This window comes from Capra hircus, chromosome 7 (assembly GCF_001704415.2).
Source record: "Capra hircus breed San Clemente chromosome 7, ASM170441v1, whole genome shotgun sequence".
NCBI lineage: Eukaryota > Metazoa > Chordata > Mammalia > Artiodactyla > Bovidae > Capra > Capra hircus.
Genome location: NC_030814.1, coordinates 79,931,614 through 80,075,792, shown reverse-complemented (window position 1 = coordinate 80,075,792; position 144,179 = coordinate 79,931,614). Strand labels below are relative to the sequence as shown.

The window sequence follows — 144,179 nt, the reverse complement described above, 5'->3', positions numbered from 1 at the left end:
TTAGAGAATTTTGGTGTCACTAGAGGGAGTGCTAGACAACAAGAATGGAAAACTCCAGGACCTGCCAGTGAGTCTGATTCTAGAGATAGGAGTTTGTGTTTCTTGGTGCTCCCAACATCCCACTCCACTCCATCAAGTACCCTGTACCACCCTTTTGTAAAACATATATGTTTTTTCCCTTGTTAGTAGCTTGAAAGGTAAGAGAGCCAATCGCTGAAACTAGGAAGGAAACAAAAACAGCAGCATGTCAGGAGTGAAACTACAGGAAAGTTTTCTCCCTACCACATGTTCAACGTGAGGGCTTCCAGGTGACCAGTTTAGAAAAGGAAATGATTTAGGTGGGGGAGAGAAGTACTCCCCTCCCCCATCACACCCCCATTTATGCCAATGGGGTCCCTCAGGATGGGGCTGGTGATGCCCGAGAGACCAACCATGGGATTCAAGGGTTGGGACTTTGAGCCATGTGATATCAGCATCATCTATGAGGATGGGGACTGGAAAGTGGCCTGTGTGGACAATGATTCACTCATTCATACCTGCATAACAGAACCCCAATAAAAAGTCTGGACACTGAAGCTGACTGAGTGTCCCTGGCTGTCCTAAATCAGTGAGCCAGGAGGGTGAGGCTCACTGAGAGTACAGAAGCTTTGTGTGTGGGAACCTCCCAGACCTCATCCTGCGTGACTTTTCTTTCTGATTCTGACTTGTACCCTTTCACTATATGAAACTGTAATCATGACTAAAGCACTTTTCTCGGTTCTGCGAGTCATCCCAGCAAAGTCTTATTATCTGCTTGTTGGATGAAAACAAGATGTCTTAAGACTAATTCTGTTACTTTCACCAATTTTAACAAGATTAAAATTTTATAAAAAGTCATATGCCTTGTATGCCCAGGTTAAAAAGAGAGTGGAAATGTATGCATCCATATAAACGTTAATAGTTGGGACTTTCCCAGTAGTCCGGTGGTGAAGAACCCACCTTCCAATGCAGGGGGACACAGGTTTGATCCCTAGTTGAGGAACTAAGATCCCACAGGCTGCAGTGCATCTAAGCCTGCACGCCGCAGCTACTGAGCCTGCACACTCTAGACTGCCTGCTCTTCAACTGGAGAAGCTCCCGCATGTCACAACTAAAACAAGACCACGCACAGCGCTGACGAAGAGCCCACACGACCGCAAAGACCCAGTGCAGCCGAAACAAACGAATAAACAACCATACATGAAAAAATAATACAATTCAACTGTCAAAAAAAAGTAACGATAGTTATTTCTGAGCAGAAGAGAAGGAATTTTCTAAAATATATATTACTTTTTGTTTGCTAGTTCATTTGTTTATATTATATTTTGCGACCCCATGTATCTCCCAGATTCCTCTGTCCATGGAATTCTCCAGGCATGAATACTGCAGTGGGTTGCCATTTCCTTCTCCAGAGGATCTTCTTGATCCAGGAATCGAACACAGATCTCTTGCATTGCAGGCAGACTCTTTACCATCTGAGCCACTATGGAAGCCCATTTCGCTTTAATAACCTATTAAATAATGTGGGTTTGCGGGAAGGGATGTGGCAAGCTTCTGGGAACAGAAGGATGTCTTTCAAAGGCTAGATAAGACTTTGGGTTCTTTCTAGCACTGCTGAGGCAGAATCTATGTAATAACAATTTTCTCCTTTTGGTGTCATTTTGGCCCTGTGATCTTGGACAAGTCATTTCACCTCAACTTCACCATATGCTAAGTTGGGGCTTAAGCAAGATGCTGGGTAATATCTCTTTCCACTCTTAGCTTCGTGTATGTCTAAAGACTTAATTTCATACGCCCGTATCCCTAAAGCATCCACAGATGTCAGAGATGAGGAAGACGAGTTTCTGAAGAGGTGAGCCCTGCTAGGGGAATATTTGCATAAAGCTGATTTAGCAAGTGAAAAATGGACTGTGACAGATTAATGCTGGGCGGCTTGATCTGCTCAGTGTCTGGCCCACACAGCCTGGGTCTGATCAGATCTTCAAAGTCATATGGTCCCTATTTGGTTTTACAATAAATAACTCAGACTTATGAGTTAGACACCAATTAATGAAATCATCTAGCCCAGAGGAGAGCAATCCTCCTGGGCAGTCTTTTTGGAAGCACAGACCATGCACTCGGTTTGCCAAGGCTAGGGCTTTTATCCCTGCCCGTGATAGAAATGGTAAGAATCCTCCCAATTCCAGGTGACCTTTGCTCTAGATACACCATTGGTTACCAAAGAGGATCAAGAGGGACTGGCTCCCCACAGACTTTACTGAGGATGGAAGGCCACGTTAAATCCAGTCAGAGTTTGGACTCAGTACTGGGAAATACTGGGGGTCAGCAGAGGAAGGGCACGTAACTTCTGCTAAAACTAGGTTTACTTAATTTTGTTTATATCCATCCTGAAAGGATATAGAAATGACTCCAGGCAGTGTTGTTCTGGGCTGGGAAGTGCTTAATGCAGTGTCTTGAGGCATCGTGTTCCTGGTCGAGAAAGAAAACTATGGACGTGTTCATATATACTGAGAACTGAACCCACCACGGGTCTTCAATAAATATCAAGCAATCAATCAATTCTCCAGCACAGGGAAGCTTCCTGTTCCAAACATGCAGTCATGGAAGGGAGCTTGGCCCAAGACCTACTGATCTTCTCCAAATGATGCGGCTCCCAACTCCAGGAAAAGTTCTGGGTTTTTTTTTTTTTTTTCCCCATCCCACAGCAACTGATGGCACAATCCTTGGCAGTCCTGGAAACAGTGATTTCCAGATTAAGACACCAATGCAGTGAGGCTCTGCTACACACTGGTTGAACTTTTACAACTTAATGGAAAGAGAATCTTAAATTATCACCTGGCAGCTGATTGGAAGTGGCTGTACCTGTTTTCAGAAATGCTCTAAGCAAAAATTGATGTGATTTTTAAAATGGAAATCTATTGTATGGAACTCTTTAGCATGGAAAGCACTTGCTGGAAGATAGCCATAAACTACATTTATTTGATTCAATTTTGCATCAATCATCATGCCTCAAAGATGCCATTCTGCATTTTTTTTTAGTGATACATAAATTATAAATTTTTACCTCTAAGTATGGGGAAAGAGAACTTTAAAAACCCACTGTAATGGTTAACGAGCTCCTAACAATTGTTAAACACTGCTATAGCAAAAACGATTACCAGGAAGCTTAAACATTGCAATTGTTCACTTTACAACTTATAATACTGATGTTTCGCCAAATGTGAAATTCACCTCTGAGAGTTCCGCTTTTACATTGCTCTTTAAAATGATGCACATTTTAATGGTTCCTTGGGCACATATGATTTGCAAGACTGTTTCAGCTGTAACTTTATAGACCTTCTGATGGACCATTTGTCTTTGCCTTTTGGAGAAGAGAACTAAAGTTATGTGATCATATATGTTTTCTATTTAATAGCTATGTATCAAATCCCTACATACTCTTTAGTGTGGTGGGGTAATAATTTGATATATTAACTATGCAAGGTTTTTTCCTTTGCATTTATTTTAGCCCTGTGACCCTGTGAGTGTCTCCCATTAGGGCTATTAGCCATATGGTCTCCACTGGAGGCCAATTTCAGAGGGAATGGGTGAACAAGGGGGCAGATCATGAGTTTTTAAATTCCAAAGCTGCTTGTCCTTGAGTCTGACAGAGGAAGTGATGAGAATCAGACCTAACTCATCTCTCTGGGGTTCTACTCCTCACCCTAACCCAAAATAGTGATCCTGGGCAAAACAGAGCTGAGATTTCTGGGTGGCCATAAGATGGGGGTGGATACTTGGCCCAGGATGGGGGTGGGTAATGAGGGATAGTGAAATGGGCCTATTTTCCATAGAAACTGACAGGTGGCCAAGCCCCTTAGAATTCCTTTGTCACCATGCCTCTGGAAAGCAAGCTAACGGCATACAGCAGTGGAAAGAGAGGGAAGAGAGAAGATGTGCTCAGGAGGTCCTGAGGCCAGTAAGCAGCCACTGTAGAAGGAGATGCCGCCTGGGGCTCCCAGCCAGGGCTCTAATGAGGCATCATTCAAGTTAGCAGATGCCAACTAAAAAGACCAGCTAAGAATCAAAATACACAGCACCTCTTAGCAGAAGCCAGAAGGCATAAGGCCCAAGCACTTTTCACCTCCACAATCTTATGCACCCCCCTAAACTTACCCCAGACACCCTATTGCCAAGGAAGACTCTCTCAAGTCAACTGAGATGATGTGTTGAGAGTAAGGCCTTCTGAATCCCTAATCCCGCGCAGGAGAAGGAAAGAAAAAGGAAACCTTTAAGTGACTGAATCTGCCCTTAAAATCACTGATCAAATATCACAATTGACTAGACTGCATTTTGGCTGTCAGATGAAGACAGAAATTAAGTGTCGGGAATGGAGCCCAGTGTAGTGTGAAACAAATATTCTCCCTATTGCCCACATAAACAGCAACAACATACTGAACGGAAGATAGGCCAAGAAAACTTTTAGTAAAATCATATGTATAAGGTTTCCCTGGTGAGTGGAAAGTCACCCTAAGGCTGGGGTTCCAGTCTCAGCCCTGCCACTCACTAGCATTAGGAGAGCTATCTTTCCCAGACTCTGTTTTCTCATGTGTAAAGTGGGGATGAATGACACTGCTCTATCTCATGACGAATTGCACAGAGTCAAGGTGAAGATCAAATAAGAAAGTGAGTGAATGTACCTCTTAGGCTACAAAATAATTTAAACGAAAGATATTTCAACTATTTCTTTCCGAGCAACAGAAACATGGGGAGATTAGCTCCAAGAGGCAACAAGAGCATTCGGCAGTGTATATGTAGGTCATTCAAATGGTCTGCCCTAGGGATCCAAGAGGGAAAAGCTCACTTGAGATTTTAAATAATTCTTAATTGGCATATTAGGAGAATGGTTGGTAGTCGGACTATTTTTCAACACTATGATTTTTCATCACATCTAAATCCAATAAGTGTGGAAAGCATGACATCTCCCTCCCTGACCAACACTCAACATACCAGGGAGAAAGCCCTGGAAATTGGTTTGGTCCAAACATGTGTTCCTCTTTCTTTTATAAGGCAGATTTCTGACTCTCTGTATCACACTAGTTCTTCATATCAGAAGACTGTATTATAAAGTTAACAACTAATCTAAATAAGAAACGTCAATCCTCTCATGCTTCATCTCAAAGAAAGTAAATCAGATGCCAAGAAGCTATGAGATACTGAAAAGAAATGGAACCATAAAAAACAGGACCGGGTGATGGATAAACAAAGTCTGGGAGTGGTGGTCGGTGAATACAGAGGAATTATTCAGCGTGTGCCCCAATGCCTGTGTGGCCCACACACACGATGCCTGCGAGGGGCCATACACACACTCAGTTAACTTAGAACAGCGCAGCCACACATACTCAGGCGGGTCTGCCTTTCTGTGCGATTCAAAATATTATAAAATTATTTCTTGCACATGGAATATTTATTATATATTGCTTTACTATACAATGAAACTTTTATACATACATATTACTGTACTTTACACGCATTTTAAGGAGTTTTCAAGGATAACTGGACTATACACATTTCTTGCCTTAAATAATACTGATTTTGATCTCCATATAAAATGGAACTTCATTCATAGCTTAATAGTCAATTCTTGCTCAATTGACAAAACTCAAAACATGAAAGCATTGTGCAACTCTCTAAGGCAGAGTCAACCATATCTACCTACTTTTAGAGAAGTAAAATTAATTCCAAATTTATTTGGAAGTGAATATCCATGCTAAACTTACAGACCTTTAAATAAGATTTGAACCTCCTCTGCTAATCTGTTTATTTCACTCCCAGTTAACCCAATTCCAGGGCTAACACCGTATCTTCAAAATCCTCAGGAACTTGGCTTCCAGAAGTACTGGCTTCACAAATGGAACAGAAGGTAGGGTGAGTAAGGCATCACATACACAACCAAGGCTTGACATAGGGCAGAGGTATCTGATTTGAAAATCAATCCATTTTAATCACATTGCAAATTAGGAAGATAGACATGCATCCCTAGGAAGGGGTAGTGCAGGCAGGAAGTCAGAAAATAAGCTTCAATGTCCTCTTTTGCTAACAGTCTCTGGAGAGCTACGTGAATTTTTGGTGAGAATATTTCTGCAAGTGCAATGATAGAAAATTACTATTGACCTTTTCAATAGGCAAAATTGTGATGAAATCTGTTTTTCTGATGCCTTTCAGACCAGTTACTTCTAAACACCAGCAAATTCTGGAATTAGAGAGTGACTGTAAACAAGTATTCTCAGCTCAGCAGAGACTCAAGAGGACGGATACACTATGGTTTTCATACTCAGAGGAGGCAAGTGGAAAATGATGCCAGCAAGCAGCATTAATTTGATCCCTAACAACCATCATTCATGGCAAAACTAAGCTGAGAAACTTCATATTCAGAAATGCTGGGGCTATAAGCTTCACCAGCCATGGCCCCTGGGGAATACACTTGTTAAGGTTCAGTGCTTGCCTACTGATTATGCTTTGAAAACAGTTACCTAAAATGCACATTTTCACACTCTTTCCTAGGAAAGCCACAGGTGTTTCAAGGGACAAAAAGAAGACTGGTGGGTCCTCCTCCAAATAAAACATTTTCACTTTTATCTGTTCTATATATTGGGATTTTAAGGTTTCATTTTTTAAGTCCATTGTTTAAAAAAAAGTTTAAAAATTACCAATCTAAACTGCACTACCAACTGGTAAGTTTTTCTACTCCGCTTGGACCAAATTGATACCTCTGGGTGATGAGTTGTATAGGTTGATGGTGCATAGACATAAAGGGTATATCCTTGAATCAATTTTCAATAGAAGCCTTTGTTTAATAGAATACTGCCTGGGCCTTGAATTATAAGAGAACAAACCAGAAACACTTGTGTGACCAGGCATTATCTCGATGTCTGTCATTTGTCCCCTGATTTGCCTCATTCTGGCTAAATACTGTACATCAGTGACTTCCAAATGGTTTTCAGCATCATTTCCATATCTTTATATTTTAGTTTCCTTCTAATAATCTTGGTAAAATGTAAAGTTAGCCTCCTTCTGCTCTCCAACCCAAGAATTTCTTAGCCTTCCCTCCTCTTCTTTCTGGTCAAATCTTGCAGTTTGCAAACTTATTTTCTGGCCCACTTTGGATGGTGAATTAGAGATACAAGAACAATTTTCACAGTTTTTCTAACTAAGAGTGAAACTGAAATGTCCTTCCAAAGTCAGAGGAAAGTCCCACAGTTTTGCACTTTCCTGGGCAGCAGGGAAAGATAAAGGTTTCCTATACATGCATACATCTCTCTGACACATGCTCACTGGAGCTAATCAATTGCTGGGCAGTTTTTACACCACATTTGGTCTTCAGCTCCTAACACACTGTTTTTTGCATATGAGAAGTCATGTCCAATGTTGAGATTTCTGGTTCTACTGAGTGACCCCAGAAGAGGCAAAAAACCTGATACTTGTTTTGAGGGAAGAGTTTCATTTGGAGGAGACCAGTTCTCACCAAGGAAACTCTTTGGTTTTAGTGAGGGGCACTGGCAGTCCCCTTGGAGCCAAGTTGCTCATGAGATTCCCCCCATAGCCCTGTGGGAGAATGTTCCATGCCAACCACCATGTACCTGGGAAAAGAGGCACATATAACTCCACAGCAGGTCATTCTGAAGAGGAAAAACATAGTTGGGCAGAGAAGGAGGGGCGTCTCCTTATCACAAAGCCTCCTTTGATAGAATCAAGCACACTTGACTGGTTGATGAACCCCAGGCCTCCCAGGGCCACCCTCAGCACAAACCAGCACTGATTCCTGCCCTCTGTGCATTTCTGCACTCTAAGGAGTAGCTGTCCGAGAAAACTTCACCAAGCTGGAGTTTATAATGTCCCTCTGGAACATTCTTCAAGGGCTCTGCCAGCTAGAGTGTTGCTTAGGGACCCTGGCTTTGCAAGGGCCCCAGAAGACAGACCTTGAGGATAGTAAGGCCTCAAATGAAAAAAGAAGAAAGAAAAGCCCACAAGACCCAGCTTCTGACCCTGTCAGAGAGGGAGCCAACCAAGCTGTTTCCACTCACCAGGCCAAACCCAGAAAAGAGGGTTTGACTGGACATGGTATTGAGTTTTTCTGTTGACTTCTCAGGTTGACCCACTGACCAAACATGATACCCCACCACTGCTTGGGATTTTGCAAGTTTATAATCCATATAGAAGAAACATTGTTATATAAACTTTGCCAAGACTATAGGCCCTTTAAATTCCCAACTAAGAAGCTGAAGAAATTTATGGCAGTGTTGCTAGATGGGGAAGCCAAGTAAACTCACAGTGTTGATCTTAGGTCTGTTTAAATTTCTCTTGCCTTCTGGCACTTTAAGAAGTAGTGGAAAGAAATCATTTACTCATAGGTGCATTAAGCGTTTGGAAACACAGGGGTACCGGGGAAGAGCGTTAGAACGTAATTGATGTGGTCCTGGCCTGTGAAGGGCAGGATTTCACTCCAACACTGGAGCCGTTCCTGTCCCGGGTGGCACAAAAACCTAACAGTACCTTCGTGCAATAAATAGAGTGAATTATGTGGAGGCTCAGTTTTCCTACCAGTGAAGTCTTGGTAATTAACCAGCCCTCCCCTGCGTCCCCATAAAAGGACAGGCTGCTTGGAAATGGAGCTAGTCATCGTATAAGGAAGATCTAGTTGGCTTCAAAGTGTAAGGACCGGGCTTTCTTACGTAGGTTGCCTCTGCTCCTTTGTAATTAGTTCTGGGTCTCTCCTCTGTTTCGGGAGATCAGTAATGATCGCAGGATTGGCAATAAGAGTCACCCCATTTCAGGTCCTTTTAGGACTGTAGCAGAAGGAGAACGAGTGGAACCCTAAAGAGAAAAAGCAGCATTTTAGTACACACAGTTCGGCCTTCATTTGTGCATTGCATGTCTCGTGGGAGAATCTGGGATTCAATCAACGATGAGCACTTTCGGCAAAATGCTGTGCTTCTGCGTGCCTCATGGAGGAGAGTGAGGCAAAATGTGTGGAATCTCCAGTCTTGCCCAGAGCTGAAAGTGAAATGAAGGAGACTATTTTTACATGCCAGATTACCTTGATTTAATACAAGATGAAATGCAATCTGATATGAGAACTGGTAATGGACTAACAAATGACTCAAGTAAAAAGTCATTTTAATGTAAAGTCCTGGGCATGATGTATAACCTTCCCGGGAAGCCTGCTAATTGTGTGCCCCTAAGGTTCATGGCTCTAGGAATTTTCTGGATGTGACTCCTAATTCTTATCTACCCTCCTCCCGCCGTCTCCACTTTAGTGCTCACTTGTGTGTAATCTGAGCATTGTACACTGGGAAAACTTGCTGAAGTTGAAAAGCAGAGGAAAATATGCCTTAATAGAATTTATAATTCAACAACCCAATAAGTCAGACTAGAATTTATTGGAGCAACATTTCCTAAGAATCTTCCATATCCCAACTTCCACAATCAGTGACCTAGATCTTTAAAAGAAAAGGAAAGCATGTTTTAGAATTTTTTTTTCCCCAGCTGGAGAAAGCTGAACTTAAGTCCATATGGTTTTTTATAGACAGAGGGGACAGTGAAAGAAAGAAAGAAAGAAAGAAAGAAAGGAATAAAGGAATAAAGAAAGCAAAACAAAGGTCTTGGTTTCTAATTTCTCTGCAGCAGCAATGACTTACTTCTGTTTTCATTCCCTCTAGTCTCCTCCCTCCTCCCATTAAGTTCTTGGATTTGTGTATCTTTAGATGCAGGCACTCAATGCTTTCTTTACTCAGGAAGTTATTCTCCTCACGCCTTGTGAGGTCTTGGAACAAAAATTAGTTGAGAGAGAAACAACTGTTGCTTCACTGTCCAGAAAAAAAAAAATTACATTGCATCATGTAGCTCTAAAAAGTTTGGTGGTTTTTTTTTTTTTTTTTTTTGGTGCAAGGGGAGGGGAGGGTGGAGATAGCATTGAATTGTGGTGGGGGTGGGGAGGGGGGTGCGGCAGAGCAGGGAGGAAAGCAAAGGGGAGGAGAAACTCGTTTCCCACATGTGTAATTTTCTCCTTTGGGGAACACATGAGCCAGAAGTCACTGTCCGCAAATGTGGTTTGTAGGGGTACAAAATGAACATGAAAAGCATTTGGGTTTCAACCACCTAAGTCAGGATGTGTGGTGTCTGTGCCTGAGAGGATTCTCAGTCTTTCCGTCTAATTTCTTCACGTTATCCCTCACTCTCACTAATCCCCCACCACCCCTTGCTCAATACTAAGGCTTTCCTCAATAACAAAAATGTTTTACGAAAAGTAGGCTTTATACTCAAAGCGTTCACTGCTTGCTCCTTTAAAGGAGGAGAAACGTGGTTTGGAAAGGCTTTGTTTATTGCTCTATAAATCATGGTCACCAAGTCTGACCCAGCCGCTGGGGTGCCTGGGGTCACGGGACCCTTTCAGAACTTAGACGCTCTGAAGCTTCTCTTTTGGCTAGGCTCTTAATCAACCCTGCAAAGGCAGAAAGAACATCAAACAACTAAGACCTTGGAGAAGGATTGGTGGTTTAAATGACTCAGCCTCTGCCCGAGAGAAAGAATTTCTTAGCGATTCAACCCCCTCATAAGTGGGTTTTCTGATTATCTGGAGGCAGAAGAGGGGCTGACAAGGGAGAAAGAAGAAATTAATCTAAATAATACAAATGATTTAAAACCAAGAGCAAAGATAGTATCAACCCCTCTGCGTTTCTTCCTCTTGATAATAAAGAAAATAGTAACTGCTCCCCAGTGACACTGAGACATCAGAGGTGACGCTCAATCTACCAGCCAGTCTGCCCAGGTCTGATCCTGGCTCCTTGTGTCTCAATTTTTCTCATTTGTAAAATGGTGATAATTTTAGTCTCTACCTTATAGGGCTGTTGTGAGAACTCAATCAGAAAAGTCAAAGTGTTTGGAAAAGCCCAGTATATAGGAAGTGCTCAATAAAAGCTAGCTATTATCAGAACACCTGTCAAGCTCCTCATACGGTTTCTAGACCCTCAAAGGAAGCTGGTTTCCCTACAAATTCTGAATTACCCAGGCACATACAAAATAAAGCAGCACAAAGTAATTTCCAGTCAGACCTGGATTCAAATCTTGACTCCTTTACTCACTAGCTATGTGATCTTGGACAAACTGCTTTATATGAGCCTCAGTTTTCTTCTCTAAACTGGATAACAATGCTTACGTCACAAGGTAGCTATGAGGACAAAATCTGAGGCTCCACACAGGAGAATGTTTCATTTGATGGTGATGTCTGGCTTAGAAACTGTCAGAAGTCATAGATCCATGCTCAGCATTCACTGAGCTGATAAAATAAGCATGTACTGAACTCCCACTCTGGGCAGCTGCTTCAACGCTAGATTCTAAAGATACGGCAGTGGACATTACACAGTCCTGACTCAAAGAACATCAAGTCTAGGGAAGGAGACATGTAAGGAAACATCTTTTTAATTCTCTGTGGTTCTTGGTTTCTCAAAGCATATTCAGAAGATCAGAAGAGACTCAATAACATACTGTTACCTTACCTAAAACATCTTTTTCCAATGGGTCATCAAAGTAACTCCTATTGTCCTTCATTTTTAAGACTGAACTTCACTTGGTCAAAGAAGCTTTCCTGAACTCCAAGTTGCTACACAGTATGAAGGCAGTCTATGTTTCCCATTTTCTAACACTCAGCACATAATGGCTTGTTCATTACACTCCCTACTACCACAGTCTACTAGTATTTTCAGGGCCCGTGTTAAATTCATTCACTTGGAAAATACAGTATAAATCTTTTACACACAAAGAACTGATTCGTCCTCTCCTCCTCCGCCCTGCCCCAAATGGCTCATGAATCAAAGAACTAATTACGAGGTGAATCAACTTTCTAGGACATCCTGGGACCTAGACTCTGTTCTGAAGGGCCTGGAGGCAATGCTGTGCTCATTAACACAATCCAATGAGTCAAGAATTACTCTAAGAATTCAGAAATAAATCCTCTTATAGATGATCTTTTAGCAAGGGTGCCAAGACCATTCGTGGGGAAAGGACAGTCTTTTCAACAGATTGTATTGAGAAAACTGAATAGCCAGGTGTGAAAGAGTAAAACTGGACCCTCACCATATAGCTTATATCAACATTAACTTAAAATGGATCAAAGACAAAAAGGGAAGAACTAAAACTATAAAACTCTTAGGAAAAAATATAGGGAAAAGCTTCAAGACGTTAGATTTAACAATGATTTCTTGGTTATGACACCAAAGTCACAGCCAACAAGGAAAAAACAGATTAATTGGACTTCATGAAAATTTAAATACTTTGTACATCAAAGGACACAATCAACAGAGTGAAAAACTGACTCAAGGAATGGAAAAAAAAAATCTGTAAATCATATAACCCCTGGATAAGGGGTTTATATCCACAATATATTAAACTCCTGCTGCTGCTGCTGCTGTTAAGTCGTTTCAGTCGTGTCTGACTCTGTGTGACCCATAGACGGCAGCCCACCAGGCTCCCCCATCCCTGGGACTCTCCAGGCAAGAACACTGGAGTGGGTTGCCATTTCCTTCTCCAACGCATGAAAGTGAAAAGCGAAAATGAAGTCGCTCAGTCGTGTCCGACTCAGCGACCCCATGGACTGCAGCCCACCAGGCTCCTCCATCCATGGATTTTAAAAAACTAACTTGACCTTAAAATGGGTAAAGGGGGACTTGTGGTGGTCCAGGGATTAAGAATCTGCCTTCCAGTGCGGGGGGCGTGGGTTTGGTCCCTGGCTGTGGAGCTAGGACCCCACATACCACAACTGGAGAGAAGCCTACACAGCAACAAGGAGCCCTCACGCCTCCGTTAAGATCCAAGGCAGCCAAATAAATATTTGACAAAGTAAAATGGGCAGAGGACTTGAATAGACATTTCTTCAAAGAAGACGCAACAAATGGCCAATAAGCACATGAAAAGATGCTCAGCATCACTAATCATTAGGGAAATAAATGCAAATAAGAACCATGAGGGACTACTTCATACCACTAAGATAACTATGGTTAAAGGAACAAACAAACAAAAAACAGAAGATTACAACTGTTGAGGAGGATATGAAAAATTGGGATGCTTGTGGATTGTTGGTAGGAGTGTAAAATGGTACAGCCACTATGGAAAAAGTATGACAGTTTCTCAAAACCTTAAAACGAGAACCATCATATGATTCAGCAATTTCAACTCTAGGGATATACCCAAAAGAATAAAAAACATAATCTTGAAGATATATTTATACACACATGTTCATATCAGCATTATTCACAACAGCCAAAAGGTAGAAGCAACCAAAATGTCCCTTGATGAAGGACTGTATAAAGAAAATATAGTATGTATATTCAATGAACACTATTAGTCTTAAAAAGGAAGGAAATTCTGTCACAATACAACGTGAATGAAACTTGACTCTAAACTAAGTGAAACAAGCCAGTCACAAAATGACAAACACTGTATGATCCCATTCTTGCGGGTACCTAGAGTAGTCAAATTCTTAGAGATAGAAAGTAGAACAATTTTTTCCAGGGTCCCACAGGAGGAATTTGGGGAGGTTTAATGGGTACAGGGTGTCAGTCTGGGAAGATGGAAAAAGTTCTGGAGATGGATGGTAACGATGGATGTATAACAACGTAAAGGTACTTAATGTCTCTGAACTGGACAGGTAGAAATGGTTAAAATGGTAAATACTATGTTATGTATTTTTTTACAATTTAAAAATAAAAGATTTACTTTGAACTAAAAGCATTTTGGTAATAAAAGGAGTATGAGAATCCCATGCCAGGTTTGAAGTCTGAGGGTGTTTTCCATATGGCTTAAGTTTTCTTTGAAAGGATGAAGGGTGTTGTCAATTTGAGTAGACAGGTGAGGAGAGAAGGCAGGATGAAACCCGATGGTATCTGAAAAAAGGGTGGAATTTAGAAAAATCTAAAAACACAGATCTTACCATTCTTCATTTCCTGCTTCTTTAGACATTCTTGTCTTTTTCAGGGATATGGACTCCATCTGGTCTGAGTCATTAGCACTTCTTGAAATGTTGCTTTGAAGAGCTTGCTGATGTGCAAGAAAGCCTTAGCCTCTTCTTATCTCCTTTGTTTTTAATGAAAGAGCTCCGTGATTGGCCAGAAGATCATAAAACCAGTAAGACTCAAAATTCATATCCAAAGCTGTGGCCTGTGGAGTTTGGGCACTTTCAAAACTTGACCCAAAGGAAAAGGGCTGGAAGGACATGCTGTGAGGAAAGCTGTAGAAGGCTGGGTTCCTGAAAAATGAGCTGGGATGGACCCAAACTCCTTAAGAAGGGGGAGGCCAGGAGGCCAGGACCCAAGTCTTGCCTCTTAGTTGCCTGCCTCACATAGGCACAGCCCTGGTAGCTCAGCGCGTCAAGAATCCGCCTGTAATGCAGGAGACCCCGGTTTGATTCCTGGGTTGGGAAGATCAACTGGAGAAGTGATAGGCTACCGACTCCAGTATTCTTGGGCTTCCCTGGTGGTTCAGTTGGTAAAGAACCCACCTGGGAGACATGGGTTCAATCTCTGGGTGGGAAGATCCCCTGGAGAATGGAAAGGCTACCCACTCCAGTATGCTGGCCTGGAGAATTCCATGGACTGTATAGTCCATGGGGGTGGCAGAGTCACGCATGACTCTTCCACTTTCACAGAAGAGTAACCCATCAGGCTAGGGCTCAGGGAGCATGTGAAAATAACTCAGTCCAAGAACCCCAACTTGAATGGAAAACGAGCTAGAAAAGGGCAGGAAGATCAGGGTGCTGGCAGAAAGCTCTTAACTGGGGGAAATGGTCTTTAAGAAAAAAAACAACTGAGCCAAACTTATTAGTGACTCCTCAAACCTCGCTTTGTGAGACTCAAGGAACCTCCACAGTGAATGTAGTATATATGCCTCATCTGAGGGACTAGTGGCTTTTTGTTATTTGGCCTAAAGTAAATGTATTAAAGTTGCCCCCAGTGAGTAGCAATGGGAGATACTAAATATATTTGTCCCATAGACAATATCAACTTTTAGAAAGCAAACTATTTCTAAACCTGAAAACAGAATTCATCCAGCTGTGGATTTGGCCTATTTCCATTTGGATTCATCTAAGAGTAATTTCTCTTAGAGCAGTTACTTTCAAGTTTGTTTTATGTGGGTGTTGTCCTCATATCTGGGACTCAGGGAATCAGGTCCCTTCCTGCTCCTAAAAAGGATGGCCTGGTCAAGGGGTGCTTTAAGACTCAGAGCCAGGGAATCTCTTCACCTGGGAAGTGCAACCATGCAGGGTTGGGCAATGTGTGAATGGGAACAAATGGAATGGAGTGTGAAGAAGGGATTTTTTTCCAGAGTCATGTACAAAATTTGCTTGGAGAAGCAGCAAGGCCAGGGAATAGTGATTCACTTTCCAAGCCTTAAGAAAAGTGACTCTTAGACACTGCTGAGTCGATGTGACTTGGCCCATAAAGAGAGCTATTTAAAAGCCCCGTGGTTGCAGAATAGTGAGATTTCCAAGCTCTGAGAGAGAAGAGCATTGCTATGAATGACTTTCAAGGAATTTCATGGGATTCTCCTCACGCTTTCAAAGTTCTGGCTGATTTCCAAGTTTTCTTTGTCCTGTCCTTGGGCTGTTACTGTTATGAAAGTCCCAGAGCAAATCTCTGCAAACGGCTCAAAGATTTACACATTAGAGCTTTAAGAAAAAAGTAAACTGGTATTGAATAATCTAGCTATGTACATTGCAGATGAATGGTTCTAAAGGTCTTCAACAGCTACTGGAATTCTGTTCAGTGGTCTGCAGTGGTTTTAAGATTCCTTGTGTAGAGAAGTTTGGGGTCAATGTCTCCTCCCTTGAATCTGGGCAGGTTTATAACAGCTTCACCCAATTAAACACGACAAAAGTGATGCTCTGTGACTTCCCAGGCTTCCTCTTGGGATGCCACTCTGGGGGAAGCCAGCCACCATGGAACATGTCAAACTCCCCTAAGACTGCCACGCTAGGGAGGCCCTGTCCAGGCATTCTTGTCGACCGCCCCAGCTGAGCTCCCATTTGACAGCCACACCAGAGAGCCATCTTGGATTGCAACCCAGTAGAGCTTTTCAGATGACCCAGCCCCATTCAACTGCTGGTTGAAACTGCTTGAGAGATTCCAAATAAGAATTGCCCAGCTGAGCCCTTCCTGAACTCCTTAACCACAAAATTGTGAGCAAAATAAAAAGGTTGTTTTAAGTCGCTAAATTTTGGGGTAACAAGTTATGTAGCACTAGTGGCCTGAATGTGTCCCTTGGTAGTTTCAGTGGTTTCAGTGGGAACAGCGAGGAGGCCAGTTTGTTTACACACGTGTCACAAATTTGCAATATAGGGCTGAGTAGGGTTTTTACAAAAATCCCATTCTGTCCTCAGTAACCATTATATTCTTAAAAGTTATGCCTGCACTATTAAGATTACATGGAGTCAGTTTGTCATAGCTAACTTTCAATTAACAGGCAACAGTTCGTCGTTATATTTGCATGCTATTATTCATAATAGTTAAATTTATAGTTTTCAGTCTTGCTATCCATTCATTTTTATTTGCTAGATGTTTACAAACCACTTATTATATACCAGATACTGTTTCAAGTGAACACACTCAATCTTCAGATTGATCCCACATGGTCAGTATTCTTATTTCTATCCCCATTCTATAGAGGAGAGAACGGAGTTACAGAGACCCTATCTATCCAGCTCACGGTCACATAATTTTTAACTGTTTGATCTGAAACATGACCCCAGGAAATCTAGCTTGAGTTCTTAAACTTTGACCCTTTGCTGTCTCTCATTTATACATCATTTTACTCTCCATTCACACACACACACACACACACACACACGAACTCCAAAGTGATACACTGAAATGCAAAAGAAGTAACAAAAATAGCACTAAAAATATACATCTCAGGATAATGTCATAAATGTACATGATCACAAGAATGTAAATGCAATCTCACAGATTGGAATGCGTGAATCCTAGTATTCGATATCTGAAAAACAGATTTACAAGATCCCTTCTCCATTTATCCCTGGTCTCTAGTATGCTGTCTGTTAAAAAACTTTGTCCTCTAGGGTCACAAAGCAACTTGAGCCTTCTCCTTGTTTTTAAACACAACAACCTTCCTGATAAACCAACAGTTTTCCTAGAACAAGCTCAAAATAATACTTTTCAGCAAGAAATTTACAAATGACGCTGCTAAGGCATTTGAGAGACCAAAAGTACAGAGGCCCATTCTCTACAGAAACATAAGCCATACTATTGCCCATAAGCTTCAAAAGCCGGCTCAATACTTATTGATTGATATCATGTTTGGCAAGAAAGCAGAACAAGCCACTGGAGAAGTTTCTTTTTCAGATGGCACTGTGGGTGCCACGTTATAACAGTGAAATAATGAGGAGCAATTTCCATCACGTGCAGTGATTAAAAACACAGACTCCAGAGTCAGACTGTTTCAGTCCACATCCCCACTCTGCCACTTCCTGCCTGTGACCTTGGACAAGTTCCCTACCCTCCCTGAGCCTGAGTGACCTGGTGTATAAAACAGGGTCAGTAACAGCCTCAGAGCTTCTAAGAGGATGAAGTAAATCAGTAACGTAAAGCACTTGGGACAGTGCCTGGCACCGAGTACCTGCTACATAAATGTTTGTCAAAGAAGTAAATAAAACATGTGCTCACAGATACCCCACCCTGCAGTCAGACAAGACCGCTGATGTACAGCGTACACATTTAGCATGTGTGTATACAAGGGAGAACGTGGGATGACTTTTCTTCTAATCAACACTGAAAGCTAATACTACAGGAAAAGAGACTTTGGGGGTTAGCTTGAGAATTATTTTGTGAGCTATGATATAAATGGAAAAGGTGAATATTGATGGGGCACTTAGTATGTGTGTACTAAGAATGAAAGAGTAAAATAATTGTCAATTATTAAATAAGTGTCAATTGACAGCCAGTTTTATTCACAAAGAATAGTGGGTGGCCAGAAGTCTGCCTCCAAATCTTAATTAAATGTTGGCGAACATAATGAAAATTATAAATATAATTGACTCACAGCAACTTAAAGTCTCTGATGTACTGTATGAAAAAGCAATGGGGAACACAGGCACTCGGATTCTTTACACTGAGCTGTGATGGTTATTGTGTTGATTATCTATTGCTACGGTTTTCCCGTGTAACTAAGAATCACCAGCTCTTTGCGGCATGCACTGGTATATGTATTGCTCGTGAAGTCAGAATCATTGCGGAACTCTCTTGGCAGTACTGTTGAATTTGGTGGGGACCACACAAATCTAAGGGTTTGTTGGCTATCAGCAGGGGCTACTGGGGCAATGAGGCTCAGTTCCTAGAGCCTGGCATCTTCCAGCAGATGACCCCAGGCATGTTCTCATGGTAACAAAGAAATACAAAAGCATGAGCAGAAACACACGAAACCTCTCAAGGGCCATGCTCAGAGTTGGCCACAGTCACTTCTGCACATGCTACAGACCAACAGGCTAAAGGCCACCCCCATCTGAGGTGTGGGGAAAGGCATAGTTTCAGTGACCAAAACTGCAAGCTCAACCTGGCAAAGGGAACAAATCCACAGAAGCAAACGGAAACACCATTTCAGTGATTCAATATGTTCTTCTTTCCTGTTCACAGGTCAGCAATGGAGACACAGACATAAAGAACAGACTTATGGACCTGGGGAGGGGGTGGTGGGGAAGGGGAGAAAGGGGTGAATGGAGAGAGTAGCATGGAAACATATACACTACCAGATGTAGAACAATACCAGTGGGCATTTGCTGTACCAGTGTGGCCCAGGGAGCTCTGTGACAACCTAGAGGGGTGGGGTGGGGAGGCAGGTGGGAGGGAGGTTCCAGAGAGCAGGCACGTATGTATACCAATGGCTGATTTATGTTGATGTATGGCAGAAACCAACACACTATTGAAAAGCAATTATCCTTCAATTAAAAATAAATACATTTTAAAAGTTCTCCTCTCAAAATTTATTTTCCAACAGATGTATTTTTAAATTTTACCTAAAATCAGGGAGCTTTATATCTCTGAACTGCTCATGATGTACTCTACAGTTTGAGAACATACCAATTCTACAATCAGGACTAAGATATCATGATTTTAAGTTAAAACTAGATTTTCTTATAAGCCCAAACTGGAATGCAAATGTCTAACTGCTAAGGGCTTTCTGATACTTCATTATTTTTATTATTTGCTAGGAAAAAAAAAATCAGTGATTCTGGAGACTTTTTAAAACCATAAACAAATACTATAACAGAACTGGAAGAAATACTTCCCACAGCCATAAGCAACCAGAGTGGATTAGGAAACCATTTGCCTTCAACTCTCAGGTCAAAACTTCAAATTTCCAGCTTTGAAACAATATATATTCTTCAGGGTAGTCTCTGACACACATCTGAAAGCAATTTTCAGTGATAAAATTCTCCTTAATTCCTGGGCCTGTGGCTAACCTGAATGTTGACGACTCTGAATGAACCAGCAAATACCTGCTGCTATTCCCAATAGCATAATTGGGAATTCAGTGTTTCTAAATTAAAAGAAACAAAGAGAAAGAAAAGAAACTGCCAAGCTGCAGACAGACCTATGGCTCAAGCTACCTCTCATGCAACTAGATGACCAGACTGCCTTTCAGGAGATAACTTGGGGAAAGATTACAGATGCTATTGCTCTACTGTTCACATTTAAAAAAAAAAAAAAGATATATTTTAAGTGTTTTATTATTTAAAAACTTGTAACAGTGCTTTAAATATACCTAAAATTGGTCAACTACATACAGGCTCTTTGCCATGACATGTTCTGCAGATGATAAAAGTTTGAAAGAAAAAAAAATGGTCAGCAAGTGCATGAAAAAGAGCCTGCCAACCCTGAAAATCAGCAGAATGGATTCTGTATCTATCCAGACACTTGGAGTTAGAGTCAAGAACACTGATCATTAGCATTGTAAAAGTGACATGGTAAGCCTTATGGATCAATGGGTAAAAGAGCAAATGAAATTACCTTGATGGAGAGAATCTCCCAAAAGTGAATTTGATTGCCACTCACTATCAGCAAGATGTTGGGTTATGAACCACAATGGTGTAGTAGTTTCCTACAGCTGCTATAACAAATCACTGCACTCCTGGAGGCTTAAAGTAACAGAAATGTGTTCTGTCACAGATCTGGAGCCTCTAGGGGTCTGAAATAAAAGTGTCAGCAGGCCCATGATCCCTCCAATGGCTCTAGGGGAAAATCTTTCCCTGCCTCTTTTAGTTTCTGGTGGCTCCAGGTTTCCTTGGCTTGTGGCCGCAGCACTCCAGTGTCTGAATCAGTCTTCACATGGCCTTCTCCTCTGTGGGTCTTCTCTTCTGTCTCTTATAAAGACACAGCACAGGCTTTAGGACCCACCTGGATAACACAGGATCACCTCAAGATCCTTAATTATATGTGCAATAACCCTTTCACAAAATAAGTCACATTCACAGGTTCTGCGAAGACATATCTTTTTTATGGGTTTGGGTGGGAGAGGGTACCATTCACTTGCTACAAAGAGGAAAAGGGGATGGCAAAATTCAACACAAATGGAAGTGTGAATGTCTTGTTAAGGATGCTAAAGATAAAACGGATTGTAATCTCTTATAAAATGTGCGTGTGCATGCATGTGTGGGGTAGTCACCTGAAAGCAGGAAAAACTGCTCTGTGAACTTGCTCTGTTTTATCGTATGGTGAGTTTGGGACTAAAGGTTCAATTTTACCTACTCTGATAGGTACTAAAGAACTGATTGTGGTTGTGACTGGTATTCCAACTAATCAGTATTCTCTCACAGTTGTAGGCATGTCGTGCATAATTTCTGTACACTCAGATTTTCTTTCGGCTTAAGGGGATGGGAAAGAGGAATAATCTGGGATAACAGGTGGGGAAAATCTCTGCCTGGCTGAGAGTTCCCCTTTTAATGGATAAGAAAATGACCGATCTGTTGATTTGGCCTGGCTTTCTGGGTCTCTGTGGTCCTCATGCTGCAACATAAACAGGGAGAGGTACTCTTGGTCTCAGAAGCAGGCACCCAGGCCTCTTGCTGCTCTTGCTAGAAGAGGGAGTCAATCCACTCTGCTCGCTCTTCCATATTACTTAGAAACTTCATGGAGAGCATGAAGAAATACACATCTCTTGATTAGCTGCTCTATCTACTATTATTTTCATCTCCACTCAGACTTTTGAAGCTCTGACAACTGAAGGGCACCATTCGAAATGCAAGATCTTAAGAGTCAGGGGTCTTAAGCTGAGATCCAGGACCCCTCCCTGAAGTTCAAGGTAAAGTTCAGTGTATTTGTGAAGCTTTCTGTGGAGCAGTCACATTCTCAAAGAAGTCCATCACCCCCAAAAGGTAAGATTATCCTTCAAGATGCTCCTATTCTTATTTTTCCTGAACTTGATAAAATATTATCAGAGAAATGTTAATATGTCTCACTGTGATTATATGCTATTTTTTTCCCTTATATTTCTTCTGGTTTTTGCTTTATGTATCTTTGTTTCTTTGTTGTTAGGTTCTAATGATTTGTAATGTCTATCTTCTTTGTGAATTGTACTTTTATCATTAAAAATATTCATCTTTGTTTTTAAATTAATTAATTTAAAAGCAATTAATTTAAAATTAATTAATTAAAGGCAACATGCCAATAAAAGAAAAAAATATCCATAGATTGGCTCAATGCTATGAACCATCAGTTCGTTGCTGACCTTTGGCAAGTTCTTTAATTTCCATGTACAAACATATCAACATAGGGGATGACAGAAATGATAAAATTTCAGTGAAACAAAGGAAAACAGAACAAAAACCCTTTGATTCAAATGGCACAAACGTCCTAAGGTAGCACACATTGGGTTGCCTTCAACATAGGTGGCAAATTTTCCAAAAGAGCTCAGATGGGCAGTTCTTGGTGGTAATTGTTAAATAGGGAATACAAACACTTGTCTCCGTTTATTTTGACTCCCATCTCAGAAAGCAACTTTGTAGACTTGCCTGAACTCCTTCTAGAGTGAAAACCATTCTCTCAAATCTGTCTCCAGTTTCTTATACAGCCTCCTAAAACCTGTATATTTTACTTAGTTATGTAGTTTTCTCTCTCTTCCAAATTTTATTGCCCACCATGTCCTACTGATATTTGTACTAAGCAAAACGGAATCTTAGCATATAGATTTTTAAAAATAATTTTTAAGTAGATACATGAATGAATGACAAACACGAGTTGTCTAAGGGCGTGCGTTTCACTACACCTGCTTAGAACTGTCCCAACCAGAGGCTGAAAACCACAACCAACTCTCCGGCTGGCTCTGCCCTCCCGCCACCAAGCACAGAGCTGACAGCATTGCCAGAGAAACAAACAACACAGGAAAACAGTCTCATGTGTATTTCCAGAGCACCCTTCCTTAAAGGATCTCCAGAATGAGACTCTGGTGTCCCATGGCTGCTGAGTACTATTACTTTGAAAGTAGATCCTCACTTCTGATGTAATCTTTTACTCAAGAAATGCTTGCAAGTTGTTCCTGGACGATGGCATCTCCATTCGGTGCAACAGAAGAAGCAACCTGGAAATTCCTTGTTTCCAGGATGGGGCTCACTGCTGGGCTTGGCCACCCAGAAGAGCCAGCAACCTTGTCAGACAGCAGCATGTTGGCAGGACTGTTTCCACATTTATTATATTGGAATCATGCTGGTGCTTATGAAAAAAAAAAAGCTGTTGTTGTTTAGTTGCTAAGTGGTGTCCGACTCAGGGACCCCATAGGCTCCACTATCGATGGGATTTCCCACACAAGAACACTGGAGTGGGTTGCTGTTTCTTTCTCCAGGGGATTTTCATGACCCAGGGATTGAAACTGCATCTCCTGCATTGGCAGGCAGATTTTATTTTATTTTTACCACTAAGCCACGTGGGAAGCCCACTTATGAAAAAAAAAAAAGCAACCAAAAAATGGAGAGCAAGCTCCCAAATGAGCTTCCCCGGTGGCTCAGTAGTAAGTCGGATACGACTTGGCAACAAAACAACAATAAACTCCCAAACAGAAACAGTGCATCTTTCAGTTGCTTAGACCAAAACACCTTGGAGTCATTCTTGATTCCTCTCTTTATGTAACACCCCACATCCAACCCATCAGCAAATCCTGACAATCTTCAAATTATGACCAGAAGTTAACCACTTCCTGCCATGCTGGTCACTCCCATCCAAGTGGAAGACACCATCACCCTCTCCATCTGTACTGAGATACCCTCCTAATCATCTCCCATCTTCAGCCCACATCCCCCTACAGTCTATACACAACAAATCACCCAGAATTATCCTTTTCAGTCAGCTCAAGCCAGTTTTATGAGCAGTTTCAAACTGCTCAAAGCCAGTTTTTCCCCCCACCTCACTTCAGAGGAAGCAGTCAAGTTCTCACAATAGCCCCCCAGGCTCTAAATGGTCCACCTCACTTCACCTCTCCAACCTCACCTCTCCAACCTCTGCCTCTTTCCATCCGCTCCAGCCTCAGTGTACTTGCTAATCCTTGAAGCTCATTTATTCTTTTTCCTCAGATACAAGCGGAATTTTATTATCTAACAGAATCACAGATAAATGAAATAGCTGACTTGAGCTTTCTGATCGAGAGCCCCGTGGCCATGGATATCAAGAAGAGTCACAGATCCAGGTTCCTCTCAGAGCAAGTAACCTTCTTGAAGTTTTATGGAGGCCAGAAATAAAATATCACATCCAGCCAGCCACAGAATTGCGGCTGGACCTCTGTACATGAGTTTCCTTGAGAGGGGACCCAACTTGGATTAACAAATGAGCATGAGAGCCATCTCAAGTATACCGGATAAATCACAGGCATGAATTTTAACAGCCTTTCTGCTAGCTAGCTCTACAAGCTTTGTCACTCCATTTTCTAGCCAATGTTTTCCCCTCCAAGAGTTTGTTGACTGCCTAGTGCCTAAGCTCTATGCTAGAATTAAACAATTCACACTTGGGAAAAGGACCAATGTGGGACTAGAAAGAATCCAAGGGCAGATCAAGTCATCATAGGAATGTTTTATTTATCAAATATATTTATGTTTCTTGGCCAATTATCTCTAAATGTGTTTTTCATTTAAACACAATCGAATCCTGGTAGATTCTGTCATAAGAGTACAGTTGCATGCATGAGTTCATTGGTTCTTGGTAGTTTTTTAAGACGTGAGTTTCATAAGTTTCTTTAAAAAAAAAACAAGCAAATTGTTCACCACTCTAATGCCAGGATAATTGTTCTTGCCACATCAGCGGCCTCTAGAGCAAGGGATTCTCATCATTCACAGTAAGCTTCTCGTCATTCTCTTGACTGAACTTGTTAAAACTTTTCAAACCTCAAAAATCAAGACTGAAATAGAGCCCTAACTCTAGCATTTTCTTTGTGGGGAAGCTGAAGAGAGACATATTTTTATTTCAGTGAGAACATTTACAGTAAATTTTAATTAGCATATGAGGGAAATCTATACAATGCCTTGATAGCAACTAAATATCACACTTTTATTCAGTTCCGTTCCATTGCCCAGTCGTGTCTGACTCTTTGCAACCCCACGGACTGTAGCACACCAGGTTTCCCTGTCCATCACCAACTCCCAGAGCTTACTCAAACTCAAGTCCATCGAATCGGTGATGCCATCCAACCATCTCTTCCTCTGTCGACCCCTTCTCCTCCCACCTTCAATCTTTCCCAGTATCAGGGTCTTTTCAAATGACTCAGTTCTTTGCATCAGGTGGCCAAAGTATTGGAGTTATAGCTTCAGCATCAGTCCTTCCAATGAATATTCAGGACTGATTTCCTTTAGGATGGACTGGTTGGATCTCCTTGCTGTCCAAGGGACTCTCAAGAGTCTTATCCAACACCACAGTTCAAAAACATCAATTCTTTGGCACTTAGCTTTCTTTATAGTCCAACTCTCACATCCATATACGACTACTGGAAAAACCATAGCCTTGACTAAACAGACCTTTGTTGGCAAAGTAATGTCTCTGCTTTTTAATATGCTGTCTAGGTTGGTCACAGCTTTTCTTCCAAGCAGCAAGTGTCTTAATTTCATGGCTGCAGTCATCATCTGCAGTGATTTTGGAGTCCTCCAAAATAAAGTCTCTCACTGTTTCCATTGTTTCCCCATCTACTTGCCATGAAGTGATGGAACCCGATGCCATGACCTTAGTTTTCTGAATGTTGAGTTTTAAGTCCACTTTCTCACTCTCCTCTTTCACTTTCATCAAGAGGCTCTTTATCTCTTCACTTTCTGCCGTAAGGGTGGTGTCATCTGCATATCTGAGGTTATTGATATTTCTCCTGGAAGTCTTGATTCCAGCTTGTGCTTCATCCAGCCCAGCATTTCTCATGATGTACTCTGCTTATAAGTTAAATAAACAGGGTGACAATATACAGCCTTGATGTACTCCTTTCCTGATTTGGAACCAATCTGTTGTTCCATGTCCAGTTCTAACTGGTTTCTTGATCTGCATACAGGTTTCTCAGGAGGCAGGTCAGGTGGTCTGATATTCCCATCTCTTTCAGAATTTTCCACAGTTTGTTGTGATCCACATAGTCAAAGGTTTTGGCATTGTCAATAAAGCAGAAGTTAATGTTTTTCTGGAATTTTCTTGCTTTTTCTATGATCCAACAGATGTTGGTAATTTGATCTCTGGTTCCTCTGACTTTTCTAAATCCAGCTTGAACATCTGGAAGTTCACAGTTCATATACTGTTGAAGCCTGGCTTGGAGAATTTTGAATATTACTTTGCTAGTGTGTGAGATGAGTGCAACTGCGTGGTAGCTTGAACATTCTTTGGCATTGCCTTTCTTTGGGATTGAAATGAAAATTGACCATTTCCAGTCCTGTGGTCACTGCTGAGTTTTCCAAATTTGTTGGCATATTGAGTGCAGTACTTTAACAGCATCATCTTTTAGGATCTGAAATTGCTCAACTGGAATTCCATCACCTCCACTAGCTTTGTTCATCATGTAGCTTTGTTCATCATGATGCTTCCCAAGGCCCTCTTGACTTTGCATTCCAGGATGTCTGACTCTAGGTGAGTGATCACACCACACTTTTATTAGCATATTACAAAGCTGGATGTCCTCCCCTTGAGATAACAAAATAAATTAAGGGAACATCAGGTTTCCAAATTAATTTTGCTGATCTGAGCCAAAGTTTTCCTCAATATCTGAGTCACCAACCTGGCATTTGCATTCCTACCTGAGGAAGTCTCTTTCACAGAGTACCTATAACTTCCAAGGAGAAAAGTCTTGCCTATTTTTCACTATTTCATTCTCACCAAGGTGGGAGAAGCTTGAGTATATGAACTAAACTGTTTGGAAAAAGGGAGTCTACAGGGTTGATTTTTAGCGTTAAGAAGATGCTTGAATGGGGATCAACAGGGATGATGAGCTGGTGGAGAACTGGTCTAAAATGGCAGCTCTCCCAAAATGCGGTGATCACCTGCTGTGGGATAGGACTTCTAAAAAACCTACACAAGTTCTGTTGTGGAAAAATATACCCAATTTGTTGAGGTCTGTACCAAGATAATAATTTTCAGTAAGGAGTGATGTGCCAAGCTTGGGGGAGAAAAGCAGCAACAGGGCTGTTTTGTCAGGCAGCACGTTTGACGGGGAAAACACATTCATGGTTTTGACAATCACTGTGCCTGTTAGAATCTGTGGGAAAACAACACAGACTGTACTCTGAGGACCATAGTAAAGAACTGGCTTATAATTCAGTTCATGAAGTTTTATAAACTTCCTTCCTGAATACCTCTCATAAATAGTCTCATCTAGATTGTATCTAAGAACTTGAACTGGTTCCTTGAGTACCTCGTGCATAGAAGTGCATTATCTGTGTCTTCGACAAACCACACCTATGAGTCCAGTGTCTCTACCTCAGTGCTTTGAACCAACAGCCTAGCCACAGAAGCTCATATTCTTAATGGACAAAACTGCATAATTACTCCATTGATGCCTGCAAAGTAACTCACTTAGCATTCAGTCAGAACAAAGAAAGAAAACCAGATTTCACTTGGCCCCATTCAGGATGTGTTTTCGTTTGTCAATAGCATTCAAGCCTACTTTTTCTTGGCCAATGTCCAACATAACCTGCCTTCCTGACTGTTGCCATTTGTCCTAATGTGTATCATATGCTTGAGAGGATTTTTTTCTTTTAATGTGGAGTTTTACTTGCAAGTTTAGAAAAACAAAACAATACCTGCTAGCAGTGGGATATTTGAAATTCTGCTGTCCAGAGGCACAGGTTGAGAGATGGCAAAATCAGCAACTGCAATAATACATATTTTGAGAATATTTTAGCATTTTTTCCACAAACGCATTTGACAAATTATATCTGTGTTTAAAAAGCTCTTATGCTTAAAGAGAGTTGGAATAAAGATATTTTCCCTTTTAAAAAGTACTCTCAGATGGTTTTGGAGCGGGAAAATTGTAGAACTGCAAAGATAAGATTAAGAATATAAGAGAAAAGGATAATAATTTTACCTTTGTTACAAGGATTAAATTAGATAATCCATGTTAGGCAGTTAGAATGATGCCTAACAGTGATTGCATAAAATAAATTGCTATCATTATTATCCTCATCAACATCGGAGGGAATAAGCAGCTCAGATTTTATTTTTCCATTAAAATTTACTCAACAGATTAGCATCTCAATGCATAGGGCAGACAATCCAATGGCTTCCTGTTTTCTGACATATTTTTGTTTTTTCTAAATAATTTTTCATATTGATTCGATGAAACATCTGACATCCATTACTTAAAAGAACAAACCAAATAAATATTTTAAATGTTAAACATGACCATGGATTACAGGCTAAACATTTGTGGCACAGCTTCCCCAGATAAAGCAATATCCTTTTCAGCTTGGCTCTCTTTGGTCAGTTGTCTGGGAAAGCTAATTGTTGGATTTGTAGAATATAATCTTGAGAAGGTCTTGAAACATGTGGTTTTTCCTGGGATCCTGTTATTTTCTGGTAGTTCAGATAAGCACTAGCAATGGGGAAAGCCTCAGTTCTTGGGTGGATAAGGACCTAAACATCCACCTAGTCACTTCATCCAATGTCTCCAAACCTCTTGATCTTGAAAGGAATTTGATAAATGAGTGACATATCTGGAACCTACTGTTGTCACTTAAAGAAGCACCTCTCAGTATCTTTCAGGATTCGGTGTCAAGAATCGGCAAAGGCTATGGGAAATAAAATTTAAGTTCACATCAAGGAAGGAAAATTGAAACTCACTTTTTCAAAAATGTGTTTATTTATTTTGTTGTTCTTGGCCTAGTTTCTAGAGGCATATGTAGCCCTAAAATGATTGATCTGCTCCTCAATACAGGCTCCTGCGCCTGCTCGGAGGACCCATGACCCCATCCTGTTCCGGAAATACTCTGCTTCATGAGATGCCGCCACATTTCCCATTTTAAACAGCTCAACAGGCACTACATTTGATTTTCAGAATCAGCACAAAACAAGTAACAGTAATGATGATACTTTTACTACAAAAAGCAATGAAACATTAGTTTCTTACATGCACAACTCAGAGCCAATTATCAGCAAACGGTTTTGCAATAAGGTCCCAGATACCTGGGGCCTTGGAGGTGGTGCCACTAAAGGGGAAGACACTCCAGTTTCACTGCTTTAAGAAGAGCGTGATTGTGAGGTTCAAAGACAAAGTTATCAAAACTGCTATCTTTAACCAGCAGTGAATATTCACCCTGACAGGGCTCTCTGAAGCTCTTGAGTGCAAGTCAGGAGTCCCCACCTCTGAGAGCACCACAACCATGCACCGGGGACAAGGACCACATTGCCAAGGCTTGACACTAATGAGGCCACTCAGACCCACACAGGGTCTGCAGAGCTCCTGTCCTGAGCAGCTCCAGCCCTGTCCCCATTTGTTGCCTTATCACTGGAAGAGGCTCATAAAAATCTAAGAGCCAGACACTAATCCTGGTATCTTGAGATTGTTGCTAAGAAACAACAGCTGGTCTGATCAGACAAAGACAACCAAGTTGTATATCTTAATCTGTTTTGAAACTTGCTACCTTCTGGTCACCAGCTGAATTTACATCTCTCTGATTCTCCCAGTTGTAGCAATCTCTGTAACTTCAGAGACAATGGTCTAAAGCAATAAAAGATCCATTGCTATTAGCCAGCCACTTAGGAGGAAGATATTATTTTCTCATCAATAGTCATTCAAATAAAACTCCTTACAGCAAACACCTAAAATGGGGTCTTTATACAAAACTAGAGTTCAGTAAATACTTGATGAATAAATGAATGAAACAATGAACCAACCGATGAAAAAAATTTGATGAGTTGGTAAATGTTGGTAAATCTTTGTCTATCTTGACTAGAACGAAGTTTTCCCAAAGTACAATCCAATAACTTGTAAGTCGTGTGAGGACACATGTCTACCCCTATTAGTTTTCCCCCCATAAGGTTATACTTGAATGGACACTCAATAAATATTTACTAATTGAATCAAATTATATAAATTATATAAGATTTAGTTTTATAGTCTTAATTATCCTAAGAACTCTATAAAAGCATATCTCCTCTTTTTAAAAAGTCATTTTTAAAGATAAAGACAACCAAAACGCAAAGCTTATTTAAAAAAAAAAATCATGCACGTTTCCTGGGGAAAATATTTGGCTTTATCTAAAGTTACTGAGACTTTTCTAGAAATGTGCTATCTGCATACCCAACCTGGGATTACTTGTTAGCTTAGGCTCTTAGCCACACAAACAGGCATATGCTGGGATGGCATGTCTTATTCTGGCAAAAAAAAATCCCATCTCCAATGATAGAAAGGGGCAAGAAGGGCTGCTTCAAGAGCCAAACACAGACTCTCAGAGAGTCTCCCTTTCTCATCTTAGATCTCCTCCCCTCTCCACAATGACTCTGAGTTTTTCTTCTCTCTATACAGTTTTTCTCTTATTGTCAAGCAGCGAAAATAAGGAAATAAGGAAAACTAGCAACTCTTGATGACTGCAGCATCTACTACCCATTTGCAGTGTTGCTAGAGAATACCTGTTAATTTTAAACAGAAAAGGCTAAAGCAATTGTTGGTAGGTTTTAAGGAGACACTCCCTCCACCACCCTCCTGCCCAATACACACTTTGATTATAAGCATTTAGGACCCAAGTGATGCTAGTATATGCTTAAGGGCTCCAAGTCAATCCACAGATGTAGGCCTGTCTTAACCAGTAGACCGAAGACCAAGGCCAGTCTGCTAGAAGCCAACAATGGCTCAGCAGTGTGAAAATTCTGAATGTTCCCAATTTTCTGTTTATCAAGTGGCAAATATTCTCAGGCTAAATTTGGTGGAAAAGACATGGCAAAAAATATCCCTTACCTATAAAGAAGGAAAAGATGCTTACGTGGGCAGGAAGTTATAAGAATCTTTCAGCATTGAGGTTATCACCATATCAAGTGGGAGTTTGGGATCAGTTGGCAAAGCCACTAGACTGGCAGAGACCGCTGTCACTGTCACAGAAACTCTGACTACATGACTGCAGGGCAGAAAGAAGGCTTCCCACACTCGCATGGGAGCTCACGGGCACTGGCTGGGTACTCGGTATAAAACTTATGAAGTGAGACAAAACGCAGAACTGGTTTTTCTCATGGAAAACAATATTAGAAATGAACAGGTGAGTTCCTTATCGTGTTGAAACAGTATAACCAAATGTTTCAACTTGAGTAAATGGAACAGCCTGCTCATCAGTGCAGCCAGTGTGTTACTGTCTCGCAGATTTCCAGTTAGCACCACTACATAATTCTTTCCACCCTTCCCAAGGGCACATGTTTTTGTCAAATGTCTCCATCACTTAGGATAAGAAACTATAAAAGTTCGACACATTCCAATCCACCAGAGAAAGTATTTTCCATCAGAAATCAGCAACACAGTTGCACAGATTACTTACTACTTTTACGACAAGGGGCCAACAAGAAATGGGGGGAAATGTGAATGACTTCAGATTGGACAATGGAGGTCAGAATTAGCCAGACTCCATGAAAGATTGAGACATATATAAATAAGTTAAAACACAATTAGTGAGGCCCTGTTTCACTCCATTTTAAATGTGGCAGAATGGGTGCTAAGGGATGGGGAAAGTGAAATGAAAAGGGAAGGAAGATTTCTTAGAACAAAATACATGACGACAGATTAAACCAAACCACAGATATCCTTGCCTATCAGTGACCAGTTCAGTTATGTGTCTTGTATTTTTGTTATAGGGAGACAATGGGAAGGCTAAAAAGACAAGGAATTCCTTAAAAGGGTGTGTCCTGATATCACGTGACCAAGAAACCTACAAAGACTGCTGCTGGTGTGTGCTCTAAGCTGTTCAGATTTACGTTGGTCATCAAGGTAGACTCAGTCTCTCCAATGTCGCTGGGAGCTAAAGGCCTATAAGCGAGAGCTGTCAGTTCTTCCTGATGTTGGATCATTGCGCGGAAATAGGACCCAATCTCATTGAGCACCGTTGCTGAACTGCCCAAGGCTAGCTGAAGTGACACTCACTCTCCTAGCACTCAATCAAAGGTCAGTGAAACTGTGCACATACTCCTTTCTCTCTCAGTGGATCAATGCTGAAGGAAGAATATTATCAAGGGCCAGAGGGGATGAGAAGGTAACTCTTCTTGATAAAATTAGCTGTTCCAGGGCAGTCTGTTTGAACCATAACCCTCTGCATGGCTCCTCCTCTCAAGGTTTCCTTGTCTGGGCTATTTTCACCTATTTTTGCAGAAACGCTCCCCCACACTCAGGAGGGCATCCCAGGCTTCCCCTTGGAGGTACAAGCAAGAAAGATGAAGATGCCTACAACGGTCTTGATGGTGGGGCTTGGCATTACTTTTGCCACAAATTCAATGCTTTCATAGACACAACAAAAAAATTACTGGAAGCTTAATATCTTATATTCAGCCTCTCACTGAAGTACTTTATTTTCGTGGTTTTTTTTTTTTTAAACGCTAAAATGTTACTGAAAACATGAAAACAAAATTTTCTCAACTAGCTGCTTTGGAACAATAATATACTGTATTATGAAGCTCCATACATTTTAAATGTTTCTGAAATCCTGACAGGACACGGTAAGTCCCCATTTTTCTTTTCCACTTGAATTTTAAATTTTAAACCATCTTCTTCCACTTTCAGGCTCTTCTGCATCAAGACCAGCTGCTGGATAGAAGGAGCCATGAGAAAAGTGCATGAGAAGTAAGCATGGAAAACACAGACATGGAGTGCCTGTGGGGCTGAAGATGGCCCGGACTCAGCAAAGGCTTCAGCAACTGCATCCGTAGTCCCCGCTGGGCAGCCCGAGGCAGAGGCCAGGCCAAACTACAACAGCAGGAAGAAGGGTTGTACAATGGGTCCCCTTGAATTCATGCTACTAAAAAAGGTGCAATGAGAAACAAGTCCCTGTGCATTCTCAGTCACAACTGTGGGCAGAAGAGCCCATCCGATTCCTCCCTTTGGTATTAAATAACAGTTTTGTTTTGTTTTTTTTTTTTTTTAAAAAAAAGCTTTTTAGAAACAAAGCACATACATGGTGGGCCTGGAAATGTAAGCCATCCCAGGTTGGTTGTCCACTGAAATGAGTCTCATCCCTAGTCATAAATAAATAATCTCTCTCCTGGTCTGACTTCCACGCCAGGATCAATATCTCTTAACATCTTACTTATTTTATTACTGCTTTTGGTTTTCTGGGACTGATTGAAAGTTGCTTCGAGGAAATCTTTGGTTTTGCTTAAGTGTCCGTGACATTTAATCATGACTTTCCTTGCAGTTTAATTCCAACCAGTCAATCAGTTAATCCACTTCGATTGATTCTGGGCTCTCGGTTATTGGCTTGCACTCATTGGGCATCCGCTGGTGTCGGCTCAGCTGGGTGGCCTGCGTGAAGCTCCTCTCACACCTCTCACACCTGGAGGAGGCAAGAGAGAAAATTGAGACCAGGGAGCGGGGCCTGCAGGGTGATGGGCTTCCTCTCATCCTGCCTAATCAGAACAGACACTCCAAAGTGGCTTCAGATTTTACCGGCTCAAGAGGTTTAATTGGTGGCTCCTTCCAAGGCCCGACGCCTGTGATGGGACAAAGCCCGGCTGATGCAGAACAGAGGGATCTGTCAATAGGCAGGGGGAAGGTGATTTCTCCAGAGGGCCCTGTCCTGCTGCAGCTCTGATCACTGTCAGTTCAAATAGATAAAGAACAAAAAGAGATTTTTAGGAGTGAGCCATCAAAGCAGCAGCTTGTCTGCAGTTTTCTGCTCAGTAACCCCAAAGAGAAATGGATGACAAATAGAATTTCACCTGCTGCTAATTTGAAATCGGGAATTCTACTCCCCTCAACACAGCGGCCAGAGAGCCATCAGCCGTGAATCTGGAAACTGGAGGAAGCAATGCATTAGTCTGTGGTGAGTGTGGGAGGTGGGTATGAGTGGCCGCTTTCGAGCCAAAGCTAGAGTATTGCACCTCAACCAAAGTTAGGGTTAAAAAATGTTTGCAGAGGGATGGGAAAAACTCAAAATCAATCAATGTTTGTGTGTTTCAGGTTCACCTCTCTACCAGACACGGCAGAAAGAATGTACATGTGGGCCATACTTAAGAGTCGGTGTGTCCATTAAGGACAAAATTGGCATCATGTTTCAAGAATATCTCGTCTCCTTAACTTAAAAAATAAAATAGTTAATCTAGAGACCTTGGGCCTAACACATCTTCCATGCAACACATACCAACTAGCTTGATGGCTACACAATCTTCAGAACACACACACACACACGCATCCAATGGTGTCCTCTGGTTTTCCTATGGTGGTGGTTGTTCCTGGCTGGTTACCGATGATTGTGTGTGTATACACATGCGTGCACATGCACGCACTGCAGAAGCAAGCTCTGCACAGATAGTGGCTTCCCTGTCCCTGAGGCCGCTTGTCTGGGCTACCTGGAGCATTGGTCAAGCACCCACTAGGGCACAGCAGCCACCTTGGCTCTCCCCCTAATGTCCTCTCCTCAAACCTTTGAGGGAAAAGATACTGAGGAGAGCTGCAGACACGTGTCTTCTTTTAAATGAGGCAATTCTGGTCTCAGGTTCTTACACTGGTGGGGCTGAGGGGCGCCCTCAGCAGAAAGTCCACATTGCGTCTCATATGCTGTGAGCCCCATTATCCAGTCGGAGGGTCTCTCATTTTCCTTTTGAGTAAAGTACACAAAGTGTTTTGCTAGGAAGACAGTTACCTATAAAAATAAATCACCTCTATCCATATTAGGGAGTCCTACCTATTTTTTTTAACGTTGGGAGGCTGGAGCTTGACCATCACACTTGGATTTTTCAGGGCTCCTGTGCCAGCTGGATGTGTCAGGATGAGGAAGTTGTGTTTCTTTGATTGTCTTTCAGAGAATATTCTTAGCAGCCTGTTCCACTGTTAAAAACTGCACTGTGATCTTGACAAATGTATAATGTCAGCTTTAATGTATCAGACCTATCAGCTCAATGAAAATAACTCAGAAGTATTGATCAGCTAATGATTTTTGGTGTATTCATTAACGTCCATGGGCAGCTTATCCCCTCTCCAGAGCTCCTGAAGTGCTGATGACATGCCAGCGAGCTGCTGATTGTTTATTAGAAAACTGATTAGTTACTGGATTGGTGTGTCAAAATATACTACCTTTCACTGCCTGATAAACTTTCAAATTATTATATTTCTTCTTTTAAAAAATTTTTAAGCTTTAGAACCAATTTCAAAGAGAGCTGGAGTTTGAACAATTACAAGGAATGACCAGTCACGTAGGTTGTGCTTTTGTACCTCTGATCTTGTGTATCAGAATATAAACAGTTCAGAAGTGGGAAGCGTAGTGCTTCGTATATGGCAAGGGTGCATGTCTATATATAAGCATCAGACAGTACGAGGTGGGTTGACACTTTTCTCATGTGTTTGCCTAAATGCCTCCCAGATATTTACACTCATGGAACCATTTGTTGTTGTCATAATCGGGAGATTTACTAAATCTATAAGGCTCCTGAGATCATCACTGAAAAATCTTCTCTAGGGCCATCTGCTCACCAAGTGTGAGTGAAAATATATGCAGATATGTAGACAGTTACCTTAACTTAGATCCTTTACCTAGGAATTTCCCCTTCTGGAAAAAAGTAGGCTATCAGAATTAATACTTATGTGTGTTGGTAATTATAAGAATACCATTTATATAATTAAGGAACTAAAGAAAGCTTGATAGAAAGCCATTTTTAATAAAGAGCCTTGGTTTTATGTTCATCATCTTTAATTTTAGAAACAAATCGCTTCACAAATCATTTTCTTGGACAACAGAACTCATCAGAAGGACAGACTCAAAGTAAATACTTAGATTCTGGCAGGTCAGAGCTGGACTTCAGCTGGACTGGGATTGAACTAATCCTGAATTACAATCCCAGACAAGTGCCTGGGCAAGGGAACCTTCAAGCTTGGATTTCATGCTACTCAGCAGGAAAAAAAAAAGAAGGAAAGACATGGGTAATGATCCAGGAGCGAAAGACCTGCTCGGGCACAGGGTCCTCCTCACAGTGCTGATGTCACAGCCTTGAAGCAAATGTCACAGGAACAACGAAGAGAAAGTTGTCCAAATATTTCAGCAGAGAGCAAGTCCCCAGCTTTGTACCAATGTGGGCATCTTATATAACACTTGAGTTCCTTTTAGAGTTGAGATCGTTCTTTACTTAACATGATAGTTGACTGGCTTATAGGTTCAGAGGGAGCTTAACAATTGTCATCTGAAACTGACAGAAGTGTAAAATGATGTCAAGTTCTGTCACACAGAAAACATGCAGGAAGCTTTCTTTCTGGTCCTCTATGGCCTGTCACTGAATACTTCCTGAATTAAATCAGATTGCTTCATACTTATGATGCAATGCACATTTATTGCATATTATGCATATTTACTGATGTGCTTTTTTGATTAGCTTTGATTTTGCCTAGAGCTTGTTAAAATATAAGATGCTTTTTGGAATATCCTTTGATTATATTCTATGCTAAGTCAAACTGTCTTAAGTCAAAAACATAGTGATGAGCATTTCCCCTGCTTCTAACGATGAGGAGGAAAAGAAATTCTATGGAAACTCCTGGTCTTCCCAGGCCCAAAAGCCAGGCATCAAGCAGCTCACATGGATTCCAGGCAGAGCAGCCTCCCTGAAATCTTGAGAGTTTATGTTTAATAACAGAGAAGGAGAAGGAGATCTTACTGTAAAGAGTAAGTTGGAGACTGACAACTTCCTTCCTTCCCTTCTCTTTTTGATAAAGCGCTTGGCAATTGCTGTGAGATGAAATGAAGTGTTATGTTCGTCCCTTGTTCTCCATAACTTCCAGTCTCACAGTACAAACTGAAAGTATATGATCCTTTGAAATGTGCTTTTCCTATGATCTCCTTCACCTCACACATTCAGAGTACACAGCCCAAGTTAGCTGTTGACAAGCTCAAGGTCTACCTAGAGGATGGGGGTACGGGGGAGAGGGGAGTTTTTCAGTGGGATTTCAGCCAATCACACCATGAGACAAAGCCTGGAATGAAACTCTCTTCTCAATACCAGATCTTCTCCGGACTGCTTATATGGCACAAATCTTGATCTGTCTTGAAAAACCACTTTTCAGCGGAAGATTTTAGAAGCTATAAAGGGCTTTCCTCTGCTGGGGCCTGGCCCCCCGAGAATCTTGCAAAGGCCTCCCAGGCCCTGGGGTGGGTGGGACAGTTTGGGGACTGAATCCTTTGGGGCATCTATTTGGAAGCTGCCCAAAGTGTATAGTTTAGGGTTGTGCTTCTTTACAAGATTCTTTTCCTTCCTTGCAAAATTGTTTAAGTCAATACCCATTAGTTGAAGTAGTAAAATTAACTATTGTGGCAAAACCCATTTTACTGACTAATCTGCAACAAATTTTTTTTGAATGTTTGTTTTATAGGCTTGTAAAACGATATCTTCAAAATATTTACAAATGTCCATGGGATGGATATCCATGAGCTATGATTGGAAGATTCCCAAAATTCCCCTGGGATAGTTCAATCCTGAACGATCCGGTTGTATACACTGAAGGATTTAGCTCTCCATTTCCTAGAAGACGTTTATATCTTGCACTTACAAAGTAAGTGTTCACTCAGGTCTCCCCTGGCAACATATATTTGATAAATTTTTAAAAACCCCGCAGCATGTGGCTATCTTAATACAAGAAGAAGCAGGAGGAACTAAACCATGCACAAAGAATCTAACCCAACCAACTCTCGTGTTTCTTTGTTTTTCCAGATGAAATTAGGTTACGGTCCCTAAGAATACTTTGAGAAAAGAAAAACACACAAATACTAAAGTCCTGGAACTACTAATCTGATGAATTAAAATTAAGTTAAAATGGCACCTTTATCGGAAACATGACAAAAACGGGATGTTAGAGGAAAAAAATTGAGTGGAGTCAACGAGGTTACACTTAAGTAACACCTTAACATTAACAGAAATCTATTTCCCATTCTGACCCCGAAGCCTCTTCAATTAATTACTAAAATCTATTTACACAGCAACAAGATAAAAATCAATCTGATGGCACTGCCTCTGTCTGGCTACCTTCTCTATTATAAGGGGCCACGAGGATCCTTGGCCCTCTTGCATCTCTGCTTTTGAAGAGCTCTCTTGCTCACAGGCACAGGGAGTATGCCACTGGTATCTCCCACATCCAGAGCAGTGGTGAAGCAGAGATTGTGAAGCCCCTGGGGACCTGGGGCAATGACAAAGCCCACTGTGCAGGACACAGACATCTGCCCTAGGGAATTCCAGGGCTGAGCTAACCCACTTGGTCCTCACAGTGGACTAGAAAGAAAGGGGCTGCTCGGGCCTATGGCAGCCCCAGAGGACACAGCCTGCCTGGTGTGGTGCAGGCTGGATTTTTAGACCTCATCCAGTCCCCTCACCAGATGTCTTATGCAACAAACAAGCTCCACCCACAAACACAGACAAAAATGAAAACTTGCAAATATTAACTAATATCGTAAATTAAACCACAATGGAAAATAGTTAAGAATAATGAATAAAGGTTACTAATTGGTGAGGAAGTGGGTGAAGATGAGTGTTTATGACCTTTCGCTCAGCTGCAGACACTGAGGCATGCAGGATGCAGACCAGCAGGACTCTGCCACTGTGAGCCAAGCCCCGCCTCCGGCTGAGCACCATGGCAACCGCATGCTCCACCCGACTGGTCTGGAGGGAAAAGCAAGTGGACTGAGACTCGGAGACTCCTCGCCTGAGACCAGCAAGGGGACTCGCCTCCTACTGCCTGAATCATTTCCTTTCTTACTTGATCTTATCCTATGGAAGCAAGGAGATCAAACCAGTCAATCCTAAAGGAAATCAATCCTGAATATTCACTGGAAGGACTGATGCTGAAGCCCCAATACTTTCACCATCTGATGCAAAGAGCTGACTCCCTGGAAAAGACCCTGATGCTGGGAAAGACTGAAGGCAAGAGGAAAAGGGGACGACAGAGGATGATAGAGGATGAGATGGTTGGATGGCATCACTGATTCAATGAACATGAGTTTGAGGAAACTCCGGGAGATAGTGAAAGACAGGGAAGCCTGGCTTTCTGCAGTCCATGGGGTCACAAAAAGTCAGACACAACTGAGTGACTCAACTGAACTGAACAGAAGGTAAACAGACTATACATCCATGCCCTTTTCATGCTCTTTCTTAATCAAGTAAAGTCATCATGGCAAATGAGCAAAGAGAGATATAAGAGGGCTGAACAAAGAAGAGCCTATCACACAGACAGTAAAACCTGTTCTGAGATGACCAATTGTTCACACAAGCTGGTTCACACTCCCAAGCCTTTCCATATCCCACATGGGCTTCCAGAAAGCCTTCTTCCCTTGTATGTCTGGAAAACTCCTACTCAGCATTCAAAACATATCTTAAACCTCATCTCCTCCAGACAGCATTGATTACTCCACTTCCATGCTACCTGAAACACTATATACACATGCCTTGCTGTTTTGCAATTTTGCGCCTTCCACCCTATGTGGTAATACTTGCTTATTAATTGGGCTTCCCCTAAAACTATGAATCTTCAAAGATTAGGGGGCTGAGTCTCATTCACCTTTTTATCTCTTACGCCTAGCAGTGTGCCTAGTACAAAAGAAGGTGCTCAATAAATATTTGCTACATGAATGAACACACACATACATGAATGAATGAGTGAGAGAATGAAAAGGCCATCATATAGGATTCAGACGTCTGCTGTTTTCATGATTGTGCTATATCTAGAAACACTGTTTCTTGCTCAGGTGCCCTTGCCTTGGCCAAAGCCCTTGTCTACCTCTTTCCACATTCCTTGAATCCTCAAGAACTCAAACATGTCCTGTGTTTGATTTTGTTTTTCTTTCTTTCATTTCCACGGTAAGTCTGAAATCCAAAAGGGCACACTGAAAAGCTACCAGTTGGCTGCTGTAATAGATTCAAACCTCCTTACATATAAAAGAGGAGGAAATCATTCATCAGAATTTTAAAGGGTTCAAATTTCCCAAGAGACAGTTATTCAGCTGTTCTAAACTATGGCCACCTTGCAGATGGCCACAGATGGCACTCTGCGAGGCTCCCAGTTCAAATTCCAGAGGCACAGACCCTGAGAAACTAGAAAGAATCTCTAAATTACTCATTCCTACTTCCTGATTTTACTTATGAGAAAACAGATCACAAACAATGTCTCACGTTCAAGGGTGCACAGCTCAAGCCAGGCTCAGTGTATAAATATTCTGAATTCATTTTCCCAGCATCAGCTGCTACACAAGCAGGTAATTCTGCAATCTGGACGTTGACTTTGCACCCAGCCTTCTCCAGCAGCTGGCTGAGCTGGGCACTGCTGCCCACCTTGTCTGCCGGCTCTTAGGAAAGGTGAGGAGAAAGGAAGGAGGCAGCACGAGCCACTACTTACTTGAAGGGCTTTTCTCCAGTGTGGGTTCGGATGTGGTTGTTGAGAGTGGTGGCCCCAGCAAAGGCACGACCACAGTAGCCGCATTTGAAAGGCCGGTCACTGGAGTGAGTGACCACGTGGTTCCTCAGTTCTGAAGGCTGGGAAAAGGACTGGGAGCAGTGGCCGCATTGGTAAGGTCTGCAACAAATGAAGACACTACCTGGTCATTATATTCTACAGTAGAAGTTAGCATCACGAGGCTAGGGCCAAAATGTTTTGGTAGCATTCAGTTTCTGTTACAAAGCATAGAGCTGGGGCCACTGGGTTCTCATTACTATACTTGTTGCCACAGAAACAAAATTCACAAAGCTGATGAGACACATTCAATACGCCACGAATATTCCTTTCCAATATTAACTGCACCATTTCCACAACTTCTATTTCCTATTTTGATCCCCACCCCCAGGCAAATATCGGAGCTTTGAGAGTACAGACTTGATGAAGGAGAGTGGTATAAGAGAAAATATGTAATTGTCTCTCGTAATTCTGTGGCACTTTAACTTTACAAAGTGCATTAAAATCAATTATCTGGTTTAATCTTTACGATAATCCTCAGGGAAAGCAGTTATTATTATCTCTGTCAGTTCAGAAAATGGAGGATAAACTGTCCTCAAAGGAAATAAGCTCTTGATGCCAAGGTCACTCAAGAGTGATTGGACTTTATTCTAAGTCCCAGGCAAATAGGCAGGCAAGTTGGCAAGCTGCATATGTGTTTTAAAAGATGCTAGGTGGTCCTGGGCTCTGTCTACAGCACATCCCCAACTTGTGGCTATCTGGTAGCGTACAGATCAACATGGTCATGCACTCAGATTTGCTTCTTTGAAAAAGACATCCTGACTTCAATTTACTCTCTCCCCACCCCCAACCCTGACTTATATTTATCCACTAGGTCTTCTTCTGAAACTTCAGCTCCCCAGTTTAATCTGGTAGCAAGCGATGATTTATAGCAGCCCAGAAATGACAGGATATCACTATGTTTGCAGGAGGAAGACTGGGATGCAAAAGCAAATGGAAGGAAGTTGTGACAAATACCTGATAATTAGCAAGATTATCGGAGCACGTTCTTTTCAGCTCCTGAGAAGGAAATCAATTTTTGGTTTTCATAAAATAGATTAAAATTCTGTCTTCTCTACAGAAGTTCTTCTGCTTACTTAAGCAGAATCTGGTGAGTGATATAAAACCTGGGGAGTTTTCCCTATTCGAGGCTATTTCATATCATTCCTTGACAGGGCTCTAATTTGTTTATCAAAAGTTTTGTTAAGAAAATTAATAATCTGTCATGAGTGATATCAAGAGAGCTCAGGAAGCCCTGGCTTGTGGCTCAAACGTTTCTGGCTGTGTTTAGAAAGCCAGTGACTAAAATAGACTTAATTGCTCTACCTTCAGCAAATGCATATGTTTCAATGACTGGAAACCAAAATGTAGGGCCAGGAGACAACGGCGACCGAGCATGTACAACAATTCAATTAAGTGCAAAATAAAGTGTACCCTCTCATTTGTCAAGCGAAGTGCTTAATTGTGGCTACTTGCCTCACTGAACACAAATACTATTATTTTACCAGGCTTCAGCACACTGAGCACTGATTGTAGAATTTTTTAGCTTGATTAATAGTCCAGGATTGGTCAATAACTCAATACTATACAATTTTAATTACTTACATTTAGAAATCTATCTGCTTTCAAACAAGTTTCAAAGAAATATATAAGAGTCCTTGGTAAGGAGTTTATCAAACTTGACAAATTGCACGTGCATTTTATTACAATGATAAAACAAAGCTTTGAAGTCATTAAAATTATATGTAGATGAGAATGTCCTTTTGCCAAATCTATTCTTTGTAGTAACCATTAACCTTAGAGGGGTCCTCCAGAAATCATTCTCTTGGGGTGAATTTTTTTAATGTTACTGAAGATCATAAACAAAATAATGTATTAATATATGCTATATCCACTGACAATTGATTTTTCTAATAGTGAAGGACCATTAACATTTATTAGCCTCTGGTTATCTATTTTTAATAGCTATCACAATAAAAAATAAGCCACTAAATAAAACCAATTAATCTTTTCTTCTTTTTTTCTAATTCTGCTGTCAAAAGTTGGAGTGATTTATCTCCTGTAGTCAGAAGTCATTCCAGCCTTCTTATGCTAATAATCAAGGTGGCAAAGATTTACACACCAAAGAGAAGAAGTGACCACAGAGGGGTTTTTGCTGAATTCTTATATCAAGGTAACAACAACGAAAGGCAAACTGGATTCTAAAACATCACCTTGTCCAGTACTAGCCTGAGAGAGGTTTGCTAGGTATCCCGTGACCTATGGCACAGCTTTTAAAACTCTGCACAATTCAGCTAAATGAATGGAATGGCCTCAAATGAGGGAAACGGAGATGAGTCCTGCTTCAGCTTCTGAACCTAATCAGCTGTGGGACTTGACAAGTCGCCCAACTTCCCTATCTCCTCATCGCTCTGGTAAGCAGGATGGACTGAACTAGCTGCCCTCTCACATCCCATCCTATTCTGCTCTTGCTTTTAGATAATCAACAAACATGTGCCACCTAAGGATCTCGCCAAGACACAGCCTCACGGGAGACAGCATCAACCATCAACCTCCACCCTCCACTGCCTATACCAGCCAGCGCCTTGTAGCCAGTCTTCCACAGTTTTGTCTCTAGTCCCACTGATTAAAATATAGACTATTTAAAGTAACTTGGTAAACCGTTGAGACTTCCAAGCAACAAGAAAATCTAGAACTGAAATACAGGAACAAACTTTACTTTAGCTGATCCCAAAAAACAAAGTGATATCCCTTTAATTCTGGTACCCTGAAGAGTAAGATTTTAGACCATATTGTCACATTCACCTTTGCAGATACTTATTTTATGTAGAATTTAGTACCAAAATGTGTACTCTATTTGCCATTATAATAACAGAGCCTCTCTCTCAGCCTCGAAATATATGGAAAGTGAGCCCTTAGGAAATACAGATAAGATCCTTCTTTCTCTGGATTTTCAATATTTCTCAAGAATGAATAAAAGGAAATGATCAAAAAGTAAATTTAACACTGACTGCCTCCCAGTGTTGACCTAAGCACACAGGAATACATTTAAGACAGAATGAAATCTTCATGCCCAAGAGCAGGGCTCAGAAAACATCATGGCTACTACAGAATCTCAGATGTCACAACTTGTTTCAAAACAACTGACCTCAGGATTTAAGACTCTGTATGTATGTTTTTATTAGCACACCCTGACTCCTCAACTCTCTGTTTACATCTAAACGGCTTTGAGGGCACAGAATCACTTGCCATTTTTCAGCTTTTTATTCTGATGACTAACACTCCCATTAACTTGTCAAGGTCTGGTTAAAGGGGCAGTATAGGGATGGAAGAGTGGGAGATGCAAACTCTTGGGTGTAAGATAGCGTTAAGGATGTATTGCACAAGGGGAATACACTCAATATTGTGTTGTAACTATAAATGGAAAGTAACCTTTAAAAATTGTACTTTTTTAAAAAAGACTCATAAAATAGAGGGTGGGGTTTGAAAAGTTCTACAAATAAAAAAAGAATTTTTTAAAAGTGAAAAAAAATGAAACTATCAACAGCAACAAAAAAGTAAGTCTTAATTTATTAAACTCTTGGATACAATCAATTTCAGTTCTCAAATTCTGCATCCCTTTGATGCAGAAGCAGCACAGGAAGCCTGGCATCGGCATGTGCCGTGTTCAGCTTCACTCTTTGTAGGGCTGCAGGTCACTGGGCAACTAAATGAGACTCTCCTTTCTAAAGCACTTTGATTCTCTCCAAGTTGTCATACACATATATCATTTTATTATTCTCTAAACAAATGCAATGAGCATTCCTCACAAAGTGATAACATCTAGTGACCAGAAAAAGCTTTTGGCTGTTTGTTTTTTAAACACTACTTGAGATCCCTAGCAGTGCTGTCCCACGATGGAAACGTTCTGTATCTACACTATCCTACAGGGGAACCACTAGACACACACAGTCACCGAACACTGGAAATGTGGCTAGGGAGACTAAGAAACCAAAATACTATTTTACTTAACTTGGATTAATTTAAATAACCTTGTGTGGCTTGTTCCAACACAGAAATATCAAGTTTCAAGAAAAACTAGGAGGTGCTCTGTCCTCAACAATGAAATATCTAAAAAAACAGACAAAGCCTGGGTCGATTTAGTTAGCATATATCAATGCCGGTAAATTTCTAAGCAGAAAGAAAGCAGAAGGACGGTTTTGTGCATCCCCTGGCATTCTCTGCAACTGGTGGCTCCTCTGCCAAAGATGACGAGTAAAATGTGCAATTCATTTACTCTGCGTCTGTAATTGGTTTGGTGTACACATAGGAAAAGGATGAAACGTTTAACAAAATTAAGTGTGGTTTGGTTTAAAATATTATTAATCCTTCCTTGATTTTTCTTTCATGGCATGGAAGCCTCCAGGACAAAAGCTGTTCAGCTGGGCCCATGTTCCCTCCTTGCTCCCCGTCAGTCAAGCCCAAGAGCCCATCCCCAGAGACTTCAAACGGGGCGCCACTGAGGTCACTGCAGGCTGTACTGAGTGAGAAAAGAACTAAGCTCTATGTAAGGAGAAAAAGATTTCAGGAGACTGGCAGAAGTACAGAGCCAAGACACTCAGAGAACATGGAAAGCTAGAGAGAAGATAACCTTCACACGTAGGGGAAGGGGAAACAATGGAACAGAAACACTGATGCATTCCAAAGCAACTATTATGGTGATGGATTATCTTCAGGTTCCTCCCATCAAACAGCTCTTTCTAGAGTTATCTTCCCCTCTGGTACTTTAGCATACAATTATATAAACAAGGACGCTTAAAACACAAATGTGAGCGGCTGACAGTGTGTCCAGGAGGGTAAAGGCAAGCTTTCCCCATATGGTACAATCAAGAAGGAAAGGAAAATGATGCAAAATAAAGATAAGCACTGTAAAGACATTCTGCAGAGAATACAATAGAACATATTCATCAGAAAATAACCCACTGTGATTGAAGTCTTTGCTTACACCTTTCTGGAGCCCCACTACCACCACCACTACCCCCAGTGGGACCTTGGAGTTTCTGCAGCAAAAAACAGAAGGGAAAGGGATTTCTAATTCCTGGTTCAAGCACAAGTTTGTCAAGCTGCCCTGGCCTGGGTAATAAGCTTATGTGCCTGTGTGTACACTTAGTCTCTCTGTCATGTCTGACTCTTTGCGACCCCATGGACTGCAGCTCGCCAGGTTCCTCTGTCCATGGAATTTCCCAGGCAAGAATACTGGAGTGGGTTGCTATTCCCTTCTCCAGGAGATCTTCCCGACCCAGGGATTGCATCACCTGCATTGTTAGGCAGATTCTTTACCACTACACCACCTGGAACAAACTTATGCTAAACCATAAATGTTTTTTGAAATCCCTAAATAATATCTAGGTTGATCTAGATTCCTACAGCTTCCTCCCTTTGAATTTACTCATGAAAGAAAAAGTCAGTAGCTGGAGAAAAGGGAAGAAGAGAGTTGGGGGGTGGGTATATTTAATATTAGGACTTCCTTCGTGGCTCAGACGGTAAAGCGTCTGCCTACTATGCGGGAGACCCGGATTCGATCCCTAGGTCAGGAAGATCCCCTGGAGAAGGAAATGGCAACCCATTCCAGTATTCTTACCTGGAGAATCCCATGGATGGAGGAGCCTGGTGGGCTACAGTCCATGGGGTCGCAGAGAGTCGGACATGACATTAACACAATAAAATTCAGAAATAACAATCCTGTGGCTTCTGGACCCTATTATGGGTGTATTTTTATCTTTAATGCTAATTGCTACTTTGCCAGGTCAAATGAATTTTCCTTCTGTGTTCAATGTAAATAACATGGTAGTGAAAATCAGTAAGGCTGCCAATCCTGGGTATCCTCGGATCTCTTTCCTTTATATCAAGGCATTGACTTACTGATGGTCCCTCACGTGAAAAAACTTACAAATAAAGACACACCCAGTCTCTTTGACGAAAGTTCAAATGTCTCGGGTTTTATGGCCCAAATATTCAGTCTGTTGAGTGAAAAATCTTTTGGACCTAAGATTCGAGGACCTGTTTCAAAATTTGGACATGTTTGAAACTAAACTCTAGCTTGTTTACTTTCTGACTTTGTCTTCTGTGTCTCCCTTTCTTGCCTCTAGTTGTAGCAAGATTTTCCTATCAAAATAAAAGCTTTTGCGTTTTTCAAATAGGAGAGAAATGGTTTCTGACTGGCAGGTTCCAAGTTTTTTCACTGTATAAGGCTGAATGGGCACAAACTGCCAAGGACTAAAAGTCAGTTAATGTATGGAGTCAACCACTAAAGAAAATACGTCTATTCAGCAGTTCAAAGTCTCCACATGGATAATAAAAGACTCCAAATCTCACAACTATGCACAAATTGATGCTCCACTTTAGTTCTGTGTATTTCTCCTCTTTAGAAATTCACTCATGTGGTTAAGAATTACGGAGAGAACGTTTTCTACTCCCAAATGTGCTGGTACAGGAAAGCTGGCGAGATTCTGGAACAGCAACCATACAGCTCTTCCAAGCCTATATCCTAAAAGCACATTATGTAACTCAGTGAAACTAGTGGGTCAAGGAGATTGAGCATCTCTATTTCCCATATCTCCACTAACCAACTCAAATGTGATGGAATAATTCAAGCATCTCCCTGTTATTAGTAAGAAACATTGTATTTTATTACTCTGCCTCTAAAAGGACTACTTCATTGAAGTCATAATTCTTACTTTTAACTTATTCACGAATGATGGTGACCGCCTCTCAAGTCTTCACCAACAAAGTACAGGGAAAGGAGAAGGAGATAAGGCGATCTACCTGCATATCAAGCACATTACTTCACCCCATCTGGGAGGGCCTGGCCAAACCACACCTGGACATCTGCATCAAACAAGCCCAGCGGGGTCTCACACAGGATAGCAGTCTCAAGCCACCCGGATTTTTGCCAGTAACTCTAGATTAGCTTGGAATCAGCAATAACCTAACAGTCTCTCGTGGAAGTGTATTTTGTACACTTTCGCACCCTTTGTAAGTTTTCTAATTTGTCGGGCACTTGTCTGACAGATTACATAGATGCTTTACAAATTCTAACACTATTATTTGACAGAACAGACTTCACAGGAACTTAAATCAGAATACACACATGTTTTTCGAAGCGAAACAGGTCAGACAAAACAGTCTGTTTTGCTATCTTTTTAATATTTCATTGTTTCATATGACATTCAGCATGAAGTCGTCATACTCAAAGCTAAGCTTTCAGTTCCTCCATCCAGAAATTTTCAACTATCATTTCATCTTACCTTGTATATTCAGTTGTGATGATCACAACGAATCTCTGAGGTACACCTAAACTCATGCACACCTAAACTCCCTCAATTTAAAAAGCAAGTTTATAATAACAAATTGTAATGTACTTCTTATATTAAAAAAAATATGCTTTGCAAACTTTGAATAGATATATAGTGAGGTTATCCGTATACTTGCAAGGAAGGCAAATTAAAAAAAAAAAAAAATCCTTCTGCAGTAAGAAAAACATTTCCAAAACTTCTGTGTTCCCTTAAAGCCAACACTACAAAGATATGCAGAAGTCTGTTGGTATTTTCACCGGGAGGCTCTCCTATTGAAGGTAAAAGATGATATAGACACAGCTGCCTTAATGGCCTTAATATGAATGTTTCAACATCAATCAGTTACGGCAATGCTTTGAAGCCAAGCAAGTAGTTTCTAGCATGGCACAAAACAAAACATGTATACACATAAAACTGCACATGTACCCTAAAAATGGATCATTATCTGAAATAAAAAGATAAAAAAGATAAATTAAATGAAAATAAATTTTAAAAATAAAAAAAAATCTGCCCCCGCTCCAACATCCTCCCTGCCTGCTTGGGTTCCAATACACTGCTGTATCCTGCAGAGCTAAGAGGGGACAGTTGGGTGCATATATTTTAGGGCAAGGAGTGCTGAGTGGCTTAAGGTTCATCAGTGGCTAAATTAAGAAAATTAATTCAGGAGTCCTGCTTTGGAGTCTCCTATTCTACTTCCAAAATTTACTTTCTGCCTTTATATTAAAAATATTTTTAGATAGTTTGCATTTAATCAAATTTTCATAGGATGTGAAGGGGAGATAAAACACTGTCCTTTCTTACTGAATTAATTTGATTTTTGTCTTTTGCGCTCCCAGCTATCAAGACTGTCGAATAAACCCGTTTTGATTCATAAATAATAGTTCCATTATGTCTACTGTGCCACTCATCAAAGTACCTGAAATTTTAATTCACTTGTTCAGCTAAATTTCATCTTCAGTTCATGGCCATAAAATTCTTTATTGACAAACTTTCAAACCAACTTTGACTCCGAGGTATCTAGTCAACATTTTTCTTCTGTGTGGATATTAGTTTATTGAATAAGTGGCATCTGTTTTCCTCCACATCACTAGCAGAGTAGGTATTTCCTTTTGACAGCTTTGCAGGATTTATGGGTTTGCATGCTCTGAAGAAAAATAGTACTAAGCAAAAAATTCCAATTCATTACCTCTTAGTACTTAATTAAGTTCATACCCACGGCACACTGGAGGTGAACCCTGAAACGACTGTGACAGCGGCAGAGCGGGCAGCTATATTATCTTTGGAAGACAGAGAGGATTCTAATTATCCTGACCTCATTTTTCCACCTATGATATTCATAAGTTTGCACCTTCTATTTTGCCTCCCTCTAGACCCAGGCAGAGCTCTTTGGAAAGTGACAGAAGATTCCTTTCTGCAGCCCCCGTTCATGCAGCCCTTCTACACAATAAAGCCAAAGAAGTGCCTCACGTGACTCTCAACTTTCCAGACCTCTGATTCCAGGATTTTCCCCCAGGTGTGGCTGGAGGAGGCGACAGGAGCAAGCAGTGAGTCTCACAAGCACACACACCCTGTGAGCGACGAGAGGTGGGGTTACCTGTCAGGGTTCTGCGTGCACACGTGCATCTGTAGCAGGATCCGTTGCGTAAAAGTCTTAAAGCACTGCCCGCATTTCCAGAGGTGCCAGTCACTGAACTCCGAGTGGAGCTGGCTGGTGGAGGTGGGGCTCGCCAGGACGCGCTGGTTCTTTACGCTGATTTGATTAAATCCAGGTTCCAGGGGCCCTGACTTATCCAGGAGGGAGAAGTTCCTGCCGCAGGGAGTCTGGGGGAAGACGACAGAGCGCTGCTGGGGAGCCTGGGAGAGTTTGCTGCTCTTGTTGAAGGGCTGCAGGGCGTCCTGTCTGCACATGGCTTCCATGACCGTTGAGGGGACATTTACTAGGAGAACAGCAAAAGTTTGAGATCAGTTTTATTTGCCCTTCAAATAAGCAAAGCACAGGCTTCTAAAAAATTCCTAGAAGTCATAATAACAAACAATGTCTAAAAGAATTCCTGTAAGTCTGTATTTTAAAAATTGGCTTTTCTGGTCTCAGAATAAATGTAAGAGCAGACAGTTTGATTTGAGGGGGAAAGCACAATTATCCAAAATGAACTCATTCAATGTCTATTTATTAAGCAGTGATTATCTGCTCAAGATTTTCATAGATGGTCTTTGGCCTTACATAGTTAGTTATGACCTGAGGCAAAAGACTCCATAATGAAGTTCCACACTGCAGCCCAGATGTGGGGAGCGTTGAGATGGGAGGCACAGCAGTAGACAGGGAGAGGAAGGAGGGCTCCCCGAGAACGGGGCTTTGAGCAGAGAAGGGAGATTCAGGCCCTCAGGATTTCAGGCCTTCCGCTTGGTCCTGTCAGCACAAAACAGGTTTTCAAGGAAAACTGGCTGAAGGATGAAGGCAACCCTATGAAAGATGCCTGGAGACAGAAGTCTGGCACGCTGGTGGGATGGCAGGGAATCAGGGCGACAGAGCACAGCATGGGTTTTCGGCACTGTGGGAATAAAAGGGCGGCAGGGGGCAGACCTCAGTGGGCCTTTAACGTCCAAATAAATAAATAAACAAAAGACCTTGGGCCTAAGAAACAGGCACTGACTGTTTTTGAGCATAGGAACAGCAAGAAAAAAGAACGAATTAGTGTTCAGGGAGGGCCCAAGAGAGGCACAATGCACAGACAGGCTGCAGTGGATCAGGTAAGAGTGGGAGGCAACAGAGTACACAGTCATGGAGCTTGAAACTTGGGCTTTGGAATCACAAAGAGCTATGTTCAAATTCTAACTCTGCCTTTTATTAGCGTGGTCACCTAAGGCAAGTTATACAATCTCTCTGTGTCTCTGTTTCCTCATCTGCAAAATGAGGACAGTGGAAATAATAACCATGACAGTAACAGCAGCATGCCTTAGTGATTCAGATGGCCAAGATTTAAACTCCACCATCTACAGCTGTCCCTGGGTATCCAGAAGGGTTTGGTTCCAGAACCCTTGCAGATGCCCAAATCTGCTGATGCTCAAGTCCCTTATATAAAATGGTACAATATTTGCGTATAATTTACTCACACCCTGCTGGATACTTTAAGTCATCTCTAGCTTAGTTATAATACCTAAATACCATTTAAGTGCTATGTAAAGAGTTGCCAACATACAGCAAATTCAAGTTTTGCTTTTTGGCACTTTCTAGAATTTTTCTTCCAATATGTTTCATCTGTGGTTGGTTGAATCTGCAGATGGAACCCACGGATACAGAGGGCTGACTGTATTTCTTTTGACTGTGGGCAAGTACAGAACGTCTAAATCCACAATTCAGTCCTTGGTAAAATGTAAAATGGTCATCAGAAGGATTGAGTGAGATAGTGCAAGAAGTCTTCATTGGGCTGATGCTGAAGCTGAAGCTCCAATACTTTGGGCCTCTGATGTGAAGGGCTGACTCACTGGAAAAGACCCTGATGCTGAGAAAGATTGAGGGTAGGAGGAAAAGGGGGCAATAGAGGATGAGATGGTTGGATGGCATCGTCGACTCAATGGACAGGAGTTTGAGCAAACTCCGGGAGATGGTGAAGGACACAGAAGCCTAGCATGCTGCAGTCCACGGGTCGCAAAGAGTCGGACATGACTGAGTGACTGAACAGCAACAACAAGGACACTTTACCTCTGCGTGTTGTAATAACAACAGCTTGTCTTGCAGGGCTCTGGACTGGCCCATGCAGTTGGCCGGGCCCGTCCTGTCTTAGGAAGGAGAAATATCAACTTAAAAAAGAGACTTACAGACCAAGGGAGAGTTTGTCTAGTTGACAGTTCTTTACCCTGAATGCATAATAGACTCACAGGGGAGATTTTTTTTGAAATGCCAGAATCTCTTGGTAGGGCCTGAGCATCTGTATTTTTTTTAAAGTTCTCCCCAAGTACTTCTAATATATAGAGATGAGAACAACTGATCCAGTTCTACCTTCTCTTATAACCAAAAAAAGGAAAAAAAAGGCTGAAGGTCTAATAATTTGCTCACGGTCTAATAATTTGCTCACGGTCTAATAATTGCCCATGGTCACACATTAGGTTAAGGACACAGCTAAGCTGGAAGCTGGAGAAGGCAATGGTAGCCCACTCCAGTACTCTTGCCTGGAAAATCCCATGGACGGAGGAGCCTGGTAGGCTGCAGTCATGCGGTCGCTAGGAGTCGGACACGACTGAGTGACTTCACTTTCACTTTTCACTTTCATGCATTGGAGAAGGAAATGGCAACCCACTCCAGTGTTCTTGCCTGGAGAATCCCAGGGACGGGGGAGCCTGGTGGGCTGCCATCTCTGGGGTCGCACAGAGTCAGACATGACTGAAGCGACTTAGCAGCAGCAAGCTGGAAGCTTTAGCTCTCTGATTTCCAGGGTGATTTTTTTTCCTGACCACTCTCCAATTCTGTGTCTACTCAATAGCTGTGTTGCAAAAATAAAAAGGACATTTCACAGCTAGTACAGAGTTTTTTTGTGTGTGTATATAAAGCCATACATAAACATAAAAGTTATAAATGCACCGATAAACACATGCATATACATATTTATGTCTATATTTCATGTATAAAATTTCTGTTTAATTTCAACTTCTGGGGCAAAAGTGTATCACCAATATGAATGTGTGCACACATTTTAGACTTTCAAAAAAACCTTTGATTGCACAGAGGCTGTGACTTCTAAACTACATACTGAAAGATAAAGAGAAATGTTTGATGTTTTGGCTCTTTCTTAAAAAACAAAACACCAGTACTGTCAAGAGATTAAGGTAAAACTCCTCTTACTTAGCCCATTTATAACTAATCCGGAAGAGATAAAGCAAAGGGAAACCCGCAAGTCTTCAGGCAACACAGAGCTCTGGTGGGCTGGGAAGGCCAGACTAGCAGGAAGGAAGGCAGGGTGGGGAGACTGTGGAATGAAGATGTCATCAACATGCAAGAGAGCAGGAAAGCCAGCCAGGAGCTCACTGCTGGAAAGAGGAATATGATGTCTCTGGGGGAAATCATACAAATGATACTCTGAGTATAGATGATAAAGGATGACTTCTCACTTAAGCTCTTGGAAAGTAACTCAATAAACTCATTTTCAAAAATTGTTAGGGTCACATCACCTTTTCTATTAAAGAAAAGAATGTGTGGGCCAAAAGATTTTTCTAAGTTTAATAACCAAAGTCAAAATAGTAATAAAGAAAAGTTTATATTAGCTTTTATGATGATTTGGGATAAACAGGGATCTAAATTAATGATAATAAGAGCATTGAGGTAACAGGAGTTGGGATGCTTATTCTCTGTCTTATTTTCTCCCACAGTATCCTCAAAACAAACACGTTTTGAAGATATATTAGCAATGCTTACACTCTATATTCTGCTTTTGGCATCACCTTTTCTTGTACTTGTGAATAAATTTAATTTTACTGATTGAAATGAGCATATAATTTAGAGAGAGAAAAAAGTAAAGCTAGGAATGGATAATTTTCACAAAACAACTGTATTAGCTCTCGAAGTTGTTCTGCAGAGTGCCTGCACATGCCCACAGACCCTAGAGGTCTAGATACCCTTAAAGGTCTAGTACTTTAAGCAGGACTTAAAAGACACAGAAGATCATTCTTTCTGAATACCACTTTGATTGGTCCAATAAACAAAAGTATTAATGAAAAACAGGGAATTATAAGAGGACAAGAAACGAATCAGAAAAGACTATGCTATCCCAAGCCAAGACATTCTAGACAACTGCAAAATGCCCAGAGACAACTAACGAAATTCCTCAAAAGGATAAAGGGGTTTCTCCATGAAGACATGGTGAGCAAAGAAGACTTTGTCTTCAGTCTGTAACACAAAGATTGAGGGGGAGAGGGCAAACTCTGGAAGCTCTAAAGGATATACTCAAGAAAGAACGTGAACTCACCAAATCCTGCAAAATTAAAATTCTGAGAGAGAGCAATACAGGATCTGTTTTACAAAGTCCTATTTTACACCCTCAGTCATTCATTCAGCCCACAAGTGCTTACAAAGCATTGGTGACAAGCCAGACACTGCAAGCGCTGCAGATATAGAGGAACAAGACAGGAATAGCCTGATTCTCAGACCATTTAAAACTCTCGTGAGAGACAGAGACACACAAAAGTCTTCACAGGTAATTATTTACTTGGTTTCATCAAATTTAAAGTTCCATGAATTGCAAGCTGCACCATTAAGTCACTGTGTGTTGTAAGACCAGGTTCAGAAAGATTAAAATGCAAAAAAATATGCAAATCTTAGAATTGACAATATACAGTCTCTACAAGTATAACTGCTGTGACACAGAAGAAAAGGAATCAGGAAAACATCTATCAGAGCTGGCTAAACTTGGGGTGGGAAAGATAGCTTCCTTGACACAGTGACCTTGAATGTGAAGTAAGTTAGTACAACAGACGACAGTGGGATCTGTAGCAAACCAAATAGGGCATGGCCAGTCTGATGCTGCTTAAATTAGAATGTTACAAAACACTAAGTGAGCCATACAAAACATTTCTGAAGACTATATGTAGTCCATGGGCTATCATTTTAAAGAGCTAGGGATTGATTATAAGAGTAATGGCAATCCAAAAAAGGGGTTAAAGCTAGGGTGTAAGGTTCGGTTCGGTTCAGTCGCTCAGTCGTGTCCGACTCTTTGCGACCCCATGAATCGCAGCACGCCAGGCCTCCCTGTCCATCACCATCTCCTCCATCGAGTCAGTGATGCTATCCAGCCATCTTATCCTCTGTCATCCCCTTCTCCTGCCCCCAATCTCTCCCAGCATCAGAGTCTTTTCCAATGAGTCAACTCTTCGCATGAGGTGGCCAAAGTACTGGAGCTTCAGCTTTAGCATCATTCCTTCCAAAGAAATCCCGGGGTTGATCTTCAGAATGGACTGGTTGGATCTCCTTGCAGTCCAAGGGACCCTCAACGGTCTTCTCCAACACCACAGTTCAAACACATCAATTCTTCGGTGCTCAGCCTTCTTCACAGTCCAACTCTCACATCCATATATGACCACAGGAAAAACCATAGCCTTGACTGGACGGCACTTAGTCGGCAAAGTAATGTCTCTGCTTTTGAATATGCTATCTAGGTTGGTCATAACTTTTCTTCCAAGGAGTAAGCATCTTTTAATTTCATGGCTGCAGTCACCATCTGCAGTGATTTTGGAGCCGCCCAAAAAAAAGTCTGACACTGTTTCCACTGTTTCTCCATCTATTTCCCACAAGTGATGGGACCAGATGCCATGATCTTTGTTTTCTGAATGTTGAGCTTTAAGCCAACTTTTTCACTGTCCTCTTTCACTTTCATCAAGAGGCTTTTTAGTCCCTCTTCACTTTCTGCCATAAGGGTGGTGTCATCTGCATATCTGAGGTTATTGATATTTCTCCTGGCAATCTTGATTCCAGCTTGTGCTTCTTCCAGTCCAGCGTTTCTCATGATGTACTCTGCATAGAAGTTAAATAAGCAGGGTGACAATATACAGCCTTGACGTACTCCTTTTCCTATTTGGAAGCAGTCTGTTGTTCCACGTCCAGTTCTAACTGTTGCTTCCTGACCTGCATACTGATTTCTCAAGAGGCAGGTTAGGTGGTCTGGTATGCCCATCTCTTGAAGAATTTTCCATAGTTTATTGTCATCCACACAGTCAAAGGCTTTGGCATGGTCAATAAAGCAGAAATAGATGTTTTTCTGGAACTCTCTTGCTTTTTCCATGATCCAGCAGATGTTGGAAATTTGATCTCTGGTTCCTTTGCCTTTTCTAAAACCAGTTGAACATCAGGGAGTTCACGGTTCATGTATTGCTGAAGTCTGGCTTGGAGAATTTTGAGCACTACTTTACTAGCATGTGAGATGAGTGCAACTGTGCGGTAGTTTGAGCATTCTTTGGCATTGTCTTTCTTTGGGATTGGAATGAAAACTGATCTTTTCCAGTCCTGTGGCCACTGCTGAGTTTTCCAAATTTGCTGGCATATTGAGTGCAGCACTTTCACAGCATCATCTTACAGGATTTAAAACAGCTCAACTGGAATTCTATCACCTCCACTAGCTTTGTTCTTAATGATGCTTTTTAAGGCCCACTTGACTTCACATTCCAAGATGTCTGGCTCTAGATTAGTGATCACATCATCATGATTATCTGGGTCGTGAAGATCATTTTTGTACAGTTCTTCCGTGTATTCTTGCCACCTCTTCTTAATATCTTCTGCTTCAGTTAGGTCCAGACCATTTCTGTCCTTTATCGAGCCCATCTCTGCATGAAATGTTCCCTTGGTATCTCTCATTTTCTTGAAGACATCTCTAGTCTTTCCCATTCTGTTGTTTTCCTCTATTTCTTTGCACTGATTGCTGAAGAAGGCTTTCTTATCTCTTCTTGCTATTCTTTGGAACTCTGCATTCAGATGCTTATATCTTTCCTTTTCTCCTTTGCTTTTCGCCTCTCTTCTTTTCATAGCTATTTGTAAGGCCTCCCCAGACAGCCATGTTGCTAAGCGCAGGCGGCTGTGAGTCGGCTCACTAAGCGCGGCCGAGAGGAGCTACACCACGTCTGAGGTCAGGGGCAGCGGCCTAGAGTGCCAGGCTGCGATGGCACAGGAACGGCTGAGAGGAGCTACCCTGCATCCGAGGTCAGTGGTGGCAGCTGAGAGGAGCTACCCTGTGTCCAAGGTCAGTGGCAGTGGCCGGGAGGAGACACCCTGCATCCGAGGTCAGGGGTGGCCAGGAGGAGACACCCCGTGTCCGAGGTCAGGGGCGGCCAGGAGAAGCCACCTTGCACCCGAGGCCAGGGGCAGTGACCCTGAGGAGCCACCCCGAGCCCAAGGCCAGGGCCCGCGGCCGGGAGGAGCAACCCAAGTAGTGGTGGCTGTGCAGGCACAGGAGGGCCTGGAGGAAGTCTCCCATGTTGAAGGTCAGGAACAGCGGCGGTAAGGAGATACCCCTCACCCAAGGTAAGGAACAGCGGCTATGCTTTGCTGGAGCAGCCGTGAAGAGATACCCCACGCCAAGGTAAGAGAAACCCAAGTAAGATGGTAAGTGTTGCAAGAGGGCATCAGAGGGCAGACACACTGAAACCATACTCACAGAAAACTAGTCAATCTAATCACACTAGGACCACAGCCTTGTCTAACTCAATGAAACCAAGCCATGCCTGCGGGCAACCCAAGACGGGCGGGTCATGGTGGAGAGGTCTGACAGAATGTGGTCCACTGGAGAAGGGAATGGCAAGCCACTTCAGTATTCTTGCCTTGAGAACCCCATGAACAGTAGGAAAAGGCAAAATGATAGGATACTGAAAGAGGAACTCCCCAGGTCATTAGGTGCCCAATATCTACTGGAGATCAGTGGAGAAATAACTCCACAAAGAATGAAGGGATGGAGCCAAAGCAAAAACAATACCTAGTTGTGGATGTGACTGGTGATAGAAGCAAGATCCAATGCTGTAAAGAGCAATATTCCATAGGAACCTGGAATGTCAGGTCCATGAATCAAGGCAAATTGGAAGTGGTCAAACAAGAGATGGCAAGAGTGAACGTCGACATTCTAGGAATCAGCGAACTAAAATGGACTGGAATGGGTGAATTTAACTCAGATGACCATTACATCTACTACTGCGGGCAGGAATCCCTCAGAAGAAATGGAGTAGCCATTATGGTCAACAAAGAGTCCAAAATGCAGTACTTGGATGCAATCTCAAAAACGACAGAATGGTCTCTGTTCGTCCCCAAGGCAAACCATTCAATATCACAATTATCCAAGTCTATGCCCCAACCAGTAATGCTGAAGAAACTGAAGTTGAACAGTTTTATGAAGACCTACAAGATCTTTTAGAACTAACACCAAAAAAAGATGTCCTTTTCATTATAGGGGACTGGAATGCAAAAGTAGGAAGTCAAGAAACACCTGGAGTCACAGGCAAATTTGGCCTTGGAATACAGAATGAAGCAGGGCAAAGACTAATAGAGTTTTGCCAAGAAAATGCACTGGTCATAGCAAACACCCTCTTCGAACAACACAAGAGAAGACTCTACACATGGACATCACCAGATGGTCAACACCGAAATCAGACTGATTATATTCTTTGCAGCCAAAGATGGAGAAACTCTATACAGTCAACAAAAACAAGACCAGGAGCTGACTCTGGCTCAGATCATGAACTCCTTATTGCCAAATTCAGACTTAAATTGAAGAAAGTAGGGAAAACCGCTAGACCATTCAGGTATGACCTAAATCAAATCCCTTATGATTATACAGTGGAAGTGAGAAATAGATTTAAGGGTCTAGATCTGATAGATAGAGTGCCTGATGAACTACGGAATGAGGTTCGTGACATTGTACAGGAGACAGGAATCAAGACCATCCCCATGGAAAAGGGTGTAAGGTGATCGGACTTACACTTTAAATGCATCATCACCCTATATCATTAAATGAAAAAGTGAGATGCAGTACAAAAAATCTAATAGTAGTAGTGTTAGCTGCTCAGTCATGGCCACCTCTATGCGACCCTATAGTCTCTAGCCCTCCAGGGTCCTCTGTCCATGGAATTCTCCAGGCAAGAATACTGGAGTGGGTTGCCATTCCCTTCTCCAGGGGATCTTCCCGACCCAGGAGTTATATGCAGGTCTCCTGCACTGCAGGCAGATTCTTTTCCATCTGAGCTACCAGGAACAGAGAGGCAGAGAAAAAGAGGGAGAATGTGTACAAATGAGAGAATGGGCAAAAAAATACATCTTGAAAGGACACCTTAGAATGTGTCAACTCACTCCCTTTGGAAGAATTATATGTCCATATTATTTTCTGAATTCTGATCAACAGAACCAAAAGTTAGTTAAAAACTAACTTTTAACCAAATAAGTGATTAAACTGAAACAATAAAATCAACGAGACTTCACTTTGGCTGCTGTGATACTAAAAAGGAAAATGCAGAGGTCCAGGCCAAAAGCTGACTGTGAGGCTGATCGGGAGGTGGCAGCAGAAATGGAAAGAAAAGCATTTAAGAATATACAATCAACAGGGATTTATGAATGACTAGACAGATGGGCTGAGAAAGAACAAGGTGTCAAGGTTTCTAGAAAGAACAGCTGAGTGAATGGGAGTGAGAGGTACTGAATTGGGAGAGAGACAGCTTGGGGGACAGGGTAGGATGGTTTCAGTTCAATGTGTTGAGTTTGAGACATCTGTGAGACAGGCAAGTGCAGCTGGGAATTCAACAGGTGGACAGGAGCCCGGGTCTCTGGTGAGAGGAGTGAGCTGGCAATATAAATATGGTAGCCCCTGTCTGAATTCGCGTCCCCTGGGAAACAGTCTGAAATGGAGATCTGCTGTTTTGTGTACAAGAGGTTTACTGCAGAACGAGGAGAGAGGATGGTGTTAAGAGCAATTAAAAGCACTTAACTAAGCACTTAATTAACCTTTCGAGTCATCTGGCTTTGGAATAAGGGGCTGCTGCTGCTAAGTCGCGTCAGTCATGTCTACTCTATGCGACCCCATAGACAGCAGCCCACCAGGCTCCCCAATCCCTGGGATTCTCCAGGCAAGAACACTGGAGTGGGTTGCCATTTCCTTCTCCAATGCATGAAAGTGAAAAGTGAAAGTGAAGTCGCTCAGTCTTGTCCGACTCTTAGGGACCTCATGGACTGTAGCCTACCAGGCTCCTCCGTCCACGGGATTCTCCAGGCAAAAGTACTGGAGTGGGGTGCCATTGCTTCCTCTGTGGAATAAGGGGAGTAGTCCTACAGTGTGGCAGTAGTCCCACACTGACCAGTCCCTGGACACATGCTACATGGGGAGGAAACATGACCAAGGGTAAGACCCCTGGTAGCTCAGACGGTAAAGCGTCTGCCTACAATGCGGGAGACCTGGGTTCAATCCCTGGGTCAGGAAGATCCCCTGGAGAAGGAAATGGCAACCCACTCCAGTATTCTTGCCTGGAAAATCCCATAGACTGAGGAGCCTGGTAGGTTACAGTCCATGGGGTGGCAAAGAGTCGGACACAACTGAGCGACTTCACTTCACTTCAAAGTGGCTCTGTAGGCTGAAGACAATTCAGCTGTCAGCCCTCTACACCCTCAGAAAGTGGAGGGATGCGGGCCTCAATCCTAAAGCAAGGCTCCCAAGGTGCCAAGGACTGAGGCATCCAAGAGGTCAAATCTCTCATGACAGCGTGCTCCTCTGTGTCTTTTGCCACTTCCTTCAATGAAGGTGTTTTCAGTGGCCACTGCCTTCTGTTGGGAGTCCTGAGCAGATACCTCTGGGGTGGAACTCTTCTCTGCTTGTTCTAGGACCCTCCATGTTCCTCCAGTTCTGGGCCAAGTTTTATATCAGCTTCTTGGCTTTGCGTTTCCACAACTGGCAGGTAATGCAAAACCCAACCCCATACCCTCCCATAGCTGGGGCAGGTTTTGGAATGCAACATACTGCTTTCATCAATGGCCTCAAATGGAGAGTTTCTTAGACTATTGGCCTGAGGGTAGCACTTTCTATTCCCCATTCAGGGACAAACAGTGACTTCTGGTTCCTGGATTTATGGGAGGGGTCCAATCCCAGCTGCCCATTGTGCACAAGGGCCTGGAACTGGACTCCTCCCAACTGCATTAACACCAAGCCTACCGGCCTGGTGGCTCAGACAGTAGAGAATCTGCTTGCAATGCAAGAGATCCCTGGGTTGGGAAGATCCCCTAGAGAATAGAATGGCTACCCACTCCAGTATTCTTGCCTGGGAGAATTCCATGGACAGAGGAGCCTGGCGGGCTACAGTCCATGGGGTCACAAAGAGTCAGCCAGAACTGACTGACTATCACTGACACCACCAAGGCCACCTCCCTGCTATGGCCATGTCACAAGGCACCCGTATTAGGTTCTATAGTGTAGTTTTTGCTTATGTGCCTTCTCCTACACTGAGCCCTTTGAGGACAGGGTCTGAGGTTTTGTACCCCATCATGATGCTCCCCGTAGGGTCTTGCAGACAGATGTTCTTGTTGGACTGAACTATACCATCATCTCCTCAATGTTCACAGACAGAAGGCCTGATAGAGCCTTCTCTACCCAGGGCCTAGTTCCACACTGTTGGTGGGATGGTGGGGCCAGGGCACCAGGCAGAGATGCCCGTCTTTATTTTCTGCTCTTTAAAATCAAAATAAAAAGGCAGGCCTCTCTCAGACAGAGTTTAGTCCGGTGTAACAACCTCTATGTTGCCATCAAGTTTCACATTCCACCACCTCAGCTTCATATGCCAAGACAGAAAAAGCAGCAGGAAGACTTGTTTAACATTTATTCCCAGGTTTTTTTTTTTAATTTCCTCTGAAATGAATATGAATACACTATGGTCTTTACACTCTGCAGGAGCTAATCCCCCACTGGAAGCTTTGGGGAACCTCATTCCTCCTTGCGGATACAATCTGTCGACACAGGCGTTCCTTCAGGCTCTTCTGAAAGGCCCACAGTGGACGTAGCCGTGCTCTCTTTGCAGCTCTATTACATTTAGAACTATGGGTTTTTTCTTTTTTCTTTCTTAAAGAAAATAACATAGGAATTGCTTCCAGAGCCCAAATGCCTGTGTGAAACGCTGCCCTCTCTTTGAGGCCAGGCGGCTTTCAATGGCTTGTCCGGGCAGGGAGCGTGTCCCACTGCTTCGTGGCTGCTGCCAGAGGGGCCAGTGCCTGAAGCCTGAACCCACCCCACACGCTCAATAGGAAATGTGTACTTTCACCATTGAAAGAACCATGGGAAGAAAGTGGTATTTTTATAAATGAAAGTGCTTAATAAGTATTATTCACTAAGCAAAATCATATTTTCCTTGAATGTCTTGGATCATGTAACAATTTCATTAACAGCAACAACAAAAAATCTGGCTGAACTTTGTATCCATCGCTTCTAATAATGGCAGTAAAATTCTCAGTATGTATCCAGTGAGCATGTATTGTTTACTGTGTGCACAGCACTATAAGGAGGCTCTATAGAGGCATTTTGTCAAATAAGTCTTTGATCTCAAGAAGCTTCTTTTTAAGGTACCTAATTTATTTTGTGGCTAGCTTGGTAGAATAAAAATTGTCTTCAAATTGCTAATCCTGGTGAGATGATTTAAATTACTCAGGGCTGTGAAAGGCTATCTGTTAAATTATCTGTCCATGCCCTTTCACACGCTTGCTCTTTTAAATCACACCGAGTATTTTCTCGGTACAGAAAAAAGAGCCCTCATTATAAAGCCTCTCTAGGTACCTCTGTGAATCATATGGAATGAGAATCCATCTTCCAGTTAGAGTCAAAGCCGTATATCTACCCCCACACCATCTGATGAAGCTTTCTGCTGGTTTCTTGGGTGGCCAATCCCATGATAGATATACGACTCTGAGACAGGAACTGAAATAAAATTCCTATAATACCCTTAGGGGGATGGGGGATTGTCACCGTTGAGCATTTTAGTCAATGACTTAATTCTCTTTCAACTTCCCTCCACCCTTACTTAGAGCTCTGAACTCAACCAAAAAGAGCTACATAGTTTGCCTACTGAATCCATAACACTTCAAGGTGCTGAAGTTTTGCGAATTTCCTTCCAAGGATTTCAGGTGCTAAATGATACATAACATGTGCCCTGGTAGAGTTGATTCAATAATCACCAACCTCAAGAATGCTCCACAGAGGCTGAACTATGGGAGAAAGAAGGTTTGAGAAGCAACGCCCCTGGGGCTGCCACCAGGCGCATTTTGGATGGCACTAGCACACAACCTGGAGACCAGCTGCTACACTCCCAGACACCACAGTCAGGTGGCTGCGAATGGCACACAAAACCCAAATCGCCCAGCCCAGCCCCGAAATCCCTCTCATCCTTGTAACAGCATCACAAGGCAGAAGCAACGCTGCAGACGCGAGACTCCCACCCCAGAGATCCATGTCAAAGGGAAGAAAAGCATTCCCTGAGCAGTCACTTCACGCTTCCCATGTCTGACTCGTAATCCAGTTAAGTGGCCATCCCATCCATCCAGCTCTTCAGACCAAAGCCCTAGAGTTACCCTTGACTCCTTTCTCTTATTCGGCATCCAGCGTGTTAGCAAATGCTGTTGACTTTACCTTCAAAATGTATCCAGAATCCAAGCACTTCTCACCACCTCCACCACTTTTACCCTGGTCCAAACCACTATCATCCCTCCTCCCCGGATTCCAGCAAGAGCCTCTAGCTGGATCCTGCTCCATCCTCACCCTCACGGTCAGATCTCCACTCAGTGGCCAGAGTAAACCTGCAACAACTTCAGTCAGATCATGTCACTCTTCTGCTTGAAACTCTACAATACCCCATTTGTCCAATGCAAACAGAGTAAAGTCCAGAGTCTTGGCAGTGACCTTCTGGACCTTATAAGATTCTTGTCCCCAGATCTAAGTTAACTCCCCCCAACCCACTCTCTCCAACTGACACCCCTATGCTAACTGTTGTGATGCCCTTCCTACAGGCCAGTAGCATCTCCATCTTGAGCCTGTATGCTGGGAGTCCAACTGCCTGCAACACTCTGCTCCCAAAGAACATGTGGCTTGTTCTTTCACTTCCTTAAGTCTTTGCCCAAAGGCCACCTTCCTCGTAGGGCTCACACTGGTCATCTCTAAACCCGCAACTCCCAATTCCTAGCACTCCTCGCCCCTTCTCTACTTTGTTATCTCTATGACACTTATCATCACACGACAAACTTACTTACTTTTTATTGGTTGATAATCTGTCTCCCTGCGTTAGACTATATGCTCCATGAGGGCAGGAATTCCTGTACGTCTTGTTCACTGCTGTATTCACAGTATGCAGCAATGACACTGGTCCTTAGTATGTATCCAACAACTATCTAACGAATGAATGGATTTTTGGACTATGTGCTATGTACTTTAGAACTCTAGACTTTGATGTGTTTACTTCCAGGCATTCCTTGATACGCACACCAGAATATCTTCAGAGTCTGTAGTAGGCTGTACTAAGGAAGGAAATAGAAGGCCTTATAGGTTTTATGGAATCTTTCTGGATCAGATTCCATCTTTTAGAAGGTGAAGCTACACTGAGGTTCTAATCAGAGGAGCTGATAACAGTGCTTTTCCATGTGTGTACCTACATCCAGTCTTGGGAGAGCTGGGCATGGAGCCATACTGGGAAGACAGAGCATATTGGCCACCATGGCCATTTCTGCTTCTAACACCAACCACACACTCATGTCCATCATGGAGATTTTCCCCTATGAAAACAGACACTCCCTCAAATAAGAGCATTACTGCAGAAAAAAAACTTTCTAATGGAAACTTGGTAAGTAAGAGGAATGTACTTATATGTCCAAAGATTCATTTTTTTTATTTGAGATTGGTTTGGGGTTAGGGTAAAGTAGAAAAAGAAAGTTGAGCATAGTATGCTTTTTGAGGATTCTATTTTTTTTACAAAGAAAACAAAGATAACATGGAAAAGAAATATTTGATCATCAGCATTTTGATCAGTAATATTATAAACATTTTTTTTCAGTTCATATGTGTGTGAGAAAAAGTGAGTAGAGAAGGAAAAATTAAAATAACACTTTTTTCCCAAAATTAAGTTTCTTATATAAATCTGTTCTCTCTGCTTCTTTTTCTACTGTATAATCCAAATTTATCAGTTCACAGATCAGTCAGTTGGATGACAAGAAAAAAATTGCATCATTCAAACCAGTGTTTCTCACTGAAGCACATCAGAATCATCTAAATCTATTCCAAATACCAGAAATCACCTTATAATATTTTCCCCAAAATTGATAAAAACAAATATATAAAGTTTATATGAAAACTACTGCAAAGGTTTGCATTATTTTTTCAAACATAATGATAGTAACAGTAATAAAGATAGAAGAAAATTACATGGTTCATTTTAGACTAAGATGTTTAGAGACAAATTCCTCAGTCATATGTCTATGGTTTTTACTACCATTTATTATTCCAACAACTACTTAAGAGGAAGCAAAGCCAATTGACTGGAGGGGTGTTGTTCCTGATTAAAGAAAGTGTTGTCTCCTTACTTCGTTTTTCCAAACAGTGTGACTCCAGCAAGACTGTGCAATCCTTCAGAGCAGAAGTTATAACTTATGCTGCTCTTGGAACCAGACACATAGTTGGTACTCAGTAGATACCAGCTGCCTTAACACTGCTGCTGGCAATGATTTAAACTAGGACAAAGGTTTTGAAATCATAAATGGGTGAAAAAACATTGGACTGTACAGGTCAAGACGTCCTGGGAAAAAGCACAGGATATACAAGGAAAAATAAAATGATGGAACAGACTTGTGCACATTTGTGTTACACAGCAGAGTGAACCACATTTCAGGAGTTTCAAACAACACTCTTATTTTAAAAGTTAGCTTTGAAATAGGTATTTGGAAATGTGAATTCAGAGCTAAAATAAATTCTTACAGTTTTCATCCTGGGCAATGCATTGTAAAGGGATCCCAAAGAAAGACGTATAGCTGTCATTGTACCACACGAGAAGCTCGGTACCCCTGGGAATATCTATACAGGCTCGGTAGAATATATTCGACCTATTCAAAACAAAAGAAAACCCAGCTTAGTAATCGGTAGGACTCACATGCTCCATCCACATTTTTATTGCCCCCAAAAAGTTCTGCCCAGTTTCCCACCTAAACAATTTCTGTTTGTAATAAAATCTGCACCCACCTTATCGTTCCCAGCAACCAATTAGAGCCTGTAACCCAGTACGATAAATAGCTCACAGTTTATTTCCACAGTGTCCCTCCATGGAACATCCTGGCTGAAGAGACAGATATTTGGCCCCGGAGAGAGCAGAAAGGAAGAGTTCATTTAAAGAAAAAATTTCATCTCACACTAATGAGAAAATTCTTTTTCTTGGTAAACTGCAGACTCTGGTACGTCGACCCCACATACAAATTAACACCATTGATTTCTTATTTGAAGGAAAAGTGTTAAGTGTATTCTTACAACTTGGCATGGGAGTTCTCAAATTTGTAATAAAATTAAGCAGCTTTGTGATATAAGGGCTAAGAGAAATAAAAATCTTCCCCATAGCTTTTTTTCCTCTAAAATTTGATACAGGAGAAGAGGAAAACTAACCCTCTTATGTGAAGTGGATGGAAATTCAATAAATACAAGAGGGGCACTTTACTCTGGCTGAAAGATTACACTATGAAATGACAGAGTGAAGGTACCAAGAACTAAACAGCCGTGGCACCGTAAATAAAAATCTACAGATTTAAAAAAAAAAAAAAAGAGGAGCCTGTGATCGGTTTTCTCAGTGAAGAATTGCTACAAACATTAGCCTCAAGTTCAAGATAAAAGTGTTCAGGGTTGGTGAACCTTAAATTTAGCCTTTCTGTAAGGAATTGGCCATAGCAGGGCAATCTGTTCCTTGTACAACACTGTAGACATAAGGCGAATCCTTCACCACATTTTTCATGGCGGTGAGATATGCACTTGTCAACATATTTTGTCACCACAAAGTGGCTCTTGGCAATAGGATCATAAAGATCAATAAAAAAGTGCAGATTCTCAATATTTTACTTGCAGCTGCAAAAATTTCATTTATCTTGTTATTTTCCTTACTTGCTGCCATTCTGTCTCATGAGGGCACTGCTAGCTAAGCAGAATGTTTTTCCCCAACATTCTATGAATATCTGACAAAAACTCTAGCCAGTTGTCCAGACCTCACTCCCCTTCCTCCCTCCACATCTCTAAGAGCTGTGCATTTTATTAATTCTTTCCACTGCTACATAAAAAAATCAAAATTGGAGCTGGGATATAAATCACTGGCATCTCCTAACTTGAGAAAAATTGAGTCGACTTTGTACTTCACCCTTGTAACATTTCATCTCTCGGTTTGGCTTCCCTTAATATAAACACAGCGCCGGCAAATGAATGTGCTAAAACCAAATGACACACTTTGCCGCTGAAAGAGCAGAACTGTTTTCGAGCGATGGGTGGTCTTTTGAGGCACAGAGTAGGCCAAAAGGGGAAAAAGAAAAGTGTAAGCGTACACCGTTCCTTACAAGCGGGCAGAGCTTCCAAAACTCGCAGAAATCTCTGCATGTTGAAGCACATCAAAGGGATTTTTCCCTTTTCAGATAATATTTCCTTTGCTGACATGTATTTAGTATTGTGGTTGGATGACTCATAAAGATAGCTTCATGGCGTCCCAACGCAGCTGAAGCGGAACACATGCCAACAAACATTATTGTCAGCCTCAAAATAAAAACAAAACGTTCAGCTAAGGGTCAATCAATCAAGGGCGCTTTGAAGAAAATTCCATTTAGATATTACAAATCATAACAGAATGAATCTAAACCAGCTGACTTTTTGTGAAGAGGACATTCATGTACAATAAAAATTAGGCTGGCTCTTCAGGGTCCAACTTTTCTATTTTCTTACTCTTGGACGTGGTCACTGGTGATGGATGCCAGTTTTTAAATTGTGTTTTTGTAGTTCATTTTATAAAGATCTGAGGTAATCGAAAACAGATCGGCAGAGAGAATTCAGTGTGGAAGCACCATAAGGAAGGGGAGCAATAAAACCCACTTAATATTGACAGAAAGGTAACGACTTTCTCATGCCCACCTTTCTTGCAGGGGTTTCTTATTTTCCCAAAGTCAGAACTCTTCTCGAGAGCTCCCAGGGTGCCCGTGACGGAACCAGCCAAACTATCTCTTGCCGAGTAGACAAACACAATCTTTACTACTTTACTAGCTCCGAGTTTTATAAAAACTTCACAACAGAGATGCAGCTGCAGGGAAGGTGGGTGAAGCCCATATACAGACTGTAACCAGATACCATCGTGTGCAAGTTCATATAAACCCTTATGTAATGAAAGATAACTGCCTAGGAAACCAAGGCAGTGAGTCACATGCTGTCCAAATATGTTCCCTTTGAATCTGGAGGCCTTTGGAGAGCAAGCCAGATTTGTGCAGCCTTTAACCTATAAGGGGAATACAGTTTGCTTCTTTTTTTTAAGGCTTCATTTTTAAAAATTTAAAAAAAAAAAGAAAAGAAAAGAAATTGTCATCGGCAGGACTCCAAGTTGCCGAGCAAGGCTCCTGCTTTGATGTGTCTGTGGTGCCTGATAAAGTTAAACAGTTGCTTCTGATTCTAAAGGGAACGTGGCTGTTTATAACTGAGGTCATATATTTACATGGCACATGTTTTCGAGGGATTTTGAGAAAAGAAGGCTTCGTAGCAGGGCTTTTTTCCTATGAGATCTGTGTTTGCCTTTGGGTTGCCACTCTAGCCTTTAATACTTGATAGAAATGCTTGACCAACAGGTGCATCAGGCAGGTGTGGCTTTGGATCTGGGATCCCACTGGCTTTTCTTCCCCTCCCCCACTCTAGGCCTCGCTATGAGACTCTGGGAAATAGGGGAGGCTCCACCTCATCTCCATTCACCTTCGGGATTTGCCAAAATATCTCAAGGGACTGGTGCCTTTTCTGTGCGCTGGAACCACCCCATCCCCTGAAACATACTCTGAATGGCTGCAGGACCAGAAATGCTTTGGCATCTTTCAAGGGATCAGGAGAGGTTACCACGACTTAGTCAAGGCTGCTGAACACAATGGTTTTAGGAAAGCAGCCTGGGGAGGGTTGAGACTTCTTGATTTCCCACGCCTTTGTGCAACTCAAACTGTTCCCTCTGAGAGACAGCCAGACCGAAGATGACTGAAAGCAAGTGACCTGGGCTGAATCTGTGAACTCCTGTTTGCATGTGGACACATCTGCTGGGGAGGAAATCACTGCAAGTCAGTGAGTTCGCTGGGCTCACTCAGGCCATGGTGAACATTCACATGATGATGTGGAAGTAACTTTATCATGTGCAGTGAGCGAAAAAGGCCTTCTCCTAGCATCCTTATTTCTGAATTCTCAAGAAATGACTGTTACAAGAACTAGACAGATAGCACAAAACTAACAGAAAAAGAAAAAAAAAAAAAGAAATTCCTGCCAGCCCTTGCAGAGTTCGTCAGGACTCTGCAGGATTTTTTCAAAACTAGCAGCAAGCCTGAATTTATATATGCAAGGCAAAGGGCTTTGGCTTTGTAAGTGGTAAATCAAGGTATACTTTACCTGTACTGAACTACTGTTAGATTCTGTTCTCCGCAGTGCCTTGCACATCGGATATACCTCATCCAGCTCGACTTACTAGGTTCCCCACCATCAATAAAGTGCTGTAGTGTCCCATCTTGGTCATATATCTAGAGAAGAGGTCAGAAGGTCAAGTAGTTAGAACGAATCATCAGCAATCATTTTCCCTGCTTCCCTTGGTGTCTTTATGTGTTGGCTGCAGCAATTTATTGCCCATAGGTTTGCTAGTGCCCAGGAATGCTTGTGGAAACTCAACTAGAATAACAGGAGAAAAACATTTTCTGGTGATGCAAGTCAATCACGTTTTTCTTATCAAGCCAATCTTCCCTTTATTAAACATATTTGTGGCATCTCAAGGATGTGAGTGACCATGTTTCCCAAAGAATATTTAACCTCTTTTTGACAGGCTACCCTTTAGTAATGAGCTGCTGGATAAACAAAGCAAGCTGAGAGGCGAGGCCACGCTGACATGGCTGGAACATCCGCATGAGAGGCCCTCGTCTCAAACACGTAACTGGCTGAAGGCATCTGGGAGGAAGGGACTGTCGGCTCAACAAGCCGGGTGACACCTAGCAGGGGTTGGCGCATTATGGAGCTGTTTCAGATTGATAAAATTAGACTCTGATTTGGATTGAAAGAAATGGACTCTCACCTCGCAGAAGATGTAGGACTTCAGCTGTCAGGACCTGAAACTATTAGGAGAGGAGTCATCAAAAAAGAGGGACCCTCCAAAGGGAAAGAAAAAAATAATAAAAGTTTCCTATGGATTTAAAATATCTTAACTGAGGTCAGTCTAATCACTATTGCCTTAGGTCACCTCAAGCAGATTTTCTTTCAGGATCACATCCAAGGTAATGGAATCCCAGGCAATGAGCATGGGACCAAAAACCTGCTGCTAAACAACTGGCCAGCCCAGGATGTTGGAATCAGGGCTAACAGCAGAGACAATCAGCCTCCACTTCCAGAAACCAGGCCAGCCCTGGGCACCTTGGAGGCTGGGGTATCTGGAAGGGTGGGGTGGGGAGTTATATATGGGCAGCAATTCTGGAAGACCATCCTCAGTCCTAGGGGCAGCCAGGAAGCAAGGGGCACAGTTCTCAGAAGGACCATGGCAAAACTGGACCTTTTAAAGAAAAATCAGCAGTAAGATTGTGTTCCGCAGAGCATTCTGAGAAATTCTCTCTTATTCTTGCTAATCAGTCTTTCCACTTTTCTCTTCCAAACAGACACAGAGAACAAGTCTCCCGGAGTGCCTCACTGGTTACATTTTAGCCCTAAAATTAGTAAGGTCATTCATATTAATTTAGCTCAGCATTTCTATTCTGGGGGCCAAAGGACTTAGTGATGACGGTTCTTTTTATCATCGTCAGTCATTTTAAAACAGTTGATTTGTTTTTTGGGGTTTTTTTTTTTTTTTTTTGGCTTTTCTTGAACTCATTTGTCTTCACCTCCAATCTTTCCACTAACCCCCACAAATAAAAGAAGAGATGCCAACCTAATCAATATAATGGTTGGAGAAGCTATGACTGGGTAGCCGGCTAGAATGATTATAGTTGATAATCAATGTAGCCTGAGAACAATGAAGACAGTCCTAGATTACATTTAAGATTAATGACTTTAAACTCCTAGTTTGGGGATGATAACAGGAAATGGGAGCATTTCATGTGGTAGATACATCTGCTCTGTAAGCAACCTGATGATAGATTTCATATTTAGGTAAGATTATTACACGGTACTTATTTTGTTGCTCTTATTTTTGTTTTAGGAAACCGGTTCAAAAGCTCAAAGTCTCAACCTTGAGTCTGCTGTCAACAGCCCATGTGACACTGTACAAAGCCATCAGTTCTTTGAATACCACTATCTATCTACAATGGAGCCCAAAATGTTGAGGACCCAGCCCTCTGCCCTGTCCTTCTCCCACGAACACATCTTCCATGACAGCTGCTGGTGAAAACACTTAGGAAGCCCTTGGAGAAGTGCAGTTCTCCTTCATGCTTCCAGCCAATGTCCTCAACAGCAAGTTAAACTCTCTAACGTTTACACATCATGGGTGATGCCGAGTGTTAGCTCATCTGAACACCAGACATTAGCCAGTCAGTCTCCAAGATGAGTATAAAAAAGTGTTTTCTCCCACACTGTTTCAGCAATAACGTCCTTAAACTAAGTACATTGTGATTACAGGAATCCTACAATTCTTGCCTGCCTGGTGAAAATGCTACTTGCTTTGAGGAAAAGTAGATGGCTATTTGTCAGGCTTCCCCAAAGTATCACACACTGAGCACACAGCATGAAGCTGAGCCTCCCTTGCTTCAGCCTAATACCGGTATTACACTGTTTCACATGAAACTTGACGAAAATCCCACTTACCAAGTTAGATCCTGTAAGTGTGCACCCCATCAGAAATGAGGAAACTCATTCAGGCTTGACACTGTTCTTTCCCTTAGCACCCAGAGCCCAGCCATCACCAAATCCAGCTGAATTTGCCTCCTAAAAATTTTTCACATGCACCCATCTCTCCCTCTCCACCACCACCATCCTACCTGAACCAGCTTCCTCTCTCGCCTGAAGGACTACAAAAGTCCCTTGATAGATTTCCCTGCTGTTTCTTCAGGCCCTTCCAACCTAGTCTCTCAAGTACAGCCAGAGGGATCTTTCAAAATCCAAATCTAATTATTTGCTTTTATCCCCCCTGCCAAAGTAAGAGTTTCATAAATGCCATAAAATGTCAAGTCATAACAACATACATTCTCAGCATGTGAGATTTCCTCAATGGGATCCATCATGCTAATATGGGCAGCACCTCAAGCCGAAGTTATTTAGGGAGGCTGGCCAAAAACACGGACCTTTGCATTTGGCTCAAGGCCATCTTGGGGCCCTTTCTAGCTTGTGTTGTTAAACATTTAAACTGTGTTTCTTGAAAAAGAAACAAGGGCTCAGAAGTCAGTGATGCCTATTTCTGTTCATTTTCCTAACAAAAGTAGAATAAAATTGGAAAAACCACGACATCCACATGTAAGCGCTGAAGAGGAACTTTTCAAAAAAGTTCTGCGTCCCAGTTTGAGTGTTGTTATTAATCTCCATCATTAGCTCAACTTTGTTTTCATCTCAGAGTTCAGTAAAAGAATTTTTTAAAAAAGAGGGCGATAAAATTCCACATGCATCGGAACTATACAAGGACACTGTCCCTGTACCCAGACGGGCTGACATTCGTCCTTCTGGGAGACAAGCAACCACAAGTGGGGAAATGCTTCAGCAGATTTCAGTCTAGAGCCGCTGCAACAATTTCAAGGTCGAGAAGTTGTTCTTGGAGGCTGCACCAACATCTACATTTGTGTGACACTAAAATGTAACTGTAAGATAGATACCTAACAGGTCTAAAAATGTTACGGAATTTGAGGAGATTTATTAATGCCAAGACCAAGAGTTATTTTGTTTTCATTACCTTTCAAACGATTTAAAATAAGAAGAAAAATATCAAAAATCTTACACAGTGTTTAGATAATCTCCTCAGGACCAATGAAAATGTCAAAGAGGTCAGAAATTGAATTTGTTCAAATGGTAAGAATGAAAGTAAGAGTTAAATTTAGGAAAAAAATTCCTTGAAAGAATCCTTGAGTCAAGCATAGTTTTGCTGAAAACTGTACGCTTTATTCTCAATGAATATGAACCACCAAAATTTTATACTTGCTCTGTTTTTTCTAAGGAAGCTAGAGGTAGGGGAAACACATGTAAAGAAACACACAGGACACTTGGTAGGAAAAGGGTTAAATTTTGTAAGGAGAACCCCTCGAAACCGGAGAAAGCGTATTTGTTTTACAAAGCGAGTCCTAGCACTGCTGAAAGGGAGTGTAAAATGGCACAGTCATATTGGAGAACATTTTGGCAATGTTGAAATAAACTTGACAATGCATATTTCCTGTGACTCAGCAATTTCACTTCTAGGAAACTACTCCAATACAATTCTGATACATGTACCTAAGGAGAAAAGTTCAAGGGCATTCACTGGAGCACAACTTTTAACAGCAAATAATTATAAATAAGAGAAATATCCATCATCAGAAGAATAAACTAACTGTGGTTTATTTATTCAACAAAAAAGTACTAACCACTTAAAATGAATGAACAAAACCTGTTTGTATTAAGATCTAGTTGATATAGATCAAAACATCAAAAACATAATGTTGATTGAGAAAATCAGTTGCAGATTAATGCATATGATATCATTTGTTAACATTTCAAAATATACAAACTAACGCAATTGTATATTTTAAAATAGTGTACACTGTAATATACAGATAGCAATATGTCTATCTATCTGTATATATCTGTTTACAACAAACATGCTGGGAGGATTCACCATTAACTTCATCAGAGTCCTGGCCTTGGGAAAGAAGGGGATGGAAGGATAACAAAGGGAACACACATATATCTGAAATGCTTTTTCTTTAAAAAAAAAAAAAAAGTTTCTGAAGCAAGTATGACAAAGTGTTAACATTCTCTTTTTTGGCATTTATATATTATACTTTGAACTTATTCTGATTTTTTAAATCAAAGTGAAACAATAAGTGAAAAGTCTAGTCATCTATTTCCGTGTACATCAAGTTTTGAATGGGTTGTTAAAATAGAGGAGATTATCTTACCCAAAGTTAGAAACTATCTGTGTTATCCTCCTGGGAAACTCTCAGTAATATGCACCCACTGATTACCTTTCTGATTGCTTTGTTGCTATTTTAAAACCCCTGGTTGTGGTCTGTACTTTTTCTTTTATCCTGTATCAACAGGAGGAGAAAGATAAGAGGAGAGCTCACTCTTACCTTTTTAAGGATATTTTTATAGTTTACAAACCAATGATATTTACTGAAATGCCACACATGTGGTTGAGATAATGATCACACAAACTGTCACTCATTATAAACCACGCATGCCATTAACTGAAAACCACTATGTGAAAGACTTCATTGCAATCCTGAAGATCAGGGAACTGCACTCTTTGCTACAATCTTACTTTCCTAGAACACTAAACCACTTTGAATGAGAACAGCAGGGCTTTCCTGGTGGCCCAGTGGTAAAGAAGCTGTCTGCCAGTGCTGCTGCTAAGTCGCTTCAGTCTTGTCTGACTCTGTGCGACCCCATAGACGGCAGCCCACCAGGCTCCCCCGTCCCTGGGATTCTCCAGGCAAGAACACTGGAGTGGGTTGCTATTTCCTTCTCCAATTCATGAAAGTGAGAAGAAAGTGAAGTCGCTCAGTCGTGTCTGACCCTCAGCGACCCCATGGACTGCAGCCCACTAGGCTCCTCCATCCATGGGATTTTCCAGGCAAGAGAGACATGGATTTGATCCCTGATCAGGGAAGATCCCACATGCCTAGGAGCAAGCCAGCCTGTGCGCCACAACTCTTGAGCCTGTGCTCTAGAGCTTGGGAAGTACAGCTCTGAGCCCATGAGCCTAGAGCCGGTGCTCCATAACAAGAGAAGCCACTGCAATGAGAAACCCAAACACTGCAACTAGAGAGTAGCCCCTGCTCAGCACCATTAGAGAAAAGCCTGCATAGCAACAAAGACCCGGTGCAGCCAAAAATAAATAAATTTTTTAAAAATGAGAACATGAGTGAAAACCGCACCAGTGTTGTGTCTTAAATAAACTGGTCATGAGCGGCTTATCCACAGCTTTGTCATTTATGAATGCTGCCAACTTACATTAACAACAATAATCATCACAGAAATAGTGTAAGCTAGGAGAAGCCAATGGCACCCCTCTCCAGTACTCTTGCCTGGAAAATCCCATGGACGGAGGAGCCTGGTAGGCTGCAGTCCATGGGGTCGCTAAGAGTCGGACACGACTGAGCGACTTCACTTTCACTTTTCACTTTCATGCATTGGAGAAGGAAATGGCAACCCACTCCAGTGTTCTTGCCTGGAGAATCCCAGGGATGGGGGAGCCTGGTGGGCTGCCATCTATGGGGTTGCAGAGTCGGACAGGACTGAAGTGACTTAGTAGCAGCAGCAGCAGCAGCAGTGACTGACTTGGGCCCATTTTAACTTAATAGCGAGAAAACCACCTTCTGAATGACAGAAATTTATGTATACTGGTGGCTCTGAGCAATCTGTATCTCTAAAACAAGATCTGTAAACTGGTGGCTCTTGGGTTGAATGCTTGACCAATTTTGTTTTTCCACAAGTGTTTTAAAATTTTGGAAATTCTAATTTTTAATTTTTCTTGAGGAAAAAAAATCAGAAGGTGGGTCCTCAATCTCTGGGACTAATCCACAGAAACTTAAGTCGCTTTCAAAGTGGCGCCCTGAGATCAGCCATGGGCTTTTCTCCTTCCCTATCCTCCCTCCCCTCCCCTCTTCTTAGCTGTTCCTTACTTCACTCATTTACTTAGCTGCTCAGCCTCATGAAGCACCTAAGTTGGTAAACTCTGCTGTAAAGGAATTTTTGCTACCCCTGAAAATCAATCTGCTACAGCTGGGGGCACTTTCAAGAAAAATCATCTGATCTGATGGCCTGGAAACACTGCAAATGCCCATCACTCCTTCGCAGCCCAGAAGCCATCATATGACTGGGATGCAGGCATTTTGTGCTATAGTTTTCCAGAGAGTGGGACAGCAGAGCAGAGTGTTCATTTACTTTTACCAGAAGGGCTTTCAATAGTCTTTTAAAGCAAGGGGTCCGTTTTAATTCAAAGACGTCATAAATGTAATTACACTATAAAATCAGATAAAAGTTGCTGGGTCTACTGTAAAAACAGATACAAAGAGAGCTCATCAGGAAGCACCCCACCACCTCAACAAACCTCACCTTTGCTCTCTGATGCAGGCGCTGGGACATCACCAGGGGCTGGCAGGGAAGGGGGCACCTTGTTTGAAAAACGGCCGACAGAGCACTTGCTCTGCCAGATGAGCTTCCCCTTCTTCTGTTAGACCACTGAGCACCTCAGCCACATTCAGAGGTCAGAAAATGAGACAGGGAAGAGGGCACCAGCTTTAACCTCGTCGGCTCACAGTCAGCTTTTGTTCCTTTTGCCAGTTTTGTTCTCACAAGTTTCTCTCGAGAGCTTGCACCCTCGGATTCAACCAATCATGGAGGATGGCTCAGGGCCAAATGCACTAGTCTGGCTTGTATAAGGGATCTTGAACAATGAAGAGCAGGGTATCCGCGGTGGGTGCTGGAACTGACACCACGAGGAAACCCAGCAGCAATTATATACATAAGAAAAAGGGGCCTCCAAAAGTTAGTTGTATAGTGCTGTACACTATACAGTGTTAGTTGCTCGGTTGTATCCAACTCTTTGTGATGCCATGGACTATAGCCTGACGGGCTTGTCTGTCCATGAGGATTCTCCAGGCAAGAATACTGATGTGAGTAGCCATTCCCTTCTCCAGGGGATCTTCCCAACCCAGGGACTGAACCCAGGTCTCCTGCACTGCAGGCAGATTCTCTACCATCTGAGATACCAAGGAAGCCCAGAAATCAGGGACTTCAACAGACTCTAGTCAGAGGCACAATGAGGCCTCCTCGCACCTCATTCAATCTGACAAATAAAGAGAGCCAAGAACCTTAAACAAAAGAAACTTAAAATTATAACTTAAACATTAATCCACTCCTCCCAGAACCTGGTTCTCTGAATCTTGGCATGAAACAGAGGAAAAAGAAAAGATGCAAAGGTTGTATTTGAAAGGATTAGCCAGTTTTCAGTGAGCAGGGAGATGTCTCAGGCTCCCTCTCCTGTGATTCCACACAGTGGCAGGTCCCTGTGTCAAGGACCCAGAGAGCAACATTTGGTCATGTACTGAAACACCAGTAGCCTTCAGCTTCCCCCCCAAAAAGCAGAGGTGTGGGTGCATATTTTATACCCAAACATCTAAAACAAGGCCTAACACACTGGAGGAACTCAAAATAAGCTGAAGTGAACTGAATTCTCACAATAATTAAATAGCTTCTTAAAGATCTCAGATTTTATTCAAAACTTGAGAATAAACCACCACTAAATGCAATTAAAACTCCATTCTAAGCACTAATAACCAGGGCTTTTTAAAGAAAATATTACACCTTTTTGAACTTAAGTTCTTTCAAGTCTATGAAATGCAAAGGTGGTTTTCATAAGATGATTAAAATGCAATAAACAGTTGAGTCTATGTCCATGTGCTGTCATGTCGCTCAGTTATGTCCGACTCTTTGAAACTCCATGGACTGTAGCCCACCAGGCTCTTCTGTCCATAGTGATTTTCCAGGCAAGAATACTGCAGTGTGTAGCCATGCCCTCCTCCTGGGGATCTTTCCAAGCCAGGGATCAAGCCAGGTCTCCCACGCTGCAGTCAGATTCTTTGCCATCTGAGCCACCAGGGAAGCCCACAGAAAAGGGTTGGGGAGAGGTCTTAAAGAGTTTCCCAGTTTAGACATGAGAACCCAGCACTGTTTTAAGTCCTCTCACAGCACTTGGAGAATCCAGGGAAGAATAGACACAAAGATGGTTTCTCAGATCTTCTCTACCTATTCTCCACACACTACCTTAGATGGCCCCATCTTTCTGTTAAATTCAGAAAATGAGGGCTTCAATAATGAAGTGTATTAGTAATTGAGAAACTCAATTGAAACTATCCTGTTTGCCTAGATAAAAATGTTTTACTGTGAGATTTCTTTGTATCAGAAGTTAAGAGGTCAGAATCTGTTTTGCAACTATTTACACAAGAATAATTCCTGACTGAACTGTGAAAAGTTTAAAAACCCAATACCTTTATTGCTCAATAAAAGATTTTACTTTTAATATTATAATTGTTAGAGGGGAATTCCTAAAGTATAACTAATGAAAATATGTACTAGAAGTCACCCTAGTCAATAGGAAGTGGAGAGGGGGTGGAGGGCAGAGGTTAAGAGCACGCCTGTGGGTGTCAGCTCCAATGTGTGTGAGTTACAGTCACAGCTTCATGTCTGCGGGCCAAGGGACTCTGGGCAGTTACTTAACTCTTCAGGAAGGTGAGACCTTCTTTGAAAAAATGATGCTACTGACAGTCCCAGTCATAGGGCTCATAATGAAAATCAAATGAGCTAGTCTATATGAAGGAGTTAAATCAGTGCTGGGCACACAGTAAGAGTCCAAAAAGCATTAGCTATTCTGAGGCCATCACATTAGATGGGACATGTCACCCCAGGCTTCATCTACTAACCTGCTCATGGACAGTGACCACCGGATAATATGTGCAGCGTTTGGAAACTCATTATTGCTAAGACGAGAAGATTACAAGCTCATTGAGGGCAGGAATGCATTTTAAATATGTTAAGCCTTTACCCATCAGTATCTTACACAAAGCTTTGTACACATCAGGAAATCAACTTTTGTTCAAAGAGAGAGAGAAAAAAGAGTAGGAAATAACATAGAGGGGGTGTAGCAATAAGCCAGTCATTTATGTTTTTGTTCCTCTGATGAATCTATCAAAAAATAAAACAAAATACTGAAAATGCTGGATAAATGTGAATACTCTCCAGAAAAAAAACAGTAAGGAAGCATTTTTCCAGTCCTACATTTTCCATTTGCTAAAGTTAACACAAACACAGGTACCTACCACATCTTTAAGAGCACGCCTGGAGCATTTCTGTAAATAACAGGTTGTCTGTGCTCACTCAGTCGTGTCTGACTCTTTGCAACCCGTGGGACCATCGCCCGCGAGGAAGTGTTTTAATTCGCTGTGGCTTCAGCCCTCTTACTGAACAATATCTACCATGTAGGACTGCTTGACTTCTGAAGACACTGACATTTCTAGCCAGAAGAGGCCCCAACTCACAGTATCTCATATGTACATGAACCTTGAACAAGGTCCAGGTACATGAACTGTCTTTGCAGTCAAATGTACCTGGATGAGGGGCAGAGGACAGTTGTAGATGGCAGCCTGGGGAATCAGATCAACAGGGAGCACCGTCAGCCATGGCTTCTGGGCACTGCTTCCTAACCCAGAGAAGAGGACAGCAAGGACCACACCACTGTGGTCTCCTAACCTTTTTACTTGTAAACTCTCAATTCCAGCTAAATCCAGCTTGAGAATAGAGACCACAAAGCAATACTCTCAAAGGAGTGAAGCATCTGCCACCACCTAAACACAAAGAAAGAACAGCAGCTGATGACCCGGTCATACCCATCCGGGTGGTATTTTGGTTATAAAATACTTTCCCAACCTTCATTGATCCTTATAACTGACCTAGAAGGTAGACCGGAGCAGTTATTCCATTTTACAGATCTGAAACTTTGGGCTGAGAAAGGGGAAATGAGTTGCCCACAGTCACACAGCAGCTCTGTGTGACAAGGAGGAAATTTTCCTGATTCATAGGCCACCATGTGACTACTGCTTTCATAGCATCCCATTCGTCCTATCAAGGAGAGCTAGTAGAACTCTTTCATTAGAAGTGCCTAAAACTCTTAATATGTAAGAATGAGGGCCATAAAACACGTTCATAATAATTAACAACGTCATTTATAAAACAAACTCCTGTCCTTCAGAGAAAACGCCAATTTAGCGAGAATTACTTAACCCATTAGTCAAATTTACACAAAGCAAGCATGCAGTGGATAAAGACACCACTCTCCTTCTGCTGACCATGTGCTATGACAAGGACCATCAAAAAATGGCTAGGGTATAAATCTGTGGAGGAAGATACACATTTTAAAATGAAAGAGTCTTCCTTAAAGCAAATACTGGCTAGTGTGACCAGTTTTATTTGTGTTCAGTTTTCCCACTTTTTTCTCAAATATGTAATACTACAGGTTTTTTTATTTCAATATTTTTTCTCTCCATTAGAATTAAGTTGTTTCATTGCTGTTTTTCATAAGAAAACTCTTCCCTCTCCTGGTTTGGAGTACATTGGAATGCCAAGGTTTTGAGTTGAGGTCTCAAAGGTCAAGTAATAAATGCCCCATAAAAGAAATGAGTAATGGTTATATACACCGTTGCCATATTTTCAGTAATGCTGATATAAAGCTATATACTGTACTTTGTCAATTCACATTCATCAAGTTCCAGAAATATTAGAAAATCATTAGAGGTTTATGTTGAGTTTGCAGATAATACTAACATATAAGTCAAGACTGAAATATGGTAATCAGAAAAACAGTTGAAAAGTGTCAATAAACCATAAAACACCAGAGGTGGTATTTGTGAAGTCTGCCTCAGAGAGCTGGGCATGGGAAGAGATGAAATGGGTGTTTCAGCCACTCTGGGGCAGTGGCTGCTGGGCTGCAGGCTGGCAGAGGAGAGTGGGTGACTGCGGATTCCAGCACAGAGACTGAGAGCTCCGGAGAGCCGCTGAGCCCTTGGCGAATCTCCCTTATCTCCGAGGACAGCAGTGGTCATCCATACAAAGTCTGTCATCCATCAACCCAGAAGCTTCTTCAGACATCCTGTCTGCTGATCGGAGGGGAGACTTGGGGGAATCAGACTTGCATTATCAGGACTTTGTCTGTGATCCGAACAAGCCACTGAACCTTCAGCTTTTCACTTGGCAGAAGCCTGCACGCTGGAAAAGTCCTGACAGTTCATTCATTTTGCTCCATCCTGGAGCCAGCTGATGTCTGACTGCAGAGACCCACCCCCTTTGATGTTGTCCTCTTCTGAGAGTGCCCTGCTGTGAAAAAAATTTTATCCATCCAAATTAAAGGGAAATATTTCTGCGCCCAGCTGTTAGCTGTGACATGTTTGCCATTTTTCAGGGCACTGGCTTGGTGCCATCCTCAGGCTCGGCTGCAAACCTATATCTCTTCCCTTCTCCTTCGTCACAGCAGTCATATCCACAGTGTACAACTGTCTCCAGTGTCCATACAACATCGACACTGAAAAGGAAAATAGTGCTAATCCTATACTGCTAAAAACAGTCTTGGAAATATTTTCAAGTGGCAATTTGTTTTGCATTCCTCTTCTTTTTTTTGTATCAGCACTAATGTCTTTCACAAACTGTAAAATTTTTTGATATAAGCCACCCATTTAAATATGGCTTCAACTCAGTTTTTAAAAATCCAGTTTTCATTAAATTCACCAAGAAGTCCTGACCAAATGAAATGAATTTGGATGCTGTGAAAACTTGTTTCATATACACTGAGTCCACACTTAAAAATGGACATTTGTCCAGTGGAGAGAACTCTGTATAAATGAATAAAAGCTCTCAGGGAAGCTTGAATAAACATTTAGATCTAAGTAATCAAGAAAGCTTGTATCTTCTCATATTTGCTAAATGCCATTGACGTGAAGTGAAGCCGCTCAGTCGTGCCCGACTCTTTGTGACCCTATGGGCAGTAGCCTGCACCAAGCTCCTCTGTCCATGGGATTTTCTAGGCAAGAGTACTGGAGTGGGTTGCTGTTTCCTTCTCCAGGGAATCTTCCCGACCCAGGGATTGAACCCAGGTCTCCTGCATTACAGACAGATGCTTTACCATCTAAGCCACCAGAGAAGCCTGTAAAGACTGCTGCCATGAATTGTGTGTATTATAAACAAAGAGCAGCTCACAGCGTTACCACGTTTTTCTCCATCTACTGAGATGAACAAGTAAAACACTGCAGTTTCCAGCCACCCTCTCATTCTGGCCCTTCTTTCCTTTCGCATTTTCACTTTTGCTGAGAAGAAAAAGAATCGGTGGAACCAGATCTCAGCACTGAGCCTCAGAGATATACTGATCTCAGACTCTGACTAGAGAACACGCACAGCACTCACCATCCTTTATCCAATCCATGAGAGGTAGATTTAAAAAAAATAATAATAATGTATTCCATGTGAGAAAGCATCAATTTTGGAAAATTAAACCACAGGGAAATTTGAATGGACATACTTGGAAAAACAAAGCTTTAGTTATCTACCAAACAGGAAAGGGGACCATTATTTTGTTAAAATAATCCTAGATTATTACCAATGTGAACTTCTGGGATGTGCAAATTATCTCTGACAGTGTACTGAATAGTTCTATGCTTGAAAGCTATAAAAGAACACAGTAGTGAATGCACTGTGGCAAGCACTTGAATTCTCCATATGGGATCTCGTGGGGTGCTATTTAACCCTTATTGCAGTAGAAATTTCTGGTTTAAAAATTCCACGTGGTATGATACTATGCAGACCTTTAGACCTTGATGAAAATGGTTAGTGATTTTATACTTCAGCATGGTAGCTATGCTTTGCAAGAAGTAGCCTGACCAAAGCCTATGTACAAACTGCTATATTAGCAACTGTATTAAAAACTTACAAGGTACTAAGTGGGGAGTGTTTGCAAAGAGAATGTCCCTAAAAAATCAGAAAGAGGCTACTTCCACGAATGTATAGACACACATGTACCATGCCCTAGAGGTCACCCTCTTTTTTTAAGTAAAAACTTTCTGAAAACGCAGAATGTTTGTTTCAATGAAACCATGGTTTCCTATGGTTTTTTACTTCTTTTCAAAGTAGCCTACAGCTTTATTTCTTCTCTGAAATGTGTCACTCTCTAAATTATTATGTTTTCCCAAGTCTACGACATTTTCTTCCTAGCCACACCAATAAAGTGATTGTCAGACATGCTTTATTAAGGGGAAAGTGACCATCTGTAGAGGGTAGAAAACATATTTTCAGATCTTAAATAATTTAGGTGACATTCCTTACGTCAAGTTGGGACAGTACCAAACATGCCCTCAATTCCTAATTTACACCATCATGCCCTGGATCACAGGAGAAACCAGGAAACAAAATAAACCCTAGATTCAGGGCGCTCAAGAAAGTGAGAGTGTGGAGGCTAACACAGGCCTAGACCAGGTGGTCCTGAGGGGAGTTGGCTGTTTTCCCAAGTTGGAAAAGACTCTTGGGAGTCCCTTGGACTGCAAGGAGATCAAACCAGTCAATCCTAAAGGAAATCAACCCTGCATATTCATTGGAAGGGCTGATGCCAAAGCTGAAGCTCCAAAACTTTGGCCATCTGATGTGAAGAACTGACTCATTGGAAAAGACTCTGATGCTGGGAGAGACTGAAGGCAGGAGGAGAAGGGGGCAACAGAGGATGAGATGGTTGGATGGCATTACTGAATCAATGGACATGAGTTTGAGAAAACTCCAGGAGATAGATAGTGATGGACAGGGAAGCCTGGCATGCTGCAGTCCATGGAGTCACCAAGAGTTAGACACGACTGAGCGACTGAACAAGTAACTGCTTGCAGGAAAACCTGAGTGAAATTCCAGGTTTGTCCTGGAGCAAGAAACATGGTAGAGGGATGAATTCTGGCCTCTTGGAACCATCCTTCTTGAAGGAAGGCTTGCATAGTTGTGCAGAGGACTGAATGCACACATTGGTTTGCACAGAGCTCCTCCCCATCAAGACCCAGGAGATGATGCAGCCAAGAACAGAATATCATGGCAGTAGTGGTGAGCCTCGATATGAGACTTCTGACTCCCCAGACGGCATTCCTTTAACAAACATTTAGAAAGTATCTACTATGTGCCAGCCACTGTGCTTAGTGCAGGTTTAAAAAAAACTGAAGACCCAGGCCCTACCCTCAAGCAATCTACCATTCAATAGGAGAGATACAGGCGGCACCGTGGTAAATAATCTGCCAATTCAGGAGATGCAGATTCGATCCTTGGGCTGGGAAGATCCCCTGAAGGACGATGGCAACCCACTCCAGTGTTCTTGCCTGGAGAATCCCCATGGACAGAGGAGCCTGGCAGGATATGGTCCACAGCATTGCAAAGAGTCTGACGCAACTGAGTGATCACAGCACAGCATGCAGAAGAAATAAACACTTAAACAAATCAGAAGACATTCATCCTGGCATGACTATCTGTAGATTTTCCTATCCAGTCTTTGCACATTTGATGTCTACAATGGGGTTCATAAGGGTAGGAAGAGTAATCCATTGCAATTTTTTACAATGTAAAAAAGACATGAGGACTTAAAGAGCTAAAGCTAAAGCTCTTTAAGTCATTTCAGTTGTTTAAACAACTTGTGGACTGTGAGAGCAGCATTACACAAATGTTTAATTAAAATCTGCTAGGCTATAACCTCAATGAGGACAAAGATAAAATCCGTCATGTTGGCTATTAATTCCCTAGTGGTTAATAGAGAGCTCAGTTCAATCAATGTCTGTTGGTTAGTTGGTTTGGTGGGTGGATGGATGGGTGGTTGAGGAGATGGCTGGTTGGATGAATAGATGGACAATTAGAAGGATACTGATACCTTCTAGATACCCAAGCACTAATGGCTGGACCATGTCACTCTGCCCTCTGGGCAGGTCCACACATCTTAGGCAGAGCTGAATATTCCGGAAAAAAAATTTTAAGGAAAGCGGCATTTCCAAAAAGGTCTACTTTTCCTCACTAGTTAAAATGGACACTCGCAATTTCACAATTTGATCCATAGCTCAGTTGTGTGCAACTCTTTGGGACCCCATGGACTGTAGCCCCCGGCGAGGCTACTCTCTCCATGGAAAGAATACTGGACTGGGTTGCCATTTCCTTCTCCAGGGAATCTTCCCAACCCAAGGATCAAACTCAGGTCTCCTGTATAGGAGTCAGATTCTTTACCATCTGAGCCACCAGGGAAGCCCTTAAAAAAAAAACCTGACACTACTTTTATTATTTTTCCCCTAGTTTTTTGTTTCTTGTTTAAATTTCAGTTTTCCCGAGGTAAAACTGATAAATAAAATTGTAAGATACTTGAAGTGTACATGGTGGTAACTTGATATATACTGGGAAAGGATTTCCTCCCCATCTAGTTACTTAACACATTCATCACTTCATCTACTTTTTTTTTTTTTTTTTTCGGTAAGAACATTTAAGTTCCTTTAAAAATGCCTAAATGTCTCTGCAGAGCTAAGGTCAGTGAAAAGCAGCTGGATAGAGACTTCAGTCAACAGCAAGGCCAGAAGTTACTCAGAACCTGGCAGATACCTATCTTTCTGCTGTTGGCCCCTACTCCCATTCCACTCCCCAAATCTACCCCTAGCTGGGGGTCACTGTTACTATCCCTTGACTCTTTGCAACCCCATGGACTGCAGCCCACCAGGTTCCTCTGTCCATGGAGCTCTTTAGGCAAGAATACTGGTGTGGATAGCCATTCCCTTCTCCAGTAGATCTTTCTGACCCAGGGATTGAACATAGTTCTCCTGCATTGCAGGCAGACCCTTACCATCTGAGCAGCTGGGGAAGCCCAGAGTCTTTCCTTAAGGTGGCACTTTTTCTACCTTCCATCATGCTTCCAGCCCTCTCACCTGGGCCCAGTGTTGCCCTCATCAGGTTCCCAGAAGCTGAGATTTACACCTAGTGAATGTAGGTCAAGGTGCTGCTCCAGAAGGAATATTTGCATCTAGAACTTCATCTTCAAGTGAGGCTTAGAAGGGGGTCTGCCCTCAGAAAGGAATTTGAAGTACCATAATAAGGGCTGAAGTCATCCTGGGGAGGACAGATGACCATCCCTGGAACCCTGGCATGGCACAGACAGTCCATTTTGATCCTCAGAAGAGAGGCAGGGTAAGGCCACTGACTGTACTGCTGTAGCTCCAGTCAAGGGCACAGGCGTCTTGCGAAGGGTGGGGGCTCGGAGGAGAAGGTCAGCAGGCAACCCCAGCTACTCCTGCAGAAGAGTTCCCTGCAGATCCCCTCCAGGGGGTGCCAACAGGGCCATTCTGCCTCACTTATGTAAACAGCCTCAAATTGAGACCTCTGAAGTTATTTCCAAATGAAGTTACACATACAATCACAGAGACAGACCCACAGGATTAAAAGGAAGCAGCCTTTGCACTCTCTGAACTCAGGTCCTTTGACCAGACCACACTGCCTGAAGTGAGTCATAAATTAACATTTTTATAAATCTTGTAATTAACTTATGAATAGCACAATTATATGTTGCTGGTATTAAAAGCATTAAGTTGCTAAAGGTAAACATTTTTAAGTATACCACTGTTTTTGTAACCCTGTTTCAGCATTTTTTTCATTTTTCCATGTATCAAGGACCTCAGAAAAATGGAAGTAGCCCATGTCTGTCAAGCCTTCTCTAGGGCTTGTTAATAAAGCTCCTTTTACACAGTTAGGTCAAAGGGCTGGCAAGCTTGGAGCCGGCACTGAGGTGCACTGCTTTCCCCCCAGAGACAGTCCTGTGTTCCTGGTGAGGCAGTCAAGTCCTTAAGGCAGGATTCCCCGGAAATCCAATCAAGAGATGGAGTAAACCTGGACGTCTACGGCCCCAGGTTTGCAAATCCTCTGGCTAGTGGGGGTGTGACGTATGTCAACACCCAAAGCAAAGCAACCACCTAATTATCACATTGTTAGAACATGCACGCTTCGTTTTAGACAAGATTCGGGATTCCTTTCTTTCCACAGGAAGCATCTGTGAGCTGAAAGGAAAGAACGGAAAGAGATCTTTCACACCAGGGTGCATAGTGAAGTTCCAGGCAAGGGTACAAACACCTTGAATCTCAAGAAAATGATGGATGAGCATGTGAGTAATCTTCTGGGAAGAAAGTCTGCAGATTTACTGGAGTCTCAAATGGGGTGTGTTTACACACACACACACACCCACATCCACACACAGAACTACTGCCAGAATTCTACACATTCAGATAGGAGAGTACTGAATGAAGAAAAGATGAGACCCATCTGCGGATGATGAGCTAGAGTCCTTGAGGTGTTTTATATACTTCTGATGAGGCTCTCTTTAAAGACCGATAGGCTTCTCTGGGTCTCTGAATTATCTGATCTCATTCTCATTTCCTCTTCTCTGAAACCAAGGACCCTGAGTTTCCTGTGACCCCTTTACTGGACTTTGATTTTATATTTGATTGCAACTGCGTTTTGTTGTATTGGTTTTGCCTAAATTTCTGACCACATTTTCATGACCACTAGAAAAGTAAACTGGAATAGTAAACCTTTGGTTGGTTTATTTCATAAGACAGATATTTTTAGCTTAGAGAGCATGTGGGCCAGATTACACTGAACAGCTGAGTGTTTCAGCTCCGTGGACATTAAACATTCTGGATTTAGTGAGTCAATGGTTATTAATACTCTAAAGTGTTTCTTTTCAGCTTTGATCAAACACTGATGCCACTATTTTTTACTATTAAAAGGAAAGTATACTGTCACACTAAATCAACTCACCTGGTAGAACCACTTGCTTGGTAAATGGTAACGTTTTTATAAATTAAGGCATTGTTTACCTTCCTCAGGCTTATGCCTTTGTACTTCATAATTAATTCATTGGTATATGAGCTACAAAATAGGAATCCTGGATTCTAACTCTGCTTAGCCAGTACTAACTAAGTCACTTAACCTGACTTTGTAAGTCCTCCAACGTGAAGTATGGATGTTAAATTAGATAATTTTGGGGGTCATCCAGATCAACCTATATGACCCTATAATTGATGACTATGTAAATATGTTTTAAATATAAAAACTTGGTTGCTGGAACCCAGAAGGATAAAAGCCATAACAACAATTTTGAGTACCTATAAAAATATTCTGATGTCCAATTACGGGGTGGGGGGGCATGCTTAGAATAACTATAAGTCACATACTTTTTCATTAGATCTGTACAAATTTAACTATAATTCATACCTACCAAACTGCAGAACAGAACTAAGTCAAGAGTAAACTCAACAGTTGATATATTTTTAAATAGCATGTAATTGAAAGTGAATTCAATTATGTAAATATGTAATGGTTACATTCAGATTTCAATGAAAAGGAGACACAGTCATGGAACACAATCAGACAGGCTGGGTCTGAGTCTTGGATTCAGCGATTAGGAGCTGTGTTATCATCCTAAGCAAAACACGTATCTCATTTGTAAGATGAGGAAGATGTTAATGCAACTGCAAAAGGGTTTTGTGAGGATGAAATGAGATGATTCATGTAAGTGCATGAAACATAGTAAGTGCTCAATAAATAGCATCACTGCTGCTATGCTTTGCTCGGTAGTGTCCGACTCTTTGCAACCCCAGGGACTATTAGCCCACCAGGCTCCTCTGTCATGGAATGTTCCAGGCAAGAATACTGGAACGGGTCGCCATGCCCTCCTTAAGAGGATATTCCCAACCCAGAGATCGAACCGGCTTCTTTTGTGTCTCATTCATTGGCAGGCAGATTCTTTACCACTACGCCACTAAGAAAACCCTAAATGTTAACAGCACCATTATTGTTGCTTTTTAACTGATGGATTTAAGTTTTCCTTTCCAAAAAAATTTTCCTCTACTTCAGTATTGCTGGAAAACTAATTACAGAAGAAAATGATAGAGAATTTTCAACTCCAGGGTGCTGCAGTATTCAATGGATTTGGGCATAGCAGGAATCAAACCTCAGCTGTGTGACTCTAAGCTGTGGGTGCCTCTGAGCAAACTGCTTAATATTCCCAAGTTCATTTTCTCATGTGTAAAAAGAGAATAACAGGCTGTGCTAGGGTTGAGAAAAATAAGGCATAAAACAAGGGCTGAGAATAGTGGCGGGCATGCAGCTACAAAAGATAACTATTAGAAAAATTAAACTTTCTTTTTCCATAGCTCAGTGTCCCCATAATCTTAAATACGAAGACCACCAAAGAAGAACAAATTCTGAAAAACCTCTATACAACTATTTTTAATCAAAAATATAAATGCCAAAGTACTCAATGTTTAAAATATTAACTGAGGCACATTTCAACTTGAAAATATATTTCCACATAATTTCAGTTTTATCTCATTTTATTGAACCACATTTCTTTTTAGGTTAAAATAACAGTTTAAAGGGGGAAAATACTACTACTACTATATCCTCAAAAGAATCAGAATTTGATATATTTATTTTACAGAACAATTCTGAGCTTGGGATATAATTACTCAAAGGTGAGGTGAAAGTCACTCAGTCATGTCCGACTCTTTGCGACCCCGTGGACTAAACAGTCCATGGAATTCTCCAGGCCAGAATATTGGAGTGGGTAGCCTTTCCCTTCTCCAGGGGATCTTCCCAACCCAGGGATCAAACCCAGGTCTCCTGCATTGCAGCCGGGATTCTTTACCAGCTGAGCCATCAGCCTCATAAAGGAGGTTAAATTCTTACAGCCTATGGGCTGCATGAATGGCCCCCAAGCAACTCCTGATAAAATAATTACTCAAAACTGGCTTATTAAACCAAGGAAGTATAATCACAAGAAGAGTCACAGACTTTATTTTTTTCTCTATCTCAATAGAAATATTTAGTTTCCATAATTACCCTTGTAACAACTACCATATTAACCCTGCCTGGAAAATCCCATGGATGGAGGAGCCTGGTAGGCTGCAGTCATGCGGTCGCTAAGAGTTGGACATGACTGAGTGACTTCACTTACACTTTTCACTTTCATGCATTGGAGAAGGAAATGGCAACCCACTCCAGTGTTCTTGCCTGGAGAATCTCAGGGACGGGGGAGCCTGGTGGGCTGCCGTCTATGGGTCACACAGGGTCGGACAGGACTGAAGCGACTTAGCAGCAGCAGCAGCCTTCTCTTGATCAGTAAACCATTTATAAACCAGACTCCCAGCAAGAGTAAATATATTTAACAATTTCACACACCAGAGGGAAGACTGAAAACAAAGATTCTCTCATTTATAACTCCTGCTTCTGACCTTTGCTTTCTTTAGAAAGCAAAATTAAATAATCTTACCAAGATATGTGTCATTATTTAAGACTCTTTTCTATAAACCATCTTTATATTTCTCTTGTCATAAATTCAACACACATCATATTCTAAATGGTATAATTAAAATTCAACACATGTATATTTTTCCTTTAAGTTGAATAATTTTGTCCTGCTTAGAAACTGCATAAATCTTGACTAGTCCGTACATTTTTGCTTTCAAGGATGTAATGTGACCATTGAAGCTGTTACATCATGTCAATAAATTTCAAAGATGGTATTAATATAAAAACTATATCACATAACCCTAAAAATTTAATATAGCTGCCATGGCAATAACCAGATCATTTTTCCAAACAAATATATATTCCATCATGTCATTTTGAACTTTTTCTGACCTATTTTTTAAGAAAGAAATCTACAATTGAGACCAAATGTTTTGTGAGAGAAAATACAGGCAAGCTGATTTGGCCAAGCACAGATAATTTTACATTAAAGGTGTCCTTATAACTTAGAACTTAATCCATTTTTTTCGTAAGCATGAAAATTATAATTATGATCTGAAATTCTGACATCATTTAGGAAATCTATGAGCTTGCAACTGGGCTTAGGATATGTTTTGAACAGCTTGATATAAACTGTACTACCAATTACACAGCTCTTTTATTAAAAAAACAAAAATCAAATGCAGGGATCACTGCTGTTTGAACTAAAGGCTACAATTCTGTCAGCATCTTTTCACAAACAAATTACAAAAACATTTACATTAAATGGAGGCCATTCCTGCAGCATCCTTTTTGCCACCCATCCTCCCCCGTTCCGGGTCATCCTCCCCCATTACTCAGCCCAGCCCTCGTGCTCTTCTCTCTCTTGTTCAACTCACTGAGCAAGGGGTTTCAGAATCTCTGCCCTCTTTCAATCCAACTCTGACCCTGGAATAAACCCAAAGTCCCTCAATTTCCACATTTTAAACATTGGTTGGATCAGTCAATGGAATCAAAACAGCAGACACGGTGACTTTATAGAAATAAGTCACCAGAGTCTACACTGAGGGAAGCCTGTGTCCCCAAGGATGGGCTCAGCATATACCAGTAAGGAACTGACTCTCCAAAGACCTTTTCAAGAATGGAAAGGACCCCATGGCCCACACTGTCCTGTATCCTCCTCTCTCTCAAGATCACCATCCCAAACTATTCACAAAAGAAATTACTCCAAAATGGATGCTAATTTTAACACCACAGCAAAACCTGACTTTCACTATACATAATCTCTAAATGACTGGCTGTGCTTCTGAATCATCCACATGAGGAGATTGGCTCACAGATCACCTAAAAAAGAACTGGCTTTCAGAATCTACCAAGATTCCAAGTTATGCTTTAAAGCTGATTTGAGCCAGACTAGTTCCCTAGTTGGAAAGATAATAAGAAACTTCCCCATTTTTGGGTCACAGAACTCCCTTTTTAATATTAAAATTTCATTCATTTAACAAATGACCAAGTATACTTTCATGGAGAGAGAGAGATGGTGCTTAACAAGGGTGGCTGAAGCAACATGGACGGACCCAGAGATTGTTACTCTGAGTAAGCCAGAGAGAGTAATATTGCATGATCTCACTTATATACAGAATCTTTTTTAAAAAATTACCCAAATGAACTTATTTACAAAACAGATTCACAGACTTAGAAAAAAAATTTATGGTTACCGGGAGGAAAGGCTGGTGGGGAGGGATGGTTAGGGTGTTTGGGATGGGTATGTACACACTGCTATATTTAAAACAGATAACCAACAAGGACTTACTATATGGCACAAGGAACTCTGTGCAGTACTGAAACAACCTAAACAGGAAAAGAATTTGAAAAAGAATAGATACATGTATAACTGAATCACTCTGCTGTACAGCCAAAACTATGAAAACATTGTTAATCAACCATACTTCAATATAAAATAAAAAGTAAAAAAAAAAAAAAAAAAAACCAAGGGTGGGTAAGGGACCTGTCATTCCTCTCCATGAGTTTGACTGACATTTCCAACAGCTTCCCTCCATGCTTTCAAAAACAATCAACAAAGAGCACAAACAACTGAGACAAAACCAAGCATTTGTTGTCTAATATGCCCAAATCTTGAACATTCTACTTATGTCTGCTTTGTTTTAAAAAATGTGATATATAAATAACTGAATTTATAAGAGTTATAGAGTGATTTTGTTTGACTAGTAAAAACTTTACTAGTTTTCCTTAGAATGCTCGACTTTAGCAGAGCCCTAAAGGATAGCCTGAATGAAACAAATTCAAAGTATTCATACCATTGCAAAACTACAGTTACTGTGTGAAAGAGGGTTTACCTGTGTGTGCACACAGCTACAGAGAAGAGATGACAAGGGTGCGTCACCATCGTGTGGAACATGAATGGGTAAATGCACATCTGCCTGTGATAAGATAACCCACTATCAGAACCATTCCTGACATTTGGGTTTTCATATCTGCCTTTTTCCTCTAAAGTGCATCTCACACTTCCCTCTGCTCAGTGCCACTGCCAATGACCACTGCTTCCCTTTGCACTTAGGATTCTAGAACAGGATGTCATATGATTAACCAATATCCATTTATTCACTTTTTAACTTATTAGAATAGGAAAAACTCCTCAGGTCTAAAAAAAAATCTCTTTGGGCATATACTCATGAATTTGAAAAGAAAAAAGAAGATCTTAGATCATAGAAAATCATGTGAGCTGTCACAGAGTTCAGTGTCTGAAACTGATATGGAAAAGCAGGATTTCCCAGACCTCAGCTTGCACATTAATGGTTTTTGCTTTATCTTTACAATATCTATACCCTTACCTACCTGATGTCCCATTTTAAAATGACTTTAATTCTATTTATTCATGTTATTTAGCCTCAGTGTAAACAATGCTATTTATAAAACTGTGGGTTTGTTTGTATATTACTGCTGTTACTATTTCAATACTACTAATCCTGTAACAAGTGTAATACTACCTTAATACTACTAATATGGTAGTATTGAAAAAATTTTTCTGTATACTGCCTAGAATTCTTTTTATCTACAACAACATGCACGCTTCGGCAAACATCAACTTTAGAAATAAGAACACAGCATTGGTTTCCAAGGCCAGCTCTGCCCTAATTATATGTGACATGGGGCAAGCAACTGCAAATTCTGTGGATCCCCTCTTTTGTTCAGTCATAAGTAAAATATTAGGGCAACCTCAAGGCTCTTCTAAGTTCTAAAAGGTGATAATTACGGGACTCCTGGAATGATTTGTACCATCATTGAGCTCAAGAAAGTTAGGGGAGAACCAGATCCAGACCTCAGGTTTCTTGACTCCCAATTGAGTGCGCCTTCAGCCTCATCCTACCTTGCAAACAAATTTGCAAGTGGCTTGGAAATGAGTGTATTGGGAAATGACAACAAACACCTACCTAGTGCCTACCTTGTGCCAAGGATGGTGCCATGGATGCACCATATATTATCTCACTTGATCCTCAAAGCCATTCTTTAGCCCATTTCACAGACAGGAAACTGAGGCATGAAGAGAGGAAGGTGGTGAGATAGCTGGGAATTGGAGCCCATGAGCCTGGCGGCAGTGTGGGCTTTTAGGTTCCCATGTACACTTTGCTGAGGAGAACATCAGAGGATGTAAGGAGAGCAGATAGAAGCAGAGAGGGAATTAAAAAGTAATATGGAAAGCAATTAAATTAAAAAGTAACTGAAAAAGGTCAGTTTTCATTCCAATCCTAAAGAATGTTTAAACTACCGCACAACTGCACACATCTCACATGCTAGCAAAGTACTCAAAGTTCTCCAGGACTTCAACAGTACATGAACCGTGAACTTCAGATGTTCAAGCTGGATTTAGAAAAGGCAGATGAACCAGAGATCAAATTGCCAACATCTGCTGGATCATAGAAAAACCAAGAGAGTTTCAGGAAAACACCTACTTCTGTTTTATTGACTACGCCAAAGCCTTTGACTCTGTGGATCACAACAAATTGTGGAAAATTCTTGAAGAGATGGGAATACCAGACCACCTTACCTACCTCCTGAGAAATTTGTATGCAAGTCAAGAAGCAACACTTAGAACTGGACATGGAAAAACAGACTGGTTCCAAATTGGGAAAGGAGTATGTCAAGGCTGTATATTGTTATCCTGCTTATTTAACCTGTGCAGAATATATCATGCAAAATGCCAGGCTGGATGAAGCACAAGCTGGAATCAAGATTGCCAGGAGAAATATCAATAACCTCAGATATACAGATGACACCACTCTTATGACAGAGAGTAAAAAACTAAAGAGCCTCTTGATGAAAGTGAAAGAGGAGAATGAAAAAGTTGGCTTAAAAGTCAACATTCAAAAAACTAAGATCATAGCATCTGGTCCCATCATTTCATGGCAAATAGATGGGGAAACAATGGAAACTGTGAGAGACTTTATTTGGGCGGGGGGCTCCAAAATCACTGAATCATGGTGACTGCAGCCATGAAATTAAGATACTTGCTGCTTGGAAGAAAAGCTGTGACCAACCTAGACAGCATATTAAAAAGCAGAGATGTTACTTTGCCAACCAAGGTCCATCTAATCAAAGCTATGGTTTTTCCAGTAGTCATGTATGGATGTGACAGTGGGACCATAAAGAAAGCTGAGTGCCAAAGAATTGATGTTTTTGAACTGTGGTGTTGGAGAAGACTCTCGACAGTCCCTTGGACTGCAAGATCAAACCAGTCAACCCTAAAGGAAATCAGTCCTGAATATTCATTGAAGAACTGATGCTGAAGCTGAAACTCCAATACTTTGGCCACCTGATGTGAAGAACTGACTCCTTGGAAAAGACCCTGCTGCTGGGAAAGATCGAAGGCAGGAGGAGAAGGGGATGACAGAGAATGAGATGGTTAGATGGCATCACCAACTGGATGGACATGAGTTTGAGCAAGCTCTGGGAGTAGGTGATGGACAAGGAAGCCTGGTGGGCTGCAAAGAGTAGAACACGACTGAGCCACCGAACTGAACTGAATGAAAAGTGAACAACAGTTGGAAAATGAAAAGGAAACTGAAAAGAAATATGCTGCAAAATGTATTATTTACACTAAATTTAGCTTAAATGACATCAGTAATATTAAATCTTTCAATAGTACTACAATCAATTGAAAAAAAGAAAAAACCCAAATAATCCATACCCAATCTGTCTGCCCTGCCCCCTAAAGGATTCTTATTAAAAAGAAAGACTATGGTTGAAATATTCCAAAGTAGAGTCAAGTGCACTAAAATGTGTTTGCAGCCTCTTTGATTTACTGGCTATTTAAAATAGTTTGCAATTAGGTTATTTTTTTTTCTTTTTACATGTTCATTCTTTCTACAAAAGAACAGAAAATAATAACAATCGGAAACACTTTGACTGGCCTCTTGGGTATCTACTTTGTGAAACGGTCTACTGTATTAGGCGAACAACGTTGTATATCTCACTGTCATTCCTGGCCAACATGAATCCTATAAACACATTAAAACAATTAGAGCAGAAATAAAATAGAAGTGGTTCATTTAAGGCCTGCTTAGTTCACATTACACTATGCAACATGCCAAGGAATACATTCAGAGTTGTAGTCATACGATTGCTGCCTTAAAATTTAAAGGAATGATTTCCAAAAGGAGCTAAAGGTCTGACTTCATAGTATGATGAGACTGAAAACACAGCCTTATAATTTAACTCTTCCCCAAAATTTCTCACAAGAAACCTGGTTGCTATCACATCACAGAGACCTCTAAAAACAATGAATGTAAGCAGAACAGTGAGACTTGGCCCAAGAAGGAAGTTTCATTTTTATTGTAAGATCTTAGACCATCTGCAATTTAATTGTAATACTTTAATTTCCTTCACTTAGCGAGAGTGAAAAAGTAACTTTTAAAAAATTGAAAAAAAAATATCCCAGGCAATGTGACAGTTAACAAAACAAAATAACAAAACTCAAAAATAATTATGTTGAACTCTGTTGCCCAAATGGATTGGTCTGGTTATTACAATATTTGTGTAACATGGATAAATATGTGTGTGTGTATGTGTGTGTGTGTGTGTGTGTATGTGTGTGTGTGTGTTGTGGGGTGATGGTGCATGAATAGATTCTAAGGAATTTAGAAATTCATCCAAAACCCAGCAGTTTGAGATGACTTAATGAGTTTGATAATAGGATACAGAAACTTTAATTCTTAAATCATTTGTTTTACTTCAAAGCAGTCAGAGGTGATTAATCAATTTTAGTAATAGTTTAGTGGCTTAGGTATAGTTCCTGGGGCTCTAAGCTAGGGAGATGAGGGTGGTTTGGGGTAATGCTGCATTACCAACAACATCCTCTCTATAGCAACCAAATCCACAGGTCTTTAATGCGAAGCTAACATACAGCTGTCAGATATGAACACAGAGCGGAGCCACGTCAGTGGAGAAACTCCTGCATTCACTCTCGCAGCCAGGGACGGCTTTCTGGTTTGGTTTGTTTTGTTCGGGCGAATGGCCTTAGCTTTTTCAGCATGGAGAGTTTCACAATCACACGCTGCCTTCAAGATGATCTGCTGCTACTACTGCTGCTAAGTTGCTTCAGTCGTGTCCGACTCTGTGCGACCCCATAGACAGCAGCCCACCAGGCTCCCCCGTCCCTGGGATTCTCCAGGCAAGAACACTGGAGTGGGTTGCCATTTCCTTCTACGAACATTTTATCTGAACTGCTGACTTCTATCCCGTCTTCTGTTAAGATGAGTAAACGTTTTCAATGCTTACAGTTTCGTCCAAGCTCATCCATCCAACGTCACTGTGCATTTGTGTAGAACTTCATTGTTTTCAAAAAACTCTCATGCATTTTACCTCACTATGGTTTCCAGCCTGTATAAACCATTCAATAATTGCTACCTCTGGGATGACCATGATCTTTTAAATCAAGACAACCATAGAGATTTGTTTTCAGCCACAGTTTCTAATTACTTAAGGAGAACAGGAATCGATGAGCTTTGCTGAAAGAATATTCTGGCTTTTTTCATGCATTTATTTGGTATGATCTGGGTGTCCTCAAATCCTGCAGAGGCTGAATGTGTCAACCACTGCAGGTTAAATGTCCCAGCACTGCAATGTGATCAGTTTCTTAAAACCCTGACATCTTCTCAAACATTCTATTACACATCTCCACGTGCTGAACAGTAACTAGAGATGAACCAACCTATTGAAATGTACTCAAATAATGAATTCCTGGGAGCTAAACCACACAGACTGTTCTGCAGAAATCCTAACTGAAAATGATTGGTGGAGATGTGAGGTTAATGATGTTTATGTCTGTTTATAGTTATTCTGGCTTAATTTCATTTAATGAATCCATTTTATGGATTCATTAACAAACACATAAACAGATTCAGGTCCTTTCAAAACATAAATTAAAACATGTGCATAAATTACTTTTTATATGCTACTATAATTCAAAATACATGAAAATTAAAAAGCTTTCTAAAGAGATGGAGGAGAGCAAATATCTATCTCTTTATACCAAATTCATATTTTATTAACAGACTGTACCAACCCTCTTCATTAAAATAAGTTTAACATATTATTTTGAAATTAACACATACAATTTTTTCCCAAGTTTCTTCTAGATGCTACTTTGAAGTATCAAAATAAAGACCTCTTAAAAAACTTAACTGATTTTGAATGAGTCCACATTCTTTTTGGTGTTACATTTTAGAGCTAGTATTTCCCATAACTAAGGCCATTACAACTACTAAGAAAAAGTAAAAAGATTTTACCAAATGTAGTGATAAAATCATGCTATGAAAAATATTATGTAAATCCCACATTTATTTTTTAGAGACATTCTGAGTTTTTTTACAAGAAGATAACAGCTACAACTTGGCTGACAATGAGAGAAAGACCTTTGTGAAAAGACAAAGTGATTTTGAATTGCTGAAACTATTTATACAGAATTAACCCAAAAGTTTATAAAGTGATCCTTAACTGGTTTGATTAAAAGAGGGTAATTAATAAATGACAAGACAGAATGAAAAGTTCGTTGTGGCATTTGATAAACCACCCAAGAAGTTAAATCAATATTTTTCTGTTTAATTTCACTATTTGTTTTCCATTTGAGCTGCCAATTTTTTTAACATGCTACAGAAGGAAGAGAAACTTTCCCTTTTATTTTTTTGATTGGTAAACATCACAGATTTTTGTTTCAAATCAACTGAACTTTTTCAAGATGTCTTTGCCTGTGCTGTCACCCTTCTGGTGAAGCCATTATTCCATCAAAACTCTTTAAATCACCCTCCTTTCTTAGCCACTTTGACAGGAACACCATAACAGTTCACATCACCCTTGACCTTCAGGGTGTATATCATCTTGTCAACATATAAACAAACACATTATTGGTTGTGTTTTAATAGATTTTGTAAATATCAAGATCCAATTTATCAAAAGGTTCACCTTATGTGACAGCTCTTAAGTTCAGGGTTGTATTTGCAATGCTAATTATGACTTTTAATGAAAAAAGATATTTTGGTTGTGTCTTGTTCTTTTGTCCTTTTTCTTTAAAAGGTGTAATATGCTATCAGAACTTTTTTTTTTTTCCTTTTCTATGATGGAAGCTTTGACTCTGATTCCATTTTAAAAGGAGAAAACTACCAGTACTATCAGAGGTGGTTATTTCTCTCAGTTATAGGAGAAATGTACATGTTTGAACAGGGAGAATATATATGAGATTCCTACTTTTTCTTCAGTTTGGCAAAACGTATAACCTATGATTATAAAAATACTTCATTTTAAAAGGAAAAGGGGATTACGGCAAAGGTAATTAACACGATTTCTGCTATCAAGTCTTTACTTTCTTTTTACTTTCACAGGTATAGCCATCTCATACTAGTGTCGTTGACTTTGTATCTTCTTTCCAAAACAGAAAATGTGTTATCAATATCAACGTGTCCTCTCTCCTTACAAGGCCCTTCACTAGGGAGATATTGTACATTTCTAGGGCTTACGGAATTGCATAGACAGTATGTCCTATTTGTCAGAAAATAGCCTTCAGGCAAATATTTTCCAAAGATAATACGTAAGAGTTTATCGAAGCTCAACAACTGTAAAGATAAAATATCTGAAACTGAAAGTGTTAGTTGCTCAGTCATGTCTGACTCTTTGCGACCCCATGAACCGTAGCCTGCCAGGCTCTGCTGTCCATGGGATTTTCCAGGCAAGAATACTGGAGTGGGTAGCTATTCCCTTCTCCAGGGAATCTTCCTGATCAGGGATTGAACCCAGGTCTCTTGCACTGCAGGCAGATTGTTTACCATCTAAGCCAGCAGGGAAACCCAAAGTGTTAGTATCTACATGTTGGCAAAATAGAAAAAAATGAGCAAAATCTAACATGTCTGAGAGAGAAAACGCTTAATAAATAATTAAAACCTCTAAAATAATGATGTTGAGAGAAAGGCAGGGGTCTGGAAAAGATACTTTCCTATATACAACACATACATGTGTACAACCACAATTTTACCATGTTAGCAATCATCCTTGGAAACTATCTTATGCAAGCACATTTTTCTGGGTCTAGGCCAACCACTCAGCCCCAAACACCAATGCATTTAGAAACATTCAAAGCTTCCTGAAATGTCAACACACTTTAAGAGTGCTCCACCAGAGATATGCGAATGAGATACCTACTCTTGTGAAAAACTAAACAAGGAAACCCATTAGAAAGTACTTACAAAACATCCAGGATTCGGAAGCTTCTGTTTGATATGTTAGGAAGAGGAAACAAACAAAAAACCTCACATCACTTGTTGTTACTTGGACAGAGGAATTTGTTTATCCCACTTATGTGAAGATTGAAGTGAAGTGAAAGTCACTCAGGCGTGTCTGACTCTTTGCAACCTCATGGACTATACAGTCTGAGGAATTCTCCAGGCCAGAATACTGAAGCCGTTCCCTTCTACAGGGGATCTTCCCAACCCAGGGAAGGAACCCAGGTCTTTTGCATTGTGGGTGGATTCTTTACCATCTGAGCTACCAGGGAAGCCTATGTGAAGGTTGAGCCAGCAATAATTCTAATTTTGGAAGGCCTGGAGGTGTTTCTCCACATTTATGTACCCCGTGTGTTAATGAATGGGCTTCTCAGCGCTAAAAAGCCCACAAGGTAGGAATTTAGCTTGAGTAAGTAGGGTCTTACTCAGACAAAGGAAGTCTGGGTCTCTCTACGTGAACATTTCTAAGTATAACCTCATGAAAGTTAATGTACAGGCATGATAACTATATTCAATAATACCATACTGAGCACTACAAATATCTTAAAATACAGATTTCAAGGGCACATAATACACACAAAAAAATACTATGTGAGATGACATGTTAATTAGCTTGACTATATAATCATTTCACTATATATATATATATATATATATATATATATATATATATATCATGCTGTACACCTTTGTTGTTGTTGTTTAGTTGCTAAGTGGTGTCTGACTCTTTGCAACCCCACAGACTGTAGGCTCCTCTGTCCGTGGGATTCTCCAGGCAAGAATACTGGAGTGGGTTGCCATGCTCTCCTCCAGGGGATCTTCCCTACCCAGGGATCAAACCCACATCTCCTGCATTGGCAGGTGGATTCTTTACTGCTAAGCCACCAGGGAAGCCCTGCTGTACACCTTAAATGTACACAACTTTTATTCAAAGATAGGTATATAATTTTTAAAAGAAATATAGGTTCTTTTATGAAAAGAGCACATACTTTGGAATGAGACACACCTGGCTTGGAAATAATAATGATATAGTTAATATTTATAGCCTGCCTGCTCTGTTGCAGGCATTAAGAGCTTTATATGTTAACTCATATAATCCTCAAACTGCCTTACAGAAAAGACGCTGTTATTATGCCCAGTTTGCCTCTGATGCACATGAGACACAAAAAGGCTAAGCAATCTACCTAGCGGAGGACAAAGCTGAGATGCAGAGCTAGATTATTCTAGATGCAAAACATCTAGGCACATAGTAAGCACTCAAAGTAATAAATAACTCTTACCACCATTGTTCATCCAGCAAATATTTATCAAAAATTGAGGTTATACACTTGACCCTTGAACAGCATTAGTTTGAATTGTGCAGGTCCATTTATACACGAATTTTGTGATAGTAAATCCTATAGTACCACATATCCAAGGTTGGCTGAAATCCCTATGCAAAATCGCAGATGGGGAAGAACCATGGATACAGAGGGCTGAATGTAAGTTATATGTGGGTTTTCAATTGGATAGACATCAGCACAGTCAGCATTCCTAACCCCCATGATGCTCAAGGGTCAGCTGGACATTTGAGTCAGACGTGATCTGTAACTTCAAGTTGTTTTTATTCAATCTACTGAGAAATACAGATATTAAAATTTATAACTACAATGCCCCACTGTATTATGATAGATATAGCTTCCCAATACCTGTTTTGATGTATAAAATGCATATCCTTAGGGCTTCCCTGGTAGCTCAGTGCTAAGAATTCACCTGCCAATGTAGGAGACATGAGTAGGATCCCTGATCCAGGAAGATCCTACATGCCCCAGAGAAACTACATCCATGTGTCACAACTCTTGAGCCTGTGCTCCAGAACCCGTGAGCCGCAACTACTGATCCCGAGTGCTGCAACTGCTGAAGCCCGCATGACCCTCCCTAGAGCCCATGCTTTGCAACGAGAAGTCATCGCAATGAGAAGCACATGAAATTAAGAGCTGACCCTCGCTTGCCACAACTAAGAAAAGCCCACATTGCAACAAAGATCCAGCACAATCAAAAATATACTGAATGGAAAATCTTTAAATGGGCATAATTAAACCACCCTCAGAGGGATGATTCAAGGATTAAGATGCATAACGTGTGGAAAGTGTACAGAATAATGCCTGGTACATGGTAAATGCTGCTAATACTAATAATGATAATTTTTAATGTAATGAACAGACTGTAGTAGCCTGGAATACTGCATGCCGTCAAGAACAAGGAAATACAAGTGGAACTACAGTGATATCAACTTCTCAGACCATCTCTTGAGAGAATTTGTAACTGCTTATTGACTATCATTTGACTCAAATGCAATTTTTACTCTTAATACTGGAACACATGGACTTTATCATTAAAAAAATCTCTAAATAAATAGAGAGTATTTAAATAAACTCATTACAGAAAAGACCCTCTGTGTCTGATTCTGATCCAAAAATGTACATCCGTTGCTGCATGTATTAAGAAATGTTATTTGCCATGCTTGAAGATTTCCTGATTCTTTAAGATGTGTTTCATGGCTAACTGCTATTGAGAGAAAGAGAGGAGAAGGGAAGGGAAGAAAGGAAGCAGGGAGGAGGGGTGGAGAGAAGGAGGAGGGAAGGAAGGAGGGAGGGAAGAAGAGAGGAAGGAAGGAAGAGTGCCAGCCCATTCAGATGCTATTTTTACAAACAGGAATTGCTTAGGTCTGAAATACTAGATCTGCTGATTCTCTCTGGCTTAGATGCTAAGTGAAGCAGAACTTCATTAATTTTTTTTTGAAAGTGCAGTAAAGGGAAGGAAACATTTACTGAGAACCTATTATGTGACAAGCAACATGCTTCATTTATATAAATTAGTTATATTTAATTCTTATCAAAGTTAGATAAGACTGGTATTCCGCATTTGACAAATGAGAAACCTGAGGGTAAGAAAAACTAAAAATGACTTGCCCAAAATCACATGCAGTGGAGTCAGGATTTGAACAACCTGCATAATTACCAAGGCCTTATTCATTATGTCCGCCACCCCACGTAGCTCCTTTCACATAAAGGCTCACATTTCATACACCACTGAAAGAAAAATGCCTAGGCAAGTCATACAACAACCTTTATTTAATATTCTCAAATGTTGTTGTGCTTGTTTACAATGCAAGGTCTTTTCCAGACACTTCAGTAGATTTAGGGGAAATGGCAATCCACTCCAGTATTCTTGCCTGGAGAATCCCCGGGACAGAGGAGCCTAGTGGGCTGCTGTCTATACGGTTGCACATAGTTGGACACAACTGAAGTCACTTAGCGCAGTAAAACTTCATGAACACCCAAGATATTTTTACTGTGCCTAGAATTTGAGGACTTTGTTTTTTTTAATGATTATTTACATACCAAGTGAAAGTCGCTCATTCATGTCCAACTCTTCAGGACCCCATGGACTGTAGCCCACCAAGCTCCTCTGTCCGTGGAATTCTCCAGGCAAGAATACTGGAGTGGGTTGCCATTTCCTTCTCCCCTTCTCCCCATCGTAGGGATTAAACCCAGGTCTCCTGCACTGTAGGCAGATTCTTTACCATCTGAGCCACCAAAGAAACCCTATCCTGGAGTTGGTATGATCCTAAAAGGCTTCATAATACTAACATATTATTTGGTAAATACCTTAGTCTATCAGTTCTTTAAAAGTTCTGTTTTAGGATCAAAATTCTTCACTTTATTTTCATCCATAGATCTTTTCTGGCATGGATTTAAAAGTTAACAAACCTTGAAAAGGGTTAAGTCTCATTACCAGCAATGTTTTCATTCTCTCAACCCCAAATGCACAGTCCCTTCTCCAGTTACTTCTTTGAATGGTGCTACATAAAGAGACCAGATTGTTTGCCCTCAAACATAGAGTTCCAAGGATTAGAAATGAGAACTTTCTCTCAATCTCTTGATTTTATTTTTTCTTTCCACTTCAACTGTCAGATTTTCCCAGTGTTTCTGATGAACAGGAACATAAGTGTTGGGAGTCAGGTGGGGTCTTTATCTATGTTTTGGGAGCCTGGCTTTTCAGTTAAATTTACTGCTAGGTCATTTGTACAAAAACAACAAATATTTAACATGTAACTTTCCTTACACCAACAGAAGGAAGCACTTTGTATTACAATATTAAACACAAAAATCTTATTAATAACTATAAGTATAATTTTAAAAATCTTTCGAGACTAGAGTCAGCTGAGTATCTGCAATATTTCTTTGCTGTAATACTTGGATATTCCTGTCATTGGTTAGGAATATTCTCCTTAAAATTAATCTCATTCTCTACATTCTAAGAAAATGTAGGAATACATTTCACCTGGTGTTTAGGAAATTTATCTTGCTTAACTAAACAAAACTTGGTTAAAACAGAATCCAAGAAACTGGTAATATCTTAAAAAGAACTGGACCAGTTCTGAGAATGCATGAGAACCCAGGTACAGTGTTGGCTGGCATGAGACCATTTCTGCAACTAATTAGCTAAGCCCAGAGAAAATGCTCTTCCCAAACAGAACTAACCCACTGGTCACTGCCAAGGGTCTCAGATCTCTGTTACTACAGAAATGCTATATTTGAATCTTCACTAGGAAAATCACTATCAATTATAGCCAACAATCCCTTCTTTCAGACTTCTACGCAATCACCTAAGAACAAAGGAGGTGTCCTTTGACATTTCATTCCTAGCAAGAGACAGAATGATTGTCACACACATGACATAACTCATAGAATCCTGCTCCTTCTCTTTGCCTTTATTGATATGACCCTATCCCTCTCAGATTAATGAGGAAGACTGGGTTTAGTTACACATGAACAAGAATGAGAAGCTGAAACGAACTGGGGAGAATTCTTTGCAGGCTGGTTCCTCATTTTGGGGCTTTCCTGGTAGCTCAGCTGGTAAAGAATCTGCCTGTGATGCGGGAGACCCTGGTTCGACTTCTGGGTCAGGAAGATCTGCTGGAGAAGGGATAGGCTACCCACTCCAGTATCCTTGGGCTTCTGTGGTGGCTCAGCTGGTAAAGAATCCACCTGCAATGCAGTAGACCTGGGTTCGATCCCTGGGTTGGGAAGATCTGGAGAAGGGAAAGGCTACCCACTCCAGTATTCTGGCCTGGATAATTCCATGGACTGTACAGTCCATGGGGTCACAAAGAGTCGGACATGACTGAGCAACTTTCACTTTTGTCATTTCCAGAATTCGTCTCCTGTGCCTACTTAGTGCCTATTTCCTAACTGTTAAAACATAAGTAATTAAGACCTTAAAGCAACATGTGTCCAGCCATGAACGAAGGACTAAATCTCCACCCCTCCTAACACACAGCTAAGCACAGCAGAATGAACATAGAGAGAGAAGGACACAGAGAGCCCTTGACAAGGACTTGGAAACAATCACATGTACCCTGTTCCGCACAAACTCTGAGAAAGGCCATTCTACAGTTTCTCTCCAAAGTCTGTGTGTTAGGGCTGCTCAGTATCCTTCAGACCACAGAACTCTTCAATGAGAACACTTTGGGAAACTGCATCTGTTTCAGACATCTGAAACCAAAAGCATTTTTTTCTGACTTTCAAGTTTCTCCCACCAGAAGTCACACACACACACACACACACAAAATATATATACATATATATATATATATGTACATATATGCCAAAGAAATAAATGCAGGAGGAAGTGTTCCATTTTGAGTATCAGGTAGCTTCTTGCCTAATTATAATGTTCCCCACCCAGGAATATTCATCTGGCTTACATTTTGCTATAAACTCAACAGGCACACTGGAGGAGTAAGATTGGAGGAGGGACCATGTCAAGTCAACTTGGAATTTTTGGCAAATGGCTCACTGTATATTTCATTTCAAAGGCCCAATTATGTCTGCATAAATAAACTGTGCTACGCAGCTTGATGCATGGCCATTTGTCATATTAAAACAATAGCATCCAAAGTAAATCCCCATTAACACTGTTTAATTTTAATGCTTTGGGGTGTTTGCTACTCAAATGATTAAAAAAATGGAGTGATTTATGATAGCACAATTTAAATGAGGCAACAAAACAAATAGACTGTGAGTCATCAGACTTAAAATGTACTATAAGCTAGTTGAGTTAGCAGCACAAAAGGCATCCAGCCACAGCTAAGAGTCCCTCGGTATAAGTGTATATGTGTGTGTGCATGTGTGTGTGGTTATATACACTGAGTAGAGTACTGGCAGTACTTGCAATGCAAGGTTTCCAAAAAAAAAAAAAAAGCTTTATAAGTTGTCCACACAAGTCACCAGGGAAAGATTTGTAATGATGGTTCTAGCATCAAATCTTTGGGATACACATCAGACTAGAGGAAAAAGTTTTTTCAACAGATCTGGATGCAAAAGCATGCATGGTTTCCCCCTTTATTTTACCTTATTTAGAAAACTCAAAGTAAAGTATCTTTATTTTATATGAAGAGAAGAAATACAGAGCTTGAAGACATTGCCCTTCAGAGGTCAGTCTTCTGAAGTAAAGTATGCTGTAAAGGTAATAAATTAATAAATGACAGTTGTCTAACTTTCCAGACTTCCCTGGTCTTAATCATAAATGTTCCAGATATGGCAATGTCTTAGTTTTCACTGCTGTCAAACTTGTATACTTTGCTCCTAGGTGGAATCATTTTATTCCCTGATCCCTGCCCTACCTAAATCAAGGCAGTGTGATTGCCAAAAACAGCAAAGTTTCTGAATTAGACACTGTAACTGTGAAAGACCAGAATCACTCCATTTAATGCCAACTCTACGTTAGGCTATTGTCTTAAAAATTAGATTTGGATAAATGTATTTACCAATGGAGTGATAATATTTTTGCCTTAGCCCTTGAAAACCAAACTTCCTGTAAATACTTCCATAAAAATACTTTGAGGTCTTTTAAAACAGAGCACCATATGAAGTGTGTCTAAACAGCACAAAAGTAAACTAAAATTTGGCAACATTCATTGTACCAATGTGAGTGGCTACACTAGACGATTTAAGATAAAATCATTCTCATTGGAGTCTGCGTTATCCTGCTGGCCATCTAGACGGAAATAATTATTTAGAAAATCACCAGATTGATTCTTCCTGTTGTGCTGCATAAACAGTCACAAATGAAAAGTATTCTGGTGTGATTCGGTTGAATCAGGTAAGTCACTCAGTAGTGTCTGACTCTTTGCAACCCTATGGTCTGTAGCACGTCAGGTTTCTCTGTCCATCACCAACTCCCAGAGCTTGCTCAAACTCATGTCCTTTAAGTCAGTGATGCCATCCAGCCATCTCATCCTCTGTCATCTCCTTCTCCTGCCTTCAATCTTTCCCAGCATCAGGGTCTTTTCCAAGGAGTCAGTTATTCGCATCAGGTGGCCAAAGTATTGGAGCTTCAGCATCAGTCCTTGAATATTCAGGGTTGATTTCCTTTAGGATTGACTGGTTTGATCTCCTTGCAGTCCAAGGGAGTCTCAAGAGTCTTCTCCAGCACCACAATTCAAAATTGCTCAGAACAATTGCCTCACACTATAGAGATGCACAACCCAACTCGCCTGCAACACAGAAGGAGCAGCAGCCCCGCCTGGCGGGTCAGTCTCCGAGACTGGCCGGCCCTGAGCCAAGGTGAAATTTGCAGGGGATCCTGTCTTCCCTGGCTTGGCTCTTTCCACTCTGATGAGCTTCATTTAAAGACTGTCATCTGCTCCAAACCATAGATTTCTCCAGCATTTTTAAATATTCAAAGACCCCAGATCTCTCTTTCCCTATCCAAACCTCAGCAGTCTCTCCATGTTATTCCTTTTTCAGTCACCCTGTAATGACAGCCCACAGAGCTCCCATCTGACACAAGAGATTGGACTGATGGCAGCCAAAAAAGCTAGATAAGGTATAATAAGAGTCCATGTCACCCAGGGCTGAGATTTCAAACTACATCAGTGTGGTATGAGAGTTTGCATGGGAGGAGAGAGAGAGCATACGTCTATCATAGCATCAGTACAAATGTGGAAGGAGAATGAAAGGCAATAAAATGAAAACTACACTAACAATCGTAAAAATTGTTTCCTGTAAACTTGGACTCTAAGTATCCTAAAGATATCTGACAAAGTTCATTTATTTTGGATTCATTTTGCTTATTCACAAAACACAGCTACTTCTAGAAGCTGTTGTTGTTTGGTCATTAGATCATATCCGATCCTTTGAGACCCCATGGACTGCAGCCTGCCAGGCTCCTCTGTTCATGGGATTTCCCAGGCAAGAATAATGAGAGTGGGCTGTCATGCCCTCCTCCAGGGGATCTTCCCGACCCAGGGATCAAACCTGAGTCTCCTACATTTTCTTTACTGCAGAGCCACCAGGGAACCCCACCTCTAGAAGTAGGATATTCCATTATCTCTGTCACAATGCAATATTTAAAATGATCAAACTAGACCAAAAAAACCACTTTCAACAGCCAGCTACATGGTTCTATCATCCTTCATTTCTGTAATGAGAGCAGAGGGCTTTGAAGTGACCACAGGTGGCATCCTTGACCTCCAAAATATATTTTCCTAACACTCGAAGAGTCAAAAGAACCTAATATTGAATCATTAGGTATGATGTGCTTCAGAAAGCATAACTGAGTATAAATGAGGTACTGTATTAAAAACCACTGATACAATGAGGGAAGAACAAATAACTGATTTATAATAGACAAATAGCATTGTCTTATAAAGACAATATAGATAAGGGGTCAGGGAAACAAATATTGTCTCATCCACAAAGAAGAATGTAAACTGGCACAACCCTCCTGAAGGCAAATTAGGCAAAATTAAAAGCCTTTAAAAGGTAAAAACATTTTAGCTTAGAAGAATAAAAAGTTAAACCAGTAAAACAATCATATATAAGTAAAAAAAAAAAAAAAACTATAACAATTCTAACAGAATATTACCTATACCAGTGAAAAAATTAACAAAACAAATATATTAGACCATACCCATATGCTTAAATACCAGTCATTAAATTTATAGTATAGAATGTTTAGTTACTGAAAAAAATTACAACATATGTTAGAAAGTTACCAAAATGTTCATAATAGAACTTAAGACTTTGCTTTTTAAAAAGTCTACTGCCATAGGAAAAGACTGGAATGAAATACAGTGGAAATACTACCACTGATTACCTCTAAATAGAGTACAGGTAATTTTTATTTTCTTCTTACTGCCCTATATATCTGCATTTAAAAACTTTTCACAAAGATACATAACCAAGGATATAATGCAAATAGACTGAGAAATTTTTAGTATTGATTTAAAAACAGGAAACAGTAAAAACACCCATCAGGAGGAATAATCAAGAGAAAAAGAGTTTATTATGAAAAGAATCATAAACCACCATAATCATCATCCATACAAAAAGTAATTTTCATTTGGGGAAAATCCAATAAATAAAGAGTCAACATTTATATAATAAAGTACAGAATCAGGGCTGATTATTTTAATATTTCAAAAAGTTTGCTCCTTTACTAAAAATTCACTCCAAAGGTATCTTAAGGATACTCTTTTGAACAAGAGTCTCAAAGTTGTTTCTCCATCAGAATCACTGCTAGAGCTTCTACAAAATGCAGACCATTAAACCACCTCCCTGATGATCACGATTCAGGAGGGAAAGACTCTAGGGTCTTCTAGAGGGGAAGATTCAAGAATTCTCATTAAAAAACAAAAACAAAAACCCACAACTATTCAACAGTTACAATCAAAAGAGACCTAAGAGAAATTTCAACAAAGTGCAATGTGAAGATCTTGGTTTCACTGTTACTCAAACAAACCAGTTAAAAAAAAAAAAAACTGGGACGAAATGAGGGAAAATGGAAATTAGATAATATTAAGAAATTATTGTTAATATTGCTGAGTGTGACGATTATATTATGGTTATGTGGGTTTCTAAAATCTGTATCTTTTAGAGAAAATATCTGTAAGTCAGATGCTATGGTGTCTGGGATTTGCATTAAAATATCTGAACAATAACAAAAAATACAAAACAAATTTAAAACAAAGCCAAAAAAAGCGGCATAGAACAAATGGAAAAGGATGGAAAGAAAAATTATTCAAAACAGATGCTGTGTACAAGAGGACTTATACTAGTTCTCTCTTCCTTTGGGTAGATTTTAAACTTCTATTAAAAGTTAGGGTAAAAGTTTCCCCGTGGGTTGGAAACCCACTGGCCTTGTGATTTAAAAATGACTAAGTCTGCAAAATTGAACTTAATTTTCAGAACTTTTCAGAACTCTCTCTCTCGTAGAATACAAAGTTAAGAAAATTACATTTTTGTAATTATCATTTTCAAAATATCAGTAAGTTAATGCTTATAAACATCAACTCATAGATCTTAAGACAGCCCTATTTTGGTCAAAAGTAAAGGAAATGTGGTCCATATTTAATAAGAACCTACTATTTGTCCTATATTACCTTATTCATTATTATCAATAACCCTATAGGAGAGAAGTCATTTCCCAATATACCAAAGTCCAAACCGTGGTAACAAATATTGATATATTTACAAAAATAATGAAAACCTGTAAACAACACAGCTAAATGCCTAATAATGAGGAAACACTTAAACTAATCCTGACTCCATTTGCTGGACAATATATTGAATAAAGTGATAAAGAACATTAATTATACTCAGACATGTTTAGGTAATAATTTTAAGCAAAACATTTTTTACATAAAACACACAAACATAAATAATTTTCTTTAAAATACATTTAAAATTTAGAGTTTATAAAAAATAAAAAAATTCAGAGTTTGTTATCAGGTGATGGGCTATGAGAATTGAATTTTTTCCCTGTTTTAAAAAATTTTTTTTCATAATTAACATCAATTACTTTTTCTATAAGAAAAAAAAACCCAAAAACAATTTAATAAAGAAACAGTATTGCACAGGTACAGTCAACAACACCCCACAGACAGATTTCCAGCTGCCCAACTCTGCAAGTGTCTCTCTGTCCTGTGTAAGACATTGCCTCCAGATGATGGAGTAAACATCACATCCTGGTAACATTATATCCATCCTACAAACAAATAAACAACAGAGTACCTGAGGCAGGGATGGTAAACCAGCTAACCATGTCATGGCAACACTATTTGGATATAACACATCCCAGCACCAAAACAGTACCTGGAATATTTTTAAATTACTCACATTTGTTGCTATTTTCCATCTTCATCTCCCTAATATATTTGTCTCTAAACGTAGATTCTCTGAGTCATTTTAGATCTTTTTGGAACAAGGTAAACTGAGAACAAAAAAAAAACTGCCTTGAATAAAATGAAAGATACTAAAAACTGAGCAATAACTCTTCACAAGATAGCTAAGGTGTGTCGGGCATTGTAGAAGACGTGATGAGGGAAAAACCTGTAAAAATAATTTTTAACTTAATATTTTCAGATTAAAAAAATGTTAAAATATGAATTAAAACATAATCTCTCCACCTTGTTTAAAGCTCTAGAATAAAACAGACCTGACTTAACTTCGTTGTAGAAGCTGAGACGTATTTTAATTTAAAATGTCTTTGTTTAGCTTGCCCCCTTGAATTCCTTTCTGTTGCTTAATTTTCAGATAAGAGATATTACTGCTAGTCTTAAATGGATGGATCATCTGAGAGGGGTCTCCCTGACATCGCCAACAACATGGTCTTAAAAAACAGAAAATTATAGATCATCAGGGAAGGAAGTTTAGAAGTATCAGCTTCGGGTCTGAAGCATGTCTTGTGAGGCCACCCAAAAAGACAGCTTTCCTTGGTAGTCGCCCACTCAGAACTCTAATCTCCAGCCACAAACAGATGCATTCCTCTAATTCCAAGAGGGGGCAGGGCTCGGCATTAGAGCAGAAGCTGCTGGTCGAGGCCCTGAAGGTGACAAGCCTGTAAGCCTGGCCCAGCCTGGAAAGTGCACGGCAGGGTGTTCTGGGCTTCTTTCCCCCTCTCTCGATTCCTTCTTTATTTCTCACAGACTATCATCTTGTTGCCCAGGTCCTTTTTTTTCTGACTCATTCTTTATCACCAATTTCATTCTCATCCCTTCATTTTTAAAAATCTCTCATCTTGCTTTTCGCTACCCTAATCTTGATGGGGGGACACATGTGTACCCCTGGCTGATTCATGTCAATGTATGGCAAAAAGCATCACAATATTGTAAAGTAATTATCCTCCAATTAATATTAATTAATTTTTAAAAACTGCATTCCTTAGTACTCTTACTAGTTTGGAGGATGGTTTAGGTTAGTTTCTTTCTCCTTTTTGTTTCTTGGTAAGTAGAAAGGAGTTAACAGTTACTGCTCCCTGCTACACATCAGTCACTTAAAACATCACACAGATTTTTTTTTTCAAGTGTCATGTGAATAGCCCCTCCCTCTTTCAACCCAGTGTTCCTAAACAGCTGGGTTTCTAGTTGTTGTTGTTGTTTCTATTTCTACAGCTCAGTGCTGTCTGTTGAAGAACTTCATAAAGGTAGAAATAATTAGATCCTGAGTCTAACAAGATGCATTCATTTGTCACAAAGCATAAGATACACCTCCTTGTTTCAACAGAAGAACACACCCCAGCTGTGTGCAGCCCAACCATGAACACTATCAGCAAGGGGGGAAAACAGGTTCTAACACAGAAAATTGCTGTTTTAGAGAAGCTCCTAATCCCCTTTCAAGCATCCTTCTATTTACTGCCCACTCTTGGAGGAGGAGGAGAAGGGGACGACAGAGGATGAGATGGTTGGATGGCATCACTGACTCTATGGACATGAGTTTGAGCAGGCTCCAGGAATTGGTGATGGACAGGGAAGCCTGGTGTGCTACAGTCCACAGGGCTGCCAAGAGTCAGACGTGACTGAGCAACTGAACTGAACTACTCCTTTGTCCATCTAATTCAATGTTACTTGGAGTTAAATACCAAATTTAAGATACTACAGCATTCAACTGCCCTGAGAGACCTATGCACCTTGACCCACAGCTCGTGTGTATGATGAACTGTGCTTTAGTCTTTGAAATTCTCTGGGATTCAGGGATGTGCCTAGCTTTCTTAAAATCTTTATCAGTCTGACTGAAGGCAAGATCTCAAATGCTGATGAAACTTCCATCACCTATAGTAATAGAAGTCAAAATACTATCTGCGGAGTCCAACTCATATCCACTTCATCTGCAACTGGCCCTCCTCAAGTGAACCCTCTAAAGATAATGCTAGAGTTTCCTATTTGCACCTCAATCTCAACTCTCCAACCCATTTTCAAGGATCCCACTGATGTGCCTTTTTGTTTCTTACCAGTTTTGTTCAGCTTTGTTTCTTACTAGCACTGAGAGACACCAACAGACCAAGGGATCCTTTCTGACAAAAGCAGCTTGCACAGGCTCACAGACACAGAGAACAGACTTCTGGTTGCCAGGGGACTGGTGGAGGAGGGAATCGTGGGAGTTTGGAATTAGCGCAGGCAATTATATATGTGATGGATAAACAGCAAGATCCTACTGTATAGCACAGGGGACTAAATTTAATACCTTGTGATAAACCACAATGGAAAAATAATATATATGTATAACTGAACCACTTTGCTGTACAACAGAAATTAACACAACATTGTTAATCAACTATATTGCAATTGAAGAAAAAATTTTTTAAGTAGCTTATTCCTCCTCAAGCCTTTTGCACCCCTTTTTCTCCCTACCTGAAATGCCATCTCTCCTCTCAGTTACTATTCTACTTACACCTGTCCCTGAAAGCCTTGACAGCAGCTTCAGCTTCAGAGGCTTTAGATGACTCTCCTCCCCAGCTGCCCTTCATTCACCTCTTGAGTTAGCACTCTGGATTTTCCCACTCAGTTCACAGTCTGCTATACTCACTGTGCGTTGCTTCATTTAGTATCTTTCTAGGTTATTTGATGACTTCGTAGGCGCAAACTATGTCTTCCTAAGACAACGCTACCCTCCAACAACCCTGAATAGTGAGTACCTGGTACCTGGCAGGTGCCTATCAAATATATAGACTAACTGACCAAGTGGCTCTCCTCTGTCACACTTCGAACTCTTCCAAGTTTCCTTCTGCTAACACTTTCCGCACCTCCACAACTCCCACTCCAGTTCTCAGTAGGTTAATCATCATGCTTGCAAAGCAAATGTTGCTTGGACTTTACACTCATTCCTACATGACACTCTCTTCAGCTGCTTTGAGAGAAGCTCTCTGCTCTGGAAACTTCGGCAAGATTTAAATAGAACTTCCACCATTAGATATTTTATGCCAGCAGGGTAAATCTAAGAAAAATCCATTGGTGACTCTAGCCAAACAGGAGAAATGATGAGACACCAAATAGAAACCACCTCATTTCCTGCTGGTTATCTAGTCCTTTAGAATGTACTTGTAAAACACCCATTTCACACTTTCCAGACACAAACTTGCTGTGATCCAGTTAAGAGCGTGAACAGTTCCATCATGCCAGGCTACTAAATAGTTTTCAGAAGTAGAAGTCACTGACGTTCCTCTCCCTCAGCCAGGAAAAAAAAAAAGTCAAAAACCTACGGTACCTTAAATGACCCATGCCTTCTAGGGCAGTCCAACCTTGGCTGTGACCACTCAGCCATCAGCCCCCTAGCAGAGACTGCTGGGTGTGTTCGCTGCCCTCTCCCAGGACCCACACCCCTTATTAGAAACCTTAAGACTGTTAAAAGTTGCATAACTCTAGAATTACTCTGGACCTGGGTCCAAAATTAACCGAACTGTTGGGATATCAGGCATCCTTGGATGCCCCACGGGGAAAGTCGTCAGAAAGCCCAAAGCCAGTTCAGGGCTCAGGAGCACCCTGGCAGAGTGGTGGGAACCAGCTTGTGCATAAAAACAGGAGGTAACTTACACAAGAGTCTCCAAACAGAACGTGGTGGCTGGAAAAGTCGGTTTATTTGAGGTACGGAACAAGAAATTTGTCAGCTACAGAAAAGTGAAGTAAATTAGGGAGAACAAGGAAATTACTGGCCGGGAGACAGGGTTATTATGAAAAGCTGATGTAACTGTCCAAAAATGTTAGCCTGCATTTATTCTCAAAATTATCCAAATATTTCAGCAATTATCTATTTATATGGTTGTTTTCTGAATATATCCTTAGTTTCTCTCCAGTCCTTTAAACAGAATGAAAGTGATTCACATCTGAAACCATTTCTTCACTTTCATCATAACCTACAAGGCCTAACCTATTTGCCTCTGTGGATCCCAGGGTCAGAACTTGGAAAAAGGGTTTCAACTGGCCTGAAGTGAAATGTCCTGAAATAGAAAAAAATTTTTTCACTTTGCTACACAGTTAAGTTTGATTTGCATATTGATTCCTTCCAAGAGCCAGTGTGGACAGTGATCCAAGTGGTCTTTTAAAAGATATTTCTGTCTTCCTGTAGAACTCTAGGCCTGGAATACAAGATGCACAAAGATGCGAAGCCCTTTTCTCAGTTGGAAACTGGTTCCATCCTACCTTGGCAAGGCAGACCATGCAAACCAACTTCTCTCTGTTTTGCACATTTTCAAAAACAAAGCTCATAATTATGAGTGCATGAGTCATTCGCGTGGAGGTGACTTATAATTCAAATTGAATTAACTGTAAATGCAAGCAATTTGAAAAAAAAAATGAAGCCCTTATGTTCGGTGTTCTCACTACATTTGTTAAGGATTTCATCACTGCGTGGAGGCGTCTAGTTCCAAGCTAACATTTGGACAGATGGAAAGCTCCCCTGGAGCATTAGGGTCAAAAGAGCCAGCCCCACCAGCCCAGCCTTCTGAGGAGCAGAGCAGGCAGCCCGCAGGCCCCAGCCTCCCCACCTCACTCCCATCGGGCAGGACAGAGAGCTCTCTGCCTCCTCCATGAGGCAGCAGCAACAAAATCAGTGAGCCGGTGGGGTGGCTAAACCTCCTATAAACTAGAAAGTGCAGGACAAATGTTTCCTATTGTTCTTAATATTATTTTTGTGAGTATACAAAGGGAATTTTTCTCTGTGTGTGTGTTTTTCCTGCAGGTATTTTGGCAAACATGATCCAACATACTCGGGATATCAAATGATTAGCAATATTTTCAAAGTAAAAAGAGAAGGTAGAAGGAAGGGAGGGAAGGAGAAAAGGAGAGTGTGAAGGGGAAACGGAAAGTTCAACAACTGGATACAACCATATTAAAGAGTATACACCCAGTCAACATTACTGGCTACATACTCAAAGAATTTTCAACATGGGGAAAATGCTTATTGATTTGATGATAAAAGGCAAACAGCATGCTTTCTTCTGTATAATAAAAGAAAAAACTAACTGCAATAAGAAAAAATGACACCAAATTAATTTCAGCTCATTTTTCTTTCCTTTTAAAAATATTTTTCTGCACTTTTCCAAATTACTTTTCATAACTGTTTAGCCCTCATAATCACAAAAAAATAAAGATTTCACAGGAAGCAAAGTTAAAATTGGGCTCCCCTGGTGGCTCAGTTGGTAAAGAACCCACCTGCAATGGAGGAGATGTAGGTTATATCCCTGGGTCGGGAAGATCCCTTGGAGAAGGAAATGGCAACCCACTCCACGATTCTTGCTTGGGAAATCCCATGGACAGAAGAGCCTGGAGAGCTACAGTCCATGGGGTCTCAAAGAGTCGGACATGACCTAGCAACTAAACCACGTGGTTAAAATTACAAGAGAGAACGGGGATGCCTCCCGATGAGGAGAGGACATACACGACATTTTCCACAGAATGCATAGGTGAGTCAGGTTAAGCATCTCCTTGAGGAAGGATCCGGGTAGAGACTGCATTTAGCACGTATTATATAGTGGTCTCCTGGTTCAGACTCCAATACATTTAAGAGCAGCAGCGTCATTCTAAGTCACTATATTACTGTCTCACTGCCACTCAGTCACAGAGGCAGAGTAAGGACAGTCATTAACGGCACAGGAAGGACACAAGGCGATGCATCCAGTTGTGCCCAACCACTTGGTTCCTCATCCACAGCCAACCTGCAGATCCAATCCAGAGGTTTCTAGAGCTAGAGATGTCACAGCCCTCCTCTAGGCAGAGCTCTGCCTTCCCACACTGCCCAGCTGAACTCAAGCGGTCCTACGGATTTAAACAGCCATATGCTCACAACTCCTAATTTATTTCTCCAGCCAAATCCTGTCCTGAGTTTCTCCTGCCGGCGTACACCCTTATCCCACACAGACTGTTCTCCACACAGTACCCAGCGTGATTCTTTTAAAACACAGCAACCTGCGCTACTCCTCACTCAGGATTAAATGCAAAGTCTCTCCCGTGGTCTCATTTACCTTAACCCAGGTACCTCTGACCTTCTCTCCACCACACTCCTCTGAACTCACTGTGCTACTGGCACACTGGCCCCCCGGCAATTCATTCCTTTTCCATCAGATGTCTCCTCAATTGTCATCTTAATAGGATCCCACATTTCACAAATTTAAAAAAAGCAAGAGAGTTCCAGAAAAACATTTACTTCTGCTTTATTGACTATGCCAAAGCCTTTGACTGTGTGGATCACAATAAACTGTGGAAAATTCTGAAAGAGATGGGAATACTAGACCACTTGACCTGCCTCCTGAGAAATCTGTATGCAGGTCAGGAAGCAACAGTTAGAACTGGACATGGAACAACAGACTGGTTCCACATCAGGAAAGGAGTATATCAAGGCTATATATTGTCACCCTGCTTATTTAACTTATATGCAGAGGACATCATGAGAAACGCTGGGCTGGATGAAGCACAAGCTGGAATCAAGATTGCCGGGACAAATATCAATAACCTCAGATATGCAGATAACACCACCCTTATAGCAGAAAATGAAGAACGAAAGAGCCTCTTGATGAAAGTGCAAGAGGAGAATGAAAAAGTTGGCTTAAAAGACAACATTCAGAAAACTAAGATCATGGCATCTGGTCCCATCACTTCATGGGAAATAGATGGGGAAACAATGGAAACAGTGAGAGACTTTATTTTCTTGGGCTCCAAAATCACTGCAGATGGTGATTGCAGCCATGAAATTAAAAGACACTTGTTCCTTGGAAGAAAAGCTGTGACCAACCTAGACAGCATAATAAAAAACAGAAACATTACTTTGCCAATCAAGGTCCATCTAATCAAAGCTATGGTTTTTCCAGTAGTCAGGTATGGATGTGAGAGTTGGGTGCCAAAGAAAGCTGACTGCCAAAGAATTAATGCTTTTGAACTGTGGTGTTGGAGAAGACTCTTGAGAGTCCCTTGGACTGCAAGGAGATCAAACCAGTCCATCCTAAAGGAAATCATTCCTGAATATTCATTGGAAGGGTTGATGCTGAAGCTGAAACTCCAATATTTTGGCCACCTGATGTGAAGAACTGACTCATTGGAAAAGACCCTGATGCTGGCAAAGATTGAAGGCAGGAGAAGAAGGGGATGACAGAGGATGAGATGGTTGGATGACATCACTGACTCGATGGACATGAGTTTGAGTAATCTCCAGGAGTTGGTGATGGACAGGGAAGCCTGGCATGCTGCAGTCTACGGGGTTGCAAAGAGTCAGACATGACTGAGTGACAACTGAACTGAACGTTCACAAATAAAAATACAGGACACCCAGTCAAAGCTGAATCACAGATGAACAACAAGCAATGGTTTAGTCCAAGTATGTCCCAAGTGTGAGCTTACCAAACTGAGGCTGCAGGCAATATCAGCCAAAGAGCAAAGCTTTAACTGTCAAGGAGAGGACTGAGAAAAAAGAACGTGGAAAGGGTGGTGCAGATGTGGGATTCACACCAAATGACGATACAACTGGAAAAAAGTAAAAGGTACAGGTTGACCAGAATAAGAAGCAAAAGCCTTCTAGGTGAAATAACAGCTTAGGCAAAATCACAGCAGTGGAAATCAGCAATACAAGGACACAGAATAGGAAGCAGTCCACTTAAAAAGAAGAAGCAGAGGGAGGAAAGCTGGGCTTGCAAGTACTATCGGGGCTGGCTGATGCTCCCCTTGGAGCATCCTTTCTCCCAATCTCTAACTCTTGAGTGTTAACTATCTATGTCCCAGGGTCAAATTCCTCCTCCCTTCCCTGGTCTTCCCAGCAGGAACTTCTCCTTTCAAACAGCACTTTTTGGACACTGTTCTCAACTGGAATTACTCATGATATCTGTGCCATGCACAACTCATGCACAGCAGTTTCTCCATAAATGCACTTCTCTGGATGCTGGGGAGGTTAAATTTTCTGGGGATGATGAATGTGAAATCCATTCACATTGTGTCCTGGAACACAAGGTGGACTAAGTATGCCAAGGGTCTGAGCTATGGGGTCTCTGGGAAGATAGCTGGGCTGCATTTGACAAACCAAAGCAGTGACCACCAGGGAGGGAGTGCTCCCAGCCAGATCCAGAGGCAAAGTCTGGGGTAGAGACTGGAGCCCTATGTGATGGGATGGGAGTTCAGGTCTAAGAGTGGGAGGGGGCAGGAGACACAGCTACAGACTACTGCTGCTGCTGCTGCTGCTGCTAAGTCGCTTCAGTCATGTCCGACTCTGTGTGACCCCATAGACGGCAGCCCACCAGGCTCCCCCGCCCCTGGGATTCTCCAGGCAAGAACACTGGAGTAGGTTGCCATTTCCTTCTCCAATGCATGAAAGTGAAAAGTGAAAAGTGAAAGTGAAGTCGGTCAGTCATGTCCGACTCTTAGCGACCCCATGGACTGCAGCCCACCAGGCTCCTCCATCCATGGGATTTTCCAGGCAAGAGTACTGGAGTGGGGTGCCACAAAAACTCGGCAGCCCACACCCTCTGGAAACCCTACCTTGACTACCTAAACCTTGGGCCAGTTACTTCTCCTGCATCTAAAAAGCCGCTTCATCTGAAAAATACTGTAATAGTCTTTACGTTATTGGCTGATTCTGAGGGTTAATTAAGGTAGTTCCTATAAAGCTCCTAGCAGAACGCCTCACACAGTCTCAGCTTAAATGTATTAGCTCTTACTACTGTGGTCAGATCAACAGTGTTTCCAGTGTCAGATCATTACCACCTTACTTTTTACAGAAGTAGACTCTAAAAGTAGATCTTAGCACCAACTGTAGCTTGTGTCTAAGATGTCCCACTGCAATTTTTAATACCTTGTTTATAAAAGTGTCACAGATAAGATTTGTTTAGACATTTTAGTACTGTCAAATGAGTCACAAAGTTCAAGAATAAAAAGAAATCTTCTTTTATTTGTTATTAGCAACAGAGGATATTTGGTTTTCAGTAATGGATATTTCTGGCCAGAAGCTAGGATACAATTTAGGATTCATATTTAGACTGATTTTTTTTTTTTACAAAATAATTTGTATGCACCCTTAACTTTTACTTGAGTGATCCTCCAGTTTGCGCATATAAAACCTCCAGCTCTAAAAAATAGAAAGAGATCAACAGTGTTTATTAAGTGCCTTTTATGTGCCAGATACTCTGTTAGTTGCCAGGAATAAAAATATTTTAAAAAGCTATTACAGGGACTTCCCTGGCAGTCCAGTGGTCAAGACTTGCCCTTCAAAGGCAGGGGGTGAAGGTTCGATCCCTGGTAGGGGAGATAACATCTCACATGCCTCACAGCCAAGAAACTAAAACATAGAAACAGAAGCAATATTGTAAAAAAAAGTCAATAAAGATTTTAAAAATAGTCCACATCAAAAAAAAAGAAATCTTAAAAAAAAACACCATTATAGTAACTCCAAAATGTTGGGCTCATAGATCAAAAAGGACAACCAGAGCATTATAAGTTAGGAATAAGGAGATGCTTATTTGAAGAGATGTGAGGTGCGGAGAAGGCAATGACACCCCACTCCAGTACTCTTGCCTGAAAAATCCATGGACGGAGGAGCCTGGTGGGCTGCAGTCCATGGGGTCGCTAAGAGTCGGACATCACTGACCGACTTCACTTTCACTTTTTACTTTCATGCATTGGAAAAGGAAATGGCAACCTACTCCAGTGTTCTTGCCTGGAGAATCCCAGGGGAGCCTGGTGGGCTGCCGTCTATGGGGTCACACAGAGTCAGACACGACTGAAGCGCCTTAGCAGCAGCAGAGGTGAGGATGATTAGTGAACTCAATTTGAAACAATGTCTGGATATCTAAATGGAAACTTCCCACAGCCAAGTGAGGATAGACGATCCAAGAGAGATGAGTGTGGGAAGTGGCACCAACTGAAACAACAGGATCAGGTAAGCTCTGATCAGAATACAGGCTGCATGCTCCCTCAACCGGCAAAAATGCGAACCTGAGGAGGAAGACTGAAAACAACCAGCACATTTGCAGATAAAGTTGGCTGCAAACTGCAAATATCATGCAAGCATATGGCCTCTCTATTTGATCTTGGGATGCACAGAAGGGGCTGGCAGGAGAAACAGAAAGGACAGTGCCATCGGATGTAGCGCTGGTAAGAGCCAAGGGAGGGAAGGTATCTGCTTGCAGTCACAGAGCTCACACCCGGTGAGAGCTGGAACTCAGGACCTGTGAACCTACTGAACACCTTTCAGCAGGCCACCTCCTCCTGAAGCACACCCTGATTGCTAAGGTGCTAATTACACATGGCAGTCGACATGCTGTGGAGAGCCTTCTCCTTTTTGGCTGCTTCCTTATACCTGGTCAGGTGGACTTCAGAAAGACAGAAAAGATGAAAACCAGGGAAGTCCATTTTCCTGTCTGTTGAAGTGAAGCGAAAGTCGCTCAGTCATGTCTGACTCTTTGCGACCCCATCGACTATACAGTCCATAATTCTCCAGGCCAGAACACTGGACTAGGTAGCGTTCCCTTCTCCAGGGGATCTTCCCAAACCAGGGATCGAAACAGGGTCTCCTGCACTGCGGGCAGATTCTTTACCAGCTGAGCTACCAGGGCTGTCTGGTAGTAGCTCTGTAATATTAACATCTTTTTAAAAAAAAATCTATCTACTTATCTATCTATTTTGAGGGTGGGTGGTAAGGGAGAAGATTGGAAATGCCCATAGATTAGCCAAGGTGTAGCAGAAATGAAAGCAAGTGTAAGAGTAGAATTCACATAGGAACAGATGAGACCAGGTATGGAAGGGAAGCCGAAGAGATACTGGATTTGCTCAAGAGCAGCCAAGACAAAGAAGGAAGCAGAAAGGGAAGTAGACAACCAAGGAGTAAGGCAGAGGAAGGTAGAGCCTGGCATTTCATTTCTTCAGGTGTAGTCTCAGCACCACATGAGACACTGGTTCAGAAAATAGGTTCCTAAGTCCTTCTATAGGACTGAATCAGAATCTTTGGGGAGCAGGTCCCCAGACTGAATTTTGCTGAGCTCCCTGTACCTGGAGATTGTTATGGATGTTAGAGTTTAATAATCAGTGAGCTAGAAGAAAAATCACTGAAAATAGTTATTTTTCCTTTCTTATTATGGTAAAATGCACATGTTATAAAAGTTACCATAGTTTAGTAGTGTGAAGAATATCCACAATGTCATACAATCAATTTCCAGAACTTTTTCATCTTGCAAAACTGAAACTTTACACCCATGATGGATTATCTGTTCAGTGGTTTTGCTAAAGCTCTGCTAGCTAGCGTAGCTTTGGAGCTGATATCAGCCCATGGAGCACAGATACAACCACAGGCATTCAGGTTTATGGGCAAGGTCTAAGCTGGTGCTTGTCAAATAGTTTGACTATCACCTTCATTGGATTGCCAGAGGGAAAACTCCAGATACCATGAGAGACCTGGTTAGTATTCAGCAAACATATATTAGAAAAAATACAAATCTCAGATTAATTTTTGTTCTCTATGACATGTTTCAGTATTTACGCCTACTTTTTTCATTAAAACTTGCTCTGTCACTTGGAATTCTTGCTTTACATACATTTTATGGTTAACACTGACACATACTCAGGAGTTGTATGATGCACTATTATGTCAGTATTCACTGGTACACACGCAGCTACACACACATTTTTATGGACAATGGCAAAGGTGCCATTATGCTGACTTGTTGCTATTTAATATTTATTGACAAATCACAATACGCTGGGCGCTGGGCACGGAGATGTTTTTCTATTCAGAATTCAGTATGTGGGGGCACACCTACCTAACAACTTGCTCCTGATCAGAGTCAAAAGACCTTCAGGTTTAGGGCCCTTTGTGATTTTACTGAGTCTGTCCTCTTCCACATTGGGAGTCAATTCTCAGTTGTGAGAAGTGTATCACACATGCTCAGTCGCATCCAACTCTGTGCAACCACGCGGACTGCAGCCCGCCAGGCTCCTCTGTCCATGCAATTCTCCAGGCAAGAAGTGGGAGTGGGTTGCCATTTCCTTCTCCAGGGGATCTTCCCCACCCAAGGATCAAAACCACGGCTCTTGTGTCTCCTGCACTGGCAAGGGGATTCTTTACCACCGCATCACCAGGGAAGTCTTCCACACTATATGGTATCCCTTTAATACATAATCCTTTGTTACCTGAGAGCAGTGCTAAATAAATTTGTATTTAAATATTTTTTAAGCCTGATTTTATAGTAATTAAATCCAAGCTATGTATCATGGTCTAACATGTACAATCTTTTGGTTTAACAAATAACGAGATTCTTTATAACTCTATGCAGAGTTCACTAGTCTTAAAAAGTATTGTTAAAACCCTAACTGAAAAGAGAAAGATCTCCTTTATTACACAAACATCACAAATATTGCCCCTCTATTTGTATAGTAGTCAAATATGGCTCTTTTTTCCATATGGAGAAATAAGAGATATAAAGAAATTAAGTATGTTCCCTGAAGTCTCAAATACAGCTACATAAATAGAGTATTCTTACTTAGAAAAGCATTTCAAAGAGATCTGATTCTTTTTTGTTAACACCTTGATCTAGTAAAAGAAAAAAATTTTCTTCCTTCTTCCCTGAGGACCATTAAAATCTTCCTTTAGATCCCAGAAAAGCTCTGGTCTTATTAATATGGGCTACCAAACATATGAATACACCAGTAGAAATGCGTCTATAGTATCATTGGGGCCTACAGATTGAAATTTCCCACGAGGAAAGATACAGAGATCAGAGGATGGAACTAGACACAAAGTCTATTCATGGGTGAGCCAAATTTAAACATCTGCAGGAACTTCCATGAAAATGGTGCCATTAGTTGCTGCTTTAAAAATGTGTTTTGTGGTATTAAGGAAATAACACAAGTATCTTTACTCAAACTGTGATTCAATGTATATACAACGCATATACAAACAAATGTATGTCACATTACGTAGTTATCTCTCAAAAGGCTATTATAAAAATCATCATTAATGGCTACCTTTGGTTTATACTTTTATATAGTTTAAATTTCTTATGGTAAGAATTATTTTTAATAGAAAAGCTCATTTCTACTATTTTAAAGCTTATAATTAAATTTTCTTTGTAGATTAACCAGGCCAAATTTTAAATTGCAATTAATCTTAATAAATTGAAATTAACTGCTTTCCTCAATAGACCAATACTTTTCAGGATTCTCTGCCCCAGGAACTATTTGTGCATTTCACACATCAAAAATGAATTTGAATATTAGTTTGGGATAAACACAACAGGTTCTAAAAACATTACACTCTAACATATAATTTATTTATGGGTTATCTACCGTTTTGGAATTTGCAAGGATATCTCAGAATTTAGCACTGCTGCTTTTGCACTAAACATTAATATTCCCAAGTGTGCTAACAACACTTAAGGCCCCAGTGCTTTACAAGATACTGAAAACATGACTTGATTACATTTAATTTGATTCCAATTAAAAAGCACTTAAGAACTTTCTAGTGAATTAGATTACACTGAATGTTTCTATAGACGACACTTCATTATCTGAGGCAGCTTTAATTTAAAACGATCACAGAGAGGGAAAAATACTGTTCATTTTAATAAAATGGGCTTAATCCCATATCATTATTTGACAAACATGTGCATGAGGTGTTGGTTTATTAAATAAATGTACAAAGGGACAAGCAAAAACATCTATAAAACTGAGTGCCTCATTCTAAGATCTCCTAAGACAGATCTAGTGACACGGCCTCTAATTCTTAACAGAAACCAGAATACTGTGTAGAGAAATATTTAAATAAAAATGAAGAGATCATATCAAGACACAGTACTGAAAACACTGCCTTTTGTACTGAATTTTTAAGCTGTGAATTTTACAACTGATTAAAAGTGAAAATGAACTTCTTATTTACAGTATTAAGTGACAGTAGCCAAGTAAGTGCAAAGTGTCCCCAAGCCACAGGCCTTCCCACAACGTATCATCTTCACTTTAAAACAAGGAACTATCTCGAGATCAAATTATAATATATTCAAATCAGGACAAACTGAACAATTTTTTGCCTTCCCCACAGTGTTAAACAATTTTATAAAGTGTTATTCTTTTACAAACCCCAGTTTGTGCTAGAGTTCCAAAAGGGGAAAATTATGATTAAAAACAAAATGATTGAAAACAAATGGCTAAAGTTATTTTGTACTAAGCATAAACTGCACGGCTAGCTTTCATTGAACAGAGCTCTGCAGACACATTTGGCATGCCCATCTCTGATATTTCAGGAATAAAGACAACTCTGTGGTTTGTGGTTAGTGATTAAGCACCAAGTGAACTTGTGTGTGTTCATATATAGGAAAATCTGCAGCATTTTGAGTGTTTCACACTTGTAACAATGTCTTTATTATGCCTTCCAGAATTAACTGACCTAAAATCCAGTGACTCTACAATATATCTATTGGATAATTAGAACTCTACGGACCAACACATAAAACACATTATTGACTTTTAGATCTTCAATCAAACAAATATTTACAGCTGCAATTTGCAAAAATTATTTCCATTTAAGTTGGCAACATCTCAAAACTGTCCTGCTGATCTGAAGCATATCAGGATTATCCATATCTTCCCCCCAATTTAGAATTAAAATATAAAAACAATGTAACAACCTTTAGAGCAACCTGGACCTACCTACTCTCACAGCTTAGGTGAGTCTCCTCTGAAGACAAGTGAAATTTCATAATTATAACTTCTTTGAAATCAGTCTGCCTGACCTTGAGACCAAGAACAGCAGAGGGGTGAGGAATAGTGACCTGGTTTAGTGACCAGTAGCTACAGATATCAGAGAATGTGCTTGTTGTCAATGATCAGTGCTGAAATCTGTCTATACCACACTGGAACAATCAATTTTGTAAATGATTGCAATAATCAAGGAAATTGCCTAATTTATAAATCCTTGCATACAGCATTTTAATGGATTCCTCCATTTTAATGCTGATGCCTTCTGAGCTCAATGAATTGTTGTCCAGGCTGTCATTACACAAAATGATAAAAACATTCATCTGGTAGAGAAACCACATCTCATGGATATTCAGACCCTCAACCCATAATCACTCATTAGTGACTTCCATGAAAGTCTCACCCTGCTGAGCCCCAGGAAGAGTGGGCTTATTTATGTCTGTGCCTTGGTGGAAATTCCCTGGTACAGTTTGCAATTTGAACAAACTACCTTTCACTGAATTGTAACACACTGGATGTGTCTCCCAATTCTGACAGCCCCATATTTTAACAGTTTTTTTCTATCTCTCCTTTCTAATGCTGGGGCTTTTTTTTTTTTTTAACCACCCAACTCAGAGTCAGTAGGCTCCACCACTCTGAACTCCCAGATTGTGAAGCATATCAACACCAGGATGCTGGATGCTCTGCCGCAAGCGGATGACATTCCAACCCTTACAGGTAAACCTACAGATCCTACCTGGAAACCCCGGCTGCACACTTCGCTCTTTCCCGAAGACCACCACAAGGAGATTGCTCTTCTCAGTTAAACCTTGGCCAATTGATTCCAGCCAATAGTGTGCTGTCAGTACTTTACTTACTGCTCAATCTCACTAACCTGACATTTATGGTGCACTGATTGGCCTCTGTCAGTGGCGCTGGTTGTAAATTCACTTTGAAAAGCTTTGTGTTAACAGCCTTCAACCAGGCTCCAAGAAGAGTACGAACAGGCAGCCTGACAATTGCTCGACCTCCTGCCCTTATTACAGTGAGTAAATCAGGGTTTGAGCCATTAGGCTGGAGCCTGGGGCCTACACAAAAAGGATTGACATGACGAAAGGTCAACCTCTGTCACACATGTGTAACAATTTGGATAATGGAATTCTGTAACTTATCTGAGTGAGGTGGCAAACGCTTACAAGGAAAAGTATATGCTGCTCTGGCTGCTCTGGCTTTTATGCTAAGTAGTTATACCAGAGTCTGTATTTCTTGTGTAAATACACAAGGAATGTCTGAACTCACGAAATCTGGGAGTATATATGAGTCTAAAAGAGAAAGAAAGAAAGAATGGGGAGCAAGGCGGTCTCATAATGGTTTCATGCACTGCATTTTTTTTAGAATGACCAAACACCAAAGTATCACATCTACCCTCTGAGAAAAGAGAATTTTGATACTGTGGACATGATCTCTCAGCTGAGTAAAAGATAAGATTTTCATATTCAACCAAAATTTTTTAAAACTCACAACATTACAACAACTATAAATGGTTTCTGGGTAACACAATAGATTTCCTTGAATAAGTAAAACTGCCTTAATTGACACATAAAATTAAAAGGCTCCCCTGCAGATTTCTCTGATGCGGTGTTACCTAAACCACATTTTAATCAAATCACTTGCTGCCACAGAGTGACTGGGGAGAGCAGGTTTCATTTGTCCAGTAACCTCCACAATTCTGATTTTAATTTCCATTGTCTATTTTAATCTCCATTCTCTGTTTTTCCCAGTGTGGAAAAAAAAAAAATCATACAATGTAAGAAAATATGGAATGGGCCACAAAAAACTTAGGAATTATTTTCTTCATGCGGACAAAATGCTATCAAAAGAAGGAATCTATAAACAATAGATAAACTGAACTGACTGATCAGAAAGACAGTCCTTCAGATACAGAATACATCATTCTTTATACAGCATTTGCAACTAAAAAAGTAAAACACTATAGAGTCACATGTATATCTGGATTAAGCTTCACTGACATGAGAATTTCCAAATGGCTATTTTTTTTTTAACAGAGTCATTTTTGGACTTAGAAAACCAAGGGTGGCATTTGGTACATAAGCCAAGAGTATCGGGACTTTAAATGACCTTTTCAAAGCCAGCTTTAAGTACTAAGTTTTTATTTTTAACACAATGCTGGAAACCATTCCAAGAGGCGGCAGATGGTTTTACAGTTTATGTAAAACTACAAAATGCTCACACTCGATCAAATGGGCACCACTATAAAAGACATCTTCAAATCAAATGAGGCAAAGTCAACGAGATACACCAGCTGTTCCTCTGCATAATTAAAAACATAATAGTAACATTACTATGATTTGTTTTGAAGGAGAATATTTGGATTTCATGAAGTCAATACGCTCAAAACTGAAACGACAGTCTGCTATATTAAATGATAAATTGCTGAGAAACATACTTTTACTTCAATACAGCTGTGATAGCTATATAATCCTGTCCCCTGGTACTTTGGTGAATCAGGCCAAAATGAACCCAGGTCTATAGAGCAAAATATGGAATATACAGTCACAGTACAATTACTGGAAAAATTTTAAATAATTTTAATTGAATTTTTAAATTACTTTTATTCAATTTAAAATTACTCTTTTCAAGTGGCTTTTTTACTATCTAAATATATACAAATGTGTACAGTACTACATATGGAACTCGGTCACTTATGAAAACATACATAATACATTTAAAATATGAGATCAATTCATTTCCTTCTAGTACCAATTACCTGTGATGGCTTTGAAATATAAACATTTAGTAGCGTGCAATATATTTTTAATATTGGTTTTCATTAATGTCTTTTGACCTAAGCTAAATAGTAATGATGAAAAATAGACTATTTGCTTCAAAGTAAACCTCTTATTAAATCTAAAATATTATGGCACAAAATCAAACCACAAAAAGGACCACTGTATATTATCCCCCTTGATTTTCTGAAGAAAAATAATGAAAGTCTCTACATAGTAAAAATGAAAACGAGACACTCAAATTAACCTAGGCAAAGAGAAATTCTATAAAATTAACTCCAAAGTATTGGAAAGTACTCCAAGTTAGTGTAATTTCTAATACCTTGACTGTAATCCTAACAAGTTACTACATTTTCAATTAACAGAGTAACTTTTCTAGGGTGAAAATAAGCGCAATTTATTTTGTCAATGTTGTTAAAACTTCTTGTCAGATCAGACTTTGAGTTGAAAGGCCTGAGTAATTCTAACCTATCTTAAACTGTAACTTTATTTTAAACTTCCGTATTTTCTTCCAGTAGAATCTGAAGTATACACTGTGTACATTCCTCAGGTCCAGTCATATTAAAGTCTGATGTTAAGCAGAAAGGGGAAACCATGTGCAGACTAGATTAATTTATCTCAAGGGAAAAGGGGCACATTAATAATGGAGATAATGTTTTCATAAATGTTGGAATCAAATGTGCCTTTTCACTTCTTTATTAGAAAACACATTAGGACAAAATTATCTCACTCTCATCAGTAAGACCTAGTCGCTGAGAAAGACTATGTTTTCTTTGCAAAACATTTAGAAAGATTTTTCCCATTATGGCCAAATAGCTAGAAATATATCATGCATCCAAGTCTTGCTGGAATAAATGTATACAAGCAAGGCAAGTGATTATTTAATCTATCCAGTTATATTTCTATTTTAAGAGATCTAAATTTACTATTTTTGTAAAATACATTAAAATTCTGATTCTAAAAGAAATTGGCCCCCCAAAATGATAAATTTGACTTTTAGCATGTTAACCTCTTTAAGGCACACAAAAAATTTTACCTCGGATTATTGCTAAAAAAGAAAAATTCTTAGAATTTCCCACGGTACCCCGAAGAGTCAAAACATAATGAAGGTAGCGGTATGATACTTAACTTTTATAAAATTATATTTTTATGAACCAGGATTATACAAAAAGAAAATATTAACTAAAAGATGACATCACACTTACAATCAAGCTCTTCATAGCTGATATACTTTAAATATTTTTTAAAAAGTCATTTTTCTACAAAAAAATAGAGCTTTAAAAAATTAAACAAAAGGAGTAACTAAGGTGAATCTGTTTCTGTAATAAGCCTTCATGTGTATAATAAAGTATAACCACACTAAAAACAATGAACTGTAAACTGAAACGAAAATCCATCATCTACTTGGAAACAGTGATGGGAAAAGATTAGCAATCCATTTATTGTACTGAAATAAAGATAAGTAACCTTAGCAAGATCCATCAGGTCCTGAGTATTGAACTCTAAATATAAAGACATTTCTTCATCAGCAAGTGACGAAAAAATGTGAGAAAGAGAAATGATTCCAGTTAACATTTACAATGTAATAGTCATGATTCAATTCTTTTAATTTTTTCAAGATCTGCTTTATGTCGATCTGTATTCTAGAAGATATCTTTAAAAGTATGTTTTCAAAATGGATAATTACTACATGAGTCATTAAACAATTATTGCCAAGAGTTTCCTATAGACCTACAGTGTATTCCAATTACTGATTCTAATATAAAAAATACAGTAATTAAAATTTTTTTCATAATAAAATTTAGATTTGAAAGGAAAGACTAAAGTCTAAGGAACAATTCAACATTTAGAATTTTGTTATAAGTGTAACTTAATCCAAATAGTCATATTTCATAAAAGTAATAAATCATAATGCTTAAAAATAAACTTATACTTCATATTTTAAAAAGTAATTACTAGTAAACATCTGAAACCTGTTAAAGTATTTCATCTTACAAATGGACACTGGCACTAAGTTACCTGACCTCAGTCAGTCACATTTTGTATGATCTCCCAGAAGCCTGATACATTTTACATGGTCACAGTTTTAATATTTCTTCAATCCTCTACAGGCATGTCATTATAACTATTCTTACAGATGATAAACGGATTATGTCCTTTTTAGAAGTAGACCATTCAAGCATAAACCCAACAAGTATTATTTCTAAACACAGAACCAAGTCTATGCACCAATCCCCAACACACTCAACTCACATACCTCAAGCAACAGATAAAACTCACTCTATCTACCAAAGCATCACCACCAACAACAAATGAAATTCCCTGGTCTCCTTACTGCAACAGAATTTTAACTTGATCAAGTACAAGTAAAGGTACAGAAAAAAGAATCCATAGTTTTCATTATTGATAAAAATCATCACATTCTACCTATACAGTGGTTTCCTGCCAACATCCCAATCATTTAAAGCCTTTGAGGAAAACGAAAACCAACAACGACAATAAACTATGGGATTTTTTCATGATTGTGGCTTTGTCCCTGGCACTCTAAAAATAGGCACTGACCTCAAGGCATCAGAGGGCAATATAATAGTGCTCAGTTTTAACACTTTCAGATAGAATAAATCTGTACACTAAACAATTGCTTTTCAATTTCCTCAGAAAAGTACTGGCAGACCTTCAGCTGTATGGTACAGAGTTCCTAATAATACCACTGGAACATGAAAAGTGCCTGGAACTGTTTTACAAACTTTAAACCACACTGGAGGTTACAACTAACTAGTCAGAAACAAAAACCAACTAGGAAACATTTCAGAATCAGATGCTTTATTTCCCACTTCTCAGTTTTTCCTATCCCAAAATGCTAATGTCTAACTTGCCTCAACGTAGCAACCATTTTCTCCTGCCCTATTTCCCTATATAAAATTGTTTTCAAATAAAGCACTATTTGGTAACATAAATATATCTCTATGTTCCCCTCATTCAAGAATCCTAATCTGAAAGACTGAAAATGTAACTGTTTTCCAATAACTGTTTAGGTGTGAACTGGAACCTGGGAGCCTGGGCACAGTGCACCTGTGGGTAACTGTATGGTACATAGCCCAACAGCCACCATGAAGTATCTTGGGCTGTTTCTCTATGAGCTCATCGATTTAGCTCCTCCTCCATCAAAGGTGGCTTTGAAGACACAAGCCATAGTAGCCCATTGCCAACAGTCATATAAGTGTTCTGGAGACCAAGTCATAGTGCTGGCCAGAGAAGGTGCTCAGCAAAAATCTGAGCAGACTGTTGAATTCCATGAAGTTCATTTAGTGACTAAAGGGCAGCTTGCAATGAAAATGGTCATCTTGGAGGATACTGAGCCAAGTGTGGGGTGCAAGCTGTTGCAGAAATGAGCCATTAATGGAGGCCTAAGGTCCATGCCAACCTGGCCGTTTAAAAATGTTTATTTTCTGGTTAATCCCATTCCATTATATTCCCTGGTCTCGGTCAGATTTACATATCGCTTAAGGGTAAGACTTACGGCACCTTATCTTCACAAACAACTCTCCAGGGTAGGAGTATCCAAAATTGGTAGGGGGAGGACCTATATTAAGAGACTTGTCTCTTTCAGAATGGACCTTGGTAATCAACCATGAAGCTCTGAGACAACTCTCAGGTTAATATTTTTCAAATACATTGTTGATTAAGTAACAGCATCAGGTAAGATTGTTGAAGTACTATCAATTGGGTTACACCAAACCACTTCAGAGTTTTCGTACAGTATGATTTTCTATCTGAACAATTGTACTTTGCCAGAGAAGAAGCAGAATTTGTGATTTCTGATTCACAATATAGTCTTGCTTTACTTTGGGCACTTTGAAAGTTGTGGAATGTGTTACAGTCTCTCACATTCCGCGTTTACGGAATTGTCTGTATTGGAGAAAAGAAGCCTGACTCTCCTTCCTCCTGTTTATGCTTATGTTCCTTTTTGCCCAGTGGACAAACACAAAAACATGTTGGAAGAGCTTAAAAATAGGACACAAAATTCACCTAGCTCACATCCCCATGCCCAATCGCCTCTGTTTTATTTCCTCAGGTGTTTTCTCTTTTTCTCAAGATCAAGGGAGACCAAGGGTCAAAGCTATCGCAGCTGGACTGGAAGCTTGTTAAGGTGATTCCACCTTCAGAAACCTGTAAGCCTGGGCTGCTTCCTGGCTGGGCTGCTATGGGCACCTCTTTTTCTGCAGGTGCTGCAAATACCAGATATTTGCATGACCAGAGAAATCTTGTCTCCACTGCCCTCTGGGGAACAAAGGAGGCTCTATATGGGCCTAGATTCTGCCGGGTGGCCAGGTCCTGGGTGACCAGGCGACTTACCTCCCAGAGATGCTGCGTGTTCCTCACGGCCCCGGCCTGCACCTTCTCCGGGGGCAGGAGCACGCCCTGGAAGGGCCCGATCCAGGTGCCCTGCTGGATCCTCTGTGCCGCGCAGATGCCGTAGGCCAGGCCGGGCACGGTGCTGGTGCACAGGCACACCTCCCTGGGCAGGTCCCGCAGCCACTCGGGCAGCTCCGGCGGGGGCGCGGCGGCCGCGGCGCTGCTGGTGCCCACGAGCCGGCGCAGCGAGTGCAGCGGCCCGTGCATGGGGCACTCGCCGTTGCGGTTGTCCGCGCACATGTCGCAACCTGCCGGAGACACGCGAGAGGGAGGGGAGGAAAGGGAGAGTGTTAACCCCTGGTAAACCCCGAGACAACAAGCCTCCCCGCCCGGGTGAGCCACCTGCGAGGGAGGTGACGCTGCGAGGGCGCCGAGGCGCCTGCGAGGGAGAGGTGGACTCGACGCTCTCCCTTGGAATTCACCGGGCCCAAATCTGTCTGGTACCGGGTCGGGACCCCGCGCGCCCTCCACAAGCCTCCGGAGCCGTCCTCCAGCCTGCGGATGGCGTCGTCGTCTCCAAGGAACCGACGGGACAGCTGGCGGCTTCTCCCGGCCTCTGCCTGGCTTCCCTCCCTATTCTCTTTCTCACCCTCTCCCCTATTCTCGCTCTGCGTGGTGTTTCGAGGTGTCTTTATCGTTGTACCAGGAGGGAAGTGTCTCTCGACCCATCTGGAACCTCGGAGAGATTCTACCTTGGTGGAATCTTGGCTATGTTTGGTTTTCCTTCCTTTACGAAGAGATTTTCAAAATCACCAGAGCAGGCGGGCGACCCTAGCCGCCACCCCCGGGTCCTCGATACGCGCTCTGCTCCCGCGAGAAGGTCCATGAGAGGGGGCGGAGCCGGCCGCGGCCCGGTGGAGCCGCAGTCCCACACCCCAGCCACAGAGGGCGCCCTGGCGCTAGGGTCTCTCGAGCGCTGCGGTGGTCCCGGCTCTACTGTAGCCGGGGGTAGACAGGGGGATGTTCTGGCGGGTTTGGGGTGCCCTGTGCTTGCGTGCAAGCTCTTCCCCGAAGCCCTCTACCCCGGAGAAAAAACGAACAGCAAATGTAATGATCAAAATAATGGGTCTTTAATGATGAAGATAAAGTTTCCTTGGAGAGGGCCCCAAATCCCTCCCAGACGGTTAATACCGAGGCTAAATGCGATTTTTTCTTTTTACATTACAAACTAAGTGAGAGCTTTAGAGAAGCCTTCAGAGCAGCCAGCGCATGAGGGGACCACCCCTCTCCCAGCCCCCCCCCCCCCCCCCCCAACACCCGCAGCCTCACACACACACTACACCCTCTGGGGCGGCCGGCTGAGAACGCCTGGTATCCCTCGACTGAAACCCGGCAGGAACAGGCCCGGCAGCCGCGGGAAGCAGGCCTGCGGCGACCATGCTGTCGGATCGCAGCGCCCTCCGGGTTATTAATGGGCCTGGCGGAGCCGCCGTGTCTGCGCCCCGGCTCGGCGGACCTGCCTCTGGGACGCGGTCTCGGCGCCCGCCGACGACACCGGCCTCTCTGGCCCAGCCTCCCTGGGGAGCCGCGGCGCCCCTGCCCAGCAGAGCCCTGTGGCACTGGGCCTGATGTAGGGCGAGCCCCGACTGGCAGAGATGGCAAGATCTGGGCACTAGCGGATGCGCCAGCACTGGGCGACGGATCACACTCTGGACACTTGTGCCCAGCCTTAGTCACAGCCGGTCCTGGTGGATGGCCCTGGGTGTACTCTATCCGTGCTAGAACAACTGAAATGCCCAAAGAATTCGTGACAAGTGAGTCATGGAGCAACCTTCGAGGAACATCTGATGGCAACCCAGCTTGGTGAGTGATCCCCTATTTTCCTCAATTGCTTCACAGTGAACTGAAGGTTGACTACATGAGCATCCTATCTCAGTGAAGAAGGGCTCCAGCCCTCTGTGCCTCCGCCTCAGCCGGCTCCTCCTACACTTCTCCCCAAAGAGCCCAGAGAATGAGGGGACCTTTATCTGGAGCTTCTTGAGGGTGTCCCCAGGCCTCTCAAGTGGAAAGTAGCAACCTCTTTCCGCAGGTCGTGAAGTGACCATGCCCCTTGGACTGCTGTCACACAAAGGACCTCTCTTTCAGCAACACAAACTAACCATCAAAACTGTGCCAGGCTATGCTTTTGACCCTGGGGCCTAGATGGAGGGAGGTACTCTCAACTCCTCCAGAATGTACTCATTTCTCACACCTTCTCAAGCTTCTGATTGTGAAAAGAAAAACTTTAAGAGGAAGGGGGCATGGAAAGAAAGACAATTAAAACTCACAATTACCAATTACCTGTGTGCCAGGCACCCATCTTCAACCAAACAGCCACTATATTATTGTAATATCACGATTCCCATTTTACAGATGAGGCAAGTGAGGCTTTATGAGCAATATAACTTAACCAAGGACCATAAACTTAGAAAGGGGCAAAGATTCACCAGCAGGTCCACCTGACTCTAAAAGCCTCCAAATCTAGAGAGCTAAGATTAATGAAAGCCAGGAGAATTTTATATCCAAACTTGTAACTCAATCAATAGAATTGAAATATTTCACTGAAGTCACTATTTGGTGGTGACTAGGGGTGGGGGGGGGGGCGCTACAAAAGTGTTGTAGCATGATTGAATTAAAGAGATTTCTGTCTTTTCCACACTCTGGGGTTTGGGGAGTTTAACTTAAGAGGATGATTTGAAAAGTAAGATGATAATGTCCATAATTTTGAATTTTAGTGCCTAACTTCAGAAATGGCCTTTCAGCACCTTAGCAGAAATAGCTTAAAACAAATGACAATAAGCAAAGGCAATATGCCCGTAAAAGTAAAAATAAATCACCCCGGGGATTTGATTAACAGACTTTCCTTTCTAGTTGGCTCAATGAAACAAAGTATGAGAAGAAAGAGCATTTGGTATTCATTCCCCAACAGTCCATACCAGAGATTCTGTCAACCTACAAGATTACCACAACCTGTAACATCATACCAACTACATCAGCAATAAAATAAGGAGCAAAGGTGCCAACTCCAGCCACCACCCACACAGACAAGCATATTCCTGTTTTTTGTTATGCGTGATAGAGTATGTCTAGTCGTTTCTCAAAGATGTCCTCTAAAGCACTTCTTCAACTTAGGAATTTTCATTTGTCTCCGTGAAGTGTTAGAACAATAGTAGCACTCCGCAGAGTGACAAGCAGAGGCTCTCCCAATATGTCGAAGAATACTTGCAGGATAGGCAATGCCAATCCACTGTCTAGTCCATCCAATAGAAGTTATCATCATTTATAAACGACTTCATGCTATTTCAAAATATTCCACCCCAAAAGCTGACCAATTACGTCAAAATACAGGTTATCCTAACATTACTGTTTCTTAATAGAAACAGCTTCTGTCACTGAAAATATGTGACTTCTGACATATGTCTCAAGAGTCCCAAAGGAGCCTAAGAATGGCTAAAACAAGTAACTGATTACCTGGGGTTGACAAATGTGGCCCAAGTGGACAAACATTCTAGATAGCAAGCCAGCAACACCTTCTAGTGTCTTCTAGATAGCAAGCCACCAACACCTACATGAAAAGATTTGAGGGAGAAGTGGGCTAGATGCCTAAACTACACATAAAAAATAATATATATAATACATGTTACAGCATTCTAGGCCAAACAATACATAATATGTCTATTTGATTTCATAAAGAAGAGGCAAACAAATGTTCCTACTGTCTCTTAGGATCGTGAGAGATATTATACTCTCCAAGCAAGATATTTGGATGCCATTATAGCACTGGGGAATATGAGATCATGGTCTCTATCTTGAACAGATCTTTTAAAGCTCCTGTTTATTGGTCTCTGAATGAGGAGGAGGTATCACTAAGGTAAAGACTTGTTCACGCACTGACTTCAAAAGGCCAGACCGAGTGGAGTGAAGAACCGACTTTCACTCTTCGCTCCTTATCCTTCTGTACTGTTTGGATGTTTTTACAAGAGCACGTGGGGCTCCTGTAATTGAAAATGGATCTCTTTTAAGGCAAAAGGGGCAAAGGAGGCCAGAGTCCTCTGGTATCTCATTTCTCATTCTAGGAAAGGTGAAATATACAGCGTTCCAGGGCCCTTCGACAGGCGCGTGTGGGCACAGGCGGAGCTGGGACCCCTGGGGACGCTCCCGTCACGCTGGGCCTTCGCTCCCGAGAGCCTCCCCGCCGCTTTCTCCTGCCCTCACGCGTGCTCGGGACAGGGAACTGGGGAGCAGCTGAAAAGCCTGCCTCCCCGCCCGGACCGTGGTAACTGCAGAGCTATAAATTCTCTGCGACCACCGCCGAGGTCGCCGCCCTCTGTCCTGAGGCCAAGCCCCGTGGGGCTGGCGCCCATCGATCCCTGCCTGGCGACGGCGACGCGGCCCCGGGAGTGCCGCCTGCTGGCAGCTCCGCCTGCTTCGTAGCAGGGGTGGGGCGGGGGGTGGCGCGGACCCTCAGGGTCGCCGAGGGGGTCAGCCGACACGGGCCCGGGGCCGGAGGAGTGCAGTGGCCGGGAGTCTCCCGCACGTGGGTTCGACGCCCGATTCCAGCGCGCACTCTCCTCTCATCACGCCGGCTGGCTGGGATGGTGATGGACCTTGCGCGGGGTGGACGCCGGGCCCCTCAGCACTTAACCGGAATGTGGAAGTCCTCGCCCGGCTGGCTGCCAGGGAACGGCTTTCTTACAAGACCAGACGTGATCGCCACCACCCGCACTCCGGCGCTCCCACCACCGGCCCGGCCCCCTTCCTCCCCTGGGAAGGGGTCTTCTAGGCTTCCCGGAACCGGGGCTAGGAGCGAGCGGATCCAGAGGCGAGGCAGGCCAGGAAGGGGAGCCGCCAAGCGTGGTCTCGGCCTCCGCGGGGTGGCCCAGCTCGCGGGGAGCCTTCTGCGGGACTCTTTCTAGGCGGGTTTAAAGCTTTGCCCGCGAATCACAGCCGCGTCAGGCTTCCGCTGCTCGGCCTGGCTGCCGGCTTGGCCCTGGGACCAAGAAGGAGAGACAAAAGGGGGAGGGAAAGAAAGAGGAAAAGTGATTTTTTTTTTTGTCTCCCGATGACTGTATTAATAAATTAAATGGGAGCGCCAGTGTGTGAGGGCGAGAGAATATTGCGCAGAGATAAACCTCACCGGCCCCTGCCCCTGCGAGGCCGCCATATACAATGCGCAGATGATGAATAGGAGGCGCGAGAGGAGATCGAAGCGGGTCTGGGCCGGCTCCACTCTCTCCTACAAAACTATAGGGCAATTAATTGTGGCTTGTCCCCTCATCCTTCATCTCCTGGTGGCACATATCGATGGAGATTACTGCTGATGGACCATTTTATCACCTTAAATAAACAGTCGCCACCTCTCCTAACCTCAATCTAATATATGGCTCTATGTTCAGTTTCAGAGCACTAGATAACGGATGATGTAAAATAGCTAAATCATGTGTGTTCCGGGATGGGGCTTGGGCCTGCACACAAAAAGCAGAAAAAGAAAAAGAGAACGACACAAAAGCCCACACGCTGACGCCGAGCCGCCTCCCTCCCACCGAGGACCTGGTCTGAAATCTAAGTCGCTCGAGGGCCATTGACAGTGAGGAGTAGGGCAGCGAGTGTGCCTTGGTGTCAGGAAGATCCCACTGGTTGGGTTACTGGGCTCGGGAGCTTCCCAAACAGGACCTGCGTTTTCCAACTGGGTGGGAAGAGATTAGGGAAGGTCAGAAAACACTCACTCTCCTTTTATCTCTTCGCCCTGACCTCTCAACTAAACAAACCCCAGCTTTCTTTCTCTCTCCAGTATCTCTCCCCAAACCCTCGGAAAGGATGGCGCTACCAACAGGGGAGCCTCAACTCAACAGGGGCCCCAACTCCTACACCTGTGCCCGAGCCAGTGCTGTTCCCAGCGCTGTTCCTTGCACAGCAGGGCTCCCCGAAATATCTGAAGAAACAGAGACCTCCTGCTGGGGAAGCTGCGGAATGCCCCGACTCAGTTCTCCGCAGAGAGACCCGGGACAGGCTTAGCCCCCTCCTCTCTCCCAGGTAGAAGGGAGGATGATCTTAATCAAAAATTAAAAAGATATGAAGAGCAAAGTGGCTAGGCCAGCCGTTTCCGAACAAACATAAGCGTTCAGCGCGCCGCTTGGCTGCTGCTCAATACCTTCCAAGAAAAGTGACAGGGTCTCAAACAACGCACTGAGCTCCCAGAATCCAAGAAGAGGCTGCCGCTGCAACAGAGCCTGACGAAATCAATGGCGTCAAGCAAATTGTCAGCAAATGAGGGGAGTAATACAAGAAGAGGATGGAAGGTCTCCCATCTCCCATTTACCTTACACAAGTCCCACCTGACTTTAAACAGATGCAAGAAGAGGCAACTAAGCACTGAGAGGTTCGGTGGAAAGTGTACTTCAATTATAGAATAACTTCATACACAGAGTTAGATATATACTAGAAGAGCTCACCGGGCTAGGCTGTATAGTTTCTGCTGTTTTTCAGTCTTTTTATGTGTGAAACAGAGCTGCAACACCCTTCACTATGCCTTCCCTATGGCAGTTCCCATAGATGCCAATACAGTTTCAAGAGAAAGGAGTGCTACTGATTGATTCACAGGTGTTACTGCCTTGGTGATCCCAGGCAAGTTACTCTTCTAAAGGGAAAAGACAAGTTTGGAGGTGCCTTTGCCTTGTAAAAAGAACAGACAAAACGACTCAATACCCTTTTACATACAAAGTAATAAAAATGAACCAATGCTGAGTGGTCACTTCACAGAATTCTTTTAGAGGGAAAGGGCAATAGACTAAGAGGAAAACTAAAAAGATCTGTGCATGATAAATTAGTAGGTGATTCCCTTCTGTCCATCTCTCACCCCACCACAACCTGGGAATGGGGTGAAACTGTTTTTCACCGTCTTTCAAGTGACAATATCAACTTCCTCTGCCAAGGAAAAAAAAATTTCCCACTCTATGCATTTCTGATGTGTTTTGATCCTCTAGTTAGATTAAACTCAATTGCTTCTCACTTTGTCTTTGCAAAACACATCTCCTGGTTTCAAATGAGTGCCTACTCTTGCCCAGAGAGGTTCCTGGAAGCATGGCACACCTGGTCTCCTGGCATTACACAGCCACCCAGCTCAGCTTTCTATTTTCTTTCTCAATTGTCTTTTAATTAGAGAGCAACATGAAGTGTAACTCTAATAGGGGAATCTGACTTCCTTTCTTTCCTGTCTTTGCCTCTGCACTTTGCCCACTGAAGCAGTCCAGTCAACTCAAAAGGAGATATCAGAATATTAACACAATAGGAGTAATTTAAATAAATCACAATTCATTTCCTCCAACCAGGAAAAATGGTACCTAGACAATAAACTGGTTTAACAGTCATATTATTAATTAGGACTCTGTCCCAGTTCTTTCTCTGATTAGTCCAGGTTTTTCTCTGATGAAAATGCATTAAACCTCAAGACTGCATTGTAAACACTATGGGGAGCTCAGCATACAGGCAGGGATTTGGGGCTGCCCTGCTGGTGTCTTTCCCAGCACTGACTTAATTCAGAAGAAAGTCTGCAAGTTTGATGAAGCACTCTCAGCCCACAGTGATTATACTTCACTGAAAGAAATACCTTTTTAGTAAAGTATTAGCTTTTAATATTTTTTAAATAGAAATGCTTTGAAAACAACACCATCAAGGAATTCAGTAGTTGGTATTTTTTTTTTAAGTCCATTCAGACAACATGGCTTTGTAGCATTTTCTGGAACTCTGAAATACAAGAATTCCCTTAACTGCAGAACAAATGTGAATTGAAACCCTCATTGTAAACCCAATGCTTTAGCCTCAGACTCTAGAAAGGAAAAAAGTAAATACAACTGCTCTTCTTATTAACAATAATTATCTCCATTGAAACAATTATTTCCAACTATTATGAAAAGGTTAATACATCTCAATCACTAGGGTCATTCCCAGTGTTTTAAATCAAAGTAATAAATTTGGGAGTCCTTTCACTAACTAAAACCTGTAGTTATTTTGTTTTTACAACGAATTAAGAAGCTTGCAGGATGGTAGACATTCTGTAAAAAGGGACATGATCAAAATAGAATGATCATACACATTTGTAGTCAACTTTGCTGACAGAGAAGCTAGATGAAGGAATGAGATGAAGAAAGTAGCTGAGTGTTGCTCTTTCAAATCCTGAACTGCTTTCAACCTAACTTTCTTAACCCGCTTTAATGTTCTCTCCTGGGGTCTCTGGAAATGTATTTGCAACTTATCACAACACAAAAAGTGTAAACATAGCATAACTTCTGAAATGACCAAAAAGAATTGGATATAAAACATAAATAATACATTTTTGGTGTTCATTTAGAGTTTTACTTCAAAGCCTCAAAATGGAACTACACTTGTGATAAGGGTTTGAAATTGTGAATACAGGAAGGGACGCTAGAAGAAAACTGATGCTAATTTAGGCATTTTCCGTTTACGTGGGGACAAGAAGAATATGCTTCTTATACTAAATTACTATTACCCTCATTTTAAAAAAAAGATGTGTGAGCCCACAAGCGTGGCTACGGACTGTAAACGTTTGCAGGATCAAAGGTGCACGGAGAATGCGGGATCCGCAAGAAACGACCCTGGCCTGAAATCAGAAATGTTTTCTCACTAAGTAACTGGCATTTCTTTTTCTTTTCCTTCTTTCCTAAAATGAATAGTAAACTTAAGAATAACGCCTGCCTGCAGGGAGAGACTGACCCAGTGCCATCCAAAACTCCTACTAGAGGTCCGGCCAGCCAGCAGCTCCCTGCTGGTCCCCCGACAACCCCACGGTCGGAAAATAAACTGACACAGTTAACCCCAGAGGTAAGATAGACAGAAGGAGAAATCAGCCCTGGAATCCACGCTCCCCAGAACCGCTGAGAGTTCCTGTCTTGTCCCTCCGAAGGCCAGACCAGGCCGGTCCCAGGGCACTCCCATCGCGCGCTGCTAGAACCCGCCCGGCGCCGGGCGCAATATGCCGCGGCAGGGCGGCGGTCTGTGCTGCTCGGTCCGCAGGAAAACTGGGTTTAAAGACTCGGGACTGGGAAGCAGGGAATGAGAGAAGGGGCAAGAGGAAACCCATGGGGGCCACCCCGCCATCCTAGCCGTTCTCCTTCCTTCTCTAATCCAGAAAAGTTTGGTCACAGTGGTTAGGGAGGTACAGGCCCGCGGCCCGGACAGCCAACCACCCGGGGTCCCCCTCATCTGATGCGCCTCCTGGACGGGCGCCCGCGCTCGACGGAGCCAGCTCCCCGAAAGAGAGCGTGCGGGCTGCTGCTACGTACGGTTGTTGGGGTCGCTGGTGTGCTGGTTGAGCGGGATGATCTCCATGCGCTGCTGGCCGTATAGGTAATAGTCCAGCTCCTCCGCGCTGCAGCGGAAGCGCGGGGCACCCCGGCCGTCCCCGCCACTGCCTCCGCACTTGGAGGGCCCCGGGCCCGAGGTGGCGCCGAGGCACAGGTCCTTGGGCGGCAGAGGCTCCGCGGCGACGGTGGCCAGAGGCGCGAACACCGGCAGCTGCGCCACCGGCAGGGCCGAGAGACCCGCCAGCGCGGCGGCGGCGGCGGCGGCAGCGGCAGCGGCAGCGCAGGAGGAGGCAGAGGAGGCCGAGGTGGAGGAGGAAGCCGGAGTGGACGAGGCGGAGGAGAGCGAGGCTGGCCGCGGGCGCAGGCTGTCTGGCTGGGGCTCAGCGCGCTCCGGGGGTGGCGGCGGCTGGAGAGGCTGTGGTGCGCCCAGGGGACCCGCGGCACCGCCGCCCTTGAGCGGGCCTCCGCCCCCGTGCGGGAAGAGTTGCTGCCAGTGTTGCAGATAAGCTGGGTCCACTTTGAGGAAGGCCGAGCCGCCGGGGTCTCCGGGCTTCAGCATGTCCAAAGATTCAAGCTGGGGACAGAGGGCAAAGAGATGGGTGCGCGTGAGCCGGACTCAGGGCCTGGTGCGAGAGGGGCGGGGAGGACTGCAGCCAAGACCCTGGAGCGAAGAGTTTGAGTCCTTGCCTCCGCCGGCGGCAGCCGGGTTTGGCGGCTCCCTCTTCCCAACTCGGTTGGGGCGCAAAGTTTACTCTGAAGCCGCGGCTTCGCGCGAGGGTAGCTATGTGCACCCTGCCTTGCCTCCCGGCTCGAGGCGCCCAGCTCCCACCCTGCGCTGTCGAAGCCCGGCGAGAGGGCGCTTCCCCGCGGAACTCCGCGGCAGGACTCAGCCCCCGCCCTCTGCCGGCGCTCGAAGCCGACCCGAGCCCGAGTGGCGCAGCGCCTGAGCCGCGCTGGCCTCCGGCGCCAGGAGGCGGGACAGTCTCGCCCACCCCACCCCCCCGCCCCCAGCGCGGGACCTCCAGCCTCCCATTTCCGCGGCCCAAGACCCTCAGCCCTAGATGAGCTACGCTTACCCGAAAACTCGGAGCTGCCCGGCGGGTTTGTGCGTGCTGTCTTGGCGAGCGTGCAAGAGAGTGTGCGCCCCCGGTACGCTACATGCCCCTGGGCAGCGCGGGAACAGAGCGCTAGAGATCCGGCTCCCCGGGACCCTCCGGGGCCACAAGCCAGAGATGTGGTGGAGGCCTGCGGAAGGCGTGAGAGCAGTTACTCCGAGCGCGGGAGTGCGGGGCGGACCAAGGCGCCGGACAGAGCAGCGGCGGCGGGCTCTTGGCCGCTGCCGCGTCCCGGCTCCTCTGCTCCACGCTCTGGCAGCCTCCCGGCTGGACACGTGGGTTTTACGACAGCACAAAATACAAGTGTGTGTGCATGTGTGTGTGTGAGAGAGAAAGAGAGAGGAGAGATGGGGGTGGGGGGAGGCGGGAGGCAGGCCAGAAGAACCAAGGGGAGGGGAGAGGGAAGAAGGAAGTTCTAACTCGGGTGTACCCACACACAGCTCTTGCGCCTCTCTCGCACAAATACCCCCTCTGCCCTCCCCCCCCCCTTTTTTTTGGCGTGACGTCTCCGGTTCGCCTGTTGTCTCTTTCTGCCCATGATACATCTTTTCTAGGTGCCGGCTCACTGCCCTGGTCCTGGAAGCAGTGGAAACGCGGAAACCGGAACGCTTCTCGGCGATCGCTCGGGTGTCGGCATCCGGGCGAGCGCGCGCGGCCGGGCGAGTGGGACCAAGTCCCGGCAGTGGGTTTGCGCTTTTGCCGGGCTCAGTTTTTCTCAGGAGTACTGCTGGGTGCCAGAGTTGACTAGCCCGCCACGCAATCTCTAACATAAATCTTGGTGGAGGTGGGAGTGAAGGGGGAGTCCAGGGTGGGGTGGGTTGCAAGCTGGAATGAAATTCAGTCGGCAATCGAGAAGGCTGTCTTTGAGAGGTGGAAGACGTGAGACCGAGAGGGTCTCTAAAGGGCACCGGTCCTGGCGGGACTCAGGCCAGGCCGCAGGGCTGAAAGGAGGCTGCAGTGGAGTCTCACAGCGCCCAGCCCTCAGCCCATTCGCTTTCGAGTGCTCTTCCTAGGAGGCTGGCTCCTTCTCCCTTTTGGCATGCAAGGCAAGTATCCCGAGCTATGTCTGGTGGTACAAGTGCTCCGGACACAAGCTAGGCTTATTTGCCTTTGGCTGCCCCCAGAGGTGTCTCTCGCCCCCCAAAACCTCGTGTTCGAGGTGCGGAGTGGGAGCGCAACCCTACCCCATCTTACTTCCTCCCCGCGCCTCGGACCGTGGCAGCCCTTCCAGGCGTGGTTTCACATCCAAGGATTAGACACCCGCCGCCCCCAGCTCTTCAAGGCATTCACATAAGTCAGGTAGGCAGAGGGCACCGGACTGGCTCGGGCGCTTTCCCATCACCGGAGTTCTGTCCATACCTCACAGAGAAGAAACAACATTCATCTCCCCCACCCCCCGAAAACAAACCAATTTATTTAGCACCTGCCACTCTGAACAATTAATAGCCATTCTTTCCTGATTTCTGCTTGTTTCTTCTTGTCTTCCCACCACTCATTTCTTCTGAGCCTGGGAAACGCGCTGTTTAGACTCTGTCCGGTCTCACGCAGGATGCCTCGGTGCTGGTTGGTACGGAGTTGGACCGAAAATATTTTGACTGGCGTCGCCGTGACAAGGTCATCAGTCATCCCTGAA

General features: G+C 41.9%; 1 protein-coding gene across 1 annotated transcript; it reads right to left on the bottom strand.

Moving 5' to 3' along the window:
* On the bottom strand, positions 32,008-142,875 carry PRDM6 (PR/SET domain 6). Its single transcript, XM_018050681.1, has 8 exons — positions 142,508-142,875; positions 141,411-142,005; positions 132,073-132,380; positions 68,585-68,712; positions 64,919-65,043; positions 49,069-49,411; positions 40,048-40,224; positions 32,008-33,019 (listed from the first exon to the last, which is right to left on the bottom strand). The coding sequence occupies exons 2-8, from the start codon at positions 141,988-141,990 to the stop codon at positions 32,905-32,907; spliced, it is 1,776 nt and encodes a 591-aa protein (XP_017906170.1). The 5' UTR covers positions 141,991-142,005; positions 142,508-142,875; the 3' UTR covers positions 32,008-32,904.

Bases quoted from the DNA above. Each gene is read 5' to 3' on its own strand.
- PRDM6 (XM_018050681.1), bottom strand. From the start codon at position 141,990: ATGCTGAAGCCCGGAGACCCCGGCGGCTCGGCCTTCCTCAAAGTGGAC. The intron at 49,412-64,918 runs GTAAGAATTTAT...CTGTTCTCCTAG, and splicing joins CATTGCCCAGGATGAAAACT to TAAATGTCCCCTCAACGGTC. The intron at 33,020-40,047 runs GTAAGTAGTGGC...TGCCTCCTCCAG, and splicing joins ACTGGAGAAAAGCCCTTCAA to GTGTGAGAGGTGTGAGAGGA.